This window comes from Juglans microcarpa x Juglans regia, chromosome 8D, assembly GCF_004785595.1.
Source record: "Juglans microcarpa x Juglans regia isolate MS1-56 chromosome 8D, Jm3101_v1.0, whole genome shotgun sequence".
NCBI lineage: Eukaryota > Viridiplantae > Streptophyta > Magnoliopsida > Fagales > Juglandaceae > Juglans > Juglans microcarpa x Juglans regia.
This window is the reverse complement of record NC_054608.1, coordinates 27,504,910-27,649,088: the sequence shown is the minus strand read 5'-3', so window position 1 is coordinate 27,649,088 and position 144,179 is coordinate 27,504,910. Positions and strand designations below refer to the sequence as shown.

Genomic DNA, 144,179 nt, shown 5'->3' with positions numbered 1-144,179 from the left:
CATCATTGTTTATTTTTCCTTATAGGCGACTTATTTTATGGGCAAGTTTGAATTCCGGGACCGAGTATCAGGTTGAAGCCGAATGAGCTTGTGAAGTGAGGGGGAAATCCCCTTACACCACTCATCAAATATTATAAGGATGAGAAGTTCATCACAAATAAAATTAAATATTATAGTGTTTTTTCTTCTTTATCAATGTTCTATTTCTAAAAATAGTTAGAAAGAATATTGTTTTTCTGAGATAAAATACTCATCTCGATATATAAAATGATTTGAGCCGATATTTATTTATTTATTTTTAGTTTATTTAATGGAAAAATTATGAGTATCTCAAACCTTTTTTTATTTTATTTTATCTATACAGTCATAAAGAATTTATAAAAATAAATTTACAAATTGATGTGATTTCATATGTGAGATTTATTTTACAATAAAAATAACTTTATAACATCAAACCACAATAATTTGTAAATTTATTTTTATGAAATTCTTCTCTTTTCTCTAATGTTGAATTGTTGACCTAAGTATAAATGATGAAGAATTCTTTGGATTTGACAAAAAGAAAATCTTTAGAAATTTGACCACTAATCCAAGACCAGAATATCTGTGGGACTCCTGAACTTAACCAAACAATATTTTGTTATTTTGTGACCTATAAAGCAATATTAATATGGTTTAACATGTTTCAACCAAATAAGTTTTTGTCTCTGACTTCTGTAGTTTAGCGACAAATCCTTAACTCTTGTTGAGATGATCAATTGCTATGAAAGTATAAAAATAAAAAATAAAAAAAAATAAAAAAAACTAGATTTAATGCAATCAATTGTCAAATATTTTCAAAGTCTAAAGTTTGAGATCCTTGAAGTCATTGACGTGGGGAGAGGAGCGTAGAAACACAATATGGATAATATTGCCAATTATTTAACACAAGATCACATTTTTCCATCGAAGTTTTTTGTGGCGACTTTTGATTGCTGCAAAAACAGACTCATTTGTATTTTATTTGCCAAATTAAAAAGAGTAGTTAATTTAAGAGGACTGTATTGCAGTCCTAATACATGAAATGACCATCTTATCCCCATTTTATAGCGTGCAATGAAAACTCCAAATGGGGACTGTAATAAGAATAATTCATACAAAGAAGGATGTATTAGTAAAGATTTTAAAAAAAAAAAAAAAAAAAACAATGGCCATTACATTTCTTTGCATTTTTTTTTTTTTTTCTTTCGTGTCTCTCGCGCTTTCTTCTTCTCTCTTCACACCTCTACCCTCTAAGAAAAATCAGAAGCTAGTTTTCATTTCTGAAAGCTCTCCTCATTCAAGTTCATTCATGTATGCTCTCTCCTTGGCAGAACCAGACCTCTCTAGGTGCCACGCACAAATCAAGAAATGGTCCAAACATCTATTATTAGATATATCAGTTCATCTGCAAGATACAATCCTGTTTGGGCATTACTCATCACAACAGTCATTTCAGATTTTGAAAGCCATAAACCACAAGAAACAGATTAAGACCCACTAAGAAGAATTTCAAACACCCACAGAAACGAAAAAACACACAAAAACACCCAAAAATCCCACATCAAAACAAAAACACCCACAGAAAAAAAAAATGAAAGATCTAGAGAGAGAAAGACATTTGTAAATTGTAGATCTGCAAACATATAGTGAGTATTTGGATTATTGATTATGCCTAAACCCAAACCCAACCTAATAAATGTCTTATAATATATTTATTATCTTAATTAAGAAATTTCAATTTTGCTTTTAAAGTTTGGGAAATGCATCCGAAAATTGTACAGTCATAAAATAATTTCATAAAGTTAAATTCATAAAGTAAGTAGCATAATGTGATATATTAGATTTATTTTATAATAAAATTAATTTTACAATTTAATATACTATATTAAATCACGTCAATTTTTTAGTTTATTTTTATAAAATTCTTTTGTGGATAAAATATTTTTATTAACTTTATGAGAAATGTATTTACAATCATGTAATACGCAAACGTCGTACAATATCTTTGAAAAAATGAATAAATATAGGATCCAAAAAAAAAATTATTTTTTTAATTATAGACCCTACTATTTTTTAAAACGATTGTACGACGTTTGTACACTCTACTACTATGTGTAGTATTATTCAACATGCGCACGCACGTATACATAAATTTTATTTGTAATCCTCCACGTTAAGAATTTAAAGGATTTAATAATCAGATTAAGGTGCAATTTGGATAATGAGATGAGATTATAAAATAATTTTAGATGAAAGTTGAAAGTAGAATAAAATATTATTAGAATTAATTTTATTTTTTAATATTATTATTATTTCAAAATTTAGAAAAGATAAACTATTTATTATATTTTATATAAGAATTTAAAAATTTTATAATAATAATATGAGATGAGACAAAATACGTCGACTATCCAAACGGGTCCTGTATAAGAAGATAGTGAATGACATCTAATGGCATATATCTTTTGGAAAATAAAAGTTATAGTACTCCTAATTTATAATACATGCAAGGGACTCCAATTATAATTTCATCTGATGCTTTCCAAATATAGTTACACGTGTGATTTGAACTTATCAACCTATGATATAACCTCATGATCTAGTCTCATAGTACTAATTAACCGACAAAATTGATAAAATTTTATGTACGTATATATATATATGTATGTATTCTAGGAATTATTATTTAAATCCCTTTTTGCACTCTTCTTTATTATTAGTAGGATTATTATAAAATTAAGCAACTCATGATACAACTTGATTTAAAGCTACCTGATTATTCTCTTGTACATTACAAAAAAAATAACTATTCGTGATAAATTATATGTGATGAAAATAATTATTTGTAACAAAAATAGACTCACTCATTTTGACAAAAATAATTATTTTAACAAAAAATAACCGACAAAAAATAAACAATTTTCTTGCATTGATAACTAATTAATGCATGCTCTCTGGGCATAATCAGAATTAATAAATTTTAAAAAGGAAACAGTTCATGAAATTCACAATCATAATTGAATATTTCATCATCTTCTGTTTCTGGCTATCAGACTTTCTATAAGAAATATTAAGAAATATGTCATCTAGGCAGCGAAAAATCTTTTTCTATTTCATTCATTCTTTTATATCCTTAAAATATTTTTTAAAAATTAAATTTACAATATTATTAAAAAAAATATTTAGTTAATCACTAAATAAAAAATAATCGAGACCCAATTTTGGGTGAGAGTAGCATTTTTTAATATATTGTTAACATATAATATTATCTGCTTGGCTAAAAGAAAAAAAATAAAGCAAGACAAAAACAAAGCAAAAGTCCTATAATAATATTTAAAGCACCAAGAGAAAGGGTCCAAGTATGAGCAGTGGATCGTTGCACTGTTTCCAAGCTTAAATTTCCTCCACAAACCCATCAGATAAAAAAAAAATGTTTTTAAAGTCCTCCTTCAAATGGTCCATATTTTCCAAGTAGTTTCCTTGCGTATTCTCTGCAAAACAATGGCAATTACCTGGCCATCTACCTCTTGACTGCATGCAATACTCCCCAACTCTAAACTATGAGTTATACTAATCATCATTCTATATCACATATCATATATTTTTTAATTTTTTTAATTTTTCTTTATTTTATTCATGTTAAAATAATTGAATTGTTCTACTGATCATCGTTCATACATCACATATTTATTATGAAAAAAAAAAAGAAAATACAATTAAAAGAGATATGATGTGTGATGTGTACTGTATAGGATGCTAAGTAGAATTATTCCTAAACTATATGATCTCCATTAATCATAATAAACTCTTCGTTTTAAGTTTTATCATCCCATATATTACATCAATTGGTACGACACAATATTTCTTTTTAAGTGTGACAAAAATTAACAAAACTTAACATAAAAACTACATTTCTTTATTTTGAACCCACAAAGTACCTCTACTATCATAGAAACAAATTCTCCTCAAATTCAGGCAAGTCTCAAATTATAGAACGGGTTATCACAGGGCAATAAATATTGAAAGAGTTTTTCTACGCTTAAGCCTATACAGTAATCAACACCACACACCGCTTATGTGGATTTTTTTTTTTTTTTTTTTTTTTGCTACAGTAAAACGCGCCCGTTTTACTCACAAAGAAAGTTCTCAACTTTCTCCCCAAATCAGTTTGAATTTTCTCCCTCCATCTTCAGCGTTGCCTCTCTTGCTCGTTTCCACTTGTCATATGCCGTCTTCCGTCTGTCATCGTCACGGGGTTCGCGGTGGCATTTGTTTACCCAGTAAAGTGTTGTGATGCCTCTCTCCCTCTCGATTTTCTTTTTATTTGGTTACCCATTGTGACGATACGATTGTCAGGTGTTTGCAATGGCATTTGTCCATCAGGGCAGATTGATAAAGATGAAGGAGAAGATTATGAAATTTGCATATGGAGGGTGAGAGATTCGCGTAGAGTAGCTTCTTATGTGGAGATGGATTCGCAGATGGAGAGGGTAGATTTTAGGGATTTTACCTAGTAAAGTGTTCGCCTTGCCTCTTTCATGGGGGATTCGATGTTCACGGAGGGGAGCTGCGTGTCGTTTGAGATGCTTCGGAGGGGAGACGGAATCGCTAGGTCGCGTCGTGGTGTTCGCGTCTTGGTGCTTCGTGGTGTTCGCATTGTGCGTCGTTGCTCGTGGGGGATTCGACAGGGGGTAACTTGAAGCAAGTGAACCTCTTACACTAAACCCGGTCAGCCACATCAGCTGATGTGGGATGTTAGAGCCTAGACCGGCTTTAGAGTAGATTTTCTCATAAATATTATATGTAGGGTCAATTTCATGTGTTTTTCTCTTTTTAGTTAAGACCATCAAATTTTAAATGATCTTTATATTTGGAGAAATGATATTTGCAATTTTAGGACGTACAAATTCCGCATATTCATTTTTAAAAAAGTATATAAATTTGAGATCTATATGAAAAAATTATTATTTTAATGATGGATCCACTTTTTTTCAAATTGAGTGCGTAAACCTTGTAAACTCTAAGGCTAGGTTTGGATAGCAATCTGCTTCCAACTCATCTCATCTCAATATGAAAACACCACTTTTCAATTTTAAATTTTCAACTTTTTTATGTAATCATTACCTAATCAGTATATTTTTTTCAAACTTCCAACTAAAATATAAAAAATAATTTAATTTTTTCAAATCTCTAAACAAAAATTATATTATCATAATATTTTAATTTTATAATATTTTGATTCAATTTTTTTTTCTCTTATTTTTTAAAACTATATAAAATATATTAATTCAAATTATTTCATGGTTATTTATAAAGTATTTCGTTATTATTTATCAACTATATGTATTTTCTTCTTATGCACTGTTAGCATCAATATTAATGAAAAACCGAGTAAGTACTACTCGTGTGTCAGCTTTTGGATTGGTGTTGGGATGAATCATGATCAAGATCAAGGAACTGGTGGATGTACAAAAGGAAAAATTAATGGAGGGAGCTAGCTAGGCCCTAGTGGTCCAATTTCTTTTGATTTATCTGTCTGAAAGTGAAACAGTGCAAGAAACGCGAACTTCATGCTAGCAAGTACGGTCTGCTCCCTAGACATATATTATAAATAGCATATCCCATGTATGAGGATATCTCTCTGATTCCTAAACTCTTTCATTTATTTATAAATTTTAAAAAATATTTACTAACTTTAGCATCAGAGGTTACCTGGCCCTTAAGCCGTCTACTCCAAGTTGCACTTCTCTTTATTTTTTTGCAGGCTCATTATTGAAGACCTAAGTTGTCGAAACTTGATCTAAAGGTGTGCGAAACACAACGTTAACAGTGGCAATGTCTGAGGTTGCACCCGAGAAATGAGACTGTAATCAATTGTTACAATTGTTAAGACATAAATTAAATAATAAAATCTATATATTCTCATCAGTTTAAGTTATTAAGACAAATGGTGATTTCAGATTGTTAACGCCCAAAAAGGGCGAAACCCAGAAGGGAAGAAAGACCCATTCTCGGGAAGCAATAAGGAGGGTTGGGCCTCGATCGGTGTTTTTTAGAGCCACCGAAAATGCTTTAGTGTGGCTATACAATGTCGGTGCGTACATCCATGGCGGTGAACAGTATTTAAATGCTGAGAAAATAAGAAGAGATTAACACAGATTTATTTGGTTCGACACTAGGCCTACATCCATGGGGTTTAGAGAGGCGAGATTCCACTATCATATACTTATTTATAGTCTCTCGTGGCCTCTTATTTTTCACTGTACAATGGGAGCTGAAAATTTACTTGCTGAAGAAGATATTCTCTCTAGAGCTCTCTGTCTTGAGGTTGAAGAAGAAGCGGAAGCCAAACCAAAAGTCCCTGAAATCGTAGGCACCCTATCCCTTTTATCTAATCCTCTGCTTGCGTAAGCCTCGGTAGTGGTGAGGGATCTCTACTTGGCGTGTCTGACCCTTTCTCCCTTTCATACTTTCTCCTGACACATCCCTGTCTTATGACACCCTCACCCCCTTGTCCCTTCTTGTCTCCTCTCCTTCTCTTATATCTTTGTCTTCTAGTGATGACCTTTTGATGGGCTGGGTCTTTAAAATCACTTTGGGCACGATGTTACCCCCTCACAGTTGCCCGCGATTCTTTAGGGCAATTTGTTCCAAAGAAGACCTTGAGAATCTTCAAAGGTGAAACATGCAATCGACTTGATCCGCCTCCGTCCGTATAGAAATAAATTCTGGGCACTGGCCCTGGTGATCCGTTCCTCTCGCGTTAAAGATTTCCGAACCTAGGATTAGGCAGAAGATGGGCTAGACCGCGTAACATGCGTAAGGCGCAAGCACTTCCTGGCGAGGTAAACGAGAGGTAGGCGCGACTACTTAGAGCACGTAGGGTGTGAGCATGTAGCTCGGCTATGGTGAGCTAAGTAGGAGGTAGGGTCGACCGTATGGAGCGCAAGCAAAAAGCCTATCCTAGTGAGGTAAATGGGAGGTAGGCTCGACCGTATGAAACACGAAGCCCATCCTAGCGAGATGAGTGGGAGGTGGGCTCAACCGCGTAAGATGCACATGAAAGTTGGCTGGGCAATCAAGTGACCTACCCTCCTATTTGGACGCCAAGGAGGTTGGGCAGTCCTTGACCTTTGCGGCTTGTTGACTTTTGTAAAAATGGTAAAAAGGGGCGAGCAGTTTGTAAGACTGGACTCACCTTAAGCCTTGTCGAAAGACTTATGTTCTTATGGCGTTTTTGTTTTTGATGATGTTGGTGAGCATTCTTTTTTCGAAGGTAACCCGCTAGTAGCAGTTATGGCACGAGTGTGACACCTGATATTTGCTAGTGGAGATGTTGTCTCAAAAGTAATGTCGGGCAGTCGAAAGACTGAACTAGCACTTCGTTGTGAGGCAGGCCGGGCCGCCTTAAGGCTGGACCAACTGTTGACTCTCAGAAGGTAAGTAGAAGATGTCCGACCGTGCTATGCTGTATCAAAAGTAATGTCGGGCAAGCAGTCGAAAGACTGAACTCGCATTTCGCCATGAGGCAGGCCGAGCCGCCTTATGGCTGAACCAACCTATTGACCCTCACAGAAAGGTAACTAGAAGATACTGCAAAAGTCAAACTTGTTAGTGCAAATATTTCTCAATCACAAGTACGAAATTCGCAAACCTGAGCTGTCTTGCGAAGGTGCGGTGAAGGTATGAGGCTTTATCTATTTGGAATCTGTTGCTGGAAATGACGTTCCGTTGATGAGATCCCGTTTGTGGAGATTTCATTGATGGAGATTCAGTTGATGGAGGTTCCATTAATGGAGATTCTGTTGATGGAGATTCTATTGGTGGAGATTTTATCTTTGGGTTGCCGAAGGCTAACCGCATTCCTCTATGAGAGGGATAGAGCAGTCTTACACATTAAGCTCATTCATTTCGCCTCACAAGGAGCTAAGTACTTGATAGAGATTTAGTTTGCTGGAGATTCCGTTGGTGGAGATTCATTGGTGGAGATTATGTCTTCTGGTAGGCGAAGGCTAACCCACACTCTTCTGCGAGAGGGATAGAGCAGCCTTAGGCATTATACTCATCCATTTTGCCTAGCGGGGAGGTAAGTAGTAGGACAATGATGTGGCTTGTCTACTTTTTACCGTGTTGTTGCTGTCATCATTCCTCGGTGTAGCATTCGAGTTATCGAAAGACCCGGCCCGCACACCATCGGAGAGAGGCCAGGATGTCTCAAGCCAACCTACCCCTTTAGTCTCCCGAGGAGGTAACTTCTTCGGACGACAGCACGGCTGAACCCGCTCTTCACTGTGACGAGGGTCGGGGTAGATATTCGGACAGCCAGGAAGCTAAACCCACTCTCCTCCACGGGAAGGACGAAGCGGCCTTTGGCTATGCCCACCCCTTCTGGTCCTACGAGGAGGTAGCTTGTTCGGGAAGTTTGGGATTGGACCCGTTCCTGCCTGTTGACATCGCAAGGAAGGTAAATCTTTACCTTCGAGTAGCACAGAACTGACCCACACTCTGCCGCAGGAGGGATAAGGCAACCTTTAGACCTACCTTTCCCTTTGGTACCATGTGGGGGAGGTAATTGGGACAACAATTTAGCTCATCCGCTCTTTGGACGGAATGGAGGTCGGGGTAAGTTGTTCAAGCTACCGGGGGCAGGACCCGCTCTCCCAGACGAGGAGGTTGAGCCGCCTGGTCACTTATCATCCTTCATGGAGAGGTAAGTTGTTAGGACAATTTGAGATTGGACCCGCTCCCACCCGTTGACATCGCAGGGAAGGATAAGTTTGGGTCAGACTGGCGCTGAACTCATACTTCGTTGTGGCGGAGGTCAGGGTAAGCCTTCGGGCCTTGGGGGGCTGGACCCGCACTCCATCTTGGGAGGGGTAGAGTATTCTTAGGCATTGCACTCATCCCTTTGGTCCCGCAGAAGGTACGTTGTTCTGCCAATCTGTCATTGTACCCTCTCCCACGTGTTAACGCTCACGAGGAAGGTAAGTCTTCATTTTCGAGTAGCCGAAGGCTAACCCGCACTCCTCCACGAGAGGGATAGAGCTGCCTCTGGAGTAACTCGTCCCTTTGGTGCCTCGCTGGGTGGCAAGTAGTTGATGAAGATTCTACATCGAACGATACAGTTGGTGTTTCGCACTACTGAAAATAATCATGTTAGTGAAAACAAAATCCACATAAGTTGTCACTGGCTGAGGAGACTGGTTGGCCAAGGAGACTGAGCAACGAGCCCACGGTCATTGAGTGGAAGCCGTGGAGTCTTGCCTGCGGTGCTCATGGCCATGGAGTCTTGCCTACGGTGCCCATGGTCGTGGAGTCCAGTGCACTGGGTGCATGCCCAAGGGGTCATTGGGGTTAGCCGTGGTGGTCGGGGACCACCCCTAAGATGGCTGAGGATGCCAACGGTCCAAGTGCTAATCACCGACGGGATCAAGAGGCTCATGGCGGTCTACCATGAGCTCGCTACGTGCATAGAGTACATGGCCGAAGGACACTATTGACGATCGTGCATAGGGCGTGCCAGAGGCACTCAGGCCGAGACAGACTTTGCTAGCTGTACACATGGTGGTGGCGGATGGTTGCCCGTCGGCTTGCTAGAGCCACTGGAGGTGGGGCTCCATCCAAGGCGTACGGAAGAGTGTGCACCCTTCACCCACCGTGCTTGTGCCCAGTGTATATTTGTGAGCGATCTTTACACTGCTCTCTTAAAAAAACTATGTACTTAAAAGCACAGGGAGTGGTGGGCACTCTTTGAGCTCAAGTGGCTGGGGAGTTTGGGAGCTTGGCCTTACATGCTGGATATAAAAAGTACAATACAGTTTTAATCGCCCATTTCCTGTAGTAGTGCTTTTCGTAAAAATAAAAGTGGAAAGGCTAAAAATACTTATATGGAAAACTTTTATCTACTCATTTGGAGATTATTTAGCACATCAAGAAATCGTCATTCTTCCACTTCTGGTGTACAAAAAAAAAATATTTTATCCAACAGATGGTGCCACTGTTAACGCCCAAAAATGGAGCAACCCGAAAGGGAAGAAAGATCTATTCCCAGGACGCGTTGAGGTGGGAATGACCTCGATTGGTATTGTTTGGAGCCCCAAACAATGGTCCAATGCGGCTATATAGTATTGGTGCGTACATCCATGGCTATGAATAATATATAAATGCAGAGAAAATAAGAAGAGATAAACACACAGATTTACGTGATTCGGCACTAAGCCTATGTACACGGGGGTTTGGGAAGGGAGATTCTACTATAATATTCTTATTAATAGTCTCTTATAGCCTTTCATTTCTCACTATATAATGGGAGTTGTAAATTTGATTGCTAGAGAAGATATTCTCTCTAGAGCTCTCTATCCTGAGGTTGAATAAGAAGTCAAAACCAATCCAAAAGTCTCTAAAACCGTAGGCACTATGTCCCTTTTATCTTACCCTCTGCTTGCGTGCGGCTTGGTAGGGGTGAGGGATCTCTACTTGGCGTGTCTAACCCTCTCTCACTTTCCTACTTTCTTCTGGCACTAACTTGTCTCCTGACACCCTCACCCTTTAGTCTCTTCTTGTCCCCCTCTCATTCTCCAATATCTTTGTCTTCTAGTGATGGCCTTTTGATGGGCTGGGTCTTTAAAATCAGTTTGACCCCAGCGTATTTTACCCCCTCACGCAGATGATATTAGAGCAAAGATACTAAGTTTGAATTCTGATTTTATACTCTACCTCTATTTAATTAAATATGATAGAGAAGTATTCGGCTGAGTTGGAGCAAGATGAAGCAAATGAAAGAGAAGTATTATTTTAATTTAGTCCTACAAATAACTTGGCTTGGCTTAGAAAATGAATGAGATATAGTTTTCCAGAATATGTTTAATGTCTTTTTCTATATATAAGATCAAAATATTGGGACAAAGTTTGTAATGATGTTGTAGCTATCGATACATGTCACGTTCTAATGAGTAGGCCATGGCAATATGATAGGACCCTATACATCCATGATTGCAAATTGAACACATACAATTTATATTTGATCATAAAGGGAGTTACAGTTTTATATTTGATCAAGCAAAACTTGTACGTTACGTACTAAGTACTTCCAAGGTAACCCCAAGCAAGAGATCCAAACAAATTTAAGATCATACCACTCATCAAATATTATAAGGATGGGAAGTTCCCAGATAGAATTAAATATTATAGTGTTTTTTTTTTTTTTATCAATGTTCTATTTCTAAAAATCATTGAAGAGTTAGAAAGAATATTTTTTTTAGATAAATACTCATCTCAATATATAAAATGATTTGAGCCCATATTTAATTTTGTTTTTAGTTTATTTAATGGGAAAATTATTGGTATTTCAAACCCTTTTTTTCTCTAGAGAAGTGCTACAAGAATAAAGTATTTTATAAAAGTAAACTCACAAATGATGTAGTTTTATATGATTCGTTAAATTTACTTTACAATAAAAAATAGTTTTATAATCTAACATACCACATCAAGCCACGTCAATTTATGAGTTCATTTTTGTTAAATTTTATTCTGGCTAAAGTATTTATCTTTTCTCTAAGAAAAACATCATGAGCCGGCCCAAAGCTTCGGTCTTTGCAAGATCTTTTTAGGGGGGTTTTGTGAGGATCCTCACTGAGTGAGCTTGGAAGTACGGGTGCAGCTTGCGTGTGGTTACCACCAACGCAAAGGTGAGTTGCTCTATGCGAGGGCATCTGGCTTCAGCTCCACGATATACTCAGCCGGTGTAGTAGATTGGCCTTTGGACTCCATCCTCTTCGCGCACTAATGCCGACGTGACTGCCTGGGGGAAGACTTCCAGGTACAGAATCATCGTTTCCCCACACCTAGGTTGGTTGAGGAGCAGTGGGCTCATGAGGTATTCTTTGAGAACCTCGAACTCCAGGTTGCACTCGCTGTCCCATGTCTGTGTCTTTCATAGAACCTTGAAAAAAGGCCGCCACTTGTCGGTGGATTTGGACACAAACTTGTTGAGAGCCACCACACACCCGACCAGTCTTTGTACCTCGTTTATGCTTTTGGGTGGGGCCACGTTGAGGATGGCCTCCACCTTTTCGGGATTAGCTTCAATTATGCGTTCTGACACCATGAATCCCAAGAACTTCCCTGATCCGACGTTAAAGGCGCACTTTGCTGGGTTCAACTTCATCTAGTATTGCCTCAGTATTGCAAAAGCCTCTCTTAGATCAATCAAGTGTTGTTTCGGAGTCTCACTCTTAACCAACAGGTCGTCCACGTAGACGTACATGTTTCTTCCTACTTGATTTTTGAACATATGGTTCCATTGGTAGGTGGCTCCCACATTCTTTTGCCCAAAAGGCATTGTCATGTAACAATATAGGCCTCGATCGATGATGAAGGAGGTATTTTCCTTGTCCTCTAGGTTCATACAAATCTGGTTATACCCAGAGTAAGCATCCATGAAACTAAGCATACGACGGTCTGTTGTGGAGTCGACAATCAGATCGATGCGGGGAAATAGGAAGCTGTCCCTCGGACAGGCTTTGTTAAGGTTGGTGAGTCGACGTACATTTTCTATTTTCCGCTTGGCTTTTTTACGATCACCACGTTGGACAGCCATTCTGAATAGTGGGTTTCTTGGATGAATCCAACGGCTAACAGGTGGTCCATTTCCTTAGCTATGGTGACGTTCTTTCCTACACTGACACTTCAGCTTTTCTACCTCATTCCTTTGGCCTTTGAGTCTACGTTAAGGTTGTGCTGTATGATTTCAGGGCTATTCCTGGCATGTCCTTATGGCTCCAAGCAAATATTTCTTGGTGCTCGACGAGGAGTCGTTGCATGGTGCTCCGTGCTTCCATCATCAGTTTGTTGTCGATCCTTGCCATGGCTTCTAGTCGATACAAGTTTAGAGGGACGAACTTCAATAGCTTGTTTGGTTCCATTGTTTTGAGTCTTTGCTTATCTTAGACTTCGCCTTCGGCTCAAGCACAATCGGGAGGCAGTAGCAAGGTACAGTCATCCACCGTAGGGCACACTGCACTCACCCCACCACTCTGAGGCATCCTTTTCTGGGTATGTTCCCTCTTCTCTTCCTCGGCGTCTCCTTAGATCCTGGGAGTTTACCTTTCTCGTTGGTCAGCTTCCAAGTTGTCTGGAACGGGTTATCGCAGGCATACAAAGTACACACAAGATTTTAAAAAATCTCACAAATGGCGCCACTATTAATGTTGTGTTTCGTATGCCTTTGGATTAGGTTCCAGCAACTCAAGTCTTCCGAACTAGGCCTGTGAAAATAAAGAAGAAGGCAACTAGAAAATGGTGGCCTTGGGGCCGGAGATTCTCAATTGTCAAAGTTGGTATTGTCTTTTGGAAGCTTGTAAATAATGAAAGAGTCTAGGGATCTGAGAGAGTTTCTCGTATTTAGAAGTTACTATTTATACCGAGAGTTTTGGAGGGGGGAGATCGTATCTACCATTGTGGAGTCCATGTCCTTTGTCCTTTGTATTATTTCTTTTGTTATAGTCTTTTAATGCGGCGTGCTTCTGTGACAATTTCATTAATGTGGCGTGTAGCTCGGGTAATAGTGTCATTAATGCGGCGTGATTTCCTGATTTGCTTAATCTGTAGTGGTCCGTTGATGTACCCATTTCAGAGGATCAAGGGTTCTCCATCTTTCCCATTCTGCCTTATACAAGTCCCCATGAGCAGAGTGTGGCCGAGCGACGTCAGGCCTATCCATCTCATCGGTCATCATTGTTTACTTTTCCTTATAGACGACTTATTTTATGGGCAAGTTTGAATTCCGAGACCGAGTATCAGGTTGAAGTCGAGTGAGCTTGTGAAGTGAGGGGAAAATCCCCTTACACCACTCATCAAATATTATGAGGATGAGAAGTTCATCACAAATAAAATTAAATATTATAGTGTTTTTTCTTCTTTATCAATGTTCTATTGCTAAAAATAGATAGAAAGAATATTGTTTTTCTGAGATAAAATACTCATCTCAATATATAAAATGATTTGAGCCGATATTTCTTTATTTATTTTTAGTTTATTTAATGAAAAAATTATGGATATCTCAAGCCTTTTTTTATTTTATTTTATCTATACAGTCATAAGAATTCACCAAAATAAATTTACAAATTGATGTGACTTTATATGTGAGATTTATTTTACAATAAAAATAAATTTACAGCATCAAATCACAATAATTTATGTGTTTATTTTTATGAAATTCTTCTCTTTTCTCTAATGTTGAATTGTTGACCTAAGTATAAATGATGAAGAATTCTTTGGATTTGAAAAAAAGAAAATCTTTAGAAATTTGACCACTAATCCAAGACCAGAATATCTGTGGGACTCCTGAACTTAACCAAACAATATTTTGTTATTTTGTGACCTATAAAGCAATATTAATATGGTTTAACATGTAACATGTTTCAACCAAATAAGTTTTTGTCTGTGACTTCTGTAGTTTAACGACAAATCCTTAAGGGTGTATGTGGATGTTGAAGTGAGTTGAGTTGAGTTGAGTTGTGATGATAAAATCTTATTAGAATATTATTTTTTAATATTATTATTATTTTGAAATTTGAAAAAATTGAATTGTTTATTATATTTTGTATTGGAATTTGAAAAAGTTGTAATGATGAGTTGAGATGAATTTAGTAATCAAGCGAAGCCTAACTCTTGTTGAGATGATCAATTGCTATGAAAGTATAAAAAAATAAAAAATAAATAAATAAAAAAAACTAGATTTAGTGCAATCAATTGTCAAATATTTTCAAAGTCTAAAGTTTGAGATCCTTGAAGTCATTGACGTGGGGAGAGGAGCGTAGAAACACGAGAGGAGCGTAGAAACACAACATGGATAATATTGCCAATTATTTAACACAAGATCACATTTTTCAATCGAAGTTTTTTGTGGCGACTTTTGATTGCTGCAAAAACAGACTCATTTGTATTTTATTTGCCAAATTAAAAAGAGTAGTTAATTTAAGAGGACTGTATTGCAGTCCTAATACATGAAATAACCATCTTATCCCCATTTTATAGCGTGCAATGAAGACCTCAAATGGGACTGCAATAAGAATAATTCATACAAAGAAGGATGTATTAGTAAAGATTTAAAAAAAAAAAAAAAAAAAACAATGGCCATTACATTTCTTTGCATTTTTTTTTTTTTATTTCTTTCGTGTCTCTCGCGCTTTCTTCTTCTCTCTTCACACCTCTACCCTCTTAAGAAAAATCAGAAGCTAGTTTTCATTTCTGAAAGCTCTCCTCATTCAAGTTCATTCATGTATGCTCTCTCCTTGGCAGAACCAGACCTCTCTAGGTGCCACGCACAAATCAAGAAATGGTCCAAACATCTATTATTAGATATATCAGTTCCTCTGCAAGATACAATCCTGTTTGGGCATTACTTATCACAACAGTCATTTCAGATTTTGAAAGCCATAAACCACAAGAAACAGATTAAGACCCACTAAGAAGAATTTCAAACACCCACAGAAACGAAAAAATACACAAAAACACCCAAAAATCCCACATCAAAACAAAAACACCCACAGAAAAAATACTAGAAAAAAAATATGAAAGATTTAGAGAGAGAAAGACATTTGTAAATTGTAGATCTGCAAACATATAGTGGGTATTTGGATTATTGATTATGCCGAAACCCAAACCCAACCTAACCTTCAAATAATCCTTACTTGAGAAAGTGAAGACGCGCTTGAATCTGAAAGAATGAGAGAGCCACGGAGATGGGACTTGGGAAACAGAGTGAACTCAGTGAGAATGAGAGAGTGAGCTGCGACAAAATGTGAGACACAGAGAGAGCTCAGAGAGGAGAGGAGAGGAGAAAGGGTAGAAATGAAAATGAGTAAACGACGCTTTTTGTTTAAAATCGGGTAACGGGTAATACCGTTAAAATGAAAAAACGGTGCGGCCATTTCCGTTTCCAATTTTACCTATGAACGGGTCGGGTTTTCGGGTCGGTTCAATTCACAAAACGATCGAGGTCGGGCATTCGTCTTTTTTGTTCAGCCCTAGTTGTATTGCAAACATGAAATTGAAAATAAATTAAATAATCTAATAAATAAAATTACAGATAAAATAAAGAAAAAAAATATAATTATAATAGAAAAACTTGTAGGTAGGTCCTGAATTATTTTTCTGCCCTAAAAACTCTTATAATTTCTTGTGTATATTGAATGAATGTTCAACATCAAAGATATCAATTGAAATGCATAAGCTTTGGAGCAAACCTCAACAACCTATCCAAAGCATGGAGAGAGAACTTCCTTGCAAACAAATAGCAAATATCTGTGCTCTTTCCATTGTACTTACATTGGCTACCACTCCTTAACCTCTTCAAAAAATCAATGGTGACATCTGTTCTTAGATACCTAGATGGATGGGGTCCACCCTTTGACCAGTCAACCCAAGTCAACGTCCTATTTGAATTCCTCCTCCAAAATTGGATACTAACTAATGTTGGCAAGTAGTGCTCATCCGAATAACATGAGTTCTTGCAATGTTTTTCAAATATTGGGAAATATCTTTTGTCTGAAATTACTTCAATGGCAAGTTCACGGTCCATCTCGAACCATTGGGACCCTTTCCTCCATTGCGAAAGCTTAATTTTGGGCTTCATTTTTGGGCTATATCGACCTCGGCCCACTTTGCTCGGTAAATCATAGGCCTCCACAAAATTTTCCATCGAGCCCATTAGATAATTGTAAATCGTAGAGAAATTGAACAAAGGAATGCACGACTCCGAGAGGAGGACGAAACGTTGGTTCGACATGTCAAGCAACGCATTCGCTAGCAGGCGGCGCTCCGCTTCCACCATGTTAAACTTCCCCCATCTCACGGCCTGAAACACATTGTAAGGGGAAAGGTCAATCCATGTGGCCGGAGCAACAAGTAAACTTTTGAAAACCCTGTTGAAAAACAAAATATTATTGAGGCCCAAGTTGAAACTTTGAAATTGAAGCCCAATCATGGATCCCAAAGTTGCAATTTATATCAATTTCAGTTTTTTAAGTTGGCTTTATTATGCCCATAATTACTTAACTCAAAGTCATCTATATATTTTAGAAAAAATTTTCTTATCAACTACTATTCATCATCCTATATTCTATGAAAAATACTTCTACACTTTATGAAAAAAGTATAGGTGTGGAGTGTGTGATGTGAACAATTGCTGATTTATAGCAAAACTCTATGCCTTAATTCTCTTACTTACAAACTCAAAAAGATTATAAAAACAAAACAAAAAAAAATAGAATTTAATTACTTTTTCAAACTGCATTTAGATGTTGAACTGAGTTGAGTTAAGATAATAAAATATTATTAGAATATTATTTTTTAATATTATTATCATTTTAGGATTTAAAAAAAATAAATTGTTAATTATATTTTATGTTGAAATTTGAAAAAATTGTAATAATGAGTTTAGATGAGTTTATCATCCAAACGTACCTAGCTGACTGATATGCAGTGTTTCCACATCAGTAATCACGAATTTTGTCGTGTTAATAAATAAGCTTGCAAATATATATATTTTTTCCTCTCGATCAAACTATCAAGACCATTAGATCTCCATATAATAATAAAAAAAAAATGGAGCATGTCAAGCTAACTTTTGAAGAGATACTGCATTTTCAGGTCACATGCATGCAACATTTTATATATGGCCATAAAATCCGCAACAACTTTTGCTGTCTGTGAGGACTTGAGATTGAGGAAAAGAACGAAGAAAAGAATCAAGAAAAGTGGGTTTCTGAAGCAGAAAGGCAGGGGGTTAGGAATTATGAGAATAATGAAATTTTCGTTTCCTTTCCAGTGGCAAAAAGGGTACGTAGAATCAAAGAAATGAATGAAACGCATCGATCGCTATCACAGAATATTAATCCCAAAGCCAAAATGAAATTTTCGGATAATTAAGTGTTACGGCCACAAAAAAGATCTCATAGAAGAAAACTCACAAACTAATATTATTTTATATAATACATTAAATCGACTTTGTGTATATATATATATATATATATATACACAAAATTATCAAGGAAAGTTTTATTAGCGTGAATCTCTCGAACAGTATTTAATAAGAGTAATGTTAGAATGGGAAGAAAAATGTCAAAATGAGAACATGACAATTGTGATTAATTCCTATATAATTAATATTAATTACGACTAGTTTTCAAGAAAAAAAAAAGAGAAATTGGACCTTTTTAAAAAGAAAACAAGAGGACTTGAATATGTTAAATGCAAAGATAGAATATCAATAATAAATACTAAAAACTTGAAAAAAGAAAACACATGCTTCTTTCAGATTGGTTATAATTTTGTCACTTAATCTTGCATAAATCAGTCTCTATTGGACCATAATACAAATAGAATAATACTACTCCCATCAAGAGTGGGTATCCAGAAAAGCCAACCATTTTTTTTTTTTTTAACTTAATGGTAAAGAAAGTAATTTCTAATAAGTTTGTGGTTTTTTTAAAAAAAAAAAAATATATATATATATATATATATATACACACACACACATATATATATATACACTATTAGTAGAAATTTTCTATGGGCTTTCTATGTGGGTGTAGCATTACCCATACAAATAATGTCTAATTAGGTATATATATCAAATAAATAGATAATAATAGTTGGTAGGGACTTTTATATATGAGAATTATTACAGACACAAAGAGATTATATAAAAGTAAATCCATAAATTGATGTAGATTTATGACATCCGTTCAATCTATTTTACAATAAAAGTAATTTTACAATCTGATGCATCACATCAAATTACGTCAATTTGTGAGTTTACTTTTATATAATCCTTTTGTAGTTAAAATATTTCTCTTTATATAATATATATATATATATATATATATATATGCACACCATGCAGTATCACATGCATGTCTTTTATAAATAAATATATATATATATATATATATATATATATATATAAAACTGCTCTGCTTTTTAGAAAAAAAACTTTTGCACTCTTACGGCAAAAGGAATGACAAAAAATGTTTGTTAATCTTTATTTTAGGATTTGATCTGCTAGCTGTACAAATAAAGGTAATATATAAAAGTAGCTAATTATTCTAGTTTATAGCAAATAGTTTTGAGTCATAAATTACACTTTGTAACAGAAAATAATAATGATACACACACAATCCAATCCTTATACAATTATGTTTTAAAATAAAAGGCATTTATGTAAATTGATATTTGAAAAAACAGTACAATAAACACACATTAATATCCATGAAAACGTTTGGACTGCTAACACCAAGTTGTTATATAACACCTAGTGCTCATCAAAATATATATATATATATATACATAAATATATATATATATGTATATGTATGAATACGTACTTTTTTTTTTTTATTCGGGAGGGTGTCGAACTCAAGACCTTCATTTGGAAGTTTGGGTATTATGTACTTTTCTGTTTTGGTATGTCATTGATTTTAGGATTTTGCTTTCCTCAAAAACTTGATTCTCTATTGATTTGGAGACATAAATGAGAGAAAAATATCTTCAGACTTGACATAAATCATGAGGAAGAAGATCGAGAAAAAGGGAAAACAGGAATAATAATATTCTGACCTTGCTTGGGATCCTCCGGCCATGGAAAACCGAATTTTGGGGCACTGTTCCATTGAAAGATGGATTTGGGTGCACATAAACAGAGTACAGACCTTCATGCCCTTTGAAGAACATCTCCCAGAGTGGAGCCAACAGCACAGGCCCTTTTGTCAGAAACATGAATGCAACTTTTGGGGTGCGTTTGAATGGGAAATCATGAATTCTGGGAACCATTGAAGCTCTCCACAGTAACTGTTCGTCTTCCATATCGTGCATGACATGGGGTGGTTTCAAGAACTCTGTTAACCCAACTCGACTGTGATTATTATTAATCTTGGCTGCAGTAGTTTTGAATGAAAGAAAAGTTGGAGGGCATGGTGGCGATGATGATGATGGTGGTGATGATGATGATGATTTAAGGGTAGGTATGAGGAGTTGGTTGAGATGCAAGTTGAAGGAGAAATCTCTGAGATAGAAACTGAGTGTGAGGCCAAGGGCTAAGCCGGAGCAGAAGAGAAGAAAATAGAAGATGAGGCTGTGGAGGTGCATTTGGGCATTGAGCAGCAGTTTTGGGGATGACATTGCTGACCCTTGTTGCAGTTTGTTCTTCATGGTGAGAAGATAGAAAGACAGAACGGAGAGAGAGAGAGAGAGAGAGAGAGAGAGAGAGAATGGTAAGCTTGACGAAGGTTATAGGCTTCTCAACTCAGAAAGATTGTTTAAATATTGATCTCTTATGCAGGCACTGTATCTATATATATGCCTATACATTTAATGAGCAAATTAAATGGTCTTTTGATTTTATTTATTTTATTTTATTACAGTAATTAATTATGATCAATTAGACACCTCAAATTCTGTGGTGTTTTTTGCCCTCGTATGTTTTCAGAAAACTTCTCAACTCATCTATATTATCTAATCTAATCATTATAATTTTTCCAAATTTTCATACAAAATAAAATAAACAATTCAACTTTTTCAAATTTCAAAATAATAATAATATTAAAAAATATTTTATAATAATATTTTATTTAATTTTTAATTTTTATTTTAACGTCTTTCATCTCATCTGTGAAAACAAACGAGAGATTTTTAAGATATATAATTAAAATTAATTATGTTGAGTATCTTCAAAAACAAAAAACTTGGAAGCTACTTTAAGACAGCAATAACATGATGAGTTGGGCAGTTAAGTTATTGAAGTTGTGAAGGTAGCCAGCAGGTAGAAGATTCATGCACTATTATGTACATGGGCACTGATATGAAAGATAATCACTTTTGGGTTTTATTCCTTGATTTGCATTCTCATTATTAACAATACTAGCACCCGAGATCATATCAAAGAAGGATTTTTTTTTTTTTACTAATTTTGTACAATAAAAAAGTTTTTTGGACAAGGATGTTCCGGAATTTCGAATAAAGTTAGCATTCGTTTGTTCTCGTAGATGAGATGAAATAAGTTGATATTAAAATTAAAAGTTAAATGTTAAAATATATTTTTTAATATTATTTTTGTTTTAAAATTTAAAAAAATTGAATTGTTTATTTTATTTTGTGTGAAAATTTAAAAAAAATTTAATAATAAAATGAGGTAAATTGAGAAAAATTATGAAAACAAACAACGCAACTCACTTTATACCTCTATCTTTCACGTACTTTAAAGTTAAAACATAAAATTTGGACAAGAATAAACTATTCCTATATAAACTTTTGGAAGAAAATTCCCATACATTTTGAATTAGATTCCTGCCCCAATTTCCAAGATTAAAATCTTCTCATTTCCTTTTAAATTTAAAAATTTCATGTGGGAGAAAAATAGATATTTTAAATCTTATCTAAAAATCGGCAAATATAATAATAAAAATTGTAAAATGTACATAAAATCTCTATCTATTTTTTCAGTTGAAGCCCTCAAATTAATTATCTTTCCCGTTTTAAATCTAAAGTACCTATTAGAATTAGAAAGCCCCGAGACTTCTTATTTCTCATCCTTATTCATTTAGTTTTTGTTGATGATGTGTGGTTGGGGTGGAATTTTCTTTGATATGAAAAGATAGCTCGGTTTGCGTTTTCCGGGAGTTGGCTAAAAGTTGAGAGTATCATTCAGATTTTCACGTCTAACATCCCTCTCACTTGTCAATTCCTCGATTGGCCGACTTACATGTGTTTCAGTGAGGTTAATTTGATGTTTTCATATTGTTCTCCATATGTTATCACAAGTTTAATGTACATGAAATACTCTATGAGGGGAGTAATCCCTAGGGCCCGAATAGTTTTAGGGTCCGAGGACAAGGGTTGGGTCGGACCAGGTCGACCCTGGGACCTGGGAGGGGAAGCAATCAGGTGACACGTGCTGGCTAGAGGATGGAAGACAGAGCTGTCTGACATCATTGATGGTCGACAGTCAGGGACAGTCCCTGCCCTTGGACCCCGACGTCTGGACAGGCCAAAGGGATGAATGCACCTGATCGGGGCCACGCCGCATTTAATGGGACGAAAAGGGGCACACCACGACAAGAAACCACATCGCATTTAATAAATCTCGGGGTTGGGCATGCGATGACGTGCCTCATAGGGTGTCAATAGCAGTTGCGATCAAGTTTGGCAAGTCTGCTACGCAGTAGGGAGATAGCAAGGACACCCAACTCCAATACGGAGCGACACACCCACCATCTCCTTCCTGAGGAATGCCCCGACCAGGTATATATACCCCCTCCCTCAGCCAGGCGAGGGGTTCAGACACGTTGACACTTCAATTAGTAATTCTTCCAAGGAACTCACACTGACTTTAGAATCGGAGACGTCCCCCACCACCCTGAAGCCCTTATTTCTCTCTAATAGCAAGTGGACAAATTGGGCCCCTGTAAAGTTGCTAGGTTGCGAAACACGACATCAACAATAACGTCGTCTGTGAGATCTTTTTTCCTATAGTAGAGTGTCCTTCCCAAGCATCATGACGAGAAGAAGAACAATTCGAAGCAATGGAAACATTGGCCAACGAGATGGGTGAAATCATAAGAAAAGTCATGGAAGAAGTACCGGCTCTCCACTAGGAGAATGCTGCTCTGCAGAGAACCAAAGAGGAACTGGAGGGAGATGAGCCTAGCCAACATGCCGAATCACGGCAGATCCCAGAGGCCGTGGCGGCCGAAGAAGAAAGGCGCAGAAGGCACTTTGAGCTCCCAGAGCTTGAGGATAAATATGCTAAAATGGACAAACAGATAGGCACGTCGTCCTCGGTGGAACAGCTGCTCACAAGCATGAACCTATTGTATAGTGCCGAAGTCATGACAGTTCCTTTCCCACCGAGGTTCAAAGTTCCACAAGTAGATACATACGACGGGTCCAAGGACCCCCTGAAGCACTTGGAAACGTTCAAGACCCACATGACCCTGCACGGGTTCCCAGGAGAAATCGCGTGCAGAGCATTCCCACTCACACTAAAAGGGGCGACGAGGACTTGGGTTCAGATCCTTGCCGCTCGGTACTATTGACAGCTTCACCGAGCTAACCTATCTCATATTGACTCAGTTCACGGCAAGCCGGGAGAGGAGGCGCCTGGCCGCCTACCTCCTGATGGTGAAGCAGTAGGACAACGAAAGCCTGAAGTCATACCTCTCCTGGTTCAATCAGGAGCGTATGACCACAGATGACCAGGATGAGAAGATCACCCTGGCGGCCCTACTGGGAGGAATCTGGCCCCTGAACCCGTTCATGACCAAGATAGCCTGGAGAACCCCCACAACACTAAGGGGGTTTATGGACCGAGTCGACGGCTTCATTAAAGTCGAATACACCCTCAGGGCATTAATGGCTTCCCAGAGGATCGAGCTAGAGCAAGCAGACAAAAAGGTTGTTGGACAAAAAGGCGGCTCAAACTGCGAGGGGACACAAGAAGGGAGCACATGAGGCCAAAAGGAAGGGTGAAGTGTCGGCTCCGGCGCGTACGGGCCCCATGCACACATGAGTTTGGCCGTCGAAGACAAACGTACCCCAAGCCGACGGAAGGGCCAAGAGAGCCGCAAGTAATGTTCCTACCACCTAGCGGACCAGCACAATACTGAACACTGCTATACCTTGAACTGAATGAGGGAGTCGTTGGAGGGTCTGCTCGAGCAGCAACGACAAATGGCAGGTGGACAAGAACACCGTGACAACGGCCATCCGAGGGCCCGACAGATTGACAGCCTGAATAGACGGAGGCCTAGGAGAGAGGCCCGGAGGAGCCCGCGACGCTGAGGCAAACAACCTGGTAGGTTAGATCTATACGATTGCAGGAGGATGCGCGGGAGGAGGTGCCACCTCGTAGGCTCGAAGGGCCCAGTACGAGGAAGTATTCACGACTGGAAGAGTCGGGACTGGCACCAGGAAGCATGCCAGGGGAGGAGCGATAACCTTCGATGAGAAGGACAAGGATGGCATCCTCCACCCCCACGACGATGCATTGGTGGTTACCGTACAAATCAACAACTTCACTACCAGAAGAGTCCTCGTAAAAAATAGCAGTTCGGCCGACATCCTATTCTAGGAAGCTTTTGTCAGGATGAGGGGATCAATCTGGACCAACTGCGTCCGGCCCCAACGCCACTCAAGGGCTTCACAGGCAACATCGTCTAGCTAATGGGGGCCATCACGTTGTCCTTCCTTATCGGGAAGGCCCCCAGGACTTCAGCCATGATGGTCGACTTCCTGGTGGTGAAGGCCTAAGAGTAGTAACCTCCACCTGCCACCTCAAGATGAAGTTCCCCACAGACTTGGGGATGGGAGAGGTCTGCAGCGGGCAAATGCTAGCCCAGGAATGCTATGCCCAGGAGCTAATGCACGAAGTTCAGGAAGTCAAGATGATCGGGGAAGTGGGAGAGGCGGTCGAGCCACCTTCGCCCCCAACCCCAGGCGAATGGGATAAGGAAGTCCGAGACGAGCAAGCACTACGGCAGGCAGAGCCCAATGAGCCCCTGGAGTTAGTCTCTATAGACCCACAAATGCCTGAGCGCATCGTGAAGGTGGGAACCAAAATGGCCCTGAAATTAAGGCAGGCCATGAAACGGCTCCTCGTCGAGCACCAGGACGTGTTCACCTAGAGTCACGATGAGATGCCCAGGATCGACAACTCAATCATCGAACACCGCCTCTACATCGACCCCCAAGGCCAGGAAGGTCAAGTAAAAATGCCGAGGTTTCAGTGCGGAAAAGTATACGACTATGGTCGAGGAAGTGGATCGTCTCCTTGAGCAGAGTTTATCCAGGAAGCCCACTATCCCGAATGGCTTTCCAATGTGGTGCTGGTCAAGAAGGCAAGCGGAAAGTGGAGACTGTGCGTCGACTTCATGAACCTGAACAAGGCTTGCCCAAAAGATATCTTTACACTCCCCCACATTGATTTGATAGTGGACTCAACAATCGATCACCTACTTCTCAGCTTCACGGACGCGCACTCCAGTTATAATTAGATCCATATAAGCCCCGATAACAAAAACAGGACAACATTCATCATGGACAGAGGACTCTACTGCTACAGGCCATGTTGTTTAGTCTGAAGAACGTCGGCACCACATACCAGCGGCTAGTCAACCGAATGTTCAAGCAGCAGATCAGTCGGAACATGGAGGTGTATGTAGATGACTTGCTGGTGAAGAGCAAGAAACTCGAACAACACCTGTCTGACTTAAGGGAAGCTTTTGCGGTGCTCCAACGCTACCAGATGAAGCTCAACCCACTGAAGTGCGCCTTCAGAGTCGAGTCCAACAAGTTCCTAGGCTTCATGGTCTCCGAGTGAGGCATCGAGGCCAACCCAGAGAAAGTGAGAAAGTAGAGGCAATAGTCGAGATCCCCCCCCCCCCCCCCGGGCGATGCCGGGAACCTTCATGAAGTCCAGAGACTCGTCGGCCGAGTGGTGGCCTTAAATCACTTTATCGTCCAGTCAACCGACCGATGCCTCCCATTCTTTAAGGTCCTGAGGAATGCCCAGGAATGGGACACTGCAATCAATGAAGCGTTCGTCGAACTGAAGGAGTACCTGGCCCACCCGCCACCACCTGGCCGTGTCACCACAGGCTATGTTCGCAGTAGTAATTCGAGATACAGAGGAGGGATAGTGGCTGGTCTATTATACGAGCAAACGTTTCACAGGGCAGAGGCTAGGTACCCGCGGATAGAGATGCAGGTAATCGTGTTTGTAGTAGCCGCGAGGAGGTTGAGGCCATACTTCCAAACCCATCCTGTGAAAGTGTTCACTGACATTCCCCTCAAGAAGATCATGCAGAAGCCCGACACGTCTGGTAGGCTTGCCAAACGGGCAATCGAGCTAAGTGAATTTGACATAGACTACCTGCCCCGTACAGCGATTAAAGGGCAAGTGTTGCGGACTTCATAGCCGAGTTCACAAGTTTCCCAAAGGAGATACAAATGGCACCCCAAGGAAAACCTTGGCAGGTTTACATGGATGGATCGTCCTGCTAGGCCCGATTTCCAGGAAGTCATCAACTAGATGTCAGGAGAATTCACCACAAAAGGCGAGAAGTTGAAGAAGTACCTCTAGCAGGTGTGTGAAGAGTACGACCTCTTCCACTACTTCCGCATACAGCAAATCCTGAGGGGAGAGAACCAAAAGGCGGATAGCTTGGCGAAGGCCGCCTCGGGGCAAGAGGAGCTCCTTCTTCACAAACATATGATGGTCAGGACGGTCGACGCCCCGTACCTCCTGAATGGGCCACAGACATCATGAAATTTCTATAGAATGGCGAAGTCCCGGGTGGCCCAGAGGAGGCACAAAAAGTCAAGAACAGAGTCGTGGGGTTCACGTTGTTGGGAGGGGTCCAATACAAGAGAGGTTTCTCCGAAAACCTTCCTAAGATGTATCTCACCAGACGAAGTCCAATACGTGCTGGACAAGATACACGAAGACATCTGTAGAAACAACTTAGTCGGAAGAGAATTGGTCGCAAGGGTAACCCAAGTTAGATGCTACTGACCCCATTCACTCTGTGATGCGGAGAACTTCGCAAGGAAATGCCTAAAATGTTGTGCTGCCCACCAAAGGAGTTAACTTTGATCACCTCTCCATGGCCTTTTGTGTAGTGGGGACTAGACTTGATCAGTCCATTCCTAGTGGCTATTGGGTCCAGCACTTCGACCCGAGCGTCAATGACGAAAGAATGAAGGAAAACCTGAATCTCCTAGAAGAAAGACATGAAGAAGCTGCAGTGCGAACGACGAGCAACAAAAGGAAAGCGGAGTAGTACTTGAACAAGCGAGTGAGGCCGCACTCCTTCAAAATAGGAGACCTAGTGCTAAAATAGACCGGGGTGACCACCCAGGAGGAAGGGAAATTGGGGTCGTGATGGGAAGGCTTGTGCGTAGTAACAATGAGCAACAGACCCGATTCCTACCGCCTCACCCAATCAAGGCCACGAACTCCCCCATTCGTGGAACGCCGAGCACCTAAAGAGGTACTTCACTAAGGGATTATGAATGTTATCCATGAATGGAGTCCATGCACTTATAAATGTATCCGGTAAACTTATAAATAAAGATATGTGGATGTTCGCCTCAAACTCGCCGAATTGTCAAAACTAAAAACCAACAAAGTCGAGTCCCTAGACTCGCCGCGGGGTTGCCCACATGACCACTCGGATACAAGTTCCTAGACTTGCCGAGCCTCGTGTCTAGCAAGGTCGAGTCCTTAGACTCGCCGCAGGGTTGAGGTCGAGCCAGAGCATCCCGAGTTTTGCCCACATGGCCACTCGGATACAAGTCTCTAGACTTGCCTAGCTTCGTATCCAGCAAAGCCGAGTAGCTAGACTAGCTGCGGGGTTGAGGCAAGGCCAGAGCATCCTGAGCTCTACCTACATGGCCACTCGGATACAAGTCCCTAGACTTGTCGAGCCTCTTGTCCAGGCTCCAGCGAAGCCGAGTCCCTAGACTCGTTGCGGAATTGCCCACATGGCCACTTGGATACAAGTCCCTAGACTTGCAGAGCCTCGTGTCCAGCAAAGCAAAGTCCCTAGACTCGCCTAAAGGTTAAGGCCGAGTCAAAGCATCCTGAGCTCTGCCCACATGGCCACTCGGATACAAGTCCCTAGACTTGCCGTGCCTCGTGTCCAGTAAAGCCGAGTCCCTAGACTCCCTGCGGGGTTGCCCACATGGCCAATCGGATATAAGTCCCTAGACTTATCGAGCCTCGTGTCCAACTAAACCGAATCTCTAAACTCACCGCGGGGTTGCCCACATAGCCCAGGCTAGAGCATCTGAAGCTCTGTTCACATGGCCACTTGGATACAAGTTCCTAGACTTGCCGAGCCTTGTGTCCAGCAAAGCCGAGTCCCTAGACTCGTCGAGGGGTTGAGGCTGGGTTAAAGCATCCCGAACTCTACCCACATGATCACTCGAATACAAGTCTCTAGACTTGCCGTGCCTCGTGTCCAACAAAGCCTTAGACTCACCACGGGGTTGCCCACATGGCCAATCGGATACAAGTCCCTAGACTTGCTGAGCCTTGTATCTAGCAAAATCGAGTCCCTAGACTTGCCGTGGGGTTGAGGCCAAGCCAGAGCATCCCGAGCTCTACCCACATGGTCACTCGGATAGAAGTCCCTAAACTTGCCGAGTCTCATGTTCAGCAAAGTCGAGTCCCTAAACTCGCCGTAGGGTTGCCACAAGGCCATACAGTTACAAGTCTCTAGACTTGTCGAGCCTCGTGTCCAGCAAAACCAAGTCCCTAAACTCACTAAGGGGTTGCCCACATGGCCCGAGCCAGAGTATTTCGAGCTCTGTCCACGTGGCCACTCGGATACAAGTCCTTAAACTTGCCAAGTCTAGTATCCAACAAAGTTGAGTCCCGAGACTCATTGTACAAAAAAAAAAAAAAGTACGAAAAAACAAGTACACAAGCAAAAAAAAAAAATGGAGAGAAATCCAATCCATATATATGTGAGAGTCAAAATTACATACAAGTCCGGATTATGGGAAAAAAAAAAAGAGCAAAAGCAGCAAAAGGGCTCAGAGCCCGTACAATGCCGATTACTGAGGTGAAGAGGGAGCGCACGAGAAGGTTGGCGGTGTCCCTGCCTTCCCGTGGTTCACGAAGAACATGTAAGCATGAGGGTTCGATTCCAGGGAGGCCAGACTCAGAGTGTTGAAATTCGTCTTGGGATGTTCCCGCAGACGATCTCGCAACTGCTCAAGGCCCTCCATATAGCCATACCCCCAAGCTGCATTTCAAATGGCTCGAGTGTTTTGGACTTGGGACCTGATCTCCTCTAAGTACGTGGCAATGGCCTCTTGGCTGGACTCCATGGACGAGATCTGAATGTCCCAAGCCAAGATGGTGTTCGTCGCATTCACCAACTTGACTTTGAAGCTACGGGCCAGAGCCTCATACCGCTGCACCCCTGCCCTCTGGCGTCAAACTTCCTGAACGAGCGAGAAGTGCTTGAATAGCAGCTACGAGTGTCGCCTGGCGACTGAGCCCTGCTTCCGGGTCATCTGATCCTTCTCTTCCCGAAGCGCCAGAAGCCCCTCTAGGCCGACTGCAACTCCTCTTCCCTCCTCTTTAAGTCCCTCTAGGCATCGACATGCCCATCCTGGAGTCACCTACACTTCGAAAAGACCCAAGAGAGCTACTCCTTGACCATGACCAGCTCCCGCTTCAACATAAACTTCTTCCCCTTGAGCTTCTGCACCTTTTCCCTCAGAAGCCTATAGCGGTCGTTCAAGGCCTCCCAAGTCTTCAATCAACCCGTCGCGCTCCAAGGAGAGGACCTCGACCTCCCGATTCGCCTTGAAAATCTCCAGGCAAGTAAGGAAAGCCAAGGATCAGAGCGCCCTGTTTTCCTCCTCAAGCTCCCCTTGCTTTTCAACGATCAGGCCCGCCAGTTGATCTGCGGCCTATAATACAAGGGACAGCTAGGAGAAGAAAAGGAAATAAGTCGCAAGAAAAGCTAAGTAGAAACGACATACCTGGGCGAAGAGAGACCTTAGTTTTTGAGCCTCCCGCTTGATCGTCTAGGCCTGGGCCAGTGGTCTGGTTCACCCCTGCCCCGGCGTGGGAGGATTGGGATTGCGGAAGAGGAGGAAGCCCCAACTCCAACACTTGGGAGAAAAGAAAGAGCAACATCTTCCTGACCGGCGGTCTCCGGGACAAAAGGAGAAACCAAGGACCCAGTTGTGGCCGTGGGTGGAACAGGCAGAGCGGCCTCCCAAGCGAGTGTCTCCTCGAAGGAGGCAGGAGACTCCGTGACTGAGGCCCCACGAGGGGCTGGTTGGATGAAAGTGTCGAAGAAGGCGACCAGAAAAACGCTGTCCTCTTCCTCCTCTTCGACAATAAACGACGGCAGAACTGACGATAAGGCGAACGTCGAGTGTTGCATCCCCGAGAAAGAAGTTGTTCCCCAAGTATAGGGAACCGGGATCTCTGAAGCTCAAGCCGCACGCGTTGGGACCCCTCGGCCTCGCTCCTCAACACCTTGTTGGGAAGGGAGGCCTGGTCCCTCTGGCTCCACTTCGAGATGCGCCTTTCTGCTCCGGGATCCCCAGGCCTCACTTCGGGGAACCCTGCCAGCCTTGTCTGAGCCACCTTTGGCCGCTTCCCCTTGCTACAGGCTGCGGGAGGATTCAAGTGACGCATTTGGTCGTACATCCGCGTCGGTCTTTGCATCATATGGGTGGGTCGATACCAAGTATAGCATTGTCACTAGCCTGGCCTCCTTCCTCCAGGACAAATTGACGGACAGGCCCTTGGACAGGAGGATGTACGACCAAATAGCTTGAACAGGAAACTCTTGGTGGGCCTTTTCTCCCTCGGGATACTCCAATCTTGAGCCCGAGACAAAGAAAAACTTCTGGAACCAGTCCTTGATGTGCGAGTGGCGCAACTCAAGGCTGGTGATGCGCCTCCTGGCCGTGAGCGCCTAGAAGCTGCACAAACTCCCATCAAGGCCTAGCACACGATACACCGACAAGAACTCCTGAGCCATCAAGTCAGGGTACTCTTCAGAACCAGCACTGAGCACCCTCCGATAAAATGATGCAACTAGCCACCAGAAGCCGCTAGGAGTTTGGATGGAGCTGCGTGGAGGCCAACCCCAAGAAGCTAATAACGTCGCGAAAGAGGCGGCATAATGGGAGGCAAATCCCATTCGCGAACATAAAGGGGTAGAGAGCCACATGGTCTTCCATCCTGTCAAAATCCACAACGGACAGTCGACTCCTTAGGACCTCCAAAACTGCTGAAGCAAGGATGCTATACTTCGCCCTGAATGCCCGGAGGTCGACGAGGGAGACCGATAACTACATTTCCGAGCCATTCGAATGGCTGAAGACGACAGCGAGAAGAAGGAGAAGGGAACAGAAAGCTCGAGGAACGAAGAAGGGTGCATCAAAGAAGAACTCAAAGAAGGGAACGACAACAGTTGGGGAAATGAGAAGGGAGAGGCAGCAATGGCAAAAATGAGGGGGGAAGGGAGGCTTTTATAGAGCCGCACAAAAATCTAGGTGTCACTGACGACGAGGGCGTGGCCTCGAGAAGCACAATCGGTGCAGGAAAATGCAGATATGGGAAGCCATGTTGGGCACATGGAGAGCACAGGCCAATGCACGGCCCAAGATGTGGGGAGATGCGCCCCCACCGAATCCAGCAGTCAGGAAGCTGTGGAGATTTCGAGAATCGAGGCGACACAAGCATTAAATGACGTGGGTAGGTGGCCTTGGGGAACCCAATTGGTGCGGATCCTACAAACGTTGGAAGCCACAATGGGCATGTCGCGTAGGGGCCAATGCATGGCTCGAGATGTGGGAAAAAGCCCCCACCAAGTCTAACCATCGGGAAGTTGGAAAGACAACAGGAACCAAGGCAACGCAAGCATTAAATGAAGTGGATAGGTGGCCTCGTGGAACCCAACCGACGCGGATCCGTGCATACGTGGGAAGCCATGACGGATCACTAGGTTAAGCTAGGGGCAGGGCGGGATGCGATTTCAACCCCAACCCCAGTACAGGGGCGAGGGGCGGGGAGGGGGTGCCCCCACACCGTATGGTGCGGGTAGCACCCCTAATGTGTCACTTGACCATGTGACAATCGGATATTTTACAAAATAAACCTCACCCTTTGTGCCCTCTTATTTTTGAACTTTTTGTACCTCCAAAATGATAATTAAGGAAGGAACGCATACATGAGGATGCTACAATAACGTTGTTGTTGTTGTTGTTGTTATTTAGTCCATGAGAGTTATTAATTCTTTGTCATTGGTTCATGGAGGGGTCAACCATAGCAGTTTAATTAAAAAAAAAGATTCTTATCAGATTATTCTAATGCATTACGCAACAAGCTAGGTTCAGACGAAGGGAGACTTATATTCTTTCATAAATAAATAAGCAAAATTATATTATTCCAGACAACTAGAAACCACAAATTGAAGCTGCCCTTCAAATCTATGTTCTAAGGCTACATACATATATACAAGGTCGTCAAAGTATTTTAATCCCAGGACTAAAATTATAAAAATAAATAAACTTGATTGATCTGACAGTTGAGATTGGTTGGTGGCATGTTTTGGTTTGGATATTTGGTTTTACGTAGTTGATTGCATGTTTTGGTTTTGAACATGTGATTACATGCCCTAATTGTATGCATTGATGCTGATGCATGTGCAATTGCTCATTTTAAAGCATATCTCGTTGAGAATTTGAATAAGAGCACAAATAATATGCTAATGCACTGAGAAAATCTCTCTCATTCTACGTGTATAAACTAAACTTCCTGTATTAACAATAATATGTGTTGGTTTTTATGGTCTGAAATGCACTAAACAAAGGTTTGCAAGTGCTACAAATTTTATCAAACTCCCTCCCTCCCACCTTATTAGGCTTGGGTAGGCAAAATATATGATCTAAAATTTACATGCGCATAAACGAAAGAAACTTTCCTTGCAGCTTGGAATTATTCTTCCATGGAAAACAGAATCGATTGGGACAGTCATTTGTAGAGGAGATGAGGACCAATACAAAGGGTATAAAGCCCTTCGTGACCTTTAAACAATCTTTCCCATAATGATGCCAAAAGGAATAATAGGTAGTTTGGTGAAGAACATGAATGCAACTTTGGGACATCAATGAATGGGAACTCTCTGATCCTTGGAACCATTGACATCACCAGAATAACTCTGGCATTCCTCCATCTTATGCAGGAGAGATGGCTTATCATAGGAAACAGTGTCTCGACTCTCTACCTTCCATGTGTATAGGGGATGGTGGTGGCGATGGTGGTTGTATTGCTAGTGGCACTGGAGATTGGGGGTGGTGGTGAAGATTCTAATGGACAAACCAAAGATAAAGAACACCAATTGAAAGACATGGCCAAAGGAGATATGTGACTTCTTGTCAATCTTTGGAGATTGTTGTAGTTCAATTCCTATTTGATCCCTACAGAAAATGAGAGATGAGTTCTCTCTAGAATACAAACACATTGAAAATCCTAGCAAGCCAAATTAGTCCTAGATAAACCAAGGACACTTGAAGCGAATCTCAGTTTATGCTGTTATCAAAACCAATCGTGTACAGATGGTAAAGCCTATACAGTAGACATAATATAATTGGAGTTGTGATGAAGTAAGTGCGCCAATTGAGGAATGCCACTAACCCCTCCAGTCCCCTCTGCGAATTGAACACTACTTCAAACTTCAGACCTTTCATAGAAACTTAGAACCTATTCCACCAATTGGCTGACTATGTGAGGGGACTTTGGACTTTGAGTTGTTTATTTCAGCTTGGTAGACGGCACCATGTGGTTCACTACATCAATTTGTGCAAGGTTTTCAGGTGCATGACAAGATTCTGGAAACACAACAATTCAACACTTTCTGTTGGTGTAAGATGTAAGATACACAAGTTATCGGGTCTATAAGAAAATAAATAATCCCAAACAAAGCTTGAGACTCATCAGTTTACATGGTCAGATTCGAGGCATACTATAAAGCTTAGGCATTTATGTTGTTTTAATCAAGTTGGTTCGGGTTCAAGACATAGTATAAATAAACCAATTACCTATCTATTTTGGCTTAACCCCATTGCCACCATTCCCTCCCTCCCTTCCTCCCTCTGGTCAGGTTCGATACATACTATAAAGCTTGGGCCTTTATGATTTTTTAATCTAAGTTGGTTCAGGGTTGAGACATACTCTATGTAATCAAATTACCTAAGTTGGCTTAGCCACCATGCCCTCCCTCCCTCTATGCAGGTGCGTGTCTGCCTGATTTTCAAATTCTTACTTCTCTACTATCAGCTTATATTTTTCGTTGATTCCAAGGGGTTATGTAACTTGTAGGCTTTGACACTCCCCAAGCATTGAAAGCTCCAAACTTGCAAATATCCAATGGAAAAGAGTAGCCGTTGCGTGAAGTATTCCAAGAATGCAGATAAGAGAGAATAGTAAGGGCTAAGAACATTGTGAATACATGTGAAAACATATCATAGATGTTTTTTTTTTTTTTTTAATTATTGGCACCCGGTGTCCGGGAACAGCGTCCTGACTAATCCTAGGAGTGCATAGGCCCTCAACAAGGAGTTTCCCGCAAATGTACCTCGGGCAATTCAATGAGAAAATCCCTCAATCCGATAGCCCCTAGAGATTGTTTGCACCTAAAGAAATTTGAACCATAGACCCAGGGGAGCATACCCCAAAGCCAAAGGCCTTTACCACTTGAGCCAACCCCTAGGGGTAACCACATGTAAATTATTAAGTGCTTTATGTTCTGCATGAGTAACAAATTCCTAATAGTATTGTTGACATGTTTAGGACGAAGGTTATGTCAAGTTAGTATCTCTGAAAAGGTCCTAAAACATCAACAAAATGTAGCTCCGGCTTGGCTATTCATTAATTTGAAGCCAGGAACACCACAGTTAGTTATCCCTGCTAAAGCAAACTGGGTCCAACTCAACTTAATTCAACCATGCCTTGACCCCAAGTGACTGGATTTAGCCATATGAAAAAGAAAAAGAAAAGTGAGATTACGATTTTTGGATAAGGTAAGAATAACTGTGAAATACATGTGGCATCATCTACCGAATCTTCAGTAACTGGGTAAGGCCTGATCATGAAAGCAAAGCAAGAATTTGAAACTGAACCTCTCTCGCTCTCTAAATTATAAGAAATACCTCATCAGCAAAACAAAAAAGAACTGTAAGAGCATCACAAACTAAAAGGATAACAGAAAAGAAACTCAAGAAGTTAAAAAATCATAAAGAATGCTTCGACCATATGAGACTAGACAGGAGCTAAGCAACCGTAAAACTTGAAATTTTACTTTGAGGAAATTCATTTTGTGTAACATGGGAAAATAAGACAACTGCAAACCCTTACAAAAAAAAAAAACTGTAAGATCTACAACAAAACTGACCTTATGATTCAAAGTGATCGAATACAGGGAACAATAATGTTCTCAGCTGCATCTGATGGCGACTCATGAAGAAGGATCTTTAATGCTACAAAAGAAAATCTGGAATTACTGGTGTCTGCAAAACAGCATTCAAGGGCGCATCAGCTCTTTCCCGAGCTTTGTGCCTCGCATGGCGATGACTACTCTTTTGCTTCCCTTTCTGACCATTGCTTTCCCTTTCCTCAGCAGGCTTACTTGGACTCTTCTGTCTTCTCTCTTTTCCATGAGTACGGTGTTTGCTTCTTCTTGAATTTGGACTTTCATGGTCAGGCTTTTCTGAATCACCCAAATCTTCTTTCAGTTTGGAAGAAGGATTAACATTTAGCCTTTCCTTCCCTTTTCTCTTACTGGATGCCTTATCAGGTGGATTATGTTGTGATGTAGTGGTCCGGGTATCACTTCCTAAAAGAACTTCCCGCACAGCACCAGATAGCAAATCATCGTTTGGCTCTGGCCTTTTGGCTGTAATAGTTACTACATCTCTTTCATCCAATTTCACCACTACAGGCCTAGGCTTTGCATGGTTTGGCTTTTTGTTGGTAACAAGTGACTGCTCTGTAAGCTTAACTAGATCTTCAGTGTCATTATTAAGATTATCCCTCAGCTTAGGGTCATTGGCGGCCGGATAATCATTTGGTACAATTTCATTTTTCTCCGAAGGAAGATAGTATAACCCATGTCGCTTACGGTGATCTGTAAGCAGTGCTGTGGCCTCATTAGATGGCTCTGACTCTTCTTTGCTCTCAAGGTCAGAGGCAGAAACACCAACCTCCTCCCCATTATAGGGACTTCCAAGAGAAAATAAATTTGAGTCATTTGACGGAGGCACTTGAATATCAGCACATATTGTTCCCAAGTCATCAAGACTTTCCTTCAGCTCTAATCCTTCTGGTATAGGAACCCTTTTCTGAGCACTAAGTGAGACTGGACCAAGCTCCTCGGAAAAGGCATCAGACATCAGTTTGATGATTTCAGAAGCTTTCATCTCTTCACTTTCCTTTTTTTTCTCCTTATGCTCTAAGCATTCAGTTATTTCTCCTTTAATCACCTCAATGAAACATAATAGATTCCGTGCTCTCTCCAGCACTTCTACATCATGGCTGCCCATAAATGGGCCCATAGCCAATTCAACTAGATTTATCAGGTTAACAATAGATTCATATGTGAAACTGCTCTTCTCTGAAAAATTAGGTGTGGATGTCTGACCATGATTAATGGTTCTATCCCCACCATTTTCCACTGAAAAATCTTCAGATGACTGATTTGAAGCCCTTCGGTTGAACCCTTTATCACCTTGAACAGGAAGAGCTTCACATGTTGTCCGAATCAAACCAGAATCCTCTGGCATTTCCCTTTTCAAAACTGATTCTGAAACCCCGAGCACCAAATTTTCAGGACATGAGGATGTAATACTCTCCCTTGGCAAGATGTAACAATGCAAACAAAAGATTAATACTTTAAAAGCAGAATGGATATAAACTGCCATTACTGACAGTGGCAAGAGACTGGTACGAGGTTGAAATATTGCCTGCATAAGTTCGAATGGGTTCCTCGAGAACTCAACATACTCCCCTGAAACCCAAGCAGCCGCAGATAATATTTTATGCAAGAAAGGGTTACCAAGTAATGCAGGATCGATCAGCAGATCATGAGCAACCCGAACAAGCTTGGGTCTAACATCCTGGACCCTCATACCAATATCAATTAGCTGATTCTCAATTTCATCCCCCTTTTGACAATGTGGAATCCTCGACATTTCTCCAATAAGTGACACATACCAATCAAAGTCAATAATTATCTCATACACATTTCTAGAACATGTGGATAAAATGGATCCCAGAATCTCATTGCAAAATTCTGGGTCAGATTTAAGAGAATAATTCACCAAAACCCGAGCAATTTCCACCACATTAGTCTCGGAAACCATTGCCATCACAAGACGCAAGGACTCAGTCTTGATATTAGGATCCCCATCACTCAACGACTTAATCACAAACTCCTTGTTCTCCAGCACTGCCCACAAGTGCTTTGGTGCAACAATTGAAAGCGCCTGCAATCCAAGATATTTAAGATTCGGGTCATCATCGACCAGCAATTCCCTAATCTTCACTACTGCAAGCTTCACGGCGGATTCATACTCGCTGAAACTATTCACCACAGTCCTAACACACTCAAACATCAATGACTTTGCCCCAGTCCTCCTCAGATGATCGCATATGGGCTCAACAACCCTCTTAGCTAACCTTGGCTCTAATGGAGCCAACTTGGCAAAAATCTTCAACACCTTAATCAAGACCCAATTATTCTTAGAATCAACTAATATCCTGTAAAACTCCGGCGCCAAAGGAAGATACGATCCAGGGTCTCGGGAAGCGAGTTCGCAAAAGACACCGACGACCGCAGACAAAATCTGTGGGTCTGAACTATCTAAATTCTCAACCAAACGCTTAAAACAAACTCTCACGGCATCTGGGTATTTGGCAAACAACCTCAAAACGACGCCAATGGCTTTCTTCCTAACGAAAAGCTTAGTAGTCGACAGCAAAGTGAATATCTCGGGGGTTAAATCTCTAGCAAGATCAGCAGTGGCAATTCTCGAGAGGCATTCGAGGGCAAGGCTTACCTCGAACTCGTTGGTGCTACCGAGATCCTTGCGGAGCTGGTTGGTGATGAGGAGGAGTACGGGCGTGTCGTCGTTGAAGGAGAGGGAGGCGGCGTGGTAGCCAATCCTCTTGTAGGAGAAGCGGGAGGAGGACATGACCTCGACGACGTGAAAGGCGGCCCAGGACATGTCGTGGAAGTGGAGGGAGGCAAGGTAGGACAGCTTCTGGAGGGCGGTGGATTTGGTGGAGGGGTCGGTGGACCTGACCTCGCGGCGGATCTCGTCGAGGGCCTTAGAGACGAAGGCGGACTCGCCGATGAGTTGGAGGCGGAGGCCTTTGATCATGTCATCCAGAGTGCGTTGGAAGAGAGTTTCCATGATGGAAGAAGTTCCCCCCGCCATTTTCTCAGGGGAAGAAACAACACCCAACAAACTGGGTTTGCTAAATTGAGTCGATATCTTGATTTGCAAATTCAAAAACTTTCTTCTTCTGTTTCTTTAAAACAGGAAGAAGAACGAGATTTCGGTATTAGGAATTCATGATAGAAGGAGTCGTAGCTTTTTTTTCTGGGATTAATGCTGATTTGTGTTTACGGGTTTGCAATGAATATTGAGAGTTTTGATTGTGATAAGATTATTCTTGATTTCGAAGCAGAAGAGAAACGTGGTAAAAGGATTTGTTATTTCTTGTTCTTTTCTCTGTGTTTTTCTTCTGGGGAAAAAGTTCTTGAAACTTTAGGGCCTATTGGGAGCATAATGTTGGGCTCTGAGCTAATGAGAGATTGTACATGTCATTGGGCCGAGGGAATAATTAGTTTCATTTAGTATATAAACTCACGTTAATTTATCTTAATTTATTATTATAATTTTTTTAAATTTTAATATAAAATATAATAAATAATTTAATATTTTTAAATTTTAAAATAATAATAATATTAAAAAATAATATTTTATTAATTCAACGTAACTCAATTTAACATTTAAACGTAATCAAAATGTGCATGTCCAAAATATTTGGGCATGTGTGATATGCTCACATTCCTTTTTTACGGCATTGTTAGCTCAAAAGTACCGGTGATTTGCTCGTAACGAGAGATTTCATAAAAATAAGCTAATTAACGTAATTTGATGTTGTTAAATATTTTTACGATAAAATAGATATGTTTTTTTATTTGTTTTTGTTGTCACTTTTCTATCATGTCAAATATATATATATATATATATATATATATATATATATATAACGGGTTGACGCAACATGATTCGTTAGTGAATATTACGAAATATGTTAACATGACCTAACTGATTTCAATCTGTTTTATGTAAAGGGTTAAACATACCCGAAATTAACCTGTTTAACCTGATTAAGTTTAGTACAATTTTATATAACTGTTAAAATCAAAATATCTATAAAAAAATATATATATATATTTAAAACAAACTATAAGTCTAAAATTACAATCTAAATAATAAAAATATCGAAATTAAAATCGTAACAATTTTATTTTTAAGTATAAGGGTATAATTGTAACTTTAACATTTTTAATAGATTGATCTATTAGCAACGCGTTAAACAATAATATCTTAACGAGTTAATCCATCTTATCTCATCATTACAACTTTATAAAATTTTCACATAAAATAAAATAAACAGTTCAATTTTTTTTAATCACAAAATAAAAATAATATTAAAAAAATATATTCTAATAATATTTTATTTAACTTTCAATTTTTATATCAATCAATCTCATCTCATATGCTAAATCAAATAAGGCCCAAAAATGGAGTTGTTTAAATCCGTAGGGTTTTCGGGGGGTGTTTCAGCAGATTTGTATGGTAATCCATCAGGGTTGCACACATCAGGCGAGAACTAGAAACCTTTCAAAGCTGATGTGAACGTTCCATGCATACAGTAGAATTCGCCTGCCTTTTTTTTATAGTGATAGGCTGATAGTTGTATGAAGCTATCAATTTTTCTTTCTAATTTGGAGGTATTCTAGGATGTTTAGGTAAAGGTGTGGTGTGTGAAGACTGTGAAGACTCGTGATGATTTTATCTTTGTTCACTGGTGTTTCGGATGAATGGTATTTGTTGAGCTCTCATGCGTAGGTGCCCAAGATTCGAGTCCAAGTAGTTTCAATCCCCTTACAAAAAATTATTTTATATACCTATGAACAAAGTGCAATCTTAGGTACGTCATGCATTTTTTTAAAAAAAACAGATAAATCTGGAATATTGTTATAATATTATTTTTAATATTATTATCATTTTAAAATTTAAAAAAAATTAAATTATTTATTATATTTTAAATAAAATTTAAAAAATTTATAATGATGAGATGAGATAGATTAAAAGTATTTTTGTATCCATACGGGACTACTTTATCTAGCATTACTTTAGAATAAATTGGATAGGAGTGAAGTCTTCATAAAAAAATAAAATAAAATAAAATATTAAAATCACTTCGAGCTGGGTAGCACTCATCAATTCTATGTTAACTCACCCACTCCCTCTATAATTTTTTTCTTTTGGGTTTTTATATCTATTTTTTTTTTAATAATTTGAGAACTTTGATTAATTTTTGTATTTCTTTGATTAATTTGAAAACTTTGGACTCATCATTGTTTGAAGCCACTAATATTTGGGACTTGTTATATATCTCTCGTTATCTTTCTAGACGCATTTTAATGAAGAGAATACACCGAATGTGTAAAATGATAAATCAAAAAAATCAAAGCAACTTTTTCGTATTTTCCCATTATATATAGTTAAGTATCTTGTTTATACTTATAACTCTTTTAAATTAATTCAGTGCCTTCTTTTCTCTCTGAAAAAGTAAGGCGGTTTCTTTCCTTCAGCAAAGGATTTAGTCTCTCCTTACAGAGAGTGTAGTTTTAGAAAGCTATGGCGGTGGAAGAGATAATTCTATCAAAACAGTGGGAAAACCTTAATCTGACTAATGAATAAAGTGAAGTTTTTCATGCTTCTAATGAACAAGAGTATGGAGTGCATGGAAAACATTGTATTATTGGCAAAGTGCTGACTGAAAAAGGATTGAACAACGTAGCTTTTAGGAAAACGATGATCCAAGTTTGGAAATTGGAAGGGTGGGTAAGGTTTAAGGAGTTGGGGGATCATCAATTCCTTACTGAATTTCAGTTCCTACTTGATAAAGATAAGGTGCTAAGTGGGAGGCCTTGGTTATTTGACAGGAAGTTACTGACAGTTCAAGAAGTGGCTGACTCTTATGTTCTTAACTCTATACAGTTCAAATTTGAACCTTTTTGGATCTAATTACACAATTTGCCTCTAGCAGCCATGTCTGAAGAATTGGGGAATCAATTTGGTGCAACTCTTGGACATGTTATCAAAGTAGATGCTGAATCTGATGGTTCAGCATGGGAAGATGCCTTCGAGTGAGAGTAGCTATTGATGTCCATAAGCCCTTACTAAGAGGTCGTTGGTTGAACTTTGAAGGGCATCACTATTGAATCTCCTTCAAGTTTGAGATATTACAATCTTTTTGTTTCAACTGTGGTCTATTATTTCATCAAGGAAAGGGTTGTAATAGGCCGATGAGTGAACTGATGAGAGAATAAGTGTATAAACAGCAATTTGGCCCTTGGCTTCGTGCACAACCAATGAAAATAAATATTTTTTATCTAAGGAAGTATGGTGATGCAATAGATTCAAATCAGTTTCAGTGGAGGCATGAGACAGAGGCCAGTGTTGGTAAAAGGGATGAGGTTAAGGCAGACATGTTTGAAGTGATGGGGGTTCTAAGGAGGAAAATAATGAGTCTTCACAAAAACAGGCTATCAAACATGAGGATTCAGTGAGGAAGGGGATACAGTTGGCTGCTGAGAAAGGGAATATAGACAAAATAGGAATCCAAGAATCCAATCCTATTGCACGTAACTTTAAGGACAGTAGGGGAGTTGGAATAGTTAATTTGCTACATGAGAGGACAAAAAAGGAAGCTCTTTTTTTTAAGGAGACAGAAGAGTTACTACAAGACAGTCATGAGGGTATTATGGAAATGGAAGTTTTTCATCCAGTTTTGTCTTCTTTCACCTTATCTCGAGACACTGAGGATTCAGACCAGACAAACCCTGCTTTGAAAGGGACTTTTACTGAAAGGTCCACTTGGAAGAGAAGAGCCAGGGCACCAAAAGGTAACCAGTCTATAAATTCTGAGAATGAGCCTCAAAGCAGTAATAAGAGAGATGGGAATACTCAACTATGTGATCTGTTATAACTGGAAAAAAAAAATTGGTGATGTGTTGAAAAAATGCAGTTTTGAAACTGAGTTGGTGGAGCTGCAGTTTTGAAACTCAGGCAATGATGGGCCTAAGTTGGAACTGTAGAGGGCTTGGGATCCCTCATACAGTTCGAGAACTTCAGTATTGGGTAAAGTCTAAGGGTATGTTTGGCAAATGAGAGTATCTCAAGTATTCTCACTACTATTCTTTACTTTATTATTACTTTTTACCTACTTTTTTACTATTCATTACTTTTCACCTATTTCTTACTACTATTTAATATTTTATTATTATTTTTTCATTACTTTTTTACTACTATTCACAAACATTCTCAACACTTCTTAGATATTCTCACTACCCAAACCAAGCCTAAGTGTCCCAAGGTGATTTTTCTAATGGAAATTAAGTGTGGAAGGAAGAAAGTTGAAGAAGTAAGAAATTTAGTGGGGTTTGATAGAAGTTTTGTAGTTGAGAGTAGAGGATTTAGTGGAGGGTTAGCTTTTTTGTGGAATAATACTGATGATATTTCTTTAGATACCTACTCTCGTAACCATATATCTTTGTCTGTTAAAAGAGAGAAGACCAATGAAGACATGTTGGTTATTGGGTTCTATGGACACCCTTCCACCTCACAAAGGGAGAGTACTTGGCAATTATTGAAAGTGCTTAAGCCTAACTCATATAAATCTTGGATCTGTTTTGGAGATTTTAATGAAGTGATGCATCAACATGAGAAGCAAGGGGCAGCTCTAAGGCCTTACAACTAGATGGAAAGATTTAGGGAGACAGTGGATTCTAGTGGTCTGAGTGATTTAGGGTATGAAAGGACTAAATATACCTGGAATAATGGCAGGGAGGGAGCCTATTTCACTAAGGAAAGATTGATCGGGTTTTTGGAAATGTCAGCTGGATTAAACAATTTTCTGATCCTTGGGTTACTGCTCTTCCAGCACAATCTTTAGACCATAGCCCTTTAGTGTTTTCCATGGGAAATGCGTGGGAAAGGAATAGAATTGGAAGAGGTGGCAAAACAAAGATCTTTAGATATGAGGCAAGTTGGGATTTAAGGGAAGACTGCAATGGAATCATTCACAACTGTTGGTCTCAGATTGGTTCATGGCAGGGATCTCTTTTGAGGGTGTTCGCAATAAACTTCTAAACTATAGGGACTCTTTAATTCAGTGGAAACAACTTTCTCTTGATAAACATAGGAGATAAGCCCAAGACAAAATCAAGTTACTTTCTAATCTGCAGAATGCTAATACTGGTGCTCTGACCAAGGAAGTGAAACAAGTGCAAAAGGAGATGGATATTCAATTAGAAGAAGACAATGTAAGGTGGAGGCAAAGGGCAAAGCAGACATAGCTCAGAGAGGGAGGCAGAAACACCAAATTTTTCCATAGAGTTGCTAATCAGAGAAGAAGGACTAATGAAATCCATAATATTGTGAAGGAAGATGGAAGTGTAGCTTGCAGCAGGGAAGACATTTCAGATACCTTCAAAATGCATTATAATAATCTGTATTCTACCTCTCAACCAGATAAGGTTAATGAGTGCTTGATGTATATAGAGAAGAGGGTGGATGAGCATATGAACAATCTGTTATCAAAGGTATTCACTGCTTCTGTGGTAAGGACAGCTTTATTTCAGATGAATCCATTAGGATCCCTAGGTCCTGATGGATTCCCAGCTGTCTTTTACCAAAATCATTGGGATATAGTGGGAGTCGATGTCACTCGAGCTATTCTAGAGATTCTAAATTCTAATGGTGACATGTCATTCATAAATTAGACTTATATAGTTCTAATTTCCAAAGTGAAAAAGGCTCAAGTAGTGACTGATTTCAGACCTATTTCTTTATGCAATGTTATTTACAAAATTATCTCTAAAGTTCTAGCCAACAGACTCAAGCTCATATTGCCTCAGATCATATCTCTTACTCAAAGTGCCTTTGTACTAGGTAGATTAATTCTTGATAATGTGGTTGTGGCTTTTGAGGCTATGCATTCCATGTGTTGTAAAGTCAAGGGACAGCAAGGCTATATGTCTTTGAAACTTGACATGAGCAAAGCATACGATAGGGTGGAATGGAGTTTTTTAGAGCAGCTATGGATAAGATGGGCTTTAGCTCTAGATGGATTGACTTGGTGATGGGGTGTATTTCTACTGTTTCTTATTCTATACTCATCAATGGTGTTCCTCAACCATGGTTTCAACTCACAAAGGGACTAAGGCAGGGAGACCCTTTGTCTCCCTACCTTTTTATCCTTGTTTCTGAATTCTTGAGTTCAATCTTATTCCATGCTGAAGCTTCTAAGCAAATTCATGGGTTCTACTTTGGCAGAAGCAATTTAAGTATTAATCATTTATTTTTTGCATATGATAGTTTGCTCTTTTGTTGTGCAAAAGGTGTAGAAATGCCTAAGCTAATATCTCTTCTCGATTTGTATGAAATGGGCTCTGGTCAAAAACTCAACAAAGATAAAACTTCAATCTTTTTCAATGCTAATACCAGGAGGGAAACTAAAGATTACATCCTTTCCATGGCTGGAATTAGAGCTACCTCAAGTTATGAGAAATATCTTGGACTGCTTGTTCTCATAGGTAGGTCAAGGATACAAGCTTTTAAAGGGATCTTGGATAGAGTCAGGGCTAGAGTCAGTAATTGGAACAATAGGCTACTATCTCAAGCTGGAAAAGAGATCTTGCTCAAGGCTATTATTCAAGCACTCCCTACCTACTGTATGGGAGTTTTCAAACTGCCCAAGACTCTTATCAATGAACTTAATAGAGTCATGCACAATTTCTGGTGGGGACAACAAAAAAGGGAGAGGAAGACACATTGGGTTTCTTGGCATCAAATGGGAAAAGCAAAATCAGTTGGAGGGTTGGGTTTCAAAGAATTTGAAAGTTTTAACTCTGCTCTATTAGCTAAACAAGCTTGGAGAATTATACAAAAACCACTCTCTTTGGCATCTCAGGTTCTTAAAGTGAAATACTTTCCTACAATAGAATTCATGAAGGCTAAGGTAGGTGGCACTCCATCATTCATCTGGAGAAGCATTTGTTCAGCTAGACACTTGATTGAAAAAGGTTCTATTTGGAGAATTGCTAATGGCCAGAGTAATTTCATTTGGCAGGATAGGTGGTTACCTATTCCAACTAGTTATAAAGTCCAATCTGTTTCACAAATTCTGCCTGGGGACGCCAAGGTGGCTTCTATTATCAACCATACAGTGAAAGAATGGAAGAAGGAATTGGTTAAGGAGATATTTGGAGAAGCTAAAGCTGATACTATCAATAAGATCCCAATCAGTTCCACTGGTGCAGAGGATAAATTAATATGTGTAGGAACCAAAGATGGAGTATTTACAGTGAAGAGTGCATACCATCTACAAAAGGAGCTAAATGCACTAAGGTATGGTAAGTCCTCTTCGGCTATTACAAAGAAAATTGAGTGGACTAACTGTTGAAATTTTCAGATTCCAAATGCTGTTAAGACCTTTTTGTGGAGAGCTTGTCTTGAGTCATTACCTACAAGGTTTAATCTAGTTAAGAAGCAAATCTGTGAATCCTCTAAGTGCCCTATTTGCTTGAGTGAGTTTGAAACTATGATCCATATTTTGTGGAACTGCCCATCTGCAATGGACGTGTGGAGTCAAGGTCCAGCTGGTTTGCAGAAAAGCTCTATCAAAACTGGAAATTTTGGTGAATTACTTGAGCCTCTAATCTCAACCTGTGATCAAGCTACCATTGAATTATTTGCTTTTGTAGCAAGGACCGATTCCGACTTTCTGCTCCAACTCTGATTTTGATATTGTACATATGCTATAAAAATAATATTTATCTATTGATCATATAAAATATATGTTAGTATAGTTATATACTTACATAACTAGAACTTGTATAGTTAAATTCAATAGTATACTAGTAGAAACTAATTATTATAAAATAATATACTTATACTATAATTTAAATAGACTAATAATAATTTAGTATATATAAACATAATAGTATGACTACCATATAATCAAGTATCGAAATAAGTTAGATACTAGTATTGAAATAAGTATAATATGATAAGTTAATAACACATAAGATTAATTTATTAAAGTCTAATAACATATAAGTAGACATTATAGTATAAGTCTAGTATAATACATTAATTTTTTTTTTTGATAGGTTTGTATAATTAATAACACAATACTAATTTATCAAAATATAATAACATATAATTAGACACTAGAAATAAGTGTAGTATAAAAATAAGTTATAAATAAATTAGACACTAGCAATTGATATGGCATACAAAGCAATAGCTAAATTTTAAACCTGTGAGTTTTTACTTTGTTGCTGAGTTCCTATTATATTTACTCTTAATAATTTTTCATAATTAAATATTTACTGTAAATATTGAAGTGGAATGACCATTAACAGGGGTATCTTGTTGATCTTATTTAAAGAGTTTTTTTTATAAATTTTTAATAAATTTGAAATTTGAAAGTTCACAAAAAAATTGTTTAAAATTGGGTTAAATATGAAGATAAAAAAATTCAAAAAAAATCCAAATCCAATTACATTTCGACTTTGTTTTGATAAGTTAAAATCGAAACTGAGTCTACACAAGTCAAAGTCAGAATTTGAATTTGAACTCTAGCATAATCATGTCAGAGTCGAATTTAGGAGATCCCAACTCCGAGTGTGATTTATTATAATTTTCAAAAGTCAAATTAACATGGTATTGAGTATCTTTGGCTTGAAAATATAATTTTTCACTTGTTGGATTTATTTTTTAGATGTGGTATGAATCAGGAAAATAATAGAAGAAAAGTCATAGATTGATAGAGAGTTGTTATAGATATAAAGATATTATATAAAAATAAATTTATAAATTGACGTTATTTACGAGATTCATTAAATTTATTTTATATTATAAATAATTTTATAAAGTGAGTATAAATCACCTTAATTTATAAATTTAGTTTTGTGTAATAGATGAAATATTTCTCCTTAAAATCATTTGCCCGGACAGAACAGTACAACAGATCGGTGTGCCTTCGGAGTTTGGGGTGGCCCTCCAGCTGAAAGCACAGGCTTAGCAAATTCGTCTTTCAGATTCGTACCCTGTCGGACGGTGCGTTATTGCACTCACCCTGCTCTGAAACCACAGACAGAGAGAAAGTGAGGAGGCCGTAGCTCCAATCAACTCAATAGCAGCACATTCCATCTCAAAACTATCCAGGTAACCATTGATTCAGCCGTTTCCGCAATCAAATCAAATGTTTCGTCTAATCTGCATAAAGCTGCCCCAACAATTAAGGCCCAGAGCTTCACTAATCTGCCATGGCCACTTGTTCACAACTTCATCTCTCAAAACCATCTCAGAACGACCTAATTCTACGAATCCTAAATCTCTTACAGTTTCCTTCCTCCGAAACTCATGTGGGCTGTCCTTGGAGTTGGCTGCTTCAGCTTCCAAGAAGCTCAACATTGAGAACGTAGAGAATCCCAATCTCGTTCTGGACCTGTTGAGAACTCACGGTTTGACTCAGAACCAAATCAGACATTTAATTAGTAGTCGTCCGTTATTGCTTTCGGCCGATTTAGGCAAAACCCTTAGGCCCAACATGGAGTTGTTTAAATCCTTGGGGTTTTCTGGCACTAGCCTCGCCAAACTTCTCGGCAAAGATCCACTTTTGCTTGAGCGTGATGCATACACTGTGGTTGAGTTTTTTAGAGCACATGGTTTCAGTGACGAGCAAATATCGACTTTGACCATGAAGCGTCCGACATTGTATATGCTCGATACACAAAAGATCCTTAAGCCAAAGTTAGAGTTTTTTAAATCTTTGGGCTTTTCATACCTCGAAATTGCAAATCGTTTATCCATAGAGCCCTATATTTTAGGAAGGAGTCTCGAAAACCAAATCATTCCTTGTGTTCAAAAGCTTAGGCGGATTGTGGGCACTGACGATAATGTTTTAAAGGTGTTAAGGGCACGCTTCTCGTTGATTGAATATAATGTGGAAACAGTGTTACAGGCTAACATATCAATACTGCTTAGCCATGGTGTTCCCAATTCATTAGTTGTTAAGATCTTTTTGCTTGAACCGAGATCGCTGCTTATGAGGACTTATCGGTTTAATGGGATTGTTAATGAGGTTATGAAACTTGGTTTTGATCCCAATAATCTACTATTTGTTCTAGCCATCCGTTCAATGGCAGTGGTGAGTAAAGCAGCGTGGGAGAAAAAGGTGGAAGCTTTTAAAAGTTTTGGTTTGTCAAAGGATGAAATTGATTTAGCATTCAAGCTGCAACCAATGTGTATGATTACTTCAGAGAAGAAGATCATGAAGGTGATGGGGTTCTTTGTGAACAATCTGAAGATGAAACCTTCAATAATCTCCAAGAGTCCGAATCTTCTACTGTTTAGCCTGGAGAAGCGGATAATTCCGAGGTGTTCAGTTCTGCAACTTTTAATGTCTAAGGGGTTGATTAAGGAAGATACTGGCATATTTCATATGTTGAGAATGACTGAGAAAACATTCGTCAAGAAGTTAGTGAAAAAGTATCAGAATGAGGTTCCTGATGTGATTAGAGCGCACCAAGGCAAGATAGATTTTCAAGGGTTCCCCATTGATTTAAGATTTTGACTATTTATGAGATCATTGAATTCTTTGGGCCTTTCGAAAAGACCATGAGTTCAGATTGAGTTCATATGTTGCCAATAGGAATAGAAACTATTGGATGTTGCCAAAAGACAGTTTATATAGTTTTCAAGTTCTAACATTTTCGAAGGGATGCAACCAAATCAGTAATAGCACCGGTACTGAACAAGTGTGGTGATACCTTTCAAAATCACTCCTGAGAACACCTTCATCCTTGAACAAGAAAGAATCAATGATAGGAAAAGCACCGGTGGCACTTTTTTTAAGCTTTGTTCTTCGTTCTCTTCTGCCTTTTTTTTACGTCTCATTTTTCAAATCTTCTGCTTTGATCCTTTCAATTGAACTCTTAAGGTGGACACCATATTTAGTGAAATATATGTACTTACATTCACTTCTTATTCTGCTTTTGTTTACGTGGACATATGTACATGCGAGGATCTGTTGATTCTGCAAGTTTTTCAATTTAATATTTTCTGGAAAACCAGGAAGGCAAAGAGCCTCACCAAGCCTGAGGGGAGACAGCAGATTAGCAATTGACTGGAAACAATATTATGTCAGTCAAAGGACAGACTATATAGGAAAGTTTCTCGGAAAATTCTTATTGCAAGCTTAATGAAACACAGTGTTTCATTACTGCGTTTCATTAGAGGGAAAGTGAAATCTGCAAAAAACAGCCCCCCCCCCCCCCCCCCAGCTGGCTCATATATATTCGCACTGAATCTCCCCTTGATAGTTGCTGCCTTCTCTTCCCATCAGGCGAAGCCCTTCTAGCATCCTCTGGTATCTGCCAAATACGATAATAAAGTAGCAAGAACCATGATCAATAGGCAAACTTTACCAGTGACATAAAAGATAGAACAGCAGTTCTTGTATCATACTTGAAGCAACTTCATGTGATGACAGAATGGTTTTAGACTCAAAATAAAGTAGAAAGAGAGAAAATTTGGCATGAAACTAGTACTTTCCTAGATACTTCTTTGAAGAACTAAAAGGCATTCAAAAGATGACATCCAACTACTTCACTGATAGGAATACTGAGTATAACGGAACTTTGTTTTACAAGTATGACAGAAGTCAATGTGAATACAAGTAGCAGAACTGAGAATGCTTTGGATATGAGTGCTGATCAATACTCGAGAATTTATATTGGGCCCTGCTGATGTGAATGCTGTATGCCCGAGATTTTTCCAAGCAATACAATTAACCATTTTAAAGGTTTCCTTGTCTTCAGGCAAATGAAAAAAATTAGAGGATGATGTTTATACTTTCGGATTCATCTTACTGGAGGCAGTTGGATCTTCAGTATATGTGCTAGAAGAGAGTCCTTTTTGCTAAATGAGATGGTATGAATTGAATTTCTGACTAACTGCAGAGTTTATATCAATGTGTATGTGTGCGCGAGCATTGTCAAAAATCCCGAAAACTAAACAAACTAGCTGATCCAGTGCATTTCTATGCTATAATAATGTTGGTATTACTATTCTCACTATTCTTTGGGGTATTGAATTGATGCTAACCAGAATTTCTGCAAAGTTGGTACAATATTGGTGGATGGTTTTTTTTCCCATTGGTTTTAATACATTCTTGACGCCAGATTGTTCATTTTGCAGGCATCTTTGAGCAGCCAGGATGGCCAGAAACGTATAATTGACCCAATTGTACAAGCCACTTGCTTGCAAGAATCCTTATCAATTGTGATTTCCATAATGAACAGATGCATTTCTCTGGAATCATGCAGCCGTCCTTCTATTGAGGATGTCCTTTGGAATTTACAGTATGCAGCTCAAATTCAGGCAACAACAGTTGATGGTGAACAAAGACATGACACTGCATCACATAAATGATTTTTCCTCTTCTTCATATCATATTCTTCTTCCTTTTTTAGATGTGACTCAGCTCTGCGCAAACTCGATCTATATGATCATATTTGTATTTCTGTATTTGCCATAACAGTGGTAGAGAATCAATTCAGTCCCAAATCAATGGTAGACTGTTTTTCGTTGGAAAACTTGTATTTGAATTATGGGAGATTGCAATAGATTATGGGGAGCTAAACAATGTTATGGACTCTCGTTTGTTTTTTACAACTCCTCTTAACTCATCTCATCTAATCAGTACACAATTTTTTCAGATTTTCACACAAAATAAAATAAATAATTTAACTTTTTCAAATTTCAAAATAAGATTAATATTAAAAAAAGTATATTTTAATAATATTTAATTCAATTTTTAATTTTAATCTCAATTCATTTTAACTCATCTTATATTATCTGCAAAAATAAACGAGACAGAACACATAGAAACGAGAAAAAGAAGAAACAAGAGAGAGACTACAAACTTCCCGTTTGATTTGAACTCCCATTGAAAGGCTAATGCACTACATTAGATGCATCTGTAAAATAATGATCTTTTACTTTATAACGCATTCCCATGCATTCTCCAAACCTAAGAATTTTCTTATGATCTTCGAATCCTAGAACTGCTTTATATTGTATAATTTTATTTAGCTCAAACCAACTGAAAAAGGAGAAACAGTGGAGTCAGCGAGTGGAAGGTTGTTTTACACTATTTCAAAGGGAGCAAAGTCGAAGATACATCTCCCAACACCATTTCAAAAGCATTTGCTACATAACTCTCAGCCCAAGAACGTGATTGCATCACTCATGAAATTATCCAAATGTCTTTGTATTGTAACGTAGCAGAAATATCTATCAATTCATTCAATAAATTGGTTAGTCATGCATCATGTGATAATTTGTTAAATAATCAAATACATAAAATGAATAAAGTGAGTAACACCAATTTTGGTCACAAAGGGAGACCCTTTGAAGAACTTCTCAAAGGTAAAATTCTATGGGACAGCCAAACTCAGAAATGTCAATTTTATTATTTGAAAATCAATTACAAATAAATCTCAATTATAAAAATTTTGTAACTTGACTCTCTTACTTGACCAGACAAATTACTCATTTGTCTTCTACCGCAGTAGCAGCCAAAACCTTTGGCGATCTTCAAACTATTAACTTCCCTCTTGGAACTCCAGTGGCTGAACTCAACCACTTCAACTCCGACACGGAGTAAGCACACATTCAAAGAGAGAGAGAAAAACACTAGAAAATTATTGTGAATAATTTTCTCACACTCAAGCTCTTGGATTTGTCTTATATCTCCAAGCTTTCTCAAAATTAAATGATCAAAAAATGCAACCCTCAGCCGAATCCCTCAATTAAATAATCTACCCAGTATTTGATCTGCAATAAGATTCTATTGACGGACTGAGTCTGTTAGGAATTTCAGGTGCAGTAGGAATCTGCTGACGGGAGAACTTTGCTAGGAACGAGTCTGCTGACACGTCTGTTGACACTTGGCGCTGAGTCTTCTCATCAGATATAGTTTCCATTCAACCGGATAATTCCAGACTCCTTAAACTTCGGATACATACTCTCATGACTTATTTAAGATATTATCTAATAACCGCTTAATTCAAATTAAATGTTCTTAGATAAAGATGAAATATTTACATTCATCTAATCTCAACAATCTCTCGATTTAAATAAATCTCTATTGTCCTAGTCATCTAATCCTATCCAACCACTTTTACACTTACAACTCATATTTACAGCAAAGTGAAAATATGGATGTAATGACTAGAACTAAACTAAAGCCTATCCAATCCTGTAGTGAAAAACCAAACCGATTATAAAGAAGCTATGGTGTAAAGCCATTGCTTTACATCCCGACAAGATTAAAGATGTTATACTTCCCAAGATTTTCCTTTCCATCTCAGATAACTAATTTAGAATGTATAGAGAAGAAAATAGGAAAAAAATCTAACACAGTTATTGAGTGAAAAACAATCAAACTGAGTGATCGTTGACCAAACTTCCATTTAACACAACCCCAGAAAGAGTGTCCCTTTTTTGTGTAAAAAAATACAGCACGCTTGCAAGTGGCACTGAAAGCCAATTTCTCTACAGATCAAATTGACAGCAAAACAACTTTCTCTTATTGATGTTTTGATTAAATATACAACTTTAGCAGGCTGATTAGATGATTGAACACTCTTGCTTGTCATTTTCTTTTCTTTGTTAAAAAGAAAGAGAGTATCTTAAGCCTTTTCAGGGTATAAGAGATTTGCTAATGCCTGAATTGGATTGGGTCTTTGCACATAAAAGAACTTTAGAATGAGTCTTAACCAATGGTCTCTAGATTTCATCAAATGACCTCATTTGATAAGACCCCAATGAGTAGGCATTGTAGCAAAACTGAGATATTGCCTTTGGGGTTACATAAGTGGGGTTATATCACATTCTTGCATTCACTCGGGATGAGTAAAAACAAAGGTCACTGTCATCAAAAAAATGGGTGGCATCAGTGAGTGTGCATTCTCCATCTGCTTGTACACTCAGAGTAATCAGACACACTTCATCTTAATGAATAGATATGCACTGCTTACTCATCTTCACGTAAGAAGAAATTGGATTCCTTCCAAAAGCTTTCTTCTTTGTCTCCATTTTTGCATCTCCTGTCTATGATTTGACACTTTGGAATACCAGCAAATTGGTTTCTGCAAGCATACTTTTATTTTTAGAGGGATAACATGGAGCAATGGTGTAAATAAACTCCGAAAAATATCCCTTCCTCACTGTGAAACTCCGGCAACTCTCGATCTACACCATACCCGATATTGTTTCTAAAGTTCCTCATATATTGATGTCATAGAATATTTACTTAAATCTTTTATATCATTCTACACCATACCCGATATTGTTTCTAAAGTTCCTCATATATTGTTAAGAAAACCGCAGTCAAACACAAAACAATCTCTCAAAGTGATCAAGATAAGCCACAAGAAGTTCAAGAAGATCAAGCAAAGTCAAACACAATCAACAAGATGAGAAGCAGATTCCTACCTGCAGAGTGTAATATGATGCTTATGATTCCTAGTCAAACTACTTCTCTAGGCTGTTGTTATTCATAGATTCCTAGTTCAACAATATTTTGAAGTTGTTGCTTATAAAAATAAGATAAATACTCTAGCTACAAAGTGATTACACAAAAGTAATCTCACAAACTGATGTGGCTTGATGTGATTTGTCAGATTATAAAGTTACTTTTATTGTAAAGCAGATCTGACGGACCACATAAAGCCACGTCAATTTGTGGGATTACTTTTGTATAATTCCTTTGTGGCTGCAGCACTCCTCGATCACTTGTGATGTCAATTTCTGCAGAATCAAGGTTGATTCTGGCTAGTTTATATACAATTTTCTGCAGAAAGATTGATTCTGCAGATGATCCTTATTGAGTTTAAAACCAGTTCATGTCTTCATGAGAATAAATAGTGCAATATCTTATTGATCTGCAGATGAGCACTAGTCAACTAAGCTAATAAAGTTTACTCAATTGTTTATACAGAATGGTAGCTTCCTGGTGGACAACGTGTCTGCCCGTATCATGTGACTTTTTAGAGTACACTATCTTAATCTATGACAAAAGTGATAGTGCCAAAGACAAAAGTACTATCACAAGGAAAAGAAAAGAAGGAGTGGGAAAAAGTTTGTGAAAAAAAAATTGACTGAATCATTATCTAAATAAGTTTTCCAAATCTGGGTGATACAGAAAAACATTATCTTCTGATCTTCTATGGCTTCATTAAACTAAAAATATGGTGAAATATTTTAGCAGGATGTGTGCCATACGTATGCTCTCCACACGCACTGTGGCGCCCCCAATCCTCCTTATATAAATACACAGGGATCGAGACGCCAGGATGGTGACAACACGGTCACGCATCCCAACGAAGTGCCAGTGTGTGTACATGCAACAGTGTTCAAATAAAATAACGCAGCGGATAGTCAACTAAGTACCAGAATTTAATTACAATCAAACATCAGTAAAGATTTAAATAGCAGTTATACAGTCATCCATAAAATAATTTACAATAGTTTTAAAAGCTACAAACGAGTGATCCCAGATCACTCCTCAGGCGGAGCCGTCTCCTCAGGCTCGCCCTCCTCCTCCTCATCAGCATCAAAATCTGCGACACCACAAAATGGTCTCGCAGGTAAGTATAACCCAAACAACAACGTAATATAAAATGCATTAAATGCAACTAACATGCATGCACATGAAAACATGCATTTTTTCACAAAACATCATTTCCCCGAAAATGATAAATTTCCAACACACACCAAAATCTCATTTTGGTCCAAATTATCCGTAAAATATTTTCCCAGAAAATGATTTACCCAAAAATCAACTCGCACTATTTTCCCAAAAAATAGTGCATTAATACCAAATGCACCATGCATTATTTCCATATGCACCATGGTCTCCCCTATGGACCATCCGCACGTCCTGGCTTCGCAGCGGTGCTCAGTTCCGCGCCCAGCGCGTACATGGCCAAGCACCCACACTACGCAACGAGCGATGCCCAGTTCCGCGCCCAGCGCGTACGTGGCCAGACATCCTCTAGTCCCCGCCAGCAGAAGGACCACGGAGTCGGCACGAGACCATCTCGTCCGAACCCATTGTCGCCCGGCGACAATCCAGGGGACGTTACTCAGTATATTCCGCTCCCGAGTAACCAGAGGAGCTCCACCGAGTTAATGCCCCATCTCGGCTTGGGGTCGTGATACACACGCACCAAAAATATTAACACATAAAATCATAGCTTTTCAAAGCACATGAACATGAATGCAATACACGAAAACCCAGTTTTCTTTTACAAACATGATCATGCATGAAATAATGAAATGCACATGTACCAACACAATGTCCAAACCAACAGATACCAATCCAATCAAATCCAACCAAACAACTCCAATCACAAATCCAACCGACCCCCGAACTCCTCGGACTCAGTCCGGCATGCCAAAAACACAGTGAAATGGGTTAGTGCAAAAATACATTTAAATTACGAAAGTTCTTTGGAGAAATACTTACAGTGCAATATAATAATTTTTCGAGGATCACGAAGTTGAAAAAGGCGACGTTTGAGCAACACCACAGTGTAAAATACACTGTGGCCGTGGGTCACAATTACCAACTTTTCAACGAGGACAAACGAAGACCCAAGATTGATAGGGTAGGGCCTAGGGAGGTCGGTGAAGCTAGTGGTGGTGGTGGTTTGCCGTGGGTGGCGGCGCAAGGGGTGGTTTTAGGCCAAAAAAGTGCAAATCGGAGATGGACTTGGTGGGGCTTCACCGGTGACGGATCGAAGCTGGGGTTGGGTCCAATGGGTTGCCAAGAGGCCGAGGATGAAGTGGTAGGAAGATGGTGGCCAATGGCGGTGCGACGGCGGCGCAATGGAGGAAAATGTGCCGCGGCGTCGTGGGTTTCGTGGGCTTCGTGGAGGCTAACGGTGACACGAACGGCGGTGATATTGGTGGGGTAGGACGGCCGGCGGCTGGGGAATCTAATGGGCTGGGCGGTGTCGACCACCGCCGGCGGACGGCGGCGCTGGGAGTGGACGATGGAAACGGGCGGAGGAGAGGAGAGAGAGAGATCGCGCGGGAGAGGATAAATCCGAAGGAAAAATAAGAAGAAAAAGAAAAAAAAAAAGAGGAAAAGAAAAGGAGAGGAAAGAAAAAGAGGGAAAAAGAAATGAGGTCCAATCCTTATAACTTGGGTCACAAAAATGATCCAACGGAAACGATTTTGAAACCACAAGTTAAATAAAATAATTTAAACGTAATGGTAAAGTCAAATTGGAATAATTAAATCCCATGGTAATTAATTTAAATATTAAAAGCAATTTAAATGCATAATAATAAATAAATATTTGGAAAGCACATAAAAATAATTTTCACCAAATAAAAATCATAGAAATAAACTCACTAAAATCCAACCAATTTAAAATAAGAGAAATTATTTTAATTACATAAAAATAATTCCTTCAGTAAAAAATACACTAAAATACGGGGTGTTACATCCTCCCCCCTTAAAAAAAATTTCGTTCACGAAATTGGCAAGGTCAAATATTACACCAAGACAAGATCAAGATTCAACCAAGAGAATACTTAGAACATACCGCCAAAATCAATCAAACAAGTATGGATATTGCTCCCTCATGTCGGCCTCTCTCTCCCAAGAGAAATCTTGAGCCAACGGATCACCCCATGCCACTTTCACCATAGGTATTACCTTGGACCTTAACTCTTGCTCTTTCCAATCTACGATCTGGGTCGGGGCAACTTCATAAGTAAGGTTGGGCCGCAGTTGAATGCGTTCGGGATCCACAAAACGTGGCTCTTGCTGTCCAAAACTCTTCTTCAATGAAGACACATGAAACACATCATGAACATCTCCAAAATAATCTGGCAAGGCAACTCTATAAGCAACAAGCCCAACCTTCTCTACGATCTGAAAATGGCCAATATATCTTGGACTAAGCTTTCCTTTCTTACCAAAGCGCTTAACGCCTTTCATAGGAGAGACTTTAAGATAAACCCAATCTCCTTCTTCAAAGGATAAGTCTCTTCTTCTTGTAACTGCATAACTTTTCTGGCGACTTTGCGCTTCAGTCATCTTCTTCCTGATAAACTGAACTTGATCCTTCATTTCTTGAATTAACTCAGGCCCAAGCAATTTGTTCTCGCCAACTTCATCCCAACATAAAGGCGATCTGCACTTCCGTCCATATAAGGCTTCATACGGGGCCATCTGGATGGAGGAATGAAAACTGTTATTATAAGAGAACTCAATAAGTGGTAAGTGATTCTCCCAACTTCCCTGGAATTCCATGACACAAGACCGCAACATATCCTCCAGAGTCTGAATAGTACGCTCTGATTGGCCGTCTGTTTGGGGGTGATACGCCGAACTAAACTTCAATTTAGTGCCTAATGCCGCCTGCAAACTCTTCCAGAAATGGGACGTGAATCGCGGGTCCCGATCTGACACAATACTCTTGGGTATTCCATGCAAACGCACTATCTCCTTGACATATAACCGAGTCAACTTACCCAACGAGTCAGTATTATTAACAGGCAAGAAATGGGCACTCTTGGTCAACCGATCCACAATCACCCAAATGGAGTTCTTCCCACTAGGAGTCCTCGGCAACCCTACCACAAAATCCATAGAAATATCATCCCACTTCCATTCCGGAATAGGGAGAGGTTGGAGTCTACCAGCAGGTCTCTGATGTTCAGCCTTCACCTGTCGGCATGTGTCACATTTCTCAATAAACAGGGCGATGTCCGACTTCATTCCTTCCCACCAGAAATTCTTCTTTAAATCCCTATACATCTTTGTGCTTCCTGGATGAACCGAATAAGGAGCTGCATGAGCTTCTGCTAAAATTCGCTCTTTAAATTCAGAGTCTCGGGGAATCACTCTACGATCCCGAAACCTAAGAATGCCATCCTTATCCAAGCTGTAATGCAAGGGTCCTCTAGACTTTCTGACTCTTTTCCTGATAGCCAACAGATTAGGGTCCTTTCTTTGAAGAGTCTTTAATTCATCAAAATCCACTACTCGGACATCCAAGACTGAAGATAATAATTCTTCTTGCTGTGAACTCTCGATAAGAAGTCTCCTCATTCCACAAAGGAGAGAGTCCACATCTGAAGATTCCGCTTCATCCACTTGTTGTGATTTCCTACTCAAGGCATCAGCGACTAAATTTGCCTTTCCTGGATGATACTTGATTTCACACTGATAGTCGCTAATTAGCTCTAACCACCGTCTCTGCCTCATGTTTAGATTCTTCTGAGTAAACAGATGCTTCAAGCTCTTGTGATCAGTATAAACTTCACAGGCTTCGCCATACAGATAATGCCGCCAGATCTTAAGCGCAAGAACTATTGCCGCCAACTCCAAATCATGCGTGGGATAATTCCTTTCATAAATCTTCAGCTGACGAGATGCATAAGCAACAACCCGTCCCTCTTGCATAAGAACGCATCCCAACCCGAATTTGGATGCATCACTGAAAATCACAAATGGCTTGTGTGGCTCCGGAAGTGCCAAAATAGGTGCCGTTGTCAATCTTCTCTTCAACTCTTGAAAACTTCTCTCACATTTGTCAGACCATACAAACTCAGTATTCTTCCTAGTCAAGGCAGTGAGAGGTCCTGATAGCCGAGAAAAACCTTCCACAAATCTTCGATAGTAACCGGCAAGTCCCAAGAAACTTCGTATCTCACGAACTGTTGAAGGGCGAGGCCACGACAAAACAGCTTCTACTTTACTAGGATCTACAGCCACCCCTTCTTGAGAAATCACATGTCCAAGAAACTTAACTTCTTCTAACCAGAATTCACACTTGCTCAGCTTAGCGTACAATTGATGTTCTCTTAATTTCCCAAGTGCCAGGCGAAGGTGACAAGCATGCTCTTCCAAATCTCGAGAATAAATCAAAATGTCGTCGAGAAACACCACCACAAAAGAATCCAAGAAAGGCCGAAACGCCCTATTCATTAAATCCATAAAAGCAGCAGGGGCATTAGCTAACCCAAAAGACATCACCTTAAATTCATAATGCCCATACCTCGTCCTGAAAGCAGTCTTGGGCACGTCCTTATCTCTTATTCTCAACTGATAGTACCCTGACCTCAAATCAATCTTCGAAAAGATAGCCGCTCCCTGAAGTTGGTCAAACAAATCATCAATTCTTGGTAGAGGATACTTGTTCTTAATAGTCACTTTGTTAAGCTCCCGATAATCTATACACATTCTGAGAGTACCATCTTTCTTCTTGACAAACAACACGGGCGCTCCCCACGGTGAAGTACTAGGCTGAATAAATCCCTTGTCGACCAGTTCTTGCAATTGAGTCTTCAACTCTTTTAATTCAGCCGGTGCCATGCTATAAGGTGCTTTATGCACAGGAGCCGCACCAGGTTCCAAATCAATAACAAATTCCATATCGCGAACGGGAGGCAATCCGGGCAAATCATCTACAAACACATCAGGAAACTCGCCCACAACTGGAATATCTACTAACGACTTCTTCTCAGATGACGTAGACTCAACTTGGACCAAAAAAGCATCTGCTCCACGAGCTATATCTCTCCTAGCTTGAATTGCTGATATAATTGTTGGTTTTGCCTTCAACTTACTTCCCGCGAATTCCACATAATCATCATCCGAGAGTTGAAAACCAATTACCCGACTTCTACAATCAATATTTGCTGAATATCGATATAGCCAGTCCATTCCCAGAATTATATCAAATCCCAGCAACTTGAATACAATCAAATCTGCATCCAGTGTCCTCCCTCCAAAATCCAAAGGACAGCCCAAAGCAACTTTAGAGCACCACACCATCTCACCATTTGGAAGTGCCACTACTAGAGTTTGCGATAAAGGCTCCGTGATCAGATTACACATCCGTGCAAAAGTGGCAGACACAAAAGATCGAGACGCCCCAGAATCAAACAAAGTACATGCATAGAAATCATATAGGCGAACTCTACCTAAAGCAAACACATCCACCAGACAATCCCAAATAATCCAACCATAGCAATATTAAATCAAATTAAAATGATTAAATGCATACCAGTAATAACCCCAGCATCGTGGGTCTCTGGAGCTCCGTAATCCACATCACCAGGGGTCACTGCATAAACCCGAGCTTGTACCAACTGTCTCTGGTTGCCCCTTCCACCTCGTCGACCTCCTCGCGCTCCTCGCGCTTCTTGCCCTCCTTGAACTTGACCAGGACACTCCCGAGCAAAGTGACCCGGCTGGCCACATCTAAAACACTGAATTCCTCTCTGGCCACACTCACCCTCATGGGCTCTATTGCACCTGTTACAAACTGGAGCTCGACCTCCAGCACGAACACCGGTGGTCGTCTGCGGACGGGCACTAGTCCTTTGCACGAACTTATGAGGCGACCCAGAACTACTCCTTTCGCCAAGGTAACTCCGCCTTTTCTGACCCGGAGGGGAACCTGCTCCAAAACTGTTTTCCCACTCTGCAATGCTGGCTAAATCCACTAACTCTTGAAAGTCCTTAATCCGAAGGCAGGCCACTTGTTTACGTACCTCATGGCGCAAACCCTCCAGGAAGCGCTCGACCCGCAACTCCTCCGTAGTAATGAGGTGAGGAGCGAACCGTCCAAGCTCCATAAACTTTCTTGCATATTGCTCCACAGTCATGCCACCTTGGACCAAATTATTGAACTCCCGAGCCTTTTGCCTTCTCACTGAAGCAGGAAAGAACCGGTCATCGAACTCTTTCTTGAAACGCTGCCAAGACACAGCAGCCAAGGAACCCAACTCCATTTCTAATAATGTCCGCTTGGTCTCCCACCAATTTGCCGCTTCACCTTGCAGCATATAACTTCCATATAATACCATCTGAGCCTCCGTGCATCCACAAACTTCAAATGTTCTTTCCAAATCTTGAATCCACCTCCTAGCTCGCATTGGGTCCTCCTCCCCAATGAAGGCAGGGGTCCTATGCGTTAGGAAGCGCTCATAGGGACACCCCACTTGGGCTCCTCTACTTGAATCTCCCTGCGGCGGTCGGAAATTCTGTTGAAGAAATTCTGTCATTCTATTTAATGCTCTTGCCATAGCATAATTTCCATCACCTCTAGGTAACTCATCTTCAGGCACCTCAGCTCGCCATCTTGGCCTCACCATAATCCTGTCATAGAACATTCTCCAACCCCGCTTAAATCCATATAATTTATATTCAACCAAAAATAAACAATAATTAAAGCGATAAATAAAATAATTTAAATAATAACAATTAACATAAAATGACATAGCAACAACTCATAATATAAAATAATTAACTTAACTTACATAACTTTTAAAATTTTTTTTTTAATAATAATAAAAATAATTTTCTGGTACTATCCTAAAGGACATGTGGTTTTACCCAGAGCCGAACTGCTCTGATACCACCTGTGGCGCCCCCAATCCCCCTTATATAAATACACAGGGATCGAGACGCCAGGATGGTGACAACACGGTCACGCATCCCAACGAAGTGCCAGTGTGTGTACATGCAACAGTGTTCAAATAAAATAACGCAGCGGATAGTCAACTAAGTACCAGAATTTAATTACAATCAAACATCAGTAAAGATTTAAATAGCAGTTATACAGTCATCCATAAAATAATTTACAATAGTTTTAAAAGCTACAAACGAGTGATCCCAGATCACTCCTCAGGCGGAGCCGTCTCCTCAGGCTCGCCCTCCTCCTCCTCATCAGCATCAAAATCTGCGACACCACAAAATGGTCTCGCAGGTAAGTATAACCCAAACAACAACGTAATATAAAATGCATTAAATGCAACTAACATGCATGCACATGAAAACATGCATTTTTTCACAAAACATCATTTCCCCGAAAATGATAAATTTCCAACACACACCAAAATCTCATTTTGGTCCAAATTATCCGTAAAACATTTTCCCAGAAAATAATTTACCCAAAAATCAACTCGCACTATTTTCCCAAAAAATAGTGCATTAATACCAAATGCACCATGCATTATTTCCATATGCACCATGGTCTCCCCTATGGACCATCCGCACGTCCTGGCTTCGCAGCGGTGCTCAGTTCCGCGCCCAGCGCGTACATGGCCAAGCACCCACACTACGCAACGAGCGATGCCCAGTTCCGCGCCCAGCGCGTACGTGGCCAGACATCCTCTAGTCCCCGCCAGCAGAAGGACCACGGAGTCGGCACGAGACCATCTCGTCCGAACCCATTGTCGCCCGGCGACAATCCAGGGGACGTTACTCAGTATATTCCGCTCCCGAGTAACCAGAGGAGCTCCACCGAGTTAATGCCCCATCTCGGCTTGGGGTCGTGATACACACGCACCAAAAATATTAACACATAAAATCATAGCTTTTCAAAGCACATGAACATGAATGCAATACACGAAAACCCAGTTTTCTTTTACAAACATGATCATGCATGAAATAATGAAATGCACATGTACCAACACAATGTCCAAACCAACAGATACCAATCCAATCAAATCCAACCAAACAACTCCAATCACAAATCCAACCGACCCCCGAACTCCTCGGACTCAGTCCGGCATGCCAAAAACACAGTGAAATGGGTTAGTGCAAAAATACATTTAAATTACGAAAGTTCTTTGGAGAAATACTTACAGTGCAATATAATAATTTTTCGAGGATCACGAAGTTGAAAAAGGCGACGTTTGAGCAACACCACAGTGTAAAATACACTGTGGCCGTGGGTCACAATTACCAACTTTTCAACGAGGACAAACGAAGACCCAAGATTGATAGGGTAGGGCCTAGGGAGGTCGGTGAAGCTAGTGGTGGTGGTGGTTTGCCGTGGGTGGCGGCGCAAGGGGTGGTTTTAGGCCAAAAAAGTGCAAATCGGAGATGGACTTGGTGGGGCTTCACCGGTGACGGATCGGAGCTGGGGTTGGGTCCAATGGGTTGCCAAGAGGCCGGGGATGAAGTGGTAGGAAGATGGTGGCCAATGGCGGTGCGACGGCGGCGCAATGGAGGAAAATGTGCCGCGGCGTCGTGGGTTTCGTGGGCTTCGTGGAGGCTAACGGCGGCACGAACGGCGGTGATATTGGTGGGGTAGGACGGCCGGCGGCTGGGGAATCTAATGGGCTGGGCGGTGTCGACCACCGCCGGCGGACGGCGGCGCTGGGAGTGGACGATGGAAACGGGCGGAGGAGAGGAGAGAGAGAGATCGCGCGGGAGAGGATAAATCCGAAGGAAAAATAAGAAGAAAAAGAAAAAAAAAAAAGAGGAAAAGAAAAGGAGAGGAAAGAAAAAGAGGGAAAAAGAAATGAGGTCCAATCCTCATAACTTGGGTCACAAAAATGATCCAACGGAAACGATTTTGAAACCACAAGTTAAATAAAATAATTTAAACGTAATGGTAAAGTCAAATTGGAATAATTAAATCCCACGGTAATTAATTTAAATATTAAAAGCAATTTAAATGCATAATAATAAATAAATATTTGGAAAGCACATAAAAATAATTTTCACCAAATAAAAATCATAGAAATAAACTCACTAAAATCCAACCAATTTAAAATAAGAGAAATTATTTTAATTACATAAAAATAATTCCTTCAGTAAAAAATACACTAAAATACGGGGTGTTACACGCACCCAATTGCAGAAGCTTTAAGATAGAAAAATGTTTAGTCTACCCATATCTTATAACAAAGTTAATGATTAATCAGATTGTAAAGATTTTTTGATTCTAAAGTGTTAAGCATATGAAAAAGCGATTGTAATGCACTTACGCACTCTACGACTGTATGTAACATTACTCTAAGCATATATTACAGATAATTAAATTTATGTTTTCTCATCAACCTAAGGTTTTGGGACAGGTGTTGATTTCACATGTATCAGAGCAGATGTACTGAATTAGAAACCTGATTCTATACTCTACTCTCATTTAATTAAATATTTTATGTGTCGGGCCCACTCATTGAGGAGAAAAATGTAGATTTAATTATTTGTAATATATAATTAACATAAAGTAGCTCTACCATATTACAATAAACTGCATCAGTATGTAAATTTCTACATCAGTATTCTGCATGAACTCAAGAGAGTACTGAGGATGACTTATAAGGGGGAGGTGTTTGACATATTATCAAATTCATTAATTTGGAGGTAATCATCAAAAGCAGAATACAAGATTAATGATTCTTAACCTAATGTGAGAATTAAGAGAGGATAGTCCTCCACACAACTGCATACTTGCTTTGGTGGGGCTGCCACTAGTTTTTAGATAAATGTTATCTGTCTTAAGATGGTCCATGACAGACCCAACCAACCATTTTATGGTTAGAAATCAAAGACAGAGATAAATACCAAAAAAATATTATTTACCCAACAAAGTTTTCCTTTAATTTGAATTGAATAAAATTCTTTTAATATAATATGTTATTTGCCACGTGTCACTGAATATGTCTAAAGCATGCCTTCTAAATGCTTTTTTTTAGATAGATAGGCTCTATCTATCATGTACTTCTCAAATGTTAAAAATCTCATAGATTTGATCCTCCGATCTAGTTTGGAGAGAGAAAAAGCATCATTCATACAAAGAATTTGGTGTTACAACCAATATCATATTACAAAATCATCCTGTAAACTCTTTTTGTGATTGGCCACTTAGTTGTTTGTTAGAGTAACGTAAATACAGTTTTAAGATGTGCAAGCTCCACATACTTTTTTTGAAAAAAACATAAAAAAGTTAATTTTTTCACGTGTTCCAAATTTTTCATACTTTTTTCAAACGAGACTTACATATTTTAACACTATATAAATTATTTCCTTATTTTGAATTTACCATCTTCAGTGATATCAGTTAATATAGCATGCTTTATGTGGTACTTTATATTAACCACTTAAATATAACATCATTTTTCTTACAAGTAAATGAAAAAGAATAATGATACGCTAACATCACATTTCACAATATATTTCGCAACAATATTTAAAATAAGAATATTTTTATAAAATGATGTTATTTTTAGAAGTTAGTTTTCTAAAATACCTGTCATTCAAAATATAATTGTGTAAGTGGACTTTATAAGCACTTTCTCGATCTTAAATGAACTATGACAAGTTTCCTTTCTTTGAACAAACATGAGTGGGTAAGTGGGTCTGCAATATCATTACACGAGATTGCACAAAAATATGAAAAAAGTTAAAAATAAAAAATAAAAAGGAAAAGAAAAAAGAAAAGAGGATAGTGATTGAAAGTAGGATGAAAAAAGAAAAGAGGTAGATGTGAAAGAAATGTCTTTGATATTGGAGATTAATTTAGATTGGGTAATTAGAGAATCTCTAATTAAAGAGGAGATTTCATTTAATTATGAGGAATGTTTGCTTAGTGCTTCCTTAGTGGATCCTTTTATATATATATATATATATATATATATATATATATATATCAAAGCTATTTTTAATGACCAAATTGTGCCATGCCTAAGCTTAACATACGCACCCAAAAAGACACATGAATTTCAAACTATTTCTTTTATTTATTGGGATAATTTCCTTGTCAATTCCTTTAACAAAAGATAATTGATGCGCGTATCAGCATCACACTCTCCAAAAAGACACATGAATTTAAATCTATACATCGTACATGCAAATTCTTTTTTTATTCTATTAAAATATTATTCTTTATATATATATATTTTTATTTTTTTCAATTATCATTTCGAACTTTCAAAATAATTATATTTATATGAGATTGTGCACACAAGAGAAAGAGAGAGAGAGAGAGAGAGAGATGGTGAAGAATCGAATGAACAATGTTTTGGAGATACTACATAGATAGAGTGTGATATGGGATGGTTTTATAACTTTTTATAGTTTTAACCAAATTTGCATTGAAACTTTAGGCATCTGCCATTGCAATGCCCATTTTATATTGTTGGACATGCGAGTTCCAAGCTCATTTTGTTCATATTTTGATGCTTTGTGCTTGACAATGAAATTAACTTAGGTAGTTGTACATATTTTATGTATTTTGATCTATAAGTACTTATTGAAAATTATGAAAATGATATATATATATATATATATTAAAAAGTATATGAAGATTAAAAAAATAATAATATTTCATTATTATAAAATGAGATTGTTAATTTAACGTGGGATTAAAGTTTCAAGTAGGTGAGCAAAAGCTAAAAAGTGTCATATTAGCCAACCAATGTTAGTGCTATAAAGGAAAAAAAAAATTACTTTATATTTTCTTCATGTTAAGATATAAAATTAATAATATAATCTACCTCTTCATATCAGTTTAAAATTTTGAGACAAGTAATGATTTCATATGGTATCAAAGCAGAAATCCTGAATTCAAACCATTATTCTATATTTTATCACATTTAATTAAATATTTTACGTATTATGTCACCTATTAAGGGAGAGTCTTGCCCAGATGTAAGGGAGAGTGATAAAATATAAAATAAATAATAAAATCTATCTCTTCTTATCAGCTTAAACTTTTTAGACAAGTGATAATTTCACATAGTATCAAAGTAGAGGTCCTGAGTTCGAACCTTAACTTTACATTCTACCTCATTTAATTAAATATTTTACATGTTGGGTTATCCTTTGAGGGGAGATCTGGCCCACACGTGAAGTGAAGTGTTAAGATATAAAATAAATAGTAAAATCTATTTTTTTCATCAGTTTAAAATTTTGGAATAAGTGATGATTTCTCACTCCCGAACTATATTTAATTTATTCTTTTACGCTTAAAGTAAATTTTGTGAAATATAAATAATGAATATATGGTAATTCATAGGCGGAAAACACCATTAAAAAAAAAAAAAAAGATTGATTTATGATGGAGTCATAGTTCTGCAGATCATGGTCCAATTATTACAAATATTCTTGAATGGTTGTTATGATTATTTGTTGAAACAAAATAAAATGTTGTTAAAAGTCGTTGAATCAAATAAGGAAAATACTTTAATCATAAAATAATTACACAAAATAAATCACATCAATTTATAAATTTATTTTATATAATCTTTTTATATATATAACAGTAATAATATTAAATTATAAAATTACTTTTATTATAAAATAAATCTAATAAATTTCATAAAATCACATCAATTTATAAATTTTTTTTATATCTATAACAGTTCTCGTCAATAAAGTTTGGTCCTTGATTACCTTAGCAAATATCCTCAAAGTAGGGAAACGAGAGAGAGGGGTCCGGACGTGTGATGGCGTGGGTTATTCATGAGACCTACTCATTTCTGGCTCGCTCGCCATGCGTACCTCGTGTGTCCCGCTCATTTCCATCTACCTCTTCCAACTTTCAATACTTTCCCTTCTTCTCTCTCTCCCTCCTTCTACTTTTAATGTCTAATCTTAAACCAACTTTTAAATATGACTTTTTGCCCATTGTTTTGATTCCTTAACTCATCACCACACCTTTTTTAAACTTACATTAATTCAAACAAAAGTTCAAACGTACATATAAGCAACAAACCACTATATTACAAAGATTTCAAGGTGAATCCTTGCCAAACTCCAATAGACACTGTAGAATCTTGATTTTGAATATATCTCCGAATATTAAATTTGTAGATATTTATTATGTAATGGAATACACATATCGATTCTGAATCCGAAAACCGTTTTGAGTTGCGGATATGAAGACCTATAAACTAAACTAAAATGTCGTAAATCTTGTTTGAGAACTATCTTATCTTATCTTGTCTTGTCTCTTTACCAAACATCATTTAAGCACGAATTTTCAAATTCAAATTTTTAAATTTTTTATCTAATTATTACTTAATTATTACAACTTTCTAGGCTCTGTTTGGATGCAGAAATGATTTCATCTCATCTCATCTCATTATTACAATTTTTTTAATTTTATTCTAATAATATTTTATTCAATTTTTATCTAAAATCATCTCATCTCATTTTACTATTTAAATGGAGCTTTAAACTTTTAAATAAAACACAACAAATAATTTAATTTTTTTAAATTCAAAAACTAAAATAATATTTTAACAATTTTTTAACACTATTAAAAACAATATGATTGTTTACCTTGAAGAAAAAGAACAGCCTCAAATGAGAAGGTTCTATTACTACCACACCCATCGAAATTGTCGGTGCCTTCCAAATAAATAGTCGATGGTACAAAGAAATGAGAATCCCTATGAAAGATAAAAAAACAAATGATGCAATCTCTCGGAACCAACAAAGGACTCTCTCGTCTCATGCTCTCGTCTATTTCCATCTTCGCCTTTTGCTACTACACAAAATATAAATAATTAAATTGATTTATCTTTTTTTATTCGCTTGTATTTTTAAAATAAATAATAATTTTAAATAGAGATTAATTATAATTGATATTTTATTTAATTAAATATTGTAAATATTGAATCTATTTTTTTTTTACATCGCATATGATATGATGATTAAGAAAAATGATAAATAATTAAATAAATATACTATTTCAAACCTCTACATGTGAAGATTCTTACTTAAATAATTCTTCTCATCAACTACTATTTACTATCCCACACCCAATAAAAAAAACTTCACACTATGAAAAAAAAACTGTCAGATATGGAATGTGGGGATGAATAGTAATATGGGAGAAAGTCCTATGAAAAAAAAAATATCCCACACTTTTACTGTCTTAGAAGATTTTCAACAGTATTAAATTCTCAATAAATATTATAGGACTTTCTCTAATTCTGGGTTCTAAGAACTCTAATGTCTCATTTGGATAATGAGATCAGATAAAATTATCTGTGAATAATAGTGAAATAGTTTATAATAATAATAAAATGATTTGAATTGAGAATTTTTTAGAATTTTAAAAAAGAAGAGAGAAAAAAATTGAATAAAAATATTTTAAGTATTGAATATATTTTTTTACGTCGCATATGATATGATGATAAGAAAATAAATAAATAAATCTACTATTTCAAATCTCTACGTGTGAAGATTCTTACCTGTGACAAATTTCTTTTCCACAATTTTTTTTTTTTTTTAAAGAAAGATGCTTTATCAATCAACCATTACAAAGCTTCCTTAAAACAATAAACTTAATACAATCAGGAATCATTTCTACATCTAACATAGCATCCGTGATGAATAGCATCTTGAGAAAGGTAGTGTGCAACTTCATTTGCTAGCTTATTAGTGTGATGAATAGACCATTGAGCAAATGACTTGAGAATCAATTTTGTGTCTTCCATGAGCAGGCCAATTGGGCTCATATCATGGCTATCTTTCTGCAAATATTGAATCACTTGCAGTGCAACATCTTCAGCCATAAAAGAATTAGCAACTAAGGGTTTTGAGTCACGACAGCATCTAATTACTTGACTACTGGTATCTCTTATAATCACTCCAATGCATCCCAATTCATTTTAAACTAGTAAAGCAGGTGGCTTAGTCCAAGCAGATCTCTTATCCACAACTTGGAAAAGAATACAATACCTCTCCCTTTCTCTATCATGGATTTAAATTTCTTAAATTTTCTATCCGACTTTCTGTAGTATTTATGACTCTTCGAATATCATAAATTATGGACCTCACATTATTTTTTATTGTCTTAGAAGATTTTTAACATTATTAAATTCTCAATAAATATTAAAAGAATTTCTCTAATTCTAGGTCATAAGAACTCTAATATTTTGTTTGGATAGTAAAATGAGATAAGATGATTTATAAATAATAGTGAAATGGTTTGTGAATAGTAATGAAATGATTTGAATTGAGAGTTTTTTAGAATTTTAGAAAAGAAGAAAGAAAAATTTGAATAAAAATATTATAAAATTAAAATATTATTAGAATATAATTTGAAGTCATTAGAGTTTTTGATCCTCACTAGAATGTAACCCATGATTCAATATTTTGAATCTATTTATTCCAACATCCTTGTAAAACAACTTCTTCTTCAAAACCCCTGTCCTCGTACCAAGCCTAGTTTTCAATCATTTGCATGCCGACCAAAAAACAAATAACACTATCATAAGAAAACATGTTAGATATAGTTTTAGGGTTTATAAACTCCGCGTATTCATTTTGAAAAAAAAGTAAGATTTATTATTAAAAAATATATTTTTTTTTATGTGAGTCTCAAATTTATTAATTTTTTTTTCAAAGAGAGTCCCAAAGTCTTCTATCATCATTACATTGTTCTGAACATTGATAGAAAAGAGCCAGAGAACAACATACCCAATATATGGAGAAACTATGGCCATATATGTAATCTTCAATCTTTATTTCACTTCCATCTCTCCAACTACTCCTCCAACTACTTGGTGGGCTTTGTTTTATGAGCACAAATAGATTGAAACCAACATTTCCAAATGCCATCCATTGCCAGGTTGCCCTTGGGATGTGAGGATGATGTATGGTGCACATCTTGATAATGATAGTCATGTTTCATTCCACAATTTGAACAATTATTTTTGCACTTGTTGAAAATTGTTTCCTTTGATGATATTTATAGTATGCATTAGTGGATTTCTAAATTCTACCCCTCGGAATGAATTTCTCATTAATGCTCAATAAATATTATAGGATCTATTTTATATGTTTATCTCTTTCTCATTCTAAATTTGAGAATTCATATAAAAACTTTAAAAAATCTAAATCTAGAATAAACTATTTGTTATCTCCAGCAACCAATTTAATTTAGCTTTGAAATATATTTTAAACGATAAGTGCTACAGCTACAAAGATATTTCATAAAAGTAAATCTACAAATTTTTCATATGATACGTTAAATCTATTTTACAATAAAAATAGTTTTACAATCTAATGTATTACCTTAAATTACATCAGCCTGTGTCTTTATTTTTGTAAAATCTCTTTATGATTAAAGCAATTCTCTAAAATGTAATATAATATTAGGATACCTTAATTTTCGATTATTGTTTTCGAGTATGAAATGATTTATCACTTTTTCAATAAAGTGATTACTACTCATAAGACAAAATCTTGCCTGATATATAGTCTTATATATACATCGGATTAGACCTCTTTCCTAGTACCTTCTTCCCATATAATATAAGAACTCTTTGACTTCCATTTATAAGGTAGAGAAACAAAAATTCCAAAAAATCTTAAATCTTAATATTTTCTTTTTTAATTCCTAAAAGTGATCTTATTAGTTGTTGTATAATTGTTCTAAGGCCTTTAGGAAAATGATACATATACAATATTTCTTATAAAAATAATATCATTTTACCAAATACCTTCAATTTAAAGCATGGTTGTATAAAAAATTGTAAAAATAATTTTAGTTAGCCCCTTATTTAACCAATGAGATAATACCTACTCATTTTTCTTAATTGAGATTTGTAGTTTGACATGTTTGCACTCTAAAATCTTAATAACCAAAGAAAGAACTCTTGAAAAGAAAATTGTTGGCTATACATTATTTTCTTAAATCTCACTATTTTCAGAGTCTAGTATTTATGAAAGATTTAGTTAAATATATATGAGAACTTATATTTGTAATCTCACGTACTCTCTTTAAGAAAAATGAATAAAATAGAATCCACACGAATTTTTTTTTTTTAATAATAGACTTGCACACCCTAAAACTATTTATTGCATTACTCAGTATACATATACGTGAAGATACAAATTAGTAAACATGTGTGTTGATATTTGAAAAATAAAGCTTTTGATATTTTAATTTTTTAAAGATGAATAAATGTCACAATTTACACATTGGACTTGAATTCTAATGTGCTTTATGTTTTAGAAATTCCATACTCAAAAAACGAGATTTATCTAAAGTGTTTGTTTGGATGTCGAGATGAAATGAAAAATCTTATCAAACTCATCTCTCATTTCAGCTCATCTCACCTTATCTTATATCAACATCCAAACTAATATAAAAATTTCAATTTTTCATCTAATTATACCTATTTATTACAATTTTATCAAACTTCTAAACAAAATATAAAAGACAAATCAAAATTTTTAAAACTCAAAGCATAAATAATATTAAAAAAATTATATTATAACAATATTTTATTTTTATAATATTTTCTTCAATTTTCTCTTTCTCATTTTCTAAACTCTCATAAAACATCTTAACTCAAATTATTTAATTTATTACTATTCACAAATTATTTCACTATTATTTACATATTCTTCATCTCATCTCAATGACTAATTGGTGGTTGGGAAGTGAGGTAAATAATATTTTAATACATTAAAAAAGTGAGTGTTTTTTATTTTTTAGGAATAATATTAGATACAATTTTAGGATACACAAATCTTAGATATTCTCTTTGAAAAAACAGAGTTTATTATTAAAAAAATTAATTTTTTATATAGATTCTAATTTTATAATTTTTTAAAAATAAAATGTAAGAAATTTATCCATATTAAAATTGTACAAATTTATAATCTCTCTAATTTTTTCTTTGTAAAAACTTTGGGTGGTTTGGTAAGACAAGATAAACACTGTGGAGTGGACAGCACAGCAGGACAGTCTTTCCGTTCTTTTTTTTCTTTTTTCCCTCTTTTACACGGTATCACGTGCTTCTCACGTTGCAATCGGTGCTGACATCATTATCCACCTTGGCAAACCTTCGCCGACGTGGCACCGAGTGAACTATAAAAACCTCTCTCTCTCCTTCTCTCTCCCCAAACCTCTTATCAGCGTAACCAAACTTCCCCCTTCTTCTCCGCTGAACTGCCCAAAGCTAGAGAGAGAGAGAGAGAGAGAGAGAGAGAGTTTTCCCGAGAAAGTTTGAGAATTTCCAAGAAATATTGATTGATAGTAGGGAGAGAGATAGAAAAAGATGGCGATGCCTGGGGGAGTCGCGGTGCTGACGAATTCGGTGAGCAAGGTCGATTCTTCTTCGCCTTCGTCTTCCAAAGGTCGTTTGAGTGGCTCTGAGATGGAGGTGGTGTCTCCGATTCTGATTTTCTTGTTCTTTCACAAAGCGATTCGCAATGAGCTGGACGCGCTTCACCGATCCGCCATGGCCTTCGCCACGGGGAAGCGCAGCGATATCCGCCCACTGCTCGAGCGGTACCATTTCTTGCGGTCTATCTACATGCACCACTCCAATGCTGAAGACGAGGTACATTTTCTTCGGTTCTTTTGTGTCCATCTTATGCGGGTCGCTCGGAAAATGGAGGAAAGCAATGCAAAGTTTGTAACATGATAATTGGTTGCAATTTTTCGATATATGTATAGCCTTTTCTCCTTAAATCTTTTTTCTTTTGCAAAGATTTTTATTTATTTATTTATAAACTATAGAAGTCATCTTTACTGATGTAAATGTTTATTTCTTTTTTAATACGTATTGCTAATTCGGGACCTACTCATTCGTTTGATGATGCCATACAATAGTTAAGTTTAAAATCCGAATATATTTTCAAATACTCATTTTATTTTCACTTTGCATCTTTTTACTTGTATGGTTCATATAACTTTTAGTGCTAACTACTCTTGGAAAAAGTGATGACTTTTGAATCTTCAAGATATATAACTGTATCTAGCATAGGTATAAAGTTTTCTAGAATCCCAGAACATTCTTAAGTTGATAAGAAGTATGAAATATAGCTGGACAAAATAAAACCGTAGCGTATAGCATCGGCTGTCTCCTGTTTGGTAGTTAGCGGCACAAACCCTTTGGTTTATCCAGTTGTATTGTTTTCAGATACATCCTTCTGTTTTTTTTTTTTTTGGGTGGACAAAATCCTAGCGATTGATAAGCTGAAATATATATATTATATGATTTTTGGAACGCCACGCATTAACCTATAAAAGCATCGACAGGAAGGTGACTGTATCAAGTTTATCACGTAGTTCTTTCTTGCAAACAGCTGTGGGCGTGCAAATAAAAATCATATATTGTGGATGGCATAAAAATATTGATCTATATTCTACAGTCTGAAATTCTTCAGTATTCCCTATTGGGATTTCCTTATTACAATTTATTGCTGTATAAGTTACAATGGGACATCTATGACCGTAACATCTGATTCATAAAATCTAATCCGTGTTTCTGGGATGAGCGACTTGGGAAAACTCTCTTGAAATCTTGAGGTGATATTTTAGACTAATTGTTTAGATACATGGATAATATCTACTTTATGGCTACTATCTACTCATATTTGATGAAGCAGTATTTGGATGATGCCATCTTGTCTCTATCTCCTGTTCTGATAGATACAAAGTAATGACAACGTGATATGCCGAAAGTGCAGGTAATCTTTCCAGCTCTTGATAATCGTGTGAAGAACGTAGCACAAACATATTCCCTTGAACACAAGGGTGAAAGCAATCTTTTTGATCACGTATTTGAGCTGCTGAATTCTAGTGCACAATATGATGAAAATTTTCGAAGAGAGCTAGCTTCTTGTACAGGAGTTCTGCATACATCAGTTAACCAACACATGGCGAAGGAAGAAGAGCAGGTACTGCTTCATTTGCTGCCGTTTGGTTTTCTAACCCGTCTATTTCAACTGCTATCAAGTAAACAATTTTACTAATAATAAAGTAGGACCTTCCTTGGGATGAGAGTCAATGTTTAAAGCAGTACGTTGTGATAAATTTCTGAACAATTAAGCTACGTCATTAACTTTTCAGGAGATAATAAAATTAATAATATATTTAACCAGACAATGATATTAAAACAGCTGGATTTCTGGCTTTCTTATATGCTATTATGATTTCTCTGTAACAGCTGTTCAGTAGTCTACTTATATGCTACTAATAGCACTGCAGCTTGTTTGTTATTTATTGATTCTTGTTGAATGTTTTATGTTGTGAACAGACTTGTTTCGCTCTTATTTCTATTTCTTATTGTTGAGTGTTAATTCCAATCAACTTTACTAAGTTATTTTTGAAATTTTACTGATGAGTCCAATTTTGGGTAATTATCATTAATCATGTTTACCTGATTCAGCATACCAGAAAGATGCTACTATTATCTCAGTAAGAAGTAGCACGACTTGCATCTGTACGGTAATACAAAACTTTAATATTTTTGGTACTTACTGTTAAATATCCAAATAGAAACTAATATGATGATTTAGCAAGGAAATTTTCATGCTTTTTTAGCTGACCATCTCTAAAACGGCGGGTGCCTTACATGAGGATATTACACAACGTTGTACACCTTGGTCCCAGTTGGGTAGTTAGAATAGGCATCTGCTGTATGCAATTCTGAGAGATGGGAATGTGTAGTCATGTGAACATAATTCCTTACAAAATGGGGCCACATAGTAAATGCAGGCATTTCATTGGTTGTGTAGAAGTAGTGATTGGGGTACAATGCATAAAGAAATGCTGTGTGGGGAGTGAGGCAGGCAGAGGAATTAAAAAAATGGTTTAGTGGCATTTTAGGAATCCAATGAGTAAAAGAGTTGTTGTCCAACCTTTATCTTACTGGTTTCACATGCATTGCATTGATTCTTGCATCTGATCTTACTATCAAGAGACAAGGGAAAAATAGACAACCCACAATAGTTCTTTCTTCTTTTTGTTTTAAGACTGATTTTGGGGACTTTCTGTCTGTGTCTGATACTATTTATTATCGTTATCTAATGTCTAGAGCTTATTTTGTTGGTCATATTTTTTTTTATAAGATAAGTTTTACTGATGATGAAGAAAAAGAAACATAAGACATTTTTTTTTTTGATAAGTAATAAAGATTTTATTCATACGAATGAAATATGCATCGCCTGTGTACATAGGAAGTATACAAAAGAAAACACCTAGTTACATTCTAGCTAAGGAAAGGAAGTCATGGACATTGTTTCCGTCAAGTACAATGGCTGAAAACCATAGCATTAAAGTGCGCATAAAAAAATTCTGAAACTCCTCCATTTTGCGTTCCCTATCCTCAAAACATCTCTCATTCCTCTCGGACCATGTGCACCACATGATACACAACGAGATCATCTTCCACACTGCCGCCACTTGGGGACAGCCTTGAAGCTCCTTCCAACAAGCCAATAAATCCACCAGCCGCGGAGGCATTACCCAAGTAATATCCATTCTTCGAAAGATCTCATTCCATAATCCCCTCGTAACCTCACAATGCAAAAGTAAGTGATCTACAGATTCTCCTGGTTTTTGCACAAATAACACCAATCCATTACTATGATTCCCCTCTTTTTCAGATTGTCCATAGTCAAGATCTTCCCAAGAGCTGCAGTCCATACGAAGAAAGCTACCTTAGTAGGCACCCGTGATCTCCAAATCCTCTTCCATGGAAATGATACATGGCCTTGGGTTGACAACATCTTGTAGTAGGTCTTGACTGTACATTTTTTACTACCATTAGCCCTCCATTGCAACCTATCCTCTTGAGCCGTAATATTTCCCATAGAATAGAGCAACTTGAAGAAATTAGATACATCCTGCAGTTCCCAATCATGAATATTTCTATTAAAAAGAATATTCCACTGGTAAGAACCATGGGAGAATATCCTCATATCTGCAACAAAGGCCTCTCTGTTAGCTGCAAAACTATAGAGTGCTGGAAATGCCTTGCATAAAGCGCACTCTCCACACCAAACATCATGCCAAAATCTGATTCTAGAACCATCTCTCACCACGAAACGTATGCGACTTTCGAAGCCCTGCCAACCCTTCCTAATAAATTTCCATAAGGCAACACCATGTCTCCCTCTTTCTTCCTTAGAGCACCATCCTCCCCACCCCCTCCCACGTCTAGAAGCAATAATCTCCTTCCATAGCGTGTTCCCCTCTGAGTGGTACCTCCATAACCATTTGCCCAATAAAGCTTTATTGAACGTTCGCAAATTGCAAATCCCCAAGCCTCCATCCAGAATAGGAGAACAAACCTTTTTCCAGTTAACTAGATGGAATTTGGTTTCCTCCCCCATTCCCCCCCACAAAAAAAGACTGGAATAATCTCTCAATTCTAGTCGCCACCCCTACAAGCAAAGGAAAGAGTGAAAGGAAAAAAGTGGGGAGATTGGTTAATGAACTCTTAATTAGAGTAAGTCGACCCCCTTTCGATACATACATCAATTTCCACCCAGCAAGCTTCCTCTTTACTTTCTCCACCACCCCATCCCAAATGGCTCGAGCCTTAAAATTGGCTCCCAGCGGAAAACCCAAATAATTCATAGGCAAGGACGACACCTTGCAATCCAACAACCGCGCCAAGTTGTTAATATTAGGCACTGCACCCACCGCAATCATCTCGGATTTACTAAGATTAACCTTAAGCCCCGACACTGCTTCAAAGCATAGCAAGAGAGCTCGTAGAGATTGAATCTAACCAGTATCCGCACCACAAAATAAGAGTGTATCATCTGCAAATAAAAGATTAGAGAGTGAAGTAGTATCATTTATGCCATTACCCACCGAAAAACTAGATAAAAAACCTCCACCAACAACAGCCTTCGCCAACCGCCCCAGTGTCTCCAAAACAATGATGAATTTGAGAGGAGACAAGGAATCCCCCTGCCTCAAACCACATGAGCTGTTAAAGAACCTAGCAAGAGTACCATTAACTAATACTGAAAAACGGACGGTAGATATACAACAACAGATCTAAGAAATCCACCTGTCACCAAAACCACACCTACCAAGTAAGTAAAGAAGGAAATCCCAATTCACATGGTCATAAGCCTTTTCCATGTCAAGTTTGTAGATAATACCCGGGACGTCTTCCCGCAACCTATGATCCAAGCACTCAATGGCAATAAACACCGAATCCAGAATCCGTCTCCCTCTAATGAAGGCATTTTGAGGTTTAGAAATAATATGTTCCATCACTGAGCTAAGCCTATTTGCCAGGACCTTGGAGATAATTTTGTAAACTCCCCTCACCTAAAAAACATATGTTCCATTAACTAATACTGAAACATGGACGGTAGATATACAACAATGGATCCAAGAAATCCACCTGTCACCAAAACCACACCTACCAAGTAAAGAAGGAAATCCCAATTCACATGGTCATAAGCCTTTTTCATGTCAAGTTTGCAGATAATACCTGGGACGCCTTCCCGCAACCTATGATCCAAGCACTCATTGGCAATAAACACCGAATCCAGAATCTGTCTACCTCTAATGAAGGCATTTTGAGGCTTAGAAATAATATGTTCCATCATTGAGTTAAGCCTATTTGCCAGGACCTTAGAGATAATTTTGTAAACTCCACTCACCAGGCTTATGGGCTGAAAATCTTCAACTACCTTAGCTCCATGTTTCTTTGGAATAAGAGCAATGAATGTCGTATTTAGGCTTTTCTCAAATTTATGGAAAGAATGGAATTCTGCAAAAACCTGCATAATATCTCATTTTACTACATCCCAACAAGTTTGGAAGAAACCCATTGAGAAACCATCTGGGCCCGGCGCCTTGTCCTTCGCCATGTTACTAATAACCTTACACACCTCATCTTCCTCAAATGCCCTTTCCAACCCATTAGCACTTTGTGAATCAATAGACTCGAATGACAAGCCATCAAGTTTTGGCCTCAGGCATACCGGTTCCGAAAGGAGGTTCTCAAAATGCTACACAATATGATTTTCCAAATCAACAGAGGATGAAAGCACTTGGGTACCTGAGTGGAGTGACTCAATAGTGTTACTACGTCGATGTGAATTCGCCACTTTATGGAAGAATTCGTACATTTATTACCCTCTTTTAGCCAAAGGGCCCTGGATTTTTGTCGCCACGAAATCTCTTCCATCAATAGCACCTTCTCTAGATCAGTTACAACCGCTCTTTTTTTAGCAAGGGCCTCCTCCGAGAGGTCTCCCGTCAATTCCCTGTTCTCCAAATCTTGTAGTTCTCCCGTAAGAGTATTCTTTTGATTGTTAATGCTACCAAACACCTCCAAATTCCACTTCTTAAGATCTTGCTTCAATGCTTTGAGCTTACAAGCTAGCATGAAATTGGGGTTGCCTGTAAACATATAAGAGGACCACCAAGAATGCACATTCTCTACAAAACCCTCCGACGCTAACCACATATTTTCAAACTTGAATGGTCTGCGTCTACCAATAATACCTCCAAGTCCAAGACAATAGGAAAATGGTCGGAGCACACTCGGGGCAACCATTTCTGAGAAAGATCAAGAAAGTACGCCTCCCACGACGGGGAGACAAGGAACCTATCCAATCTCGACCATCCCTGACCATTAGACCATGTGAACTCGCCCCCGAGAAGAGGGAGATCCATAAGATCTAAATCAAATACAAACTTCGAGAACTCCTCCATAGCTGCCGAGTGGCGGTAAGTCCCTGAATGCTTGCTAGGAAAGCGAACAATATTAAAATCTCCCCCCATGCACCACGACACCTCCCATAAATAAATAAGACCCGCCAACTCCTCCCATAGACGCCTCCTCTCATTATCCACATTTGGACCATAAGTACCCGCAAAGGCCCATTCCTATCCATCAATCGTATTTTTAAAACGACTAGCAACCGAAAAATTCCTAACACATTCCTCAACCGACTCCACCACTCTTTTGTCCCATATTAAAAGAACGCCCCCGGACGCACCCAACGATGCCAAATACACCCTACATATGGACACCCCCACAAGCTACATAAGACATTTACAAGGTACACATGGAGTGTACATCAGATACACCTAATGAGATTAAGAAAAGAGATCAACAAAATCTTGAAAGTAAACAGATACAAGGACATAAGTGGGTTGTCATCCAATGTTAAAGAGAAACTGAAAACAGGAAGTTTTGAGGTCTTCTACGGTTCTTTACTATATTGAAAACTTCAGTAATTTCTTTCCCTCCATACTACATCAAGCAAATTGGGAAAATTTTTCACAAGGTCACAATGGAGTAAAAGGTAATCCATGGATTCCCCATTCTGCTTGTGAATACAACACCACTTTATCACCATAAATGTCTCTGCCATGTTTGAGGTTAATTCTTTTCCCGAAAGGGCTCTGTTGGAAGTCATTAATCCCATGTTTGAGTATATCCTTTATCAGGCTAGTGCTAGATGGAGAAGTGTAATCGGTCTATGCTCCTCAACCTCCTGTATTCTTTCAGATTTAGGGGAAAGTGTGAGGATCACCTGGGGTGGATTCACTGAAACAGAAAAAGTTTGTGGCTAAATCTTTTCCTGAAAGGGCTCTGTTGAAGGTAATTAATTGATTGAGTGTATCCTTTATCAGGCTAGTGCTAGATTGAGAAATGGAATCGGTTTATGCTCCTCAACCTCCTGTATTCTTTCAGATTTAGGGGAAAGTGTGAGAATCACATGGGGTGGATTCATTGAAACAGAAAAAGTTTACCTCTCTTTCTATTGATTATTGCATCCTGTGGTTGAACACTCATTTCCTTAGAGAAGTATATGGAGAAACAAGGCTCTATCAAGAGTTGATAATGTAAGGGGGAGGAGGCGATGCTAGGGAAGATTCTTACATGTATAATGTATGGAGGATGCACCTTAGGGGGATAGATTGGTGTTTTATGTGTCGATAAAAAAGAAGAAAAAGAAGATTGGTGTTCTATGTGCAAGAAGAGTGAAAAAGCTACCATCCATTTGAGTGATGGAGTTAATGGCGGCAAGGGAGGTAAGTAGATGTATGGTTGATGGTTCTGTCATGCCTAATGTAGAGTATTTAGAATGAACGCAACATCCTCTATTTTGGAAATCAGCAAAGAACATTACTGGAGTTATTTTTTTTATTTTTTATTTTTTATTTTTATCAATAAACAAAATTTTCATAAAAATAGACAAAGGGCCACATATATGGGACATATACAAGAGCATCACCTATGCGTGCTAGTTTAGTGATACAAGGAATTCATGAAAAGTGGTGTCATTAAAATCAATTACAATCGACCAATCCATCGACCGCTCTCGATCTTCAAAGCTGCTTTCATATATTTCCCTCCAAATACACCACCATAGAATTGAACCATGTTCCATACTGTTGCAATCTGAGAGTTGCACTGAATGCCTCTCCAAAAAGCTAGGAGATCGATTACCCTTTTCGGCATCACCCAAGCTAATCCCTTCCGAGCAAAGAATTCATTCCACAAGGTCTTGGCAATCTCACAATGAAGTGATAGATGATTGACAGACTCCCCACTCTGGAATTAATAAAATTCATTGTTGTTATTATCTAGGTGTTGCTCTTGGATATGCCCCGTGTACTTGGGCTTGCCCATCAACATCATCAATAAAATTTTTGTTTACTGATAAAAAAATTCATTGTTGTTATTTATAAAAAAAAGAATGCAATCAATCTTCTAACACAACCTTAAAAAATCAGGGAACGCACCTGGTGCATTAACAAGAACCATCTTTCCATGTAAAATCCATAAATACATAGCTTTTGGTGGTACTCTCCTGTAACGATCTAAAGAAGGCCCAAGCCACATTTGGGTCTATACTCCGAAAGGACTAATTAATATTACAATTAATAGTATTTACCACCTTATCATACACAAGTTGGGGTATTAAAATCTCTCACCTCCTTAAATCCTCGATGTCCTCGTCAAGCCATTTTGTTTCATCATAAGCAACATTGCTCAAGTCTAACTCTTCTGGTTAGGATTGACTCTGATACCATTCGTAACGATTTAATGAGGCCCAAACCACATCCAGACTTGTATTCTAAAAGTACTAATTAATGTTACAATTGGAGTCCTTTCAAGTTCATTAGAAAGGGCAAAATATTCTCCTTCCCAAGCAACGTATGATCCTGTTCACTCATTTCTTATACACAATCTAGGGTATTATATCTTCACCCTAACCAGTAGCAAAATGCCACGAATAATGTGTAAAGCTAACTTAAAACTTCTTATTTTGCATGTCTTGGAGTGAAATATGAATAGACAAAATTATAAGGAAATAAAACGTGATGTAAGAGGTTAACCCCCTAAGGGTTGGCTCAAGTGGTAAAGGCCTTGGGCTTGGGGGTATGCTCCCCCCAGGTCTAAGGTTCAAATCCCCTTGGGTGCAAACAATCTCTAGGGGCCATCAGACTAGGGGATTTTCCCCTTGAATTACCCGAGGTGCACTTGCGGGAAACTCCTTGCCGAGGACTTGTGCACCCCCAGGATTAGTCGGGACGTCGTTCCTGAACACCCGGTGCCAATAATAAAAAAAACGTGATGTAAGAGGTTGATGTTCCTGGAGATGAAGATTTTCTGCTGTTTCCTTTGTCACTTGCTGCATTGCATGGTTAAAAAATTTCCAATGGGTCTCAAGACAGTGCATTCATTATCATTGTCAAGACATGTCAATCATATTAAAGCAATCAGTCTGAGAATGTGTATATATATAATGTATTTACAAATATTATAGTAAATGTTGTAACTCTCTAGCTGTCAAAAATCTGTTCACCCAGATAATTTTCCTTTCCTTTTTACTTTTCTTTGGATATCATGGAATGCAAAAATAGTTTTGATCTGTTTCTCTTTGATAATGCCAGGTCTTCCCCTTGCTTATTGAAAAGTTTTCGCTTGAAGAGCAGGCCTCTTTGGTCTGGCAGTTCTTGTGCAGCATTCCGGTGAATATGATGGCAGGGTTCCTTCCATGGCTTTCGACCTCCATTTCACCTGATGAATGTCGGGATCTGCACAAGTGCTTAAGTATGATTGTCCCAGCGGAAAAGCTTCTTCAAGAGGTAGAGTTTGTTTCAGAGAATTGAATTATTTCTGTGTGATTTACCATGTATATTTAGCTGATGACGGCTCTTTTCTATTGAAGGTTGTTTTTACCTGGATGGAAGGGAAAAGCAGTACTAACACAGTTGAAAGCTATGTAGATAAACTTCACCTACGATGTGTAGATTCTAGTTCAAGCACAGCAACTCATCAAATGGAGAAAGTAAATTGTCCATGTGAGTTCACCAGGACTGGGAAAAGGAAATATCTAGAGTCAGGTAATGATGTTCTAGAGACCTCAGGATCACATCCGATAAATGAAATATTGCTCTGGCATAATGCCATTAAAAGAGAGTTGAATGAGATAGCAGAGGAGGCCAGGAAGATACAATTGTCTGGAGATTTCACTAATCTGTCAGCTTTTAATGCGAGGTTGCAATTTATTGCTGAAGTTTGCATCTTTCACAGGTATTCGCTTATTGTTTTATCATGTCGCTACCTGATATCATTTTTCTTGAACTATTTAATGTACTGGAGAACTTTCTTTTGTCTTTTACAATACTCGTGTCTTTAAATTATATCAAAGGTTGTATGGTTGGTGGCTTGTTGGAGAAGTCAGAAGGTAGGACGGTGCAAAGTTGAAATTTGGTGAATGGTCAATTTATGTCTAATGCGGTGCCTGCAGAATGAACTTAATGTGTGGAACTTTGAAAATTGCTAGAAGATGGTGCATTAACTTAGATCCTTAATGTTTTTATGTCTGGATGTAGGCTGTAGATGGCCCTGGCTTTTCTAATTATATCAAGTTTATGTTTCTTTTTTTTCCCTATTCTTCCTAGCCAGGTTTTTCTTGTGCACACCCCGAGGGCCTGTACTTGGGGTACTGCCCTTTGATGCAAAAAAAGTAAACTGGTGCTACTATTGCACATAATTAAGAACTCTCTTAACATGATTCTTTATCTGGTTGCAGTATTGCTGAGGACAAGGTCATCTTTCCTGCAGTAGATGGGGAATTTTCTTTTTCCCAGGAACATGAGGAAGAAGAAAGCCAGTTCAATGAGTTTAGGTATCTAATCGAAAGCATACAAAGTGCAGGAGAAACCTCCACTTCAGCTGCTGAGTTTTATGCAAAGTTATGCTCGCATGCAGATCATATATTGGAAACTATACAGCGGCACTTCCACAATGAGGAAGTTCAGGTGAGTTATTTGCTGTTGCAATAACCATTGTCAATTTATGCAGTGTGCCCAGTAATTCTAGTTAGGATTTTGTGGAGGTTGAGCAGTCTGATAATGTATGAAAGTGATCAGATAGTTTGTGTGAGGTTGATTAAAAGTTGTCTCATCATCTGTTTTGATTTATGTGAAGATGGTATCTGAAGCCGTACTGTATTTCTGTATGGTTTAAGCAATGTAACATGACTAGAAAGTAGAAACCTAGAATACCAAATATTCCCATTGTTTTTTAAGATATCTGCTAAGTTACCTCCATATCTAGGTTCTTCCTCTTGCTCGAAAGCACTTTAGCTTCAAAATACAGCGGGAACTTTTGTATCAAAGCTTGTGCATGATGCCCTTGAAATTGATTGAGCGTGTCTTGCCATGGCTGGTAGGATCGTTGACCGAAGATGAAGCCAGGGAATTCCTTGAAAACATGCAGTTGGCAGGTTCTACATCCATTTCCTATGTTGCTTCTACAAAGATGATTAAACAACTACTTATAAAAAAAAAAGATGATTAAACAACTAATATTAAAAAAAAATTTACAATGTATATTAGTTCTGACATTAGTTCTTTGATTCAGCTCCAGCAACAGATGCAGCTCTAGTAACGCTCTTTTCTGGTTGGGCTTGCAAGGCTCGTAATCAGGGTTTATGTCTGTCCCCAAATGCAACTGGTTGCTGTCCTGCTAAAAGTCTTGCTGATATTGAAGAAAATTTTCATAGATCATCCTGTCCTTGTGGCTCCACAGTGCGCAGAGACAGCCCAAAATCAATTAAAGCAGATGAAATTAAAAGACCTTCCAAACGGAATGTCTCAATGTCATCCAATGGTAGCAATGGCACTGACCCTTCAGAGACTATAAATGACCAGAAACAATGTTGTAGTGATCGACCTTGTTGTGTCCCAGGATTAGGAGTAAACAGTAATCATCTGGGGTTGAGTTCTCTTGGCAATGCTAAGTCTTTGCGTTCTTTGTCTTTCAGTTCTTCTGCCCCATCTCTCAACTCCAGTCTTTTTGTTTGGGAAACAGAAAATAGCTCTTTTGATATTGGAAGTGCAGCAAGACCAATCGATACTATATTTAAATTCCATAAAGCTATAAGCAAAGACTTAGAGTATTTAGACATTGAATCTGGAAAACTTAGTGACTGTGACGAGACATTCCTTCGGCAGTTCACTGGAAGATTTCGTCTGTTGTGGGGACTATATAGAGCTCACAGTAATGCTGAGGATGATATAGTGTTTCCAGCATTGGAATCCAAAGAGGCTCTTCATAATGTGAGTCACTCGTACACACTGGACCATAAGCAGGAAGAAAAATTATTTGCAGATATTTCTGCTGTTCTTTCTGAGCTTTCACACCTTCTTGAAAGCTTGCAGAAGGCCCAGAGGACAGAGTATTTAACTGGAAATAATACTGGATTTTCTTCTGCCCGTTGTAGTGATTATGTTAAGAAATACAATGAGCTAGCCACTAAGCTTCAAGGAATGTGCAAATCAGTAAGAGTGACTTTGGATCAGCATATTTTCAGGGAGGAACTTGAGCTGTGGCCGTTGTTTGGGAGACATTTTTCTGTGGAGGAGCAAGACAAAATAGTGGGCCGCATTATTGGGACTACAGGTGCTGAGGTTCTACAGTCAATGTTACCGTGGGTAACTTCTGCACTTACTCAGGATGAACAAAACAAAATGATGGACACGTGGAAACAGGCTGCCAAGAACACAATGTTCAATGAATGGCTTAATGAATGTTGGAAAGGAAGTCTGGTGCCAACTTCAGAGACTGAAGCATCAGAAACTAGCATTTCTCAAAAAGGTTTTTACTTTCATACTGTTGGACAGTACTGCCGAGCTTCAAGTTTACATGGAGGAATATAATTGCCATAGTGGGCCATGATGTTTATATGTTTTAGTGTTGTCTTTCACTCAATTACCATGTCATGTGATATTTGCAGATTTTGTCTAGTACAATAGCTTGAACTGAGTTCAGTGCTTTTCTGTTCCAGGTATCGGACATCAAGAAAGCTTGGACCACAGTGATCAGATGTTCAAGCCTGGTTGGAAGGATATTTTCCGAATGAATCAAAATGAGCTTGAGTCAGAGATCAGAAAGGTTTATCGGGACTCGACTCTGGATCCAAGGAGAAAGGCATATCTTGTACAGAATCTTATGACTAGGTTAGTTCTAATAATGATATCTACTTTGATTACTCAAAAAAGATGATAGTCTATTTAGTACTTAGGGTGTTTTCAAAAAGCTTTGTTTATCTTCAGTTTGACATGGATAACGAGTTCATGGCATCTGAAAGTGCTTCATCTATTGCTCATGAATCATAAATTACTAACTACTACCTGCTTCTTTTTTTAGTCGTTGGATTGCAGCTCAGCAGAAGTTGCCTAAATCATTAGCTGGGGAGACTTCTAATGGTGGAAATGTAATGGGATGTTCACCATCATTTCGAGATCCTGACAAACAAGTGTTTGGGTGTGAGCACTATAAAAGAAACTGCAAACTCCGTGCTGCTTGTTGTGGCAAGTTCTTTACATGTCGGTTTTGCCATGACAATGTGAGTGATCATTCTATGGACAGGTAATTTTGTGACATTGCTGTTAAGTTTCTATGGATGGGTAATTTTCTGATATTGTTGTCGATTTTCATGCCTCTAATGTTCTGTTTTATAATTGCAGGAAAGCGACATCAGAAATGATGTGCATGCGCTGCCTAAGTATTCAAGCAGTTGGGCCAACATGCATGACACCTTCATGCAACGGCTTTTCAATGGCGAATTATTATTGCAATATCTGCAAATTTTTTGATGATGAAAGGTACATGAGTTCTTACTGTAAATACTGATTCAATTTCAAAACAAAACAATTGTATGGTAATAAAGGACAGTAGAAAAATTTTCTTCTCTCCTTTTTTCGGTTTATTATTTAGACTGAAAGTTTTGGATAGGTTTCTTGATCCTTTTAGAATGAATGGGTTTCTTTGTTTGAACCTTTACATGTCTTTTCTTCATTTTTATGGTTGTACAAATATTTCTCTTCGAATGACATGCCTTCCACAATAGTTGGAACACAATATAGTCACCAAGATTGTTACTCTGGCTTAAGAGCCTATAATTTGAAGATAAATAATCAAAACGTTTTTTTTTTATCTCACTTAAGTGTGAGAAATAATAAGGATTGCTAATGTTACTAACAGTGACTCCCAATGGATAATTAAGTTTTTGTGAAAAATCAAAAGTGAGCTGTTTAGTTTGCTTTCTCAAAGCTTGCTTTTTAAATTTTGGTACTCATACCTTATATGCTTGCACAGAAACGCTTACTTATTAATGCCATTTTTGTTGCGCAGGACTGTATATCACTGTCCATTTTGCAATTTATGCCGGGTTGGGAGAGGTCTTGGAATTGACTATTTTCATTGCATGACGTGCAACTGTTGCCTGGGAATCAAGTTAGTGAACCACAAGTGCCTGGAGAAAGGTTTAGAAACAAACTGCCCTATATGCTGTGATTTCTTATTCACATCAAGTGCAACGGTCAGAGCTCTTCCTTGTGGCCATTACATGCATTCAGCTTGCTTTCAGGTTTTTCTCTCTCGTATGCTTTTGTTTTGCCACCTTTCCTTTACCTTTTCATCTTATACTTTTTTCCTTTTAAAAGAAATCGAGAGAAGTGGTTGAATTAGTCTCAAACCTTGTTTTGTTCTCTTAGGCATACACTTGCAGTCACTACACCTGTCCAATTTGCAGCAAATCTATGGGAGATATGGCGGTAAGAGAACTTTTTCCTTTCCCTTACTTTTTTTATATTATTATTGTTGTTGTTGTTGTTGTTGTTCTCTTTCTTCTTCTTTTTCTTATTATTACGATTGTGAAATCAGTTTCTCTATTATTCATATGTTACTTATGAAAAAAATAATGTATTTATCTCTAACGATGATGCTGAAATTCATGGGCGTTTGATTTCTTTGGCAATGAATGAGGTTCTTTTACTTTTTTTAGAATTGGTTTTATCCGTTCTTCAATCTTCATCAAACAAGTTGATAATTCTTCTCCAGTTACCATATTTTACAAATTTGTTAATGTCACCCTTTGATCAACATGCATGAGGCATGAGTTATAATATTGAGTCTCAGCTCTGTTTCAATTTTGGGCTTAGCTAGTTCTATGGTTAACATTTTATTAGATTCCTTCTGGAAAGCACTCGCGAATCAAATCCAAAGCACTAGAAACCAAAATGTACCACCAACGGTTCCAGCAGAACAATCACACTGCTATGACTGATTGCCCATCTTCACAAGCTCTGTAACAAGTCTCAATTCTCTTGTAATGACAGCATCTTTCACCTCCAACCTTCCCACATTCCTTTTCCTTGCAGTTCTCTTCTCACTCTGTACCACTGTTCAATGGCACCTCCCATCCCAGCTCCTCTATCAACCACAACCCTTTACCCAAGGCCTTGCATGCTGATGCCAATGCCACCCCCACCCCCAACTATTACCCTTATTCCACCTCACCACATCAGAATCATAGACAATCACTTTTCTTTTTTTATAAGTATAGACAATCACTTTTTTCTCCATGAAGATGTTGACAATGTTTGCAGCCCCTTCAGCTCGACTATTAGCTCTCCCTCAATATCAGCCTTCTGTTTTCAAGAAAACTTACCACAAAATTAGGGATTTTAAATTTTCACTCAACCTTTTGAGCCCTGCATGCTGATGCCACTGCCACTACCTCTCCTCCCCCCATGGCTCTGCCACCACTACTGCCCTTTTTCCACCTCACCATATCAGAATGATAGACAGTGACTTTTTTCTCCAGGAAGCTGTCCACAACCTTTGCAGCCCCCTCAGCTCAGACTATTGGCTCCACCTCAATAGCAGCCTTCTGGTTTTGAACACAATTATCCCCAAACTGGAGCTCTTAAAGCAATGAAATCAACATCACTGAGATCATTCATATGTAATACTTCACAGTTGAAAGCTTCATCTTCCCAACAAGAAGAAACATAGCAACAGCAATGTTAAAAGAAAACCTAGGATTATCTTAACAAAAGAACAAGATATTGAAAAAAGATGATTAGCTATTATGAGAATCAGGAATATTATTGAGTATGGAATCCAGAACAAAAGAAAATGAATTGGGATTGAAAAAGTTTTAGCCTCAAAAAATCGTGGTTTTCCATTCATTATCAAAGGATTGGAGCTTGCATGCTGCAGTGCCCCTTTTTTTTTGTTTTGTTTTATAACTTGAAAGGTATGCTCCCAAAATACCAACAAAACAAATTTTACATGAAAATTTGGCATCACCTTGTGGGCATGGGTGAGGTTAAGTTGAAAATGATTGGGGTCATGGAGGACAGGTAAATGACGTAAAAAGGGTGAAATTGGGATCATGATGCATAGGAGGGAGGTTTAGGTCCAGTACTTTTGTCAAACCGTATCTATTGCAGGTCAGAATGCCCATTAAAATTGGTAGATGATGTAGCCCACTTTGATCAAATGGATAATCATCTCACACTTGGATTACCCCTTTTGAATTTCTTGAGAAAAATAAACATATACCTGATACTACTACAGCTTGTACAGAAAGCGAAGAAAATATGAAAAATTAAGTATAAATTCACACTTACATGCATCCATACAAATATGCATATAAAAGAAAAGAGAGAAGCTACCAGCTGGGTGGGTGAAATATCCTGTTTTACACCCACGAATGAAGTGCTGACACCTATAGACTATAGCAAACTAAACAATAAACTCACATGTAGAGAATCTCTCTAATTTCTTCAGAAACACCCGACCCGGCCCGGCCCGGCCCCACCCCACCCCACCTGACCTCTCCCTCCTTCCCTCTCTCTCTCTCTCTCTCTCTCTCTCACACACACACACACACCCTGCATCACCCAGCTCCCCTCCTCTCTCTCTCCTTTGTGGTGAAGTTTTCAAGGCTTATGAAAAATGCTTCCCAGGTCCTCTCCCACCCCTTCTCAGAGCAAAAAAATACAATCCAATGCAAAAAAACAACACAAATTTGCAGCCAAAAAAAATCTGCCATTCCCAAAAAAAAAAAAAAAAAAAAACCCAGCAGAAAAAAAAAAAAAAGTTTCAAAAACCCAAAAATCAAAGAAATACAAGAGAGTTTTTTGAAAAAGAGCATGCGCAAGGCAGTGAGCTATGCTAATATCAAGAACTTGTGAGTTTTGTATCTGACGTATGTACTCTGCTATTACCCATATTACAAATCAACATATATAGCCACATTACAAAAATATTCAAAATCAAACAAGAGAGCTGTGCAGGGGAGAGAAGAGAGAAAGGGAAAAGGGGAGAGGAGAAAGAAGAGAGGGTGCGGGGGAGAGAAGAGAGAGAGGAGAGCTAAAATTCAATAAACTCACTCGCACACACCGTAAGCCACATAAGTCTCATGTGTTGAAATTCTAGTGGCTGGTGTAAAGTGGGAAATAACACCCGACCTGTTTGAAGCTTTTCACAGAAGAAAATAGAACAGCTTGCATGTAGGTCAGCCCCACCACACATAAGGTGCTTCTGTTGACCATAGACAACTGGTTAAAGACTCCTGTCCTGTGAAGTCTCAAGAAATTCACCCTTGGCTCAAGTGGTAAGGGCCTTGGTCTTGATGGTATGCTCCCTTTAGGTTTAATGTTCGAATCCTTTTAGGTGCAAATAATTTCTAGGAGTCATTGGACTGGGGGATTTCCCCTTGAATTACCCGAGGTGTACTTGCAGGAATTTCCTTGCCGAGTGCCTATGCGCCCCCGGGATTATTTGGGACTTTGTTCTCGGACACCCGGTGCCAATGAAAAAAAACAAGTCTCAAGAAATTCTTATTGTAGGTCAATACAGAACAGTCTGCTTAAAAACAAAAAATTAAATCTTTCAAAAGAAGATAATTGTGCCTTGAGGTGGAACTAAAAATTTACTGCATAGTGAATGCATTATTAGTGGTATGTGGTTACAATTTCATGTTAGAACTATAATATAATTCCTTTTCTTTCGCCACTTTCTTAATCTGCTTTTGTTTGAGTGTTTCTGACAGTATATGGTTCCTTATAGACATTATTTTGTATGAAAAGCTTAAACTCTTTTGGAGCTTCCTTGCATTTACCTGCTTAACAATAAGAGAAGGATCTTATTTTATTTTCTGTTGCAAATCATTGTTACGGAAAAAATACCCAGGTCTACTTTGGCATGCTTGATGCATTGTTGGCTGCTGAGGAGCTTCCAGTGGAATACAGGGATCGTTGTCAGGTACCTTGCTTCTAATTGCAGCTGACCTCCAACCTTGGGATGGGAAAATGCAAATTACCAAGAATTTTCTTACAGAATTGAAATTTATTATACACTGACTGAAGAAGAATCTTTGATAATGGAGTATTAAAAATTTGAAGCAAGCTCTTAGCACGACTTCTTCTCTCAACTCTGATAATTTTAAAAATGATCAGACATCCTCACTTAGTTTGAGATTAGAAGACTTATACACCTACAATTCTTTTACAACCAACCAATGTGATATAGCGATCATTACTCTTGGGATTATGGTTTAGCTGATTATCCATTTTTAAGCCCCAATTAGTTGATTAAAGCTTAGTTGATTTGAATACCCAATTTCTAGACACATCCAAGACATGCATCATTATGATAATGAAAGAGGCTGCATCCAGCAATGTTTTACGTTAATTCTCTTGTTTTGGTTACAATTCATGTCAAAAAGGCTTACTTTAGTTGACGTGGCAATCCAGGATATACTCTGCAATGACTGTGATCGAAAGGGTTCCGCACGGTTCCACTGGTTGTATCATAAGTGTGGATTCTGTGGGTCGTATAACACCAGGGTGATCAAGATGGAGATGACAAATTCCGATTGCTCCACAGCACACTAACGATAGGTATACCAGTGTTTTGTAAATACTTGTATAGCCAATCCAAAATTTTCATCAATCCACTTGTGGGTTTGAAGATGCATATTCAAGAAATTAGACATTAGCAGATGGTATTAAAATGCTACCATTTGTTGACCACATGTTACTCTCGCACTGTCATTCATTTGATATATGTTTCTATCGTTGGCTGAAATTTGATTTCCTTGCCATTAAACTTGTCAGAAGTTGGCTTTTGAATTTATCTCCTAAAGCTGGGATTCCTTTGAAATGCTTTTGGAGCCGAATGTTGGGGACCTTATTAGTTGGATCATCCAACATTCCGAATCCTCAAAGGTTCAAGTATTATTTGACAACAATAAATTTATGATGTTAAGGCTAGAGTTGTTCTAGGAATGGTGTGTGTTTTCCTATAGCCTGTGGTTTAATTGTATTTTTCCTGTGCACAAGAAAAAGTCATGATTTTTGTGCAGTAACTGTGGTTGAAGTGGAATTCGAGTCTCTTTTGGAAAAGTGGAAATTGAAAATCGAAAGGCTTATGCAACAAATGGTTATTTAAACAGTAAGAGTGTAAAAGTAAGGAATTAATAAATAAAAAAATGTTGACGAGATCAAAGGAAATGCTTCAGAAATTATGTAGGTAATATGTTCAACTTTTATATCTGCCTAGGATTGTTTGTATGGATTTGAATCAATAAGTGCTCTTATAGTTATAGTGCCCTTTGAGATACTGATCCTTTTTACTCACCCTGACATCAGTGATGATGCCCCCTAAAGGCTGTTGTCATCTTGTGTAATTATTTCACTTTTTTTTTTTTTTTAATTGGTTTGCGGTTGTAGGGACTGTCATAGATTTCTCTCATTTCCATTTATGTATATATAATTTATGAAACTGGAGTACTGTGTTTGTATTCTTGCAGGGAATTTGTAAAGACTCTCGAGAATGAATGAATGTCTAGGAAAAGAAAAAACAAAAGTTGTCCACCTCACTCCTATTTTGCTTGTAGCTAAGAAATACGAATCTCTAGTGTTTTCCTCGTGCCACTAAAATGGATAGACATTAGACAGTATACCGACAATATTGTGGGACCTATACCGACAATATCCCAGATTGTCCTCCTTGATTTCAAAAGTTGAGATATTTTTTATGAGCTGCTCAAGTGTTAAGACCTCAGTTGCCCAAGGACGGTTGATTATAATGGTGGAAAGGGTAGATTGAAAGGCTTTGCTTGTAACTTCCCTTTACATTTGTTGGACCAAGTTAAATCAATGATACATGGTCCTGTATTGCCATAAATTCTGGGTTAAGGCTATGACTTTTGAAATCAGTTGGTAGTAGCATTCTTTGGAACATTTCAGAAGTGAATGCATATCTAGACCCCATTCTGAAAATTTCAGAACCAACACTATAGTCAAGTACCATTGTTAATAGAGACAACAGCTCTGAAAGGTGAAGGCATTTCCATCCTAGATAGATATGTTTCTGTTCTATTTCTGGTACAAATATTTTCTACAATTCAAAAAGAGAAAAGACAGTTTATGGATACAGTGGAGCTTGCATACTATGAGTAGATCTCTACGAATTATACGTAGTGTTTGTAATTGTATGAGTAAATTGCTGGAAATGATCCCTTGATACCAGCCCCCCTTTGTCTTAATCTCACAATAAGAACAAGAGGAAAAAGGCATCTCTCATGAAGGAACAGCCCATTGCAAATTATATGAACATAGGCATCAACACAAGAAATGAAGAAATATTTTTTGTAAAAACAAAACAAAACAAAGAACAAGAATAAGACAACCTTGAAAGAAGAGTGCCGAATGCTGTGTCTCCTAAGGTTGTGACAGTTTCGTATGCATGAATTTTCAAGAAGCTCCATCCATACATCTTTATCTCTTTTTTCTCATCATATGAGTTTATAATATAAGAAAATTTAGGTTATCTTGAGCTCAATGATACTTTTGTCCTTTATAAGTTTCCATGTTCTTTGACATTGCTCAGATATGAAAAGAGCACAAATTCATAACATCTTTACATAAAATAAAGTTCTAATAACTTGATCGATGCAAAAAACAAGTGAAAATCATTTCTTGCTCCTTTTATCTTTCCTATCACGTAACAAAGAACCCAAACCAAAGAGATTTTCAGTTCTTTTAGAAATGTAAGGAGGTGGTACAATATTCAATATAGGACTTATCCGAACACCATTCAAAGATCCTCCATAATTCTTCTTCAGTGGAGGTTTCTGCAGCATTGCAGAAGCAGATGAAGAAGGTGATGATCTTGACATTGAATTAGACGCTTGTTTCTGTGAATTCTGCTTGTGAACATCCTTCAACGCTGCTCTCTTTGGATTTGAGACTGAACCTGCTGAATTGCTCCTTAACAAGAGCGGTAATGAGCACAACAAGCTTCTCTTACTGTCAGAATTGAGACTGGTGCTTCTCCTGAAGCCCCAGAAAGACTTGGATGCATGTTTTTGTGCCAAATTCATAGTCATGACTTCTTTCATGCTTTCTTTCTTTGATGAGTTATCGCAAGGAAGGGGAGGGAGTGGAGCTTTAGACCGAGGTTCACGGCTATGGATTTCTTTTGCAGCATCAATTCTCTCTTTAACTTGAACTGGAAGAAGTACCCCATTGGAGAAAAGCTCGTCTGCTGGACAAGTTTCCTGCTCAAAGCTGCTGCTGCTGCTGCTGATGCGGAACTCAAAATCAAAATCTGGGTCCAAAAGTGATGAGTCTCTTCGATTCAAGTTGTGTTCAATTGGCACAACTTCCGATTGTCCAACATCATGGGAGAAAGATAATCTAGGAGGACTCGTTTCTGAGCACATCAATCCCAGCCTCCGATGATACCCACCAAGGAAAGACAATGAGAAAAGGTAGAAATTTCAACTAGGAGATGACGATTATCATCAAGAAGATTTTCAGGAACTTGAATAATTCAACACCATGAGGACATGCAGATTAAAGAAATTGAAGAGCAGGTGTAAAAGTCTCCAAGTAAGGAAAAGCGGGTACAGAGAAATATGTGAACTCCAAGGGCAAACGGGACAAAGAAGCAGCAGCTTTTTTCAAGTTTCAAGGATGATTGATGGGGTTCTGTGAAACATATAAGATCAGATGGGAGGGAATGTTCTTCTTCTATGGCAATGGAGCAGAGGTTAGTAGTCTGTCAATACTATAGGAAAAAAACAAGGAGAGGAAATATAAGAGAGATATGAAACTGGAAATGAAGACAGAAATATAAAAAGATTGAGAACAAATCTATGGCAGATGCTATTATGAGAGAAAGATAGGTGGTTATAGATTTGTGGGGAACTTGATTTAGAATCGATAATATGAAGAGCGTGTGTGTGTGTGTGTGTGTGAGAGAGAGAGAGAGAGAGAGAGAGAGGAAAACGTGAAAAATCTTCAAAGGGTTACCTTATTTCAAAAGGCAAAGAAAAATTGCACAAAAGGGAAAAAGAAAAGTCACAAGAAAATGATAAACAACAGATGAGAAAATGACAATATATATGTGTAGTACAGTGATGAAGGAAGGAATGTGACCGCAAGAGAGGGGCGTTATAATATAGGAGGAAAGAAAAATGTTGTATACTAACTCTGTTCGGATAGTGAGGGTGTTTTATCTCATCTCATCTCATCATTATAATTTTTTTTAAATTCTCATACAAAATATAATAAACAATTCAACTTTTTCAAATTCGAAACAATAGTAATATTAAAAAATAATATTCTAACAATATTTATTCAACTTTTAACTTTCATCTAAAATCATTTTATCTTATCTCACTATCCAAACCACAATCTTTCTCTGTTTGTTTGTAACATATAGAGATTTGACCATTTACATAACATCTCGTCCACCTGCGCTTCGAGCGATAATCTTTTGCGAAAGAGATGTTATTCGACCTAAGTTTTTATCATTCTCAATCATGAGTACTTACTATGTAGCATATTTTAAGTGGCTATCAATTAAATTACTCATATACAAGCCATTTAAAATATGTCACACATTAATAAGTGTAACTGATGACGACAATCTAGAAGGTAAGAAGAGTAATTTTCTTTGCAAATTAAATTTCTCTAAAAAGAAGTTAAAAAGGAGCAGAACTTAAAAAGAATACTTCCCAAAAATGAGAAAACATGGAGCATCAATAGAGGAACAAAATCCTGTCAATCAACAGATTTTTTAACTCTTGTCCACCCTAATTTCCAGTCACTCACAACATTGTATAGATTTATTTTTTATTTTTTTTGAAGTAGGTGGGAGTTCTTTATTTTTTAACAATACGTGATCAAGACCTTTTACCTGTCAATCTCTCGTGGACTTGTCAAATGCTAAATCAAGATGCTCTTGTGACATCTCATTTGCTTTTTATTTGTTAAAACATTGTAATAAGAGTTACGACGCTCTTTGTTTCATATATTATTATTTTTAGTCATATTGTTGATATGACATATTTTAAGTGGATTCATATGTCATTATCTTAAAGTATGTCACATCAATAAATATGACTAAAGGTAATAAAATCTAAAATGAAAAGTAATGTGTTCATATTGATTCTGTCTCAACAACCTCCACAAGTGTCATAATTATAAAGTAAGATTAGGCCTTGTTTGGATAGTAAAATGAAACGCGATGATCCGTGAATAGTAGTAAAATTATTTATAAATAATAATGAAATGATTTCAGTTAATATGTTTAATGGGATTTTGAGAAATGAAAAAGAAAAAGTTGAATAAAAATAATATAAAGTTAAAATATTATTAGAATATAATTTTTATTTTAGAATTTGAAAAGGTTGAATTATTTTTTGTATTTTAGTTGGAAGTTTGAGAAAGTTGTAATGATTAGGTAATAATTAAATGAAAAAGTTGAAGATTTGAAACTGAAAAGTATTCGTGTTCGTAGTGTTTGGATATTGAGATGAGATGGAGTGGGATGAGATGAGTTGTGGGGATTTTACTATCCAAAACCAAGCCTAAGTAAAATGGGACTGCTTGCCTGGTCAATGCTTTCAGCGTATAAAATTCAAAATTGGGAAATGAAGTTTGGAAACCAATGTGTGCAAAGAAGACCATAAGAAATGGAGTTGGTAAGCTAAGACAGCATTGACCTGTATGTGGAAACTTTGAGCCATGCAGTTCTAATAATGATTTAATGACAAATCTATGTGCTTTTCTTGTTTCACCCTTATTAAAGTCAAGCCTTATGTTAGTTTAACTAATAGAGCTATGAGTGTTTGTTCAATTGTTCAAGTTTCTGAGGTTATATATTTGTACTCTGAACTATAAAAGGTGATAAATTAATGAAAAATGATAGACCCACCGAGAAATCCTGTCAACAGTTTGTACTAAAATATATATATATATATTTTTTTAAAAAAAATACACAAGAAAATGCTTGAAGAAAAATTAAAATTTTTTTTTTTTACACAATCGGTACAAATTATCGGTGGCTTTTCTCGGTATGAGTAGCACTGCCCTACATTAATTACACTCTAATTGTTGAAAACAGATCCTTTGCAATCTTCTGCCATATTACCTATTTTTATCTATCTTAGTGCTTAGAATTAGATAAAGATGCAAAGAGTAAGCTTTGTGTAATTTAAGAGTGAAATATATTAATTTTTACATAGTTTTGAGTATAAAGCACAAAACTTCTAATAATTTGAGGTTGAGAAGTGCAATAATCCCCTAAAGTAAGTAATGAGGTGGCTAAGTTTAATACAGACTCCCATTTTTATGAAATAATGATTATTGCTTAATCATAATTAATTGCTACTTTTCTTGCAGTAATGGAAGTGGTACTTGTAGGTGTCATGACTCATGAATATGTGATTACACGAAACAATAATTTGATTAGAAGTGTAGTTGGTATGGATTTGTTGAACAATTATATTTCATTTTAATTCAATGGCAAACAATATGATTTTTGTGCTAATCTTATGTTTGCATTGTTGATCTTCATGGTTGCTCTCTCTCTCTCTCTACCACCATGATCATCATTCCACCTTCACCTTAACCCGAACGTCATCAGCATGGCATGTGAGACTCATGCGCTTCAAGATAATAGCATGACTCTCATGTGTCACATGACTCACATCTCCTAGCAATATAATAGATTCATACACACTTAAACCCTCTTATTGAAGAATCCCATTACCCAAAGAAAAACAAGAAAACCCTAGCACACACCTCTTGCTCTCTCCCTTATCTCTCTAGAGCAGCTTCCCTCAAAAAGTCCAGACCAGAGGAATGGGGTTGGAGCTTTGGCTCCTCCCTCCCTCCTCCCTCCTCCCTCTTGTCTCATGTTTTTTCTTTTATTTTTTTTAGTTTTGTGTGTTTTTTTTTCAAAGTAGGGTGAAATGCTTATTTGTTGTTCTTTGAAGCCGAGCGACCACCACACACCACCGCAAGATTTCCAAGACGCCGATCCTTTAAACGGTCCAAAGTGCACGCGTGTCATCCACGCGCGACATTTTTGGGACCAGGGCCATCGGTTTCTTCAGACTGGACTGTCCATTGTACTTACAGGATGGCGTGTGTCCCTCACGCACCACCACAACCCCTGTGTTTGGTTTTCGATTTCCTCTAAGGTTGAAAATGCGAATCTACAACTTTCCAAGCTATATTTCGCTATTTTCTCATTTATCATTTACGTTTTCTGTTATTTCCTTTGTTTTAGGTTAATAATAAAAAAGAAATAATCTCTTAGACTTTGTCCATAGAGTGAAAGTCTTCTCCTCCTCTGGAGGGCGATGTTTGAAATCTCTGTTTTAAGTAGAGTGTGGTCTATCATACGGTTTGTCTGTAGAAAGTTTTAGAAGTTAAGATCATACCAATTACAAAGAAATTTGTGTACTGGTAGAGCTCAAATCGTGAGTAATTGCCTTGTAATCTAGATTTTTTCTGTATATGTTACAACTATAATTTCGCTTTCATAAATGACTGAAGTTTATTTCTTATTAAAAAAAAATTAATAATAATAAAAAAAAAACCCTCTTATCACGTCGTTCAACCTCTTGGACGATTGATTAATAATAACTTCACAACGATCTTGACCTCATCACAATCCTACCATTTTTATGGAGGATCGACAACACTTTCCTAAATTTTTATACTTCCTTGTAAAGTGCAATCGACTAGGATTCTCATTAGGCCAATTGTTTGAAATTCGAAGTTGGGGTAGAAGGACATTTGCAAATGGGGCTTATATTTTTTGGAGGAAAAATATTAATCTTTTACCCAATATTTTCGGATTATGTCAGTTAAAAAAATGTGGTCCTTAAACAAAAAGGTAATGATTTGAAAGAAGTTATAAGGATGTCATCTGAATTCTACATACCAAAGCAGAAATATCAAATACCAGAGAATTCCCAAATCATGTTGTTCTGAGTCGCTTTTGCAGCAGAGCCTGGAGCAGTGAAATGATGAGAAAAACCAGCAGATGATATGGGAGGGTAGGGCCTCTTCAAGGTGATGGATAAAACCCATTACACTTTGAAAAAAGTTTTTTAACTTCTACTCTAAACAAACATGCAATGATATCCATTTCTTGGTGCAACTATGTCGTGTGAGCTATCTGTTCACGTGAAATGAGCATGTAAAGATGAACCCTCTGATGCAAGAAAGAAGAAGAAAGGAAAAAAGATCCTGCCTTTTTCATGGGTCCCCTACTTTAACCACTCCTTATCATCAGGGCCCCACTTCCCTCTCATCTTCTAGTAACACTCTGCAAACTGACCGTACAATCAAAGTATATGGCAGAGAAACCTTTGTACATTTCTCTTCTCACCATCACAGCTCTGAGTAATCATCCTTCTCTAATCAACGGTGTAGAATTGGTGATGGTTATGATAGTGGACGTCGCTTATGAAAGATGCATGCACAATAAAAGATTTCCATGACCATGTTATGTGGAATGATTCCATCGTATGCATGGTGGTGCCCATTCTGAGATGCTTTTCTTTCACTGTTGAAAAGTGAACTGCCATTGGCAGGAGAAAGAGACGAGACGAGACGAGTTCATTCCTCGACTTTCCGAATAGCAGACCCTGTATCTTTTCAGAGATAGCCAGCACCTTCATGTATTTTTGTTTGTTGACAAGGGTGTTCAAAATTGTGAGCAGCTAAAATCCCTTTTTTTTTTTTTTTTTAATATCGAGAACCTCTCCAAGGCAGATCCTTTGGATTCATCCCTGCAAAGTAAACCCCAATCCCGTACACACCACGCAGCTAAAATCTTCTGAACAAGATGCTTATCATATTTGTTTGCTACTCTCCTATCTCCCCTGTTTTTTGTTTTTTAAAATTATTTCCCCTGTTTTTGTATTAGCAGAGCATATACCGTTATGTTTGGTTTGCTTGATGAGAATTCATCCCCAAAAAATCAAGACAAAAAGAAAAGAAAAAGAGATGAATGAACAACCTCCTTTGTAGGAAGAAAATAAAGTGTGGTGCTTCAATGCATCAAACTCTTCTCTGCTTGAAGTGATCAGGCAATGAAATGTACAAGGTGTTTATGTTAAATCAATGATGCTGCTTCTGTTTAAACAACTAGACAGAAAATTTTAAGATGGAGGAAGTATATTTGTATGTCGAACCACAGATTTTCCGGTTCATTCCAAATGGAAGCAGGTCAATGCAATTCCAGTGTTGGCCAATCAATCAGGGCATTTACATATACTCGGTTGTATTGTTAGCTGGCATGATTCACCTATATTTTACACAAACATCAATATATAGACACCAATATTCTTGCATTCAAAAGGCTTACTAATGAAGAAGTTGATATCATTGTATATGCAGTATATGAACAATTGCATAATAAATGTTACCCATCTGAATGTTGTGATCGTGGTCACCGAAGATCAATGACCTCAAATTTTAGTTTGGGATTCATATAAACATCTGTGCAAGTCTTGTATATGGGCCCACCATCAGGAGGTGGATCGTGTGGATGAAAGCCACGCTGCTGACATTGTCTAATGACAGACATCCCACCGGGGGTTGTCAACCGGAAAATGCCATGCTTTCTGTAGAGATTAATAAAATAGGCAAGAGATTATCTATCGTAAATAAAGTGTTTATAAATGAAAGAGTAAATAATTTATTTAGCAAAGATAATTGATCCAATATATATATATATTATCTAGCAAGATCATAATTCTATCAGATCTTGATCTTACCTTGAACCATCTCTAGGTGCCATGACGATTGCAACAGATTCAGGCAACATAATCTAAAGACATAAAGAATTCGTGTGAGCTACAAATAAATAATAAAAGCAAACTCGTACATTTAGCCTTCTGTATGCTGAAAATAAAATGTTCTCTCACATCAGACCAAAAAATGCTCCAAATGTACAATCGAAGAATCCTTCAAGTTGGACATGGCAACCCTTTTTACTTTCACAAGTATTTACACAACTCCTGTCTGCGCATGAAATTAAATGCATGATGTCACCCTCTACTTATTTTCCCACAGTAAAACGCCACTTTTTTTTCCACGGGCCATTGACAAAGAACAGTACCAAAACTTTTTCCTGTGTCTGATGGGTGAAGCCATTAGTTAAAGGAATTTGTCCATAATGCTTTTTCTTATTTACCCCGTTACTTTTTTTCCCTTATTTCAATTCATGGTGTCAATGCCGACAAGAGAAATAGGCACTGAAACAATAACACAACTTATTTCTCCGAGAGTCAAGCTGTGTGAACGAGTTCACCTCTACCAGACTACCAAGACCATGCATAATTTTGGATAACTAGTCCTATCTATGAAGTCAGAAAACGAACATATACAATTTTTTTTATGACGAGGAATTCCGGAGAGTGCAAAGCAAGATGTCTTTTTACCCGATTAAACCCCAGAACCATGTAATGTGTCCACATCACACGGATCAAGTAAATCATCAGCTTTTCACCAACAGGAACCATGGTCACGTGGCCCCTAGGAATTGTTTGTACCCAAGGGTTTGAAGCTTGGACCTAGAGGGAGCATACCACCAAGACCAAGGCTCTTACCACTTGAGCCAACTCCTAGGGAACCAACATGTACAGTTAAAGCACTTCAATCAAATACCAAAGAAAAAAGAGGGGTTTCAGTTGTGAATAACTACCATTTATAACACGCACTTGTGGTAACATGAAGATGCCCACAACTGTTATGAGTAACTGAGCACATAAGTTTTAACTATCAATTGACTTCAACGTGCAACAATCATAACAATTATAACAACAGGAAGAGGCACACACCTGATATGAGTAATGTGTGTGAACATCAATTGATGACATGAAACAAGACTGAGAAGGATGTGTCTGAAAATTGCACCGAGGTTAATAATTAATTAGTCAGCATAAAGTCATGTTATGTCTCGGCATATTATGGCATGCCATATACAGAACAGGAACTGTACCAGATGCAACCAGTCATCACAGTTTTTTATGTTACAAATAAACTAAGGCCTCATTTGTTTTCAGAAAACATCTCATCTCATCTAATCAATTACAACTTTTTCAACTTCCAATACAAAATAAAATAAATAATTTAACTTTTTAACTTTAATCTCAATTTATCTCATCTCATCTGATCTGTGAAAACAAACGAGGTCTAAATGCCCTTTCTAGCCAGAACTTTATGTGAGGCGGTTTTCAGATTTATCAAGGAAATCTTTATTATCTCCAACTCGAAAACAACAAAACCCTCAACAATTCATAAGCTGTGAATTCTTCCGTATATTATCAACATTTAAATCCTGAATGCATTAATATTTTCCTATCTTAGCAATAATAACTTTCTAAACCATCCGTGCTACTGAGAGCATTTAAACCCTAGGCCTAATTATCAATAAAGTTTTTGTTCACCTATAAAAAAAATCGAATCCTACATTTTTTTAATTTAGCCTTTTCTGGAAACTGATTTGACTGATCTAATGAGGACTCTTTAACAGACAATGCTACTAGATAGCTGGATACTGATGTATATAGCAGGACACTTGAAAAAAAAAAAAAAAAAACTTAACTCGTGGATTTCAAAAGAAAATTATTCTGCTTCAATTCTGATAAGTTTCTATCCAATTCACAAACCAGCAAAGGGTAAAGCATAAGCTTAGGATCATTCGTTACATTACAATATACTCACATGAATCCACCCAAGTGGGAAGAGAGATTGCTTGTCCTGCACTTCAAATATTTCCTCCTCATTTGTTGCCTGACACTGAACAAAAGGTACAAATTCAATATAACATATGTAGATATCTGATAAATGGAAGTCTCACCAAATAGTCCAGTAAAATGTGTAATGAAATTTCCATACAGAATCTGATGTCGATTCCTGCTTAGGAATGATGAGGGCCGTAATATAAAACTTTCTGTTTTTCTGCACGAAAGCAATATTTGAACGCATCAGGACTACAAGTGTTTAGATCAAAACCAGTGATCATTATCAACACTTACAAGTGAACCTGCAAGGACACCACATGTTTCTAAGTTTCTATCTGTGTTTGACTTAGCAAGCTTCATAAAGGTCTCCATCATTGTGGTTGACTGCAAAGATAAACATTTGTTAGGACAAAATCACACCTCACTTTCATCACAATATTTGATTTATAAATCAAATAATTATCATAAGACGAATAAAAGTGATACTGTTAAGTCATTCTTAAAAAGAAAAAAATAGTGCGAGAGAGAGTGAGGCTCAGGGCAGAGGGAGGAGAGATTGACGGAAGTAGGCAGAGGGAGGAGAGATTGACGGAAGTAAGCTCACAATGTGCAATTGCAGTGGAGATTCAGCACCGACCAAATTATCTTGTGGGGAAGTCCCCATTCCATGTTCTACCTCATTAACTTGAGATGACACTGCAGGTATCAAATCTTGTAATTCTGCAAGTACATTTGAACAGTTATGCTGTGACACTGCAGGAACCAAATCTTGTACTTCAGCAAGTACAGGCGGAGGAGAAGGCTGTCTGATAATATCTGGCTGAGCAGGGGATTCTGTTGGTTCAAAGGAAATCAGTGAACCAGGTTCCGCAACATGATGCATCAGAGTATTATCAGCCTGGGCAAGAATCAACTCCACACTTGATGTTTCATCTTTGGAATTTCCACTATCTGTTTTAACTGAAAGTCCATCATCTATGGTTTCCTGCAGGCTGTTTGCCCAGAGGACAACCAAATGAAATAATATATGCTATCAATTCTTTAAAAAAAAAAAATGACATCACTGAGAGAAATGGCTATAAGATTTAATCTTTAAACAAATCAAGTCTCTCTACCATCAAGCAATCTTTTCAGAAAGTGTCTCTTTATATATTTTCCACTAAGTGAGCTTTGATCTATTCAAGAGGTGCACAACCACCCCAGTTATTAAAAAAAAAAAAAAAAGAGGTGCACAACCACCCTACGCAAAAGCAACTTAACTAGAGGCCAACCTTGGAATTTCAACTGGAGTCAGGTCTACAGTGCTTGGATATCGGACCTACATCCAGAAGTAATATGTCAGCATGGTTCCTGCATTGAAGCGAAAGAAATCACCAGATACAGTCATACCCCTTTATCACTTATAGGGGGATGCCAATGCCCAGAAAGCCAATTAGGACCCAATATAGAATGTCTAGAGAGAGTTTCCTCCTTCGGACGTGGAAAACCTAAAGACCTACAAGAAGCAAGGAAATAAGCTAGTAATGAAGGAAACCAAAGGATTCATATGATTTAAATACTCATTTCATCATTGTCACATGTACTATTAAACTACATATCCCAGAAGACAAAATCTAGAAAAGAAACAATGACATAATGTTCGTTTAGAATATTTAAAAACAAATTTTCATGGAATGATCCTGCTTTAACGTAAATTAGCCACCAAATTCTTCTTTTATGTTCATTATCCCTGACCCTACGTGGAAGAGTGCTGTGTTGGCAGGTCACATTGATATCAATAAATGTATTTCCTTTCTATTTAGCTTACCCCAAGTTGATAATATGTACAGAATATATTAGAATGACACATAGGGTGTCAAGACTAACAGAATATCGATTTAATTGAAGATTAACACTGAGTCAAGTTGAATTGAGTTGTATTTACAATAAGCTTATATTTTTTTGCCAACAAATGCAACTAACCGACAAGGCACATTGGGGAGCCACTCAAAATATCATCAGTTTGTGACTTATACCATTCAGAAAAAGAAGAATTCAAGACAACCAAAGATTTCATTAACACAAGCAAATCTAGTTTCTCCTTCTTTGTTTTCTTAGAACTGTAATCCTGCAAAATCCATACCACGTATGTACGATAGGGATATTCCCATATATACAATCTAATCAACAGCAATAGCATTGTTGCATGAACTACAACAAAAATATCATGTTTTCATAAGCTGCAATCTTCCGAATGGTGTAAAAGGAAATGATAGCAACAAACAAAAAGATTTCAGGATTCTAAGTAAGAGGAATCTACAAAGATTAAAAACATGAAGATTTTCACAATTCTAAGTAAAGAGGAATCTACAAAAGATTAAAAACATGATTTGGACCCAGACATGCAAGCGTAGCATCAGTTTCACTACAAGTAACCATGCCTAGTAGTACATTATTCTAGAAACATCAGTGTATACAAAACAACTCAATTCAACTACACCTTAATTGCAACTAATAGTAGTTATGCGCTGCACATTGTTACAGGGAAAGCAACTAACTACACTCCAATCACTTTGAGGAGAACCCTTGTAGTAAATAAAATAGCTTACATTTTGCTGAATCGCTGTTCCACCGGCCTGGCATATGAATATTGTTGAGCCCTTGAACCTTGATACAATAATTGATGTGTAGCTGGTCCTGCTGCCTGTTACACAGAAAGCATTTTGAAGCATATTGAAGCAGAACTTTTATTAGATAAGACTAGCAACATAGGAAAAAAAATAAAAATAGTAATAAGAGATAAAGGTCGTTGCAAGAGCTACTGATTGTATACCAAATTATTATTCAGCATCAAGGTTTCACTCTAAGATGACATTAATGAAGCATAGTTCAGAAATAGAAAGAACAGAGTAATTTCTGATAAAATGATGAAGCAGGAATTCCACCTTTATTAAGTCATAATTAGTTGAGGTCTGTTTTTTAACTGGAGACCAGTCCAACGAATTATTTTGATGTAACTGGCCCCGCCCATTTACTTGATATGTGTCTTTTCTGTTCAGTTCAGTGATCTTCAGTTGCACTGCAGGCTTCAGCTTCTCCAGCTCAGCCAATGCACTCAAGAATCTCTACAAAAAATAATCAAATCAAATTGTGCAACAAAATTCTTAATAAAAAACTGTATCATATGAGGGAACAGAGAATACTACCTTTTTCAAATAAGCTTTTTGGCTTTGAAGAGAGGCTTTGTAATCTCGATGGTTTGGTATGGTCTCAGAGACCAAACTGCAGAAGAAGAATAAAAATAGTTACTTACTGGTGCCTTTCCCAAAGATACCAAAGGGGATGTTTGGCATTTCATAGAACTGAGACAGCTTTGAATGGACCAAATGTAGTCCTAAAACTAGCTGATTCTTTCAGGTGTGCATTCCCACCATAAGCAAATTTTCAATTTGATTTTATTCACATGCCTATTCCCACAACCAAAAAAAAAAAGCAGCTTTAAATTAGGCACTGCCACATGCATATTCCATGTAAAAAGTAGTTTTAAAATGTGTTTCTTTTACCTTTCAGAACTTTTGAAAAGCCTTCCCACTGAGAATTTTTTCATAGAACAATGAAGAAATTTGAGAACTTATTGGTCAAGATGAGGCTAACAATGATTCAGAAGGGAAATATAACAAGCTGGTTTCGGAATTAAATTAGGCTTACAAATTGGATGTGGGAAGAAAGCATACTAGTTCCATATATGTTAACATTTGAGCATGTGCATGAGTGGGGGTGAAAATCAACTGACATCATCAATATGTTCTGTCCGTTCTGAACTTTTATTTTTTCTCTATATTAAAAATACTGGAATCAATGGTTACGTTTGCACTAAATATACATGCTCAAAGCTAATACAATATATAGTGTAAATAAACTGAACATTAACTGAAACAAGTTTAAACTGAATTTGGATGAGTTGCATGTAGACTGCTGCTGAGTCCAGACAAACAAGATATAAACTAAAATCAGTTAAAATTTATCTGATTTAATTTCAGGTTCAAGGCTTGTTGAGTGTTCTTTGTTTCTTACCTTGAAAATCGTAGAAGCATAACATATAGGTCTATGATATTCCTCTCTCTTCGAAAGATGTCAGCCTACAATGTGAGGAGTAAATTGGAATATGAGAAGCCATTTAGGACAACTGAACAAGAAATTGATCAAGAGGCTAAACTGATTAAGAAGCTACATAGTATCAGTAAAGCAATATATTCAATGTAAGCTATCCACAAGTGGCAGCACGTGTTTGGAAAAAGGAATTATTCCCAAGGTTTATGATGGTAACAAATTTCCTTCTTTGTAAGTCAATATGCATTTTCCGTAAATCATTTTTTTTAATTAGTAAAATGAAATTTTATTGAACGAAAGTAATAGGCGAAGCCCATGTACACAGTAAGTATACAAAAGAAAACACCTAGTTACATTCTATAAAGAAGAAGAAGAAGAAGAAGACAAAGAAGCTCCATCAAGTCCTATAGCAGAAAACCATTGTAATAAAGTAAATACAAAGAATTTCCAGATTTCCTCCAAGGTGTGCTCCTTATCGTTAAAGCATCACTCGTTCCTTTCCCACCAAAGACACCACATGAGACATAAAGGAACCATCTTCCATGCCGCAACCACTTGTTTAGAACTATGAAGCCGCATCCAGCACACAAACAAATCCACTACTGTCCTCGGCCTCACCCAAACCAGTCCAACTCTTCTAAAAACACCATCCCATAATGCCTTTGCCACCTCACAATGCAAAAGTAAATGATCCATTGATTCCCCCATGCTTCTTACACACAAAACAACACTCCATAATAACAAAACCCCTCTTTCTCAGATTATCAATTGTCAAAATATTTCCAAGTGATGCTGTCCAAATGAAAAATGCAACTTTGGAAGGCACATGAGACCTCCAAATGCACTTCCAAGGAAAATAATCACTCTGCTGAACAGTCAATACCTTATAGTAAGACCGTACCGAGAATTTTTTGCTGCCCATATGCTTCCATATCATTTAATCCCTCTCATCACCCCCAACCCACAGGGAATAAAGGAAGCAGAAAAAATCAGACACCTCATCAAGTTCCCAATCCTGAACAGCTCTAGTAAAACCAACATCCCACTGCAAAATTCCATTAGAATTTACTGTCAGATCAGCAACAGATTCAAGCCGATTAGATGCTATACGAAAAATAGCAAGGAACACACCACAAAGAGCCCGATCACCACACCAAGTATCAAGCCAAAATTGGAACCCTTGTACCCTCACCAACAACAAAATTTGTATGTTTTACAAAGTTCTCCCATCCCTTTCTAATAAATTTCCAAAGACTCATTCCATAGGTCCCCCTAACCTCCTTAGAACACCCCCCCCCCCCCACCCAACTCACAACCATATTTCCGATCTAAAACCTCCCTCCACAACGACACCCCTTCCACTTGATACCTCCACAACCATTTTCCCAACAAAGCCTTGTTAAAACTACTCAAATTCTGAATCCCCGAACCTCCATTTGAAATAGGGAGCAAACATTTTTCCAACTAACAAGATGAATCTTCATCTCTTCACTCATACCACCCCACAAAAATGTACGAAATAATTTCTCAATCAGTTTTCCCACCTCTACTGGCAAGGAAATAAAGAGAGTAAGTTGGAAGATTAGAAATAGTACTTTTAATAAGAGTTATTCTACTCCCTTTTGATAAATAAAGCCGCTTCCAACCCGCCAACCTTTTCTCAATCTTCTCCACTACCCTATCCCAAATAGACTTTGCCTTAAAAGATGCCCCCAATGGAAGACAAAGATATACTTCAATGGTAAAGCAGCAACTTTACATCCCAGCAACTCTGCCAAGCAATTAATATTCCGCACCTCCCCCATAGGAACCATCTCCGACTTACCCAAATTCACCTACAAACCTAATACAGCTCCAAAACATAAAAAAACAGCCCTTAAGGCTTGAATCTGTCCACGATCAGCATCACAAAAAATAATAGTGTCATCTGCAAGTAAAAGGTGAGAAATAGTAATAAAACCATTATGAGCATTTCCCACCTTAAACCCAAAAAGAAATCCACCCCCCCCCCCCCCCAAAAAAAAAACAAAACAGCAGCCTCCACCATTTGGCTCAAAGCTTCCATGATAATAACAAAAAGGAAGGGAGATAACGGATCCCCCTGTCTCAAACCGTGAGAACTATGAAAAAAAACCACAATGACTCCCATTAGCTAACACTGAAAATTGAGCAGTAGAGACACAATGTCTAATCCATCCACACCAAGTCCCCCCAAATCCACATCTCCCAAGCATGTAAAAAAGAAAATTCCAATTCACATGATCATACGTCTTCTCCATATCCAGCTTACAAATGACACCCGGAACCCTTTCCCTCAAGCGGTTGTCTAGACATTCATTAGCAATCAAGATAGAATCAAGAATTTGCCTACCCTATACAAAAGCATTTTGGGACATAGAAATAATTATTTCCATCACCGTACTCAACCGATTGGCAAGTACCTTCAAGATTATCTTATAAACACTACCCACCAAGCTAATAGGGCGAAAATCCTTCAACTCAGAGGCCCCGGCTATTTTAGGAATAAGAGAAATGAATGTGGCATTAAGGGACTTCTCAAACTTCTCATAAGTGAAAAATTCCTGAAAAACCCGCATCACATCGGCTTTCACAACATCCCAACAATCTTGGAAAAAAACCCATGGAAAAACCATTTGGGTCAGGGGCTTTACCTTTTACCATCCCACAAACCACCTGATACACATCATTCTCCTCAAATGGTCTCTCCAACCAGCTTGCAGAAATAGGATCAAATGAATCGAAAACCAATCCATCAAGTTTAGGTCGCCAATCAACCGTCTCGGTTAATAAAGAAAGAGCAAGAATAAAGTAAGAGCAAATGAATCATTATGCATAGCACCTTCAAAAGCAAGAATAAAGTAAGAGCAATGTCAATGTAAACCAAATGAATGAATGAAAACATTGAGATGCCCTGCAGTGACAATAATCCAACAGTGCCATCCTGCAAGAGCCCAAATGTGAGCCAAGAAACAAGGAGTGTTCCGTTCAATCAAAGATCTTTCCTTTTATGTTCCTTATTTTGTTAAGTTTGTTCAAAGTTTTGTCACAGAAGAGGCATTAGTGTGAAGAAACAAAAATAACAGACCCCATCCTTTTTTAATTTTTGGAGCAAAATTGTAACACCCAAGTCCCACATTAAAAATACCAATAAAAAAACACCCATGTTCCAGAATATGAATAACAGAGTGGGTAGGTTAAAAAAATAATCATGAGTACTAATTTCCACATTGGCTACTTATTGGGTGAAATTCAGATTTATAAACGATTCTACAGAAGCTTCAAATTGACTAGTCTTTTGGGGATAATAGCACAGATGTGGCTAGCACTTTCCCTGGGTTGTTAGAAAAGAAAGGAAATTTTTCCCTTGTTCTTTTTTTTCTGAGAAGTACGATTTTTCCCTTATTCTATATTACAAAGTGATGTGTCACCCTAAAAATCATGAGTATATGTGGCCTAAGGCTTTGGATGGTTATGAACGGGAAAGGGTTAGATTGAGTATGTTTTCAAGTTATTTATATAATGGAAACAAAAACAAGAAAGTAGGATGTTACTGTCAGCAGTTAAATACAAACTTCAAGAGTGTTCAAAACATGGATTCTAGTGGTAATAGGTAAAAAGAAACGGCATGGGTAAGGGTAAGGGCAAGGGTCAATCCTTCCGGCATGTTAGTTATAATTACTAGTTGGAGGAAAAATAAATGGAAAAGAAAAAGCTTAAGCATGTAGGTTCAAGGCTTTATGTGTGAAAAAAGAAAAGAAAAATTTTGAAGTTTAACAAGGAGAAACTATGTTTAAGGATAATGTTCTGGGAATATGAAAAGAACCCATGAAAAATAATAAGCACAATATATCATTTAGGTCATTGAAGCTAATTGATGATAAGTCCTCTCCTAGCCAGCAGGTTCTCTGCTTTCTGCAGCTTTTATCATCATCCACCTCTTTCACAATTGTCAGATGGACCCCAATTCTCTGAGCTGCATCATATATTGGCGAGCTACCCACTTCCCATTGAATGGCACTCCTAGTTATAATCCGCACATAATTTGATGCTCTTTGGTTAAGTTTTTTAATCTACAACACATGGTAAGACCCATTTATGAGTGTCAAATTCAGTTTGAAAATCTTCTGAGAATGCTAACCAAGGGACACCGGGGACATGGGTCATGAAAGAGGTTGACCCCCATTTCTAAACAGGTTTTATATCCGCGAAAAAAAACCTCATTACTCTAGAAAACAACTACACTTCATGCCAAAAGCTTCTAAATAAATTTCTCATAGTGATGTATAATACAAGTGTTCTTGTTGAAGACACCAATACGTACATGTAGTGTAAATGAATCAGACACAAGCAGTGAACAAAACTAAACTACCAATAACCATAAGTAGGTTTCCAAATTTACAACCTAAACAAAAAAAAGTCCCCACTGAAGAGCCAAGAAAGTGGATGCATCAGGATCCTTTGGGCTGGCTTCAGGTTTTGATTAAGATAACTTGGAAAACATAAGCAGAAAAATTGTAAACCAAGGCATCTGACCCAGTGGTGGAGGCATATATGGAAGGTGGCAAGGGTTTAGAGATCAATCTGAGTGCCTAGAGGGTAATAAATCAAAATATTTCAATTAAAATTAACACGCCCATATAAAGGAGCAAAGATGGTGAAAATACTTAAAAACAAAGTTCAAGTATTTCCTTTGCTTGTGACATGTTATTCCACACCTGTATTACTTCAATAAGTCTTTTTTTTATAGTAACAAATCCTTATTGATATGTGCCAAATGCAAAACTCAAGTACCCAAGGAGCATACAAGATCTTCCTTCAATCAATCCTTTTTTTTTTTTTATAAGAAGAAAATCTTCCTTCAATAAATCTTAAAGAGTTTACTTATAAAAAATAAATAAATCTTAAAGAGCAAGCAAGACCCTCCAAAGTCCAAATGCCACTCTTCACTGCCATTTCAGATACTTGATTGGCCAAACTCATTTTTAAGTAAAGTGATCGAATTTTACTAAACAACACTAAAGCACAACCTGAATATACTGGGAATATATAGGAGAACTCCTAGTCAAGCAGGGAATGGGAACAAGGATTCGTAAATCTACAGAAGATTAAAACTAGAATTATTGCAAGCGATTGACCACTCATACAAAGGAATTGAGGTTTCTAACTATGATAGCATTCTCTCTCGGCCTTCAAAATTGTGGGTGTCTGTTCGGTCCAAATACTCCACATTATGCACAAAAGGAGCATGTCTACAAACATTCGTAAACTATTATTTTTGCTCCCTATGTTCACGAATGGGAGGCATATAATTTTCAACAATGTGACCTCAAAAACTCCAGTGTCACCTAATGAAGAAATTCGGAGTGTCGAATACAACTAACCATCCACTAAATAGGCATCGTCCCTAACCTTCATAGAACATAAAGAAGGACTCAAAACAATACTGTCCACAAAGGTCCAAGATTGGATGCATTGGCATCAACATGCACAATAGCAAAGCATTGCAAATTTACCTCTCTTCTGGTATGTGCATTAGCATCACCAAAAATTCCATAAATCTTTATCTAACAGTTCTTCTGTAGCTCACTAAACTACAAGCAACCAATACTATTTCAATCACAACTTTAAACAACCCTTCTCATACTACGTGATCTTTCAGCTACCTTCACACTTCTAAAAAATTAAATCCAAGATCAAAGAAAAGGAAAAAAAAAACATAGCATCAATATTGAAACCTCGTATGAATAACCAACCAAATTCAAAATTAAGAAATATTTATAATAGAAAAAGCCAGAAGTGGAAATTTCACAATCACCCATAAATTTTAAGGAGGAAGTAGTGCACCTGTTTGAGAATATTATCAGCGATTCGGTAGTAGTACCGGAGAGAAATCCGATTATCGACATCAAGTTTCTGAGCGCTGGCGGCGACGTTAATTCCATCAGAAGATGACCTCATTTTCTTCTTCTCTTTCCTTTGCTTTCTAGCCAAACAACATCGTTTAGGGATCGGGAATTTTGGACTCCCTCTGAGTCTTTAATCTGAGTGCGAGGGTTTAGGGTCGTCAATTCCGGCTAGGACTCGGAGAACAGAGAGAGAGAGAGAGAGAGGACGCGATCGGCGAAACAAGAAAAAAATTGGTCAGTTTAGCTTTCTTACAAGGGTAAATGTGGCAAATAGGCAAAGTGGTCTGTTTGGCTAGCAAGAAAATTGGAAATCCATAATTTTCAGTGCCGTTTGGTGACGTTAATTATTTTTAACAAACTTTCTTTTTACATTTTTATTATTATTTAATTTTCTGTAATGGAAGATTCATGTAAAGGTAGAGAATACACTTGTTAGCTTCTGACTGGTTCACTTATTTTATGTAAATAATTTTTAATATATGTTCGAGATTATATTGCTATATATCGCATTCTTAATTGTTTAAGGTTGTGATTAATTTCATTTCCAAAAAGAAAAAGTTGTGATTATTTTTTTTTGAAACAAACCGTATCATTCTGTATTCATTGATAACAATTGCTGTCATTACATCTCATATCGATTCCTATAATTTGACTAATAAAATAAGGAAAATCTTCTATCCATATATGTTCTGAATCTAAAGTTAGAGCTTTCTTCGCAAGTATATGAGTTGCCTCATTAGAGTCTCTATGCACAAATTGTACTTTCCAGTCTGTTCTGTTCTTGAGCACTTTCTTTGCATCTTCAATCACCATCTCATAAACTGGAAATTCTCCATTTTCTTCATTAATAGCCTTGACTATGATCTGAGCATCACCTTCAAAGGCAACCGTACTAAAGTTAAGATCACTGCAAATCTCCGTAACTCTCCATAAGGATAAACTCTCAGATGTTGCTGTTGTATGATCATGCTCTTTCTGGCTACAAACAGCTGCTAAAACTTCCCCCTCCTCGTCCTTTATAACGATCCCAATTCCCATCACTTTCTTCCTTTGGTCTATTGCTGCATCCTAGTTGACTTTTACCCAGTTTTCCCTCCGTTTCTTCCACTTTGCTTGCCTCACTAGCCTTGCATTATCTGGTCTAGGATGGTTCCAGCCTATTAAACTGTTAGCCTTTTGAAACTCTTTTACCTCCTCCTTAGCAATAGTTAGGACTTGTCCAGGTTTCTTGAAGCAATTTTCGAATATAAGTTGGTTTCTTCTTAACCACAAACCCCTCATGACAGTTGCTATTACTTCTTGTTCGGTTTTTGGCAATTTCAACATCATTTTTCCCCAGAGATCCAGTAAATCATCTTCCTCAGTACACCATTTTTGTAAACTTGTCAATGACTCAAGCCACACATCATTAGTAGTAGTACACTTCCAGAGAACATGCATTACATCCTCTGCCTCCCTTTTACATACTGGACAAAGATCATTATCGACCAATTTCTTTGAGAATAACTTCTTTTTTGTAGAAAGAAAGTCATTTCCTGCCTTTCATAAAAATAACTTTACCTTCTCTGGTATGTTCATCTCCCAAATATCCTTCCACCTACTATCAGCACCTTCCCTTCTTGAGGTTTCTCCTCTTATAGCTTTTCTTCTCTCAACCTCCATGTAGTAGGCACTCTTTACAAAAAAAAGTCCCTTCTTGGATGGCCCCCACACCATTTTGTCTATTGTATTCGTTTTACTAAGGGGAATACTTAAGGTTTGTTCAGCCTTTTCTTCATTAAAAATGTTTTTTACCAAGCCCTCATCCCACTCCCCTATATTCTGCTGAACCAGCTCCTCAACTTTAGCATTCTCATCTAATATCGACACTGGTGATTGAGCACAATAGGAAACAGGTGATGGCATCCATTTTTGTCCCCATATTCTGATAATTTTACCATTCCCCACCCTCCATCTCAACTCCTCCATTATTAGACTTAAAGCCTCCCATACACTCTAAATCAAAAATGGTTTGTAACCCAACTTAGCCCCCCAGCAGGGAAGAGCCTTTGAAGTACTTTTGTTTGCGCAACTAGGTTGTTGGGGTAGTTAAGAAACCTCCAACCCTGCTTAGCCAATAGAGCTTTATTGAAGCATCCCACATCTCTAAAACTCAGCCCTCCCATGCTTTTGTCTTCCCACAGACTCCCACTTGCTCTAATGAATGCCTTTGTTTTTTTGTTGGTTGCACTACCAAAAATTTGCAAACATTCCATTTAGCTCATTACACAAACATTTGGAAGCTGGAAAACACTCATGGTGTATGTGGGCACGGCTTGGAGGACTGCCTTGATGAGAATCTCCTTTCCTGCGGAGGACAGGAATGAATTTTTCCAGTTGTTGATCTTCTTCCACACTCGTTCTTTTATGCCTCTAAAAGTTAAGTACTTTGATCTCCCTACTACTGAGGGCAGTCCCAAATATTTCCCATAATAACCAACCATCACTGCACCACCTTCTTCTTTGATTAACTCTTTCTCTCTTGGACAGGTATTAGGACTAAAGAACAAGGCAAATTTGTCTTTGTTCAAAACTTGACCAGAAGCTTTTTCATAGGTTAGTAACATGGCTTTCAGCTTTTTCCATTCCTCTACTTTTGCTCTACCCAGTAGTACACAGTCGTCCGCAAACAGTAGATGGTTCACTCTAGTTCCTCCCCTAGCCACCGTGACCCCCCTTGTATCTCCTCTCAAATCAGAGACATTGAGAAGAGAAGATAGACCTTCAGCATACAAAATAAAAAGGTATGGAGACAAGGGATCTCCCTGTCTCAAACCTTTAGAAGGGCAAAACTTGGTACCTGGAACACCATTAATTAAAATAGAGTACAAGACTGAGGACACACACATCATGATAAGCTTAGTCCATCTTCTGCAAAAACCAAACTTACTCGTAATAGCTTCAAGGTAAGGCTACTCAATCCTGTCATAAGCTTTAGACATATCAAGTTTTATAGCCACGAACCTTCCTCTTTTCCTAGTCATCATAGAATGCAACAACTCATAAGCGACCATAATGTTGCTATGATTAATCTCCCTGGGATGAAGGCACTTTGGTTGGGGGAGATTAAATCAGCCAGAACAGTTTTTAGTCTATTAGCTAAAACTTTAGCCATGATCTTATAGGCAACATTACATAGACTAATAGTTTGATATTCACTAACCAAGCTAGGGTTTGAAACTTTTGGGATGAGAACTATGTAAGTGAAGTTGGCTGAAGAATCAAAACAGTCACCATTAAGCCATGATAAAACAGTCCTGTTGACTTCCTCACCAATGATTGGCCAATGACTTTGGTAGAAACAAGCTCCAAAGCAGTTTGGGCCCAGTGACTTCAAGGGTGCTATCTGCTTTAAAGCATCCTCAACCTCATTTTTAGAAAAAGTCTTAGTGAGTGCTTCATTCATATCCCCTATCACTCGAGCTTCCAGGTACTTCAAACAGTCATCAATCTCCATTTGGCTCGAAGATGAGGAAGTGAATAGACTCCCAAAATACTTGTTGAAAGCTCCTTCCACTTTTTCATGTCTCGAGTGCCATATGTTTTGGTCATCTTTAACAGCAGCAATTTTGTTTTTCCTCCTCCTTTGACTGGCACAACTATGGAAAAATTTGGGATTTTTATCCCCTAGCTGATACCAATTCACTTTAGCCCTTTGCCTCCATTTAAAATCTTCTTTCTCTAACAACAAGCCAATCTCCTTCCGTAACCTTTTAATCTCACCAGAGTTGTGACTATTTTCATTTTCTTGGAGCATTTTTAGGAGCTGGGTTTTCAGCTTCAGCTCACTCCCTCTGTCTTTCCCATTCTTCTTCCACCAACTCATCAAAGCTCTTTTACTGTCAGACAGGCTAACTAGTAGGTTTTTAGGAGTGACATCTTCCATCGTCCTCTTTTCCCACACCCTTTTTAAGGCCACCACACAGTCCTCCTCTAAAGCCCAGTTGGCTTCATACCTGAACAACTTCCTTCCTCTCCTAACCTTATTTCCCTTCTGGTTCATACAAAGCAACAAAGGCCTATGGTCAGAGCATCTGGCTGCCAACACTTCTACCCAGCTCTCTTGAAAAAACCTTTCCATCTTACATTGGTCACGGCTCTATCAAGTCTTTCCTTAGTGAAAGATTCATCTTTATGTTTATTGCTCTAAGTGTACTTATCACCTCTCCATCCCAAATCAAACAGTCTACTCCTCTCAAGAGCCTATCTGAAACTAGCCATTTGTCTTTCTTGTCTCTGTCTACCTCCCCATTTTTCATCATGAGTCACAATCTCGTTGAAATCCCCAATAACACACCAACCAGTATTAGCATTTGGTTTTAGTGAGTTAAGGAGATTCCAAGAATCTGCCCTTCTACTTGGCTCAGGATTTCCATAAAATCCTGTCAACAGCCACTTCTCATTTTCTCCTTCATTTGTTACCCAAACACTTATATGCCTTAGTGAGTAGTTCGCCACTTCTATCTTGACATTATGGTCCCATAACATGATTAGACCCCCACTCCTTCCAGCTGCTTCAACAACAAAAAACCTTCACATTTCAGCTTTCTCCTAATCCCTTCACATCTGCCTTTCACCATCTTAGTTTCCATTAAGAAAACTAAATTGGGTTTCTTGTCCAATACCAAATGGTAGAGGTGTTGAACTATCCGAGGGTTCCCAAGCCCTCGGCAGTTTCAGCTTAGAGTTTTTATTGGGTTGGGTGGGGCTGCATAGCAACCTCCACCCTTTGTGAAACTTCTTCATCAGACCCTGCACTACCCCGGTTCTTCTGTTCTTCAACTTCCTCACTAACCCCTTCCCTCCCTCAGCCTCCTTCTTCTTTGTTAATGTTTTTTTTCCTCAAAATTTCCCTCCCAACTTCTACCCGTTTCTCTTCCCCCCCTCTTCCAAGACCCTATCCTCTTCCCTCTGACCACAACTCCCTCAAACACTTTTTATGGTTCCTTATCCCTGCTTGTATCTTCCACATACACAATTGGTGTATTACCCCCTACCTTAAGACTCCCCTCTTCCCTCTCACGATCCTTCCCAGACTCACTTCCAGTTCCCACCTCTACCTCACAATCCTTCCCAACCTCCCCTACCTCATCCCTACTCTTTTCAGGACCCAAACCCTTCACACCTACGACCCCTCCATCATTCGTATCAACACTTTTTTCTCGAGAACTTGACCCTTGTACTCCTTTCTTTGGAACTCTCTCATTTTGAAACGTGGGCTAGCTCTGAGCCAGACCCCAAACTGATCTTCACCACCATTCCCTTGCACCTCACACACTTTCTTATTATGAGCAATACACCCACATTTAAAACAAAAGTGAGGAAGTTTTTCATAACTCAGAGGTATCCAGTATTTCTTTCCTCTGACAGAAATGGTACGCCCTCTTGCCAAAGCCTTTGTCACGTCTATTTGCACTAGTACTCTGAGAAAATTTCCCCATCCATTGCCATCCTATGAATCCACTTCTATCACCTTACCAATCGTGGCTCCAAAAACCTCTCCTCGCTCCTTGTTCATGCAGGCTAAGGGTAGGTTATGAAACTGAACCCAGAACCTTTCATGTCTAAAGTCCAACTGCTATGGAGGTGTGTATCCATCAAACGGCATTAAGACAAGCACCTGGTTATAAAAAAGCCACGGTCTACCTTCCATTACTCTATTTGTCAGCAAGGGTAGCAAACACTATCACGAATATATTCTCTCCAACTTCTTGAAATTTTGCTTGCTGGCTGATCCTCTAGACTTTCCCCATCATTGTTTCCAGCACCATAGGGCTTAGTCTTCTCTCCATCCATACTTTCCCTACCACACTTCGTTCTTCCCTGGACCTCAGTTCCTCCGATAAATCATCCCCCACATCTATGTTCAAAGCTTCCTCCTCCAACAATCTCAGTCTTTCCCACCTTTCCTCGAGCTCGTTCATCGTTGTCCACCGTGTACCACCCTCAAGATTTCCTTTTCCACTCACTTTCCGTCGTTGTGAACCTCTTCACGACCCTCACTTCCGCTATGCACCACTGTCCGTTCCCAACAGACTCCACTCAATTCTGTTAGAATCTCATTGGGTCCCCCTTCACCTCACATTTTGCCTAGAGAGAAAAAGCGAGAGAAGACTTTAATTGTGCGGTACTTGCGTATTTACAAAAGTTGTGATTATTTTTTACTCTAAATCGAGGCAAATCATGATTTTAAATGATAAATTTTATTTTTTTAAAGAAAAAAATACACTTTGTATTTTAAAATTATCAAAAGTTTTATCCCATGTATTCTAAACCAAACTTGAGAAATTGGGATTTCTAGTTTATTTTTACAGAACATCTCATCTCATCTCAACTGATCATTATAGTTTTTTCAAACACTCAAACAAAATATGAAAAACAATTCAACTTTTTAAAATTTTAAAATTAAATTATATTATAAATAATATTTTATTTAACTTTCAACTTTTATCTCATTTCATCTCATCTGTGTAGCCAAACGAGGCCTGAAAAATTTTATTCAACATCCCTACACCACACACCTACTTTTTTTTTTTTATCTTTTTTTTTTCCCTCAATAGATGTGTAATGTAGGGTTGTTGAGTAGAATAACTCGATCTAAAATTGTAGGAATTTTGGAACAATTTAAGAAAAATGGGATGGATGCTGACTCACATGTCACGATGACATTTATATATACTTCGATTTTGTACCCTCAAACTAACTATGTTGAGGTTTGATTCTACACCATAAACAGCAAAATTGAAGCATTGGTCCTTTTATTTTTCAAGCAAACTATATAATAAAGAGAAATAAATGAGAGGGGATAGTGGCAATCATGTTGACATAAGAGCACCATCGCACTAAAAGATGTGTTATGTCAGTTGCTGACTTGGACGTTTTGGAAACCTTCCAAACAATGAAATCGCAAAACCAATGCTCGTGTTGTTGATATTGTTATCAATGCATGACTTCTTCATGGTCTTGGCATATTGCTGTTGCTAAAGGAGTCATCCAGCTTGATTGCTACATCAACACTTTTGAGAAATATTTGGTTTACAAACAAATCTCATAAAAATAAAATTATAAATTATATGACTTGTTGTGATGAGAAATAATATTTGTAGTTTTAGAGTGTGCAAGTTTCGTGTATTCCCTTTTAAAAAATAGATAAATCAGAGATTTACAAAAAAAAAAAAATTATTTTTTAATGGTGGGCCTCACTTTTTTCAAAGGGAATGCGCAAGGATTGCACGCTCTAGAACGGTATCTAGAATTACTCTATTGTAATACATCAAATTGCAAAGATCTTTTTAGTGTAAAAGAAATTTAATATACAACATCTAGCTACATCAGTTTGTAAATTTTATTTTTGTAAAACTTATTTATGAATCTAAACACTTTCTCTTTACATTACGGAGAAGGAGGAGGAGGTGGCTACCAAGTTTGTGATTGAGATGACCCTTGCGGATGTTGTTTTCAAATGCTCTCTTTAGATTTACACTTTAGTTTGTGGTAGATTGAGGGGATCATAGTCTTTGCTTTGATGAACTATTTTAGGTCTCGTTTAGTTACACAAATGAGATGAGAGTTAAAATTAAATAAAATATTGTTAGAATATAATTTTTTAACATTATTTTTGTTCTGGAATTTGTAAAAGTTGAATTATTTTTTATATTTTGCTTGAAAGTTTGAGAAAGTTATAATGATTAGATGAGACGAGATTGTTAGAATATTATTCCACGCACCTAATATTGAGTCCATTGAGATTACTACAAAGAAAGGTCAAAATGTTGAAAGGGTGATGCATTCAAAGTGTAGTGGAAGAAAAGGTGCTCTCTTGTGTTTTAGACTATGAACAGCGAAGAGGTCACTTGATATCCTTTTCATTAATGGGAAGTGGTTGGTGCCTTAAGTGCAAAGCAACTTTGACACATTGTAGGATAATTTCTGGTGTGGCTTTGTTTTGAATGTGAAAGTCCTTATATGCTCTAAAGGCCAAGCTAGGCTATCTTCAATTGGGTATTGTGGGAACGAATTCAAAGGATGCGAAGAATGACAAGTTGAAATGAAATTAAGAAAGAACAATTTATATTTATGTGTAGCAAATTGTACAATAGAATGCCTTATTTATATATGAACGAGGCTTGAGAAAGAAGGAAATTACAATAAATTAAATATACTGATTGATGCTAATTGATTTACACAATAAACTAAATATAGTAAAAAATAAATCATATTATCATACGTATGTTAGAATATTACACGTATGGTAATATTCTAAGAAAATGTATTGTACCATCATCTGATTTTGATAGTTAACTTGAATGAAAATAGATTATGCGACATAATCTTAACGGTTAGATCTTAATATATTGGACATATCATAACATTTTTACTAGTTTGGGTTGCACCATATTGATACTTTGAAAAGTAAAATATCTTATAATTAAAAGGTAAAAGTATACAAAAGAACACAAACAAAAGAATAAAAGAGTCGTTAATTTCAATAAATTCAATATTGACAGGAAGGTGTTTGTGAAAATGACAAATGACGTTAATTTGGATAAAGTAAACTCAATCTATACGTTTTGATCAGCCTTTTGTTCTCCTAAAAATGATCAAGTATATGATGCTTATATTGGCTCGGCTCCTAAATGCATGCACACTATAAGAGTCATTGTTATAGATTTAATACGCATCAAACCAACCAAGGTCTTTTAGACCAAATGACATAAAGTCTAGTCTCTAAAAAAAAAAAAAATCTCCCACCCTCTTGTATAAAAAAGAAAAAAAAAATAGTAATAATAGATATAGGTTTATAGTGTGTAAACCTTTTGAAAAAGTAAAACTCAACATAAAAAATTGATTTTTTTATGAGTCTCATTTTTTGAAAGGGTATTTACGTCTTAAATCTACACAAATCAATTTATATTTTAGAAAAAATTAGAAATCTTAATTATATATGAGTAAGTATATTTTGTTTAAGATAATTTTATCTTAATTACAAATAAGATAAAATTATGAGCCCTACTATTCTAAGGCTTTTACACTACACATAGCTTATTTGGTATAATTTAATTTGAAAGATAAATTTTAAAATTTAAATTTTATAAATCAAATCTTAACATCTAAGTAATGTGAATAGTATGCTTTATACAATGATTTGAGAGTATAATTCTAAAATTATTAAGAGAGTTTTATCAAAACAGTGGCTCCGCACTATTTTTTTTTTTTTTTTTTTTTTTTTTGTGAAAGTATTTGTAATTTTATTCAATATCAAAGTTTATCTATACAAGTTATATCATGTATAATTGTGCTATACACTTCCTTTGGACATTCTTCCATCCACGCTTGTTCTTCCTCACTAGACAGATATAGTTTTGCCAAACACTGAGCTACATTATTCCCCTTTCTATTTATAAACTAAATCGATCTGCCTTGTTTGCATTGCATAGCCTTCTTTACATCCTCAACTAGTTGACCATACCAGCTCCAGCAATCCTCCACCTTATTAACTGCCTTAATAACTTCTAAAATCTTCCTAAAAAACAACCAAAGAGACATTCAATTCAGCACATAGCTGCATAGCTCTCCAAAGAGCCAATATTTCTGCTATCACAAGGTGAGCAACACCCTCTCTGCTCATGCACAAAGACACCAGGACCTCTCATTTAGCATCCCTCACTATAACTCCAGCTCCCATTCTCTGTCTTTGAGTCGAAAGCAGCATCCCAGTTTACCTTAACTCCATTGTCCACTGATGGCCACCACCTTACCACCCTATTTGCTATGCCTCCCTCAGTTTTTTCCCCCATTGAACTGCTCTGAGCTAGCTGATACTCCTCAAGACAATCCTTTGCTTGTTTCACCACCACTTTAGGACTAAGAGAATGACCTTTCAAAAATAAACTGTTCCTTCTATTCCGTATCCCTCTCATGATCGATGTCACCACTTCCAGCCCATCCTACTATAAACTCTGAGACATCATCTCCCACACCTTCACAAGATCTCTCTCTAAGCTAGGCCATTTGTGAACAGGACTCGCAGGCTCAGCCCACACATATGATGTAGCAGAGCAACTTCATAGGGTATGGCATATCGATTCCTCTTCCCATTCACATATAGGGCTCAAAGGGTTCTCAATGACTCTCTTCTTTGTCAGGTTCACTCTCATGGGTAAACAATCATTCAATGCCTTCCACATGAAAGTCTTCAACACAGCTAGTGAGTTTAAATTCCACACTGCTTTCCAACAATAATCCTTCACTGAGCAAATTGATGATTCTCCCAACCCCTTTCCTCTTCTTCCCATCTCCAAATGATAAGCACTTTGAACATTAAAAAGTTCAGTTTTGTGTGCCCCCAAGTCAGCTTGTCCCTTTGACCAGACAAACTGATTGGTATGTTGCACACTACCTCAGCTTTCTCTTCCCCCAAAGTGTCTTTAATCACCTCAACTCTCCAACTACCCTTTTCAACATCTATGAACTCCGTAACTCTAGAGCTACTCTCAAAATTCTTTACTAGATATTGTAAATAGAAAGTAGATGGCTTTGAGATCCACCTATCACCCCATATCTTGATGTATCTGTCATTGCCTACCCTCAACACAAGCCCCTCTTTGAGTAAGTCAATAGCTCCCCATAAGCTCCTCCAAATCAAATAAGGCCCCGAGCCTAACTTTGCCTGCATCAAATCACCATTTCTAAAATACTTCTCCTTTAAGATCCTTGCTGCCAAAGAAGTGGGATTGGTCAAGATTCTCTAACACTGCTTGGCAAGTAAAGCTTTGTTAAAACTTTCCAAGTTTTTGAACCCAAGCCCTCCATCTACCTTAGATTTCCCCATTTTACCCCAATTACACCATTGAATCTTCCTATCATTTTGCTTGAAACCCACCAAAATCTCGCCATCATTCTAGAAATTTCTCTACACAACTTCACATGCAGTTTAAACACACTCATGTGGTAGTTTGGTATAGCTTGAATCACTACTTTGAGAAGAATTTCCTTACCCGAGGGGGAGAGAAACTGATTCTTCTAATTGTTGATCCGTTGCCATACTTTGTCCTTAATACCTCGAAAGGTATTGTATTTGGATCTACCAACCATAGCTGGGAGTCCTAGATACTTCTCATAGCAGCCACTGACCCTAGCTCTCAGCTCCTCTTGGATCAAGCTCCTCTCCTGTGCCTTAGTCTTTGAGTTAAAGAAAATAGTAGTTTTCTGCTTGTTGAGACACTAACCCGAGGCATGGTCATACATTTCAAGTAAGCCCTTGATTTTCTCTCATTCTTCCATTTTAGCCCTGCCAAATAGGACACAATCATTAGTAAATAAGAGGTGTGTAAGTCTAGTTCCCCCATCACCACAGGCACCCCCCTTATAGCTCCCTTCTGTTCATAAGAGTTGAATAAATTGCTCAACCCTTTTGCACATAACAAAAAAAGATAAGGGACAAGGGATCACCATGTCTTAGCCCCCTAAATGGCCTAATCATCCCACTTGGTTGTCCATTTATCAAAACTTCATACAAGATAGTAGTGACACATTTCATTATTAGGGCAATCCATCTATCATCAAACCCCAACCTCCTCATCACTCCCTCCAAATATTTCCATTCTACCATGTCGTATGCCTTAAACATATCTAGTTTTATAGCCATGCTACTCACCTTCCCATGCCTCTTCTTCTTCATGGAGTGAAGTGCTTCGTAGGCTACCAAGATATTATCCGAAATAAGCCTTCCTGGGATGAAGGCACTCTGAGTGCTGGATATAATATCATCAAGGATCAATTTCAGTCTATTTGCCAAGGTCTTAGTAATGACTTTATACAGTACATTACAAAGACTAATTGGCCTATAATCAATAGCTAACACATAGTCTTTCACCTTTGGTATAGTCTTTCACCTTTGGTATCAGCACTATATAGGCGTGATTTAGAGACCGGTTCATATCTCCCCCTCTCAGAAAGATCAGGACTACTTTGCACACCTCTTCACCCACAATATTCCAAAAATTCTGGTAGAAACAAGCCCTATATCTGTCAGGCCCAGGAGACTTCAAAGGCCCCATTTGAAAAATGGCTACTTGCACTTCTTCCTTTGTAAACTTCCTCAACAACTTCTCATTCATTTCTGGAGTAACTTTCCCTCCCATTGTGCTTAAATAATCTAATAGCATCTCAATTGAAGGCCAGGTGGATTGGAAAATACCCTTAAAATACTACTTGAAACTTTCTGAAACTTCCTTATGCCTCACCCTCATTCTAGCTTCTGCATCAACCACTAACTTAATCATATTCTTCCTTCTTCTTTGGAATGCACAGGTATGAAAAAACTTTGTATTCCTGTCCCCATGAATAAACCAGTTCCTCTTTGCCCTTTGCTTCCACTTTAGATTCTTTTGTTCTAACAGCATGCCCACCTCATGTTTCAACTACTTTGCCTTTTCAACATTGCTAAAACCCTCTAAATCATTTAGTTTCTCTAGTTATTCAGACTTCTCTTTTAATTCTTTTGCACAATCCCTCGCCAGCTTCTCGCTCCATCTAACCAAGCCTCCACTGCATGCAGCTAGAGATGTCTGAACTCTCTTTAGTGAGAGTTCATACCTTGCCCCTTCCTCCACTCCTCTTCCACAACCTATCCACACCCATCCATAGTGGCCCAGTTTGCTTCATACTTAAACAGGCTTATTCTTCTCTGATCAGTCTTGTTTCCCACTGCCATGTGCATTAGCAAATGTTTGTGATCTGAGGACCTTGCCACCAGACCCTCTACTACAAATTCTTTATACTTAGAGATCCATGAGTAGTTTGCCACCACTCGATCTAGCATTTCCTTGGAAAAAAGGGAGTCAATGTGCTGATTACTCTAAGTAAATTTATTCCCTTTACAACCCAGATCATACAGAAAATTATTCTCCAAAGCCTCTTGAGAAGACCTCATTTGTGGTTCACTCCTTTGGCTACCCCCTGTTTCTCTGATTGGAGGTAATTTCGTTAAAATCTCCCATGAAACACCATGCAGTCTAGTCACCAGTTTGCAAATTTGCCAACATATTCCATGAATCTCTTCTTTTTCCTGTTTTTAGATGGCCATAGAATCTAGTGAAAAGCCACTTAAAGTTAACTTCAACATCACTAATCCATGCAATTATATGCCATTATGAGTAATTATAAATCTCAACTTCACTTCCTTCCTTACACGTCAAATCCAAACCCCCTTCCTTCTAATTTCATCCACCACAAAATACCCATAAAATCCCAGTCTTCTTTTCACCCCTTCTAACTTCCATGCATTTGTTTTTGTCTCTGTAAGGAACACAATCTTGGGCCTCTTCTCCCCTACCAACAGATAGAAGTCTTGAACTGTCCGAAGGTTTGCAAGCCTTCGGCAATTCCAGCTCATAAGATTCATAATAGCTGGCATGGTTGTGCAACAGCCTCCGCCAAAACAACTTCATTAACCCCATCAAAAACACCATTCCCTTTTCTCACCTTCACTGCTCTCTCCCTCTACTCCCCTTCCCCCTCCCCTACTAAACTCCTTTTATGACCCATTGGCAAACAGACTTGTATGCCTGGATAATTTCTAGCTCTGGCTCTCCTTTCCAATGCCCCATTTGGAAGTCACAGTCCCATTCTCGTCCTTCCCACCCTCAACTTGTTACACCTATTTTCCTTCACTATTTGGATCACACTCAGTTAGTGATCTCGAAACCACTTCTCTAATTACCATAGCCTCAACTGACAGTATCACATTCCCTGTTTCTTCTAAGTCCCCAGCAGAAGACACCATGATGCTCTACTTCTCTGCCTCAAAACTCCCCCTCCTACTCCCTTTCTGCTTTCCCCACATTCTTTTTTTCTTCTTCTTTACAAATTTTTCTAATTGTTTACCCATTCCTCCACCTTCCCTACCCTCAGTTCATTTTCTCTCTCTTGGACCCTTCTCCTCATCCCCCTCTCAGATCTTCTACGAATAATGGGAGTTGCCTTTAGCCATGGGCCAAATTGTCCCCCTTCACTTTCGGCACACCCATGCTCTTGGTGTATAATTCTCTCGCACTTAAAACACAGTCTCGGTAGTTTCTCATAGGTTAGTGGGACCCACATGCTCTTTCCTATGCTATTAACTTCCTCAAATCACACTCAATCATCACTCACAGGCAACTACCCCACCCTACATCACCCTCTCGCACATCCACTTCCACTACTTTCCCGATTAAGTTTTCCACCACCTCCCTTGTTTGGCAATTCATGCTTGCCAATGGAAGATTATGTAGCCTTACCCAGAACAACTCAATCTCAAACTGTATCAAATGAGGTTGGGTCATTCCATCAAAAGGCTTGAGGAAAAAATGTGGTTATCAAACAACCAGGGTCTCCCCTCCAATATCCTGCTCTTGTCTCCCAGATTCGTAAAAGAATAAAACAATTCGATGTAAATTCTTGGAAATCAACCGTACTACTAACCTTCCAAATCTTCTCCATCATTTTCCTCATTATTTCCCTGCCAATCACTCATTCGATGAAGATTCTGCCCACTAGGTTCATTTCTCCCAATCCACTTTTTCACTCGTTACTCTCAGCATTAAGCTCTATCAGGACGTTCTCCTCTTCGTTTAGTTGCAATCGCTCCCAAATCTCTCTTACAAATCCTCCATCCTCCTCCTTAATTCGCCAAAGGAATCAAGGACTTCACCCCCTACTTCACTCAAGAAGCAGGTGAAGGACTCGAAAACTCCACCTCTAACCGCTCACAAAACGACCCAAAGAGGAGACTCTGTTTCAACTTGATGCACAATCCACTTGGGAGAACCAAGTGTTTAACTAAGAGATACTTAGCCCTGCACTATTTGGACAAAGCTCACTAGCATGACAGTCACAACAGTCGTTTGTATTTTTTGTCCCCTTCCAAAAACTCTAGATTTTATGGAAGTTTGAATGAAAGCCAAAATACATAATAATTATCTATTTTATCAAAATAACTAATTTACAATCTACTTTGCAAATAGTTTTTACAATAGTGTTATTTTATTGAGTTCTGCTATATATAGTCATTTTTACGTACTCTTTGCACACTCCATTGATGTGATTGACCAAAATGATATATTAAAAAAAGTGATTTAGCCAATCACAGTAATGGAGTCCATAAAGAGTACGCAAAATTACTACACATATAATTTTGTATTTTATCACTACACTTCATTAAATTATCAACTTTTATTTTATTTGAATTTTAGATTTAATATAACTACCATTTATTTGAAAATAAGATTGTAAAACAAATTATTCGTATATTGTGATATACCAAGAGAAAACTTAGATCAAAAGAATTTCTTTGATTTTAGGGATATTGATCTAATATGATACATAGGTATGTTAGGATTAAGCTAGTTGAAATTTCCATTTCAAGATCAATGTCAATTTATGATCCTTAAGGATAAATCGAAGCTTCTTGATTTTAATTGAAATACTTAGGATCATAATTGGAAAAAAAATATTGGCACCATTACTCTAGTTTAATTTTTAGAAATTTATAGAGTAATAGGATTTCTATTGTGGTGCCAAGTGATGCGATCCGAGTGTGTCACGTGACAGCAAGTATTGCCACCTCCTCACATTGTTTTCTTCGTCCACCATCAAGTGTCCCACACCCTTGCTGCAGCAACAACCACTTTTTGGTTCAGATCTCTCCCACTGAATCTTATCCTTTCTTGTCAAAAAGGTTGGACATAGTGGGAAAATGCTTTGGGCAATACACTCTAAGCCTCCCGGTCACTCTCTCTTTATTTTCTCCTTCACTTTTGACTCTGCAAACGAGAGCTCCTTATCTTGAAATGCCCAAGGAACAAACTCCCGACCCACGTAACGACTACAAACTAAAAACAAGTAAATAACTAAACAACTTAAAATCCAACTTGAGGGCCAACAATCCAACCCAGACCGCACTAGCTTCAATTGAAGTTAACTCAAGTACACTGAACCCCCCACTCTCTGTTTCGAGACTTCCCCCTGCACACAAACAATCTCTGAGATGAAATCCTAAATCTAGTAGTTGGTCTGTCACAACTTTTCCTCCAAACACCTTGCTCGCAAGGTGGGGGGAAACCTTTTTAAGTCTCGAGTAAGTCTCCCATGTCATATTGTCGGCATCTTGCCCTTACCAGCGGACCAACAACTCGATCTTGGCTCGATTCCCTGAATTTACCATAAGGTGACCCAAAACTTCTTCTTGCTTCGGCATAAGGATCCTGCGGTCATCCACTGGTGGTAGTTCCATCATAGCTATAGTGGATGACCCCAATTTATTCTTAAGTTGAAAAATGTGAAAAGTGGGGTGGATCTTGGAGGGTGAGGGCAGATCAAGTCGGCAAGCTACTTTTCCCACTCATTGCAATATCCAGAATGACCCAAAAGATTTTAGGGCTAATTTGATGTTTTGTCAGTGAGCCACCGTGGATTGCCTGTACGACTGCAGCCTCAGGTAGACCCACTCACCCTCAGCAAACTCTTTGTCATTTCTCCTTAAGTTAGCATACTTCTTCATTTTGTCTTGGGCCTTGTGCAAATTATGTTGGAGCAGATTGGACATCTGGTCACAGGGTCGAAGGCTCTCTTCAACAACTTCTACAAGAGCTATTCTAGGTATATATTCGAGTAACCTGGAAGGGAGGGAGCCATATAGAGCCTCAAAGGGTGTGGTTTCTATGGATATGTGTGAAGTGGAGTTGTACCACCACTCTGCTAGGGGTATCCATGATGCTAAGTCCCTTGGTCTGTCCCCTGAGAAGCACCTTATGTAGGTCTCGATGGTCTTATTCACTGCCTTTGTCTGCTGTCTAGGAGTAATATACAGTTCTCAATGACATTTGGAACCCTATAAGTTGAAGGGTTCTTGCCAGAAATTATTTATAAATGTTTTGTCCCAGTCTAAGACGATAGACAAATAAAGTCCATGTAATTTAAAAATGTGCTTGAGGAACAGACTAATTGTGTAAGGATGCTTGAGGGGTGTCATATTTGTATTTGGTGAGTCTATCCGCCACCACCCAAAGGCTATTCAACTCAGTTTTACTACATACCAATATATCATCAAAGAACACAAGGATAAAATTCCTTAAGTGGGCTTGAACACTTCATTCATCAAACATCGAAAGGTGGATTGGGCATTAGTTAGCCCAAAGAGCATAACTAAAAATTTGAATTGACCCTCATAGGTCCTAAGGGCTGTTTTGGGTACATCAGAGAGCTTCACCCGAATTTGGTGATAACTGGACCTTAAATCTAGCTTAGAAATAATTACAACCCTATGCAACTCATCCATCAATTCCTCCTATACAGGTATTGGGAATTTATCATTAATGGTAACCCCATTTAATCTCCTGTAGTCTACACATAACCTCCACATTCCATCAGCCTTCCTAACCAGTAGCACCGGGAAAAAGTAAGGGTTTTGGCTAGGTTGTATCACTCTCGAGGCTAGTATTTCTTGAACTATCATTTCAATCTCATCCTTTTGTAAATAGGAATATTTGTATGGTCTAATGGAAATAGGTTTAGTGTTTGGTATTAGATTGATAGCATGGCCATGGGTTCGAGTAGGGGGGAGGCTTTTTGGTTCTTCAAACACCTCTGGGTATTGTTTCAGCAGGTCTTGTATGGCTATTGGAACTTCACCATCCCTTTCAATAGTTTCCCCTGTCTTCCACCTTCTAGATGTAGGATTATCCATCTTGTCTCTAACTTGTTGCACTTGTCAAGGGAGCCCTCCTCAATCAACTTGAGGCTGCCAACCCTTGCATTTCTACTATTTTTTTTCAACAGAAAATTTCATAGTTAAATTTTGTAAGTCCCATAAAACATACTCCAACTCTTGGAGTCATTGAATTCTAAGAACCATGTACCACCCTACTAACACCAACACATGTACCTCCACTGTGAAGGTGGTACCCTGGATTATAACCTGGACCCCAATGCACTTCCTTTCACTGGGAATAACGTCACCACTTGCAACCCTTACTCTAACATTTTCAGTAAGGTTAAGTGGCAATTCACCTTCTCTAACACTGTTAGATCCATAAAGTTGTGAGTAGATCCAGTGTCAATTAAAATGTTCATCCATTGAGCCCCAATTTTTCCCATCACCCTTATAGTTTTTGGGTTTTGAGAACCTATTAAAGCATGTAGGGATATTTTAGGATTTCCAAGGTTATCATTTCCAGCTACTACCCCATTCTTCCTCCTCCTCGGTTGAAAGATCCTTAATAAAACTGTCACTTTCCTTTTCCATCAGGACTTCTTCTATAAGGTAAAACCTAGAGTTCTAGAATTTATTTCCAGGGCTCCATTTTGCATCACAATAATAACATAGGCCATTTTCTTCACATTCTTTCATTTGGTGTTGGTTTATTTTTTTGATCTAGAGGTTGAATTTGGGTATGCTTTTGTTGGTTTCTCCCAAGGGTAGGCTCAATTTTTTAAGTATTTCTGGGTCTAGTGAACAGACAAGTTTAAATTTGTGGTGTCTCTTAGAAATATTCAAATTTTTCTCTTGTATCTTGGCTAGACTATAGGTAGTGGTCAAACTTGGTTGGTTAAACATTTTCACATGTAGTCTAATATCATCACGCAACCCACTAAGGAAACAACTCAGTTTATATTGGTCAAATGACCTCCTTAGGCCTCAACCTATTAAATAGTGTTTCAAACCATTCTTTATACTTTTTTACAGTCTCATTCTACTTTAACTGAGTAAAAGATTCAATGGGGTTATATTATGCATTTGGTCCAAATTTGACCAACAATGTCGTAATAAAGTAGTCCTAGTAAGCCATTTGTCCTAACTCCCTAAGATCTTGAAGCTAAGTTAGGGCTATTCCCTCCATGTGAAATGATGTTAACTTTAATTTATGTTGTGGCAGGGTATTGTGAAAAGCAAGAAACTGGTGTACCTTATAGATCTAACAAGTTGGATCCTCTCCATAGAAGACTAAAGTCCAGAAACACTGTCCTTGTCTACACCTTTCCTCCATTCCTTGAGTTGGCTTCCTCCTCCTTAGTATGGACATCTAGTGTTGACACCATTAAGTGTGATTTCTCCTCTATAGCACAACTATTAAACCTGAAAGTTGCTGGACAATGGAGTCAGTATGCCTTTTTAGGGCAAGCATCTCTGTTTCCAAGTTGTTATATTGGTCATCTATTGCTTTCTTTAGGGCATTGAGCCCATTTTATAACTGAGTTAGTCTAGTACCCTTTGCCATGGATTGTAAATTTGTAAAATCAGATATCGGTGTCTCTCTGATACCACTTTTATAACACATTAGGTATTTGAGAAAAGAATATAGATACGCTCTCTTCGAGGGGAGCTCCAATTTTTTTTAGGGGGGCAATGGGAGAAAAGAAAGATAAGAAAGGTCTGCAACATTCCAAAATGATCACTATAGGACATTGCCTCCAGCAGATACATTATCAGGTACACTAATAGAAACAAACCTAAGGCCATAAGCCTGTAACATAAAGCGTAGAGCCAGTTCAAAATTAAAGACTTAAATAAAGTAGATTGGACATTAACTACCTACCCATGTAGCGACTACAGACTAAAAAAGTAAATAACTAAATGACTTGAAATCTAACTTGAGGACCATCAGTCCGGCCCGACTTGCATGCCACTAGCTTAGTTGAAGTTAACTCAAGTACACTGAAACCCTTGGTTCCCTAATTGACAACCACTAAGACCACCGGTATCAATTTCTACCCCATTGTGCAAGTAGATCTCTCACCTCCACCCTCTCGGTTGCAACGCAATCCATCATTGAAAGGCACTAGGTTTCACAGACGTCATCGTGAGCTGCCAAACATCTACCCAAACCCACAACAATAACCAACAGTCGTAGTCTCCATTCACAACCAACAACTCGTGCCTAGCCGTGAGCCACCATGGAAACGACTAAGCTAGAGCCACTCTGTTCTTGAATCGATAACCAACCCCTTTGTGCACCGCCTATCACTGCAACCAACCTTGGCCAGCCACCAAGAAGCACCTCAGCAACACTGCGCACTACTCGTTGCACCCCTTCTTCACAACCAACAATCATCAACACATGATATAAACCCATCAACAACTCTTGTTTCTATGATAAAAATAGAGCAAAACGCATGTCTCCTCCCTCTGTCACCATGCTCACCTTCGTCCACCACTCCTCAATTTTTGGTATAACCCTATCTCTTTAGAGCAAAGAACACTATGTTTATGTGATTAAATAATGTTGTGTTTTGGGTGTATAAGCAGAGAAATATCAATGTTTGAAATTATGAAATCATGAGCTTACTTTGTCAATGGGCTTATTGTGAATATTGGCTGGACAAAGCTATATGTATTAAGTATATTATGTGGATGAAGTTGTAAATAGAGTGTGCGTTTTGAATGGATTTTATGTTGAATTTAGGTGTGAATGAGTAGGATACAACGATATTTTTGGTTGGTTATATAAGGTAGACAAATTTAATATATGATAAATGTATTAGGTATGAATGAAGGTTGTGAGACTATATGGTTGTATGGTGGATCTATGTTGAAATTGAATGACAAATGAAGTGAGTATGAGTTCTTTGGGTTGGTTGCATGCATTGGGCAGATTTCAAGTTAAATCCTTGGCTTCACTTGTACTTGATATTTGAGCATGTGAGTTGTTTATAATTGCTTGATTATACTTAATCTTGCACCATTCTACCTAATTGAATTATATTGAAATGTTTTATAGAGTTTGGATTGAGATGGATCATTTTGAACTATTGGGATTAAATAATGGAAATATAAGTGAAGTTTGAAAAGTATGATGATTGTGTCGGTTTCTAAATAATGGACAAATTCGTATGTGCATATTGAATGTAATATGTATAGATGAAATTTATATGACTATATGTTTGGGATGTTATGAAGCCATGAGTGAAGCTTATAAAGCTTGGTGATTATGCTTGTATTGGAGTATAAATGGTATGGACGTATCTTATATATTGATGGTGTGTTGTTGGTTGGCTTTCATGGATCAAGGAAGGCCATGATTTGAGCTTGTAGGCCTATGTAACTATGGTAGTTTGGTGTATGTAAAGTTAAATATAGTATGGATAGATTTATGATTTTGACGTCATGTGATTGTGTTAGTTTGTTGTATGTTGATTTAAGTTATATATGGATTAATATGTTTATGAGATTCAATGGTGTTGTAACTGAATGTTTGGGTACAGAAAAATAGGGAAACATGCATTTGTGTTGGGTCATGATTTGGAAATGAGTAATTGTCAAGAGACTTATGGATTTAGGTGAAGTGTTCATGAATGTTGACTGGACAGATTTGAGTATGTGAGTGTGTTATGCATGAACAATGGTTGTCTGACGTATTTGTGTTAGGTTTAAGTGATAAAATGAATAGAGTATTTGTGCCTTTTTGCTCATTGATTTTTGGGTGGCGAGTTTACAAGAGAATGATGGATGTAGCTTCTTTTTTAAGCTTGTAACAAGTCAATATTGATAGTTATACATGCAGTACATGAGAATAACATTGATAAAAGTTCTGTTTAGAAAGAAAAGAATGGAAGTTATGCAGATGGGTAAAGTTGAAGTCAAATTACAAATGGTCAAAAAAATTATAGGAGTTATTGTGTAATTAGTAAAAAGTCCAAGGTTCATTCAGCAAAAAGTCTTTAAGATATTAGAAAGGTTATTTTTAGTTTTTAACAAAACTTTTTCAATGCTGAGTGCTAACATGATAATCATTACGCAAAAACAAGAACATGAAACACTCACCAGCAACAGTCTGTAAGTTAGCTTCTAATTTTCACTCGGATAAGATAAATATAATTATGTGTAAATGTCTCATGATCATTGTATATGTTTTATTTTGCTATAAGTTATCATATGTCATGTCATGATTAAATGTCATCGGTATGTATACATGCAAAGAAGCACAAGTCATGCATTGAAAGTTATTTTGTCAAGACCCCAAGTTATGATGGAGGATTATCCTAATAGAACTTTTTGTCTACTTTCGAGTGAGTAAATATGAAGTAGAATTCTCTAAATTAATGAAAAATAATCAACGATTTCGAATGGGATAGTAATGGTCCGAGAGCGAAGGTAAGAGGTTTCTTATTGGTGAGTGTGTTAGAATACTTATGGTGAAAGACATTTCTTGAAACTTAAATATTCTTGAGAGGAAGCTACAGACAGGCGTTACTCGTCAAGTGGTGAAGATAAAAAAATAGGTGCACATGGTTTATATAGGGGGTCATGAGGTACCATGAGCAAGAAGAATAAAAATACAATATTTTTTATGAAAGAAAATATGTTATGAAGTCATGAAATTCTCTAAATTTTTATAAAATAATCTAGATTAGAGAAAATTATAGTTTTATGAATGCAAGCTCATGTACATGCTTACATGCCCATGTTTACTATTAGTCACATTTATATTATTTCTGTTGTATGTTTGTGGCATAATTTATTTAGGTTTTGAAAAATCTTATCATAGTAGTTCCATTACCATTCCCGCCCCGAACTAGTATAAGTTGTGATAGGTCAAGAGCTATCAAGTCAAGATGAAGAAAAACGAACTGGATTAGATGAAATTGACTAAGAGGAATTCAGTTATGTTGGAATGATGCAACTATTGATGATATTTTTAGTTAACTTTTCGTTTATGTTGATGAAATTTGAGAACAATATTTGAGGGTGTTGTAACTAAGGAGTATGATACTCCAATAAAATGATTTAAGCTTTTTGTTATGTGTTTTATTTGATGGATTAGGAACAACTATGCTGTATTTTGAAGTTATGTATGAATTTGGAGATATTATTTTATTCTGGTACAATTTGTTCAATTGAGTTACTTTCTGTTATGATTTATTCAAAATACTAGAAACATGTTAGGTGCATTGCATGTTAACTGTCATGTACGAGGGCATGTAACCTAGTGTTGCATATCTCGACCATTCAATCTCCATCAAATCTCAAAAGGGGGTTAGGGGCGTGACATTTCAATATAGTTGTCATTAAAAGTTAACAACAGCGAGTAAGGCTCACATGGGTCTACGAAATAGTCAAATCGAGAAATGCTTTATTGTCATTGATTTTGTATGCCTTGCATGCATAATAATATGAAAATTTTCTTTTTTAATTAAGATAGGTGTGATGCACAACAACACTCTTTTTTTGAAAAAAGAAATACAAGTTTTTTAAAATCATATTTATTTAAACGATGGTTTGCACCTCGTGCTACGTTCAAGTTGTGTCAAATTAAATATGTGCCATATATACGAATCTTCTAATTATTCAACAGGTCAGACGCTTCTTTTTCAACTCATTAATTTTATATCAAATTTTGGATTGTAACAATAATGGTCAACTTAATTAATTAGATCAAGATATCAAATTCAAGCTGTGCTAACATCATGTGTTGTGTGTTCAGATTGTATCAAATCAAATTAGGGTCATATATGAAGGAACTCTCACTCGACCTATTTAATTAATAAAGCGAGACTTTCAACCCTAACTTAATGATTTCTTTTTAGGTTCACAAGTCATGTAAAAAATTGCCAAGTATAGTTGATTAGATCAGAATATAAATTTTCTTAGTAAAATATGTTAAAGGTACAATACACATGTTAAATGTCTATACGTTATAAGAACAATTCTGTTACATACAGTCAATTGCACATACTCCTTGTGCACTCCGCTGATATGGCAAAACTCGGTAGTTATTTTAAATTAAAAAAAAAAAAGTGACGCAACCAATCACGTCAGCTTGTGTGCAAAAGAGTACGCAAACGTGACTGCAAATAGAATTTAATTCCATTACTCGCCACCCCATATTATATATTAATATAAAAAAAATTATATTCGTAATGCTAGAATTACGACACTCTCGTTGGATCAAAATGAACTCTCTCACACATGAACAATGCATAATGCTATTCAAGTGTGAGAGGGTCCATTTAAATAATAGGAGACTTCCAACTTTATCAAGACTCAAATTTAATATATTTTTAAATAGTATTGTTACATTCACAAACGAATTACATAAAATTAATCTCACAAATTGATGTAGTTTTATCTAATTGGTTAGATCTATTTTACAATAAAAGTAACTTGATAACCTGACTAATCACATCAGTTTGGAAGATTATTTTTGTGTAATTCTTTTGTGGCTAGAGTATTTTCCATTCTTAAATTGTTCAATTGGCTAATTTGAATAATTTCTTATCTAATGTTGATGGAATACTCAATTATTATGAGATTTAGGTTACATTTGGGTAGTGAGATTATATCAGATATTCTGTAAATAATAATGAAAAATAGTAAAAAAATAATGATAAAATATTAAATAGTAATAAAAAGTAATAAAAAGTAGATAAAAAATAATGATAAAATAATAAATAATAATAGACTACCGAATATGTCCGAGAACAAGTGCTTTGAGATTTTCTTAAAAAACAAGTTCTTAAAGTATTTCACTATTTCTTCATTGACATCCTTAGGGGTGTTGATCTTTGTTCTGTTCTCACCACAAATAGATACCATCTTGCTCGATTATAGCGATTCTTCAGAACTTGGTAGAAAAATTTTGAATTCTTGTCGCTAGGGTACAATTATTGAATACGGAAATTTTGACTAAGGTAGGGTAATAATCTAGCCATCTAGGGTGGAAGAGGGGGTTGTCGTATTCAGTAGTTCTGAAGTTGTGAGATTAAGGTTTCATTTAGATGCTAAAATTATCTTAGATGATTTGAATTTATCTGTAAATAATAGTGAGTTAAGATATTTGACTGAGTTTTGTGAATTCTATTGAGATATGTTGAAATCTATACAATGTGTTTGAATCTATAAAAAGGTTGATATATGTTTAACATTTTTAAGAAAAATTAAAAAAATAATAGATCTCATCAATAATTAATTTATTATTGCAGTGATGGAATAATAATAAAAGACTCATCAATCAACAATGTTGAGTTAGGATTAAATAAAAAAAAAAGTGAGATTATTTCAGACGAAACTATCTCAGATGATCAGATATTAATTAGACGTTAGTTACTCGTCATTTTCTTGACTTTTTCCATGCATACAGTCTTTGCCGCAGGTAATTTGAATTTTATAGTCAATAATTAGTCTGCCAATTAAAAAGTAAACAACGGTCCTAATTGTTAATTTACAACTTTCTTTATTATCTATAAAAAAATTTTATAAAAATAAATTTATAAATTGATGTGATTTGATGTGATACGTTATATTATAAATATATTTTTATTATAAAATAGATTTAATGTATTATATAAAGTCATATCAATTTATTATTTTTTTATGACATCTGTTTGTGATTGTAACACTTTTCATTTTTTAATAAATAGAGTCGACCTCATTCTCTCTTTAAAAAAATTATATATTTACTAACTGAGTGTCTGAAATAGAAAAATAAGACTACTAAAAAGTAATATATACATATTTAATTTAACCAACATTAAATCTATCTGGTCTTTGCCAAAACAAATACAAATAAAATGTGCAAATTGAAATCAAATTCCAATTTTGACCAAAGACTTCGTTTGGAACTCCATTCCTCCTACGTTGGGAGGAGTTGCCACTTGTCAATCTCCATGGAAACATGCTTTAATTTTGGGAAAATTAGCTGCTTGTTGAATTTAATGCGTCAAAGCAAAAAATAATATAAAAACATAATAATAATAATAATAATAATAATAAATCAATTGGTCACGTTGTGGCCAAATTGACAACTTCTATCGTTGGATTTTTTAAATCGTTAGAAAATAGGATTTATATGTTTAGGACAGAAAGAGAGTACCCAAAAGGAATTATATTTTAAAAGTAATGAAAATAATAATATACACTCTTAAAATTGAAAATTTATTCCAGGTTGCACATTGCTATGGACATTATAAGTTCTTTATAGATGTGTCAAATGCCTAATTTGAAAGTTATTTTATAAACTAAATAGTTTAATGTGATTTATCAAATGTTTAAAATTATTTTTATTATAAAATTGATCTAATGTAGTATACTAAATCACATTAGTATATAAATTTTTTTTATGTAAAATTTCTGTGTAAACTTAACATTACTCAAGTAACAGATAGTTAACTTTCCGCATTGTTGAGAGAGAAATTCTGACCTCCGTCTAGAAAACTCACATCCTCTCATTCTAGTACTTTTTTTGTGTTTTATGTTGTTGTTTTGTTTTTTTAGTTATTTCAGGCCAAATAAGGGAAGAGTACCAGTTGGAGACCTTTCGGTGATCGGAGGACACCACGCGGCGATCTATCAGCCTATCGAACGCGACGTCCAAAGGAGTGGCGTGTCTCCTACACGCGTCGATTGAAGTCCGCGCATGGTCGCCACACGCCTCCATGCAGTTTTCTTTTTAGGTGCCACGCACGGCTCTACTAGATCTAGCGCCTCCGGCACCTCCATGATCATCTATCCAGTTTTGGCCTCGACTGGCGCGTGTCTTGGACACGCTCCTACAGCCTCTTTATGCAGTGTTTTCTCTGTTTTGTAGTGTTTCTTAGTGTTTGTAATTTGTTTCTCTGTTTTATGTTGATTAATAAAAGAAATCAGCTATTGAACTTAGTGTCCATAGCAGTAGAGTCTCGTTCCTCTTTTGGAAGGAGTCAGAGAGATAGTAATCCTCTTTGGGAGGATGAAGATAGTACTTCTCTTCTTTTAGAAGATGAGTCGTTTAGTTTAGTTTTTACAGAGCGTTCTTCTCTGTTAGGCGAGAGTTTATAAAAGTTAAGACAATATTTGTCACAAAGAAACTTGTGTGTGGGGGTGCCCAGAGCAAAGGCGTAGGTTGGCTTGTAATACGGGTTTTTCCCTGTATTGATAACTTACAGCTGTAACTTCGGTTTCATTGAATGAAATAAAGTCTATTTTCTAAAAAAAAAAAAAAACACTACTCGATTAAAAGTTTAGAAGGTATATTACAAATGAGATATAAGTTCAGGAAAAAGATTAGGCCTATTTTATGAAGAGTAATGCTATAGACACCATCCACTTTACTCAAATCTTCTCATCATTCCATGGCATTGTTTTAACTTTTAAGGGTATATTTTAGGTGTCAAATACATATCAACTTATCTCAAACTAGGGCTGTAAATGAACCAGTTTAACATTACTGGGTACTCGTCTGGCTAAACTCGAATCGAACTCGACTTGGATAAAAGAAAAAACTCGTCCATGAAAGCAAATATCCACTCGATTAGTAAATGATACATACCCTACAAAACTCGACTCGGCTTGGTTAAGGCTTATTAAGGCCCGCTGTTTATGCCCGAGTCGACTCGTTAACTCGATTTGATTAAAACTCGTTCATATATTGATAAATATATACATACACTTATATATATACATATATATATATATATTAACTAATAATATAAGCATAGCACTTTTATAATTAAATATATAATATGTAATCTAATTACTTATGTCTATATATTGAATATACTTTATAATTATATTTTATAATTTGTACAATAATTAATCGATAAGATTTAATAATTTCATATACTAGTATGTGGGAACTATATATGAAATATATATATCTATTATTATATTATGTGTATGTGTAAATAATTTATGTAGCCATATGATATATTGTTATTATGGATAAATATCAACTAGTTAAATATTAATTATTTATAAATTTTTAAAATATTATAATTCAATAGAGGTTCTACTTGTTAGTTGTACAAATTCAATATTTGATTTTTGATTTTTTGTTTTATCTAATTTATTAATTATTAAATCTTATTAAAAAAATAAAAAATAAACAATTCAAGCCGAGTTCGAGTATTTTGAGTTGAGTCGAGCTCGGCAAGCCAAAGACCTGCATGGCTCGGCTCGATTATAACCCTATCTCAAACTAATCATTGATGAGACTCACTACTTTTTAAACTTTTCATAAAAAGTTAAATATATCTTAACTTACTTTATTCATTCAAATATATATCTGAATTTATTTCATATATTTAAACACATCTCAATGAAATTCATAAAATATTACTATTTATAGATCAACACAAATCATCTGAGATCATCTTAGTATCCAAATATAAGCTTATGATTAGAAACTATTTGTTATATTTTACTTATGATCTGATTATTTGATGCCACATCAAAGAATATTGGAAGGATGATAGTAAAAATGATGATAAAGAGATTTTTTTTTTTAATGAAATTGTGACTTGATTTAGCCTAATTTGGATAGTGAGGCATTTTCAGGTATTTGGAGAACAAAAATTCTACTCACAACTGCCCTAGGGAACCCCGCGACATTGCGTTTGACGTGGCTCTTCCCTCGAAGACAGAAGGAGTCTTGGTGGCCTCCATCCCCATTTGACCAGTGGAGAGCTGGAGAGTACACGAGAAGGATCGAGAAGTGGATAGAGCTCTAGAAGAGGATGAGGTTATACGAACTAGGATCTCTGCTGCCATTTCTGCTCGTGTTTGCCCGTAACATAGCTCCAGTTAATCAGAGGTGGAACCATCATGGACTCAACGGCGTCAACTTTCGGGGACTTTGCCGGGATCTACACCCGGGTCCGATGAGTCTCTTGCATTGGAGAGAGAAAGGAAAGCCCTGAGCTCGACTAAACACGAACCGACCTTGCCCATTGGACACTCTTTGGGCACCATACGATCTGTTGCAGACTCCATTTTCTTTGGATTCTTAAAAAGTGCAAAAATTACATTGTTCTTAAGGTAAATAAAACTTTTGAAATAGCTATTAGACATGAAAAATCATTTGCATTGAATTAGGCAAGCTGTTAAGTAAAGTCAAATTTACTTATAACTGTAGATGAAGCAAATGTATACTTTATTATTTCTTTATTAGAACACACTCTCACCTCTTTATATTTTCTTATGCAACCATTTTATTTCCCCCAAAAATTTTTCCTACTTTTCACTTCTTGCTTCTTCAAGAAACGTAGTGACCCTATCAAAACCCACATGTTGTCACTATCTGGGACGGCTCAGTATAAATAGAGGTCTATTGTAAAATTTAAGTGAGTTATTGATAATTATAATACAATAAAATATAAATTATTATATAAAATAATTTTAAATTTTTTAATAAAATAAAATTTTATTTAAAATATTTAAATAAAGTGTTTTTGAATTTATATTTAATATAACAATGTAAAATGAGGTCTTAATGCAAATTTTTTTATCTCAAATTAGGAAGATCTTAAAAAAATTAAAATATAAATAATTCATTGTATTAAATATTAGATTTACTATTATGAGGCCTTGCAAATATTAAAAAATATAAAAATTATTTTAAATTTTATTTAGTGAAATGATTTAAATTTTTAAGAAAAAAATTAAAAAATACTTCATTTTTATTTTTTGAAGTCTTAATAAGATGGGGACTTAGACAATAGTCTAAATAGTCTTACCATTGAGCCGATCCTGGTTACTGTAAACCAAATGTACTATGCCTGGGAAAAATTAGTGACGGAGTTGTTAGATATATGATTCTGTTTTATGAATTATTTAATTAGAATATAATTATTAATTAATATATAATTTATAATGATAAAATTTAAATTTAAATTTATATTATTTTATTATTATATAATGTATAAATTGATAAATTAATTTGAGATAAATTTCTTGACTATTCCAATAGAATGTTCTGAGAAAATGAAACAGAACCATACTTCACGCCGATCATCGGAAATAATTGAACATAGACTACGACAACACCTGGATTTAAACGAAGCTTGAAGAATAAAACTTCTCATCGCTATTCACGCCGGCGAGTTTCTCCGATTGATGTATTCATGAGTTGTCTCTCTGGTCTCCGTGCTTTCTGGGAGAAGAGATTGAGAGCCTGCAGCCGAACAGCCGGTGAGGACGCAGCAGACGACGACGCTGTTGCCGACTCCTGGGACCTCTTCTTCGAGTTCCGTGTCCTGCAAATCGCCACCAATGCCTTCTCTGAACTTAATAAGCTCGGTCACGGAGGCTTCGGTCCCGTATACAAGGTAGTTTGAGAAACCCACAATCTATCTCTCTCTCTCTCTAGTTTTGTAGAAAGAGAAAGCTTTTAAAAAATATATGGTCCCTTTTATTTTTTAATTACGTCGGGTAACCTCTCTAAGGCAGGACAGCTCGATGTAGAGTAAATCCCGATCTGTGCACCGCAATTTCGGAAGTTTTCCTACACGGAACTTGCTCGACAAAAATAACTCAATGAAATCTATCCTCATTCCCATTGTACTCTATTCTTATTGATGATCAGGGTTTCTGCACCTAAGGTTCCCATCAATATCATTTTCTTTTCTCCTTTCTCTTAATTTTTTTTCTTCAAAAGCTCTCTACGAAGCTCTATCCTGGTCTTTTTGTACCTTTCCCTTTAATGGAATCAATCCAAAAGCTTGAATATGTTATATACTAATCAACAGTGTATACCATTGTCCTCGTTCCTCTCTGTTATGTTTTGATGCGTGTTCGTTGATACGTTCATTAATTTGTTATTCACTAATGTTTGCCTATTTCGTGTAGGGCTTGATGCCAAGTGGCCAACAAATAGCTGTGAAGAAGTTATCAGTAGATTCAAGACAGGGGCTGAGAGAATTCACCAATGAGGTGAAACTGTTACTAAAAACTCAGCACAAGAACTTGGTCACGTTATTGGGTTGTTGCGCAGAAGGACCTGAGAAGATGCTTGTTTACGAATATCTTCCTAACAAAACCCTTGATTACTTTCTCTTTGGTAAAAATTCCTGTCCGTTTAGAGATTAATATATTTTGCCAATTGATTTGTGTATATTGAATATCAATTACATTCTGTGGTCACCATTAGAAGGGGTGGGTTTTGTCTATTCTTGCGTGTTTGGGAAAGGGGATGGAGGGAATGAGGAGGAATACAGCTAAACTGGTGAAAACTTTTTCAGATAAAAGCAAGTCTGCATCCCGGGATTGGACGACGCGATTTCGGATAGCAACAGGTGTTGCAAGAGGTCTTCTCTATCTACATGAAGAAGCGCCAGAAAGGATCATTCATAGAGACATCAAAGCTAGTAATATATTGCTGGACGAGAATTTGAACCCAAAAATTTCAGATTTTGGCTTGGCAAGGCTATTTCCTGGGGAAGACACTCATGTAAAT

At 37.5% G+C, this 144,179-nt stretch overlaps 8 protein-coding genes and 1 long non-coding RNA gene across 16 annotated transcripts in view; 4 read left to right on the top strand and 5 right to left on the bottom strand.

The window, feature by feature from the left end:
* Window positions 1-16,183: 16,183 nt before the first annotated feature.
* Window positions 16,184-20,320, bottom strand: LOC121242620 (glycosyltransferase BC10-like). Its single transcript, XM_041140535.1, has 2 exons — window positions 19,642-20,320; window positions 16,184-16,879 (listed from the first exon to the last, which is right to left on the bottom strand). Exons 1-2 carry the CDS (start codon window positions 20,230-20,232, stop codon window positions 16,238-16,240), a joined length of 1,233 nt encoding a protein of 410 aa, XP_040996469.1. The 5' UTR covers window positions 20,233-20,320; the 3' UTR covers window positions 16,184-16,237.
* Window positions 20,321-32,516: 12,196 nt separating this feature from the next.
* On the bottom strand, window positions 32,517-38,347 carry LOC121242619 (AP-3 complex subunit delta-like). Of its 3 annotated transcripts, none has more exons than XM_041140532.1 (2): window positions 35,010-38,347; window positions 32,517-33,036 (listed from the first exon to the last, which is right to left on the bottom strand). In XM_041140532.1, exon 1 carries the CDS (start codon window positions 38,050-38,052, stop codon window positions 35,095-35,097), a length of 2,958 nt encoding a protein of 985 aa, XP_040996466.1. In that variant the 5' UTR covers window positions 38,053-38,347; the 3' UTR covers window positions 32,517-33,036; window positions 35,010-35,094. The 3 variants fall into 3 exon arrangements, with proteins under 3 accessions (XP_040996466.1, XP_040996467.1, XP_040996468.1); XM_041140533.1 differs by lacking the exon at window positions 32,517-33,036 and adding an exon at window positions 33,431-33,447; XM_041140534.1 differs by lacking the exon at window positions 32,517-33,036 and adding an exon at window positions 34,088-34,749.
* Window positions 38,348-46,961: 8,614 nt separating this feature from the next.
* LOC121242618 lies at window positions 46,962-48,717 on the top strand. Its single transcript, XM_041140531.1, has one exon. It carries the CDS (start codon window positions 47,192-47,194, stop codon window positions 48,563-48,565), a length of 1,374 nt encoding a protein of 457 aa, XP_040996465.1. The 5' UTR covers window positions 46,962-47,191; the 3' UTR covers window positions 48,566-48,717.
* A 1,169-nt stretch (window positions 48,718-49,886) lies between these two features.
* Window positions 49,887-50,640, top strand: LOC121242617. The gene is made up of 2 exons (XR_005935928.1): window positions 49,887-49,923; window positions 50,191-50,640. It is a non-coding gene; the product is annotated as an uncharacterized LOC121242617 (long non-coding RNA).
* Window positions 50,641-72,701: 22,061 nt separating this feature from the next.
* Window positions 72,702-94,507, top strand: LOC121242616 (zinc finger protein BRUTUS). Of its 4 annotated transcripts, none has more exons than XM_041140527.1 (15): window positions 72,702-73,131; window positions 74,264-74,473; window positions 82,464-82,658; window positions 82,742-83,106; window positions 83,609-83,837; window positions 84,136-84,304; window positions 84,442-85,677; window positions 85,868-86,039; window positions 86,230-86,451; window positions 86,550-86,687; window positions 87,217-87,451; window positions 87,579-87,638; window positions 91,069-91,140; window positions 91,632-91,778; window positions 94,369-94,507. In XM_041140527.1, exons 1-14 carry the CDS (start codon window positions 72,847-72,849, stop codon window positions 91,770-91,772), a joined length of 3,729 nt encoding a protein of 1,242 aa, XP_040996461.1. In that variant the 5' UTR covers window positions 72,702-72,846; the 3' UTR covers window positions 91,773-91,778; window positions 94,369-94,507. The 4 variants fall into 4 exon arrangements, with proteins under 4 accessions (XP_040996461.1, XP_040996462.1, XP_040996460.1 ...); XM_041140528.1 differs by lacking the exon at window positions 94,369-94,507 and adding an exon at window positions 92,690-93,002; XM_041140526.1 differs by lacking the exon at window positions 94,369-94,507 and having other exon boundaries at window positions 91,632-91,988.
* LOC121242377 lies at window positions 93,854-94,606 on the bottom strand. Its single transcript, XM_041140248.1, has one exon. It carries the CDS (start codon window positions 94,604-94,606, stop codon window positions 93,854-93,856), a length of 753 nt encoding a protein of 250 aa, XP_040996182.1.
* A 5,768-nt stretch (window positions 94,607-100,374) lies between these two features.
* On the bottom strand, window positions 100,375-113,245 carry LOC121242615 (AMSH-like ubiquitin thioesterase 1). Of its 2 annotated transcripts, XM_041140525.1 has the most exons (15): window positions 112,895-113,212; window positions 106,994-107,058; window positions 106,126-106,201; window positions 105,865-106,044; window positions 105,529-105,623; window positions 104,330-104,435; window positions 104,212-104,258; window positions 103,545-103,932; window positions 103,235-103,324; window positions 103,095-103,157; window positions 102,921-102,995; window positions 102,035-102,097; window positions 100,970-101,022; window positions 100,619-100,816; window positions 100,375-100,497 (listed from the first exon to the last, which is right to left on the bottom strand). In XM_041140525.1, exons 1-14 carry the CDS (start codon window positions 113,006-113,008, stop codon window positions 100,642-100,644), a joined length of 1,590 nt encoding a protein of 529 aa, XP_040996459.1. In that variant the 5' UTR covers window positions 113,009-113,212; the 3' UTR covers window positions 100,375-100,497; window positions 100,619-100,641. The 2 variants fall into 2 exon arrangements, with proteins under 2 accessions (XP_040996459.1, XP_040996458.1); XM_041140524.1 differs by having other exon boundaries at window positions 100,375-100,816; window positions 112,895-113,245.
* Window positions 113,246-115,211: 1,966 nt separating this feature from the next.
* Window positions 115,212-117,076, bottom strand: LOC121242376. The gene is made up of 2 exons (XM_041140247.1): window positions 116,047-117,076; window positions 115,212-115,795 (listed from the first exon to the last, which is right to left on the bottom strand). The coding sequence occupies exons 1-2, from the start codon at window positions 117,074-117,076 to the stop codon at window positions 115,212-115,214; spliced, it is 1,614 nt and encodes a 537-aa protein (XP_040996181.1).
* A 25,705-nt stretch (window positions 117,077-142,781) lies between these two features.
* LOC121242614 (cysteine-rich receptor-like protein kinase 10) overlaps window positions 142,782-144,179 on the top strand; it is a 2,320-nt gene continuing 922 nt past the window's right edge. For both annotated transcript variants that reach the window (XM_041140522.1, XM_041140523.1), the window contains exons 1-3: window positions 142,782-143,052; window positions 143,573-143,783; window positions 143,965-144,179. The exon at window positions 143,965-144,179 is cut by the window's right edge. In XM_041140522.1, the coding sequence (XP_040996456.1) occupies window positions 142,849-143,052; window positions 143,573-143,783; window positions 143,965-144,179 (630 nt within the window). In that variant the 5' untranslated portion in view covers window positions 142,782-142,848. The remainder of the gene's footprint in view (window positions 143,053-143,572; window positions 143,784-143,964) is intronic.

Coding starts and splice junctions, on each gene's coding strand:
- LOC121242620 (XM_041140535.1), bottom strand. CDS start 20,232: ATGAAGAACAAACTGCAACAAGGGTCAGCAATGTCATCCCCAAAACTG. Junction 16,880..19,641: donor GCCGGAGGATCCCAAGCAAG/GTCAGAATATTA, acceptor AATGTGTTTCAG/GCCGTGAGATGGGGGAAGTT.
- LOC121242619 (XM_041140532.1), bottom strand. CDS start 38,052: ATGGCGGGGGGAACTTCTTCCATCATGGAAACTCTCTTCCAACGCACT.
- LOC121242618 (XM_041140531.1), top strand. CDS start 47,192: ATGTTTCGTCTAATCTGCATAAAGCTGCCCCAACAATTAAGGCCCAGA.
- LOC121242616 (XM_041140527.1), top strand. CDS start 72,847: ATGGCGATGCCTGGGGGAGTCGCGGTGCTGACGAATTCGGTGAGCAAG. Junction 73,132..74,263: donor ACTCCAATGCTGAAGACGAG/GTACATTTTCTT, acceptor CCGAAAGTGCAG/GTAATCTTTCCAGCTCTTGA. Junction 86,452..86,549: donor AGTGATCATTCTATGGACAG/GTAATTTTGTGA, acceptor TTATAATTGCAG/GAAAGCGACATCAGAAATGA.
- LOC121242377 (XM_041140248.1), bottom strand. CDS start 94,606: ATGTGCTCAGAAACGAGTCCTCCTAGATTATCTTTCTCCCATGATGTT.
- LOC121242615 (XM_041140524.1), bottom strand. CDS start 113,008: ATGAGGTCATCTTCTGATGGAATTAACGTCGCCGCCAGCGCTCAGAAA. Junction 104,436..105,528: donor GAACAGCGATTCAGCAAAAT/GTAAGCTATTTT, acceptor TGCTTCTTGTAG/GTCTTTAGGTTTTCCACGTC. Junction 103,933..104,211: donor ACTCCAGTTGAAATTCCAAG/GTTGGCCTCTAG, acceptor CTGGGCAAACAG/CCTGCAGGAAACCATAGATG.
- LOC121242376 (XM_041140247.1), bottom strand. CDS start 117,076: ATGGAAAGGTTTTTTCAAGAGAGCTGGGTAGAAGTGTTGGCAGCCAGA. Junction 115,796..116,046: donor TTTAATCTCCCCCAACCAAA/GTGCCTTCATCC, acceptor ATGGTGTTCCAG/GTACCAAGTTTTGCCCTTCT.